The sequence below is a fragment of the Schistocerca nitens genome, chromosome 6 (assembly GCF_023898315.1).
Source record: "Schistocerca nitens isolate TAMUIC-IGC-003100 chromosome 6, iqSchNite1.1, whole genome shotgun sequence".
Lineage (NCBI taxonomy): Eukaryota > Metazoa > Arthropoda > Insecta > Orthoptera > Acrididae > Schistocerca > Schistocerca nitens.
In genome coordinates, this window is record NC_064619.1 from 633,956,524 (window position 1) to 634,100,702 (window position 144,179).

Genomic DNA, 144,179 nt, shown 5'->3' on the forward strand with positions numbered 1-144,179 from the left:
TTTCCCAATGTAGAACATGTACCACTGTGTGATACTTAATTGTTCATCAGACGTCTGCACTAGATGAAGCTGATTTACTTACATATGAATTTCTATCTACGTATATGTTGCTATTTTTTCTCATCAGCTAAAGATTTATAGAACTGAAAAGCTTAAAGCCTGTATCAAGTGATACAACATTCTGTGTGTGCATTCAGCAGAAATCGATTTATTGGTTGCAGAATATGCATTAACTACAGTGTAGAGTAGTGATGTAATCAGAGGAATTGTTTTGTGACACACAGTTTGTAAGTGACCCAAAGTTTGGTCTTCTGAACTGTGGTCAGTCATGAAGGAAGTATCTTGTTCAGAACTGGTCAGTCGGTTGAATTAAAAACAATGAGGACGAAATGGTACTGTGAAATCAAGAGATCACATAAGATGCTAAGTATGTTGTATGTATGTTAATGTAACCAAAATACATAAACTGAATTCTGCTGAAGTGTTTGTTTCGCTTTTGTAAGACATTTATCATCAAAACACACACACACACACACACACACGACGTGCAACAATAAAGTAATGAGATTGATTTTCTTTGCAAGATAAGGCCACCCTGCAGGCTTGCATAGGCACAATTTCTTTGAACTTGGTCTACAAGCTGCTTCTAGTCCAAGCAGCACATCGATGCACCTGCTCAGTCGTGAGTTGTGCTGTAATAAGTTAACATGTGTTTGTGTCTCTCGACATGGAACTGGGACTCCATAATATTGCGCAAAGGAATGCCATTTCTTTTTGCGTTAAATTGGGTGAAAACACGACGACAACTTACAGTAAGCTACAGAAGGCTTTTGGAGAGGAGGTTATGTCAAGAGCTCAAGTTTTTCATTGGCATAAAAGTTTAGTGAAGGCAGAATTAATGTTGCAGATGAACACCACAGTGGATGACCAACAATTTCACAGATGGATGTCAACTTGGACAGAGCGCGTGAACTGGTACGATCTGATCGAAGACTATCAGTGAAAATGATTGCAGAAGAACTGAACATCAATTGATAAATGGTTCGTCTAATAATGACTGAAGAACTTGGTATGAGAATGATTTGTGCAAAAACGGTCCCCAAAAATCTCACACCACAACAGCGAGAAAAGGAAAAATATGGCAGCCGATCTGTTAGAGCAAACAGAAATCAATCCAGAATTGTTGAGCCAAGTTATCACTGGTGATGAAAGTTGTTTTCTGTTTTTTTTTTTTTCAGTACGATCTAGAGGCAAAACGCCAGAATTCGCAATTGTGCTCAAAGGGATCACCCAGACCAAAAAAAGCTCACATGTCAAAGTAAAATGTGAAATTCATGCATGTGTTCTTCTTTGATTCCAAAGAAATTGTTAATAAAGAGTGGGTGCCTCCTGGACAAACAGTTGACCAATATTACTACCAAGTAATTTTAGAAAGATTTAATAAAAGAGTTCTTCGTGTCCATGCCAACATAGCTGCTAATTGGATTCTGCATCACGATAATGCGCCATCCCATACTGCTCTGTCAGTACAGCAATTTTTAACCTCAAAACAAATATCATTACTACCTTAGCCACCTTATTCACCAGATATCGCTCCTTGCGACTTTTTTCTATTTCCAATAGTTAAAACGGCGGTCAAGGGACACCATTTTCAAACAACATGTCCTAAAGGCTGTGACGGGGGTCTTGGAGGCTATTACAGAAGATTAAAAAATGTCACCATCAATGGCAGAAGCGCTGGAAAAAGTGTGTCTAATCAGAAGCGAACCACTTTGAAGGAGACAACACGAAACTTGACTAAAACGGTAAGCAATATTTTTTTCACAACATTCTCATTACTTTAATGTCGCACCATAAGCCAGAACGACATCCAGCACTGCAACCACATAACCATAGCCATAACTGTTTGTCATGTCTGCCACCGAGGATCCTCATCAAGGACAATAAAGTTCTATTCTGCCTGTAATACTGCCATATGACAACATCACAATACCACAGCCACAGATCCAATTCTTCAAGGAACATCCTCCGAAGTCCCTTCTATGTGTCAGTGACTGTGCAGAATGTCTGTAAATCATGTGATGAACGTAATAATTTCCTCTCATTCGATAACAAACTACTACCCAACAGTTAACACATTAGATGATCATGTGTGTAAGTAACACATTGAGGAACGAAAATGCAGAAATTTCTGCTATCAGCTGGATCAGTTTCAAGCAACAGTATTTGTGTTCTCTACAAGACGAGAAACTATAATTGCTATTGTATTTATGTACCCTTTCACAATCTCAGGATTGTAACTTCTATTGTACACAAGTTTCTTCTTTCTGTGTGACCATGGGATAACTTTCTCCATATCTGTTTGGAATAAAAATTAATCCATATAAAAATCTATACAACTTACACAATTTTTGATCATTTATTGGGGTGTGTTCAGTGTTTACCTAAAAAATTATCTGTGGGGAAGAGGCCATGTCATTTTACTCTGTCTAGCATATTGTTTTTAATAAATCAAATAGCTGTTCGAAATAACACTGGGTAATTCATATGAATTCATAATTGATTATTTGGATATTAGACAACCAATCCATTACTGGATACAATAGACGATAGCTAAGTATTGTGTTTGTTATTTGTATACAGGGAAGGTTAGTCATTGAGTTGGGAATGTCTTATGCTGGCCACACGACAAGGAACGCTCCAAAACTGGTCTAACTCCAGGAGAAACGTAATGAAAGTAGTTCGTTAAAAGGTTAACTTCCAGATGAATCGTTCTTCCATAAGTTAGGATCTGCAAGAGTGTTACAGTGATGTTCTATACCAAATGGTCGATTACTTATGGTGTTACAGTCGTTGTCTAGCCTCGTTAAGGCGTGTCTGCTAGGATATACTTCGGGGGTAGTCAATACATACCGATTAAAGAGCAGGTAGTTTGTATGTCAGACCTCTTGAATTGTGGTTATGCATTCTTATTTTGTCAGGCTTTCCGTTTGCTGTTCAGGTTCTGATCATACTCTTCGATTACAAACAGCTACTTTGGACGACTGGTGTGGTGATTGGCTTTAAGGTTATTTTCTGAGGGTCAGTCTCAAGTTGCGAGCTGCATGAATCATGGAGAGCCTGCAGCATACATTTTACGGATTGTCATAGTATTTATGTGCAGTATTTTCAGTTCTTACCTTCACTTGTACTCGGACTTATCTTCCACTGCTAAGACCGGTAGACAACTGCCGATGTAAGTGCAACAATATCAGTTGTTCACTTTTCGTTTAAAGGTTTCAGAGCTGTCTGATGTACATGGAAAATTTCTTTCTTTAATGATTTCATAAATGTTGGGCCAGTATGCTGCATGTCCACTTACCAGAAGTGTAAGCCTAATGTTTCATGTGTTATTGCTTTTGAAATCTTTAATAACCAAAAATTTAATTAAAGTCTCTAAGATTTATCTACATTACCGAATCACTTATGAATGCTATGCCTAAACTACTACTGCATACTTGCTTTTATATTCAATTGCCAATCTGAATCTAATTCTAACATGAACCTGTCACTTATTTCTGTATCCAGCAATGAACACTGCTCTGTCTGAAGCAAAACTGGAATCTGCAGAAACTTTTTCAAAACACCAAACGGTAGGTACCTTTCCTTTTCTTTGTATGTTTCACAGTTTAGAAGACAGGTTTTGAGATTGCTTATCAGGTTATGTTGCAGCGATTGTTATTTATAACTGTATTTTCGGTTTGGTGTGGATAGTTGTTAGGCAAACGGTTGTGTCATGTTGCTCATTACGCATTCACCAAATCAGATTATGAAATTTATAGAACTAACTGAGATCTTAAATTCTATTGAATTATTCGTTTAATCCCCATTTGTTTTCCTTGTGCAATACTTTTTAGTCTTGAATACGTTTTAGAAATGTGGTCAGATGGTACTCGAAAATGTTTTCGTGCCAAAAGCTGCTGTCGGAAGAGACATATTTTGTGGACATTTTTCTGACGATCTGCTTCATCAGTCAGGCCACATAAAAAAGTTGAGGCCGTTTACAAGCCCAGTAGAGTTTTCGGACAACTGTCACCTACGTCTGATCTTTTTCGCAGTGCACTGCAAGTGGCAACAGATGGCTGAAAGAGAACGATGCCATGTCATTAACCAGTAACCGAGCAATAGACAAACTTTACCATCTTTTACTGCAAATCAACACATACAAATTCTTTCAACGTAACAGCATAACGTTCAGAAGGGATGTCTGTTTTAATAAAAAAAAAAAATAGAATTAAATCTTCGGGTATAAACGACGCGTAATGAGCAAGTGCGTAACGGAATATTGGATACAAGAGAACACAACAAGAAGAGGAAAATAAGAGTGCATTATTCGCACACAGGAAAATGTAAGCGCAAAATACTTTTGTCTGAAGGTGGGCGTGTTCATCATATCTCACACATTGTTCGCCCCAGGAGAAAATATCAAATAAAAGAGAAACCTCTAAGCAAATGTATTGTTCTCATTTGGTTTGTGTATTTAAAAAAAATCTAGTCATCAACAGAAATTATACTGCACCTAATATACAGATTATGCCGTAGAGTGAGCCTACACACTATTATGTTGTACAGACATTCGACTGGAACGCCTCGATTTCCAACAATTAGCAAAATAAAAACGCTCTGACGCCTACTCTTAACCATAACTTCCAACACTGCATGAGGCAGCATACTTACCTAGTAAATGCCGCACTGTTTCTGGCCTCAACAGAGGTAGCAAAGGAACATGACAAGGTCACTCCAACCAGATCCTTGCCATGTTAATTAACGAAGCATTACGTGCACTGAAACACACCATAATAAAACATTTCGAGGCAAAGCATGAAGGTAATAAACGATTAAAATAGAAGTAAGTATGACTATCAGATGAAGGACTCACGCTGGGTTCCCACGGGGCGTAAGCACGAATGTGTGCCACGCTTTCGTGCTTGATTTCGTGCCATGACAGGAGTGAAACCATCAGTCCTGGGGCGTGGACAGTTCACACGGAGTGGAGTGTCAACGAAAGCGTGATTCAGTTGATCGCGCGAAGCCGGCCATGAACGAGGTCCTTATCGAGAGTTGTGCTGTGGTGAGTTCGGTTTTTGCTATTGTTTTGGCACAGAGAATGAATCGGTTGGTGTAACCTCAAGAAAAACGGAAGAAAAGACTATAGTGGGTCAGGAACTGGATACGTCAAAGAACATCGAGGGCACATAATTTGGTTGACATGGAACTAAGAAACCATTACAATGAAGATTTCAAAAACTTATTACGAATGTCTCAGGTGCAGTTTGACTACCTTTTGGAACGCGTTGCACCTCTGATTTCAAAATCAGATACTAATATGGGACAAGCAGTAAAAGGAAAAATTAAACTTAAAGTAACTTTACGCTATTTAGCCACAGGGGACTCTTTTAAAAGTCTGCAATACTTATTTCGTGTTCCAAAGAACACAATTAGTAAATTTATACCTGAAACCTGCGAAGCGGTCCACAAGGCACTTACGGAATACATAGAGGCAATTGCAATAACATATAGTATACAACTTTTTCGTTTATTATTTTATTTGAATTTTCAACTTAGTAATGTACGAGTATTCTAGGTCTATGTATTTAAGGAATAGAAGGAAACAATAATACGGAAATGGATGATCAGCAGAATAATATTGATCATTAAAAATGTTACCAGCATATAAAAGAAGTAATCGTTTGAATAATAAAATTAGATTGACCTATAAATTTGTAAATAAATAGTTGTCTGAGAAATCAGCAGTCATATTTGATTCTCTCTCACTTGGTAGTGTTGATTGGTTGGAGGGAGTTGGTGATGGGCACATCGCATTTGTTATTTGTGACGTAATTGACTCTTGAAGCCTCATGGCAATTGGAGGCCCAATACTGCGTAGCATTGACGCAACATACTTTCCGAAATAGTCGTAGGAGTGCCCTTGGTTCATTACAGCAGCACGATTTGAAATAGCTTGTAATTTCTCAATCGCACAAGAGAAAAACCGATTTGGGAGTCGTGCAGAACTTTTTCGCCGATTTTTGATGATGAAGGCTGCGATGGAGTTGAAGGCACTTTTCGTTTTGGTACTGCCCTGGGTGTCTCAGTTTCTGCTGGAATCTGTGATGTGCTTGACATGGTGATTGTTCATTTGTGTTTATTGGTGACAGCTGCAATCAAAACATAAATTTTGTTTCAGGCGCTGGCAACTTCAGATGAAGGGAAAAATATAGAGTATGGGTTTAGAGAACGATGGAACTTTCCAGGCTGTGCAGGAGCTCTGGACGGAAAACACATAGTCATTCGTGCCCCTCCCGCTACTGGATTTGATTATTACAATTACAAAAGTAGCTTCAGTATTGTATTGCTAGCTTTACCTGATTCCGATTATTGTTTCCTGTTTGTTGATGTTGAAGCTAAAGGAAGAAATTCTGATGGTGGTATATTTCAAAACAGGTCATTGTACAACGCTTTGGAGACAAATTACCTTGCAATGCCAAGTGATTTTGTTGTAGGGGATGATGCGTTTCCGCTAGACTTATCTGATGAAACCTTACAGTCGGCGTAACACGTCTCGACAGGAAATAATCTACAACTATCGAGTTTCAAGGGCTCGAAGAGTTGTAGAAAATACTTTCGGCATACTTGTGAGTAAATTTAGAGTATTTGAAAAACCAATATATTTAAAAATACAGCCGGTGCACAAAGTAGTACTAGAATGCTGCTCGTTGCATAACTGGCTGCGGAAAACGAATCCCACCTATATCTCACAAGGTTTAACTGACTTCGAGGATGAAAACCATCGTATTTTCCCTGGATCGTGGCGTCAAGAGGAAATTACCGGCCTACAGAACCTTCCGCAATCTGCTAACAGACATCCACATCGACAGGCGCAACATATTCGGGATAAGTACCGTGATTACTTTAATAATGAAGGTGCTGTGCCCTGGCAAAATGTACTACTCCGCAACGTTCCAAGTACAGAACAGTAGAGCACATCAGTGTCAGTATTGTGCTCAGTTATTTTGTTCATGGTTGTCTTCAATTAGTAAGTGGCACAAAGTAAATGCATTGCTAGATATATTTTATCATATGAATGTATTGTCACAGTGCTAGATACTGTTTTATTAAAAGAAGCTGGTACAGTTCCTATGATATACCTACTATTCTGTATAATCATTATAAAAATTGTTGTAATAATGTAAATGTAAGGAACAATTTTGAAATGTATAAAACTTCAAGTATGGAAACAAATTTTTATTTCACTTACCAGATTTGATAATGTGGGTCGTTGCTGAATGAAAGGGCGAATGGAAGAATTCATCTTTTCAAACCAGAAGATTTTTGGTTTGTAAACCTCGTCAGTGCCAGCTCCAGACCGTTCGATTTCGATTATTTTCTTCAGTTCCTGACAATACGAACTCCTCAAGTTTTTAAATTTCGCTATTAATTCTTTCGGTCCGAATCCTGGAATTTGGAGCGCATCACTAATTCTTTTGGCAGCAGCCATTCTTGCAACTCGGTCTCTGTATTCTTCTCTGTTTACATCATACAAAACCTGCTCAGTAGCGTAAAGTTCCAGAAATTCTAAAGTTTCTCTGTCTTGCAACTTGATCACACGGCCTTTAATGGCACTAGTTGCCATCTTGTTGTTCGTAGCACTAGATGTTGTAATCTGACACAGCCACAGACGAGGCAAACTCACGACTGAAAATCAAACACGTTTGATATGAAGCGTGAGCCCTCACGCCTGCCCGTGACGTCACAGTCAAACTTATGTCTCTTAGTTCACACGGGTAGTGTTCCACGACAGCATGTCTCACGCTAGCATGTCTCGCCCCGTGGAAACGCGGCTTAACTCGGAAAAAGACACCCCACTTGACCGATAGTCACAGATTGTGCTCATTCGTCTTACTGCACACAGTTTAGGTAGTATCTTTGGCCAAACAGGAAAGCCAGAGAAAGTGCGAGAAATAAGTGACTAGCTCCCGCTCTCTGCTCACACATGCAAACAATACATGTGACTTGTATTAAAATAGATACAAAACCTGAAACGTCTCGTGAATTTCTGATTTTACACTGTTACGGCTCAGCCTCATACAACATGAACAATTCAATATGTTTTTCTTTAAAGGAAAGACAGTCTGGTTTCAGCTTGGCTGCATTTTGGCAGAAATAAATTAATAGACACATGTTTATGGCATTTAAAATAGATAAATAATTTTATTGTATTTTTGGGGGATGGGGAGAACAATATTTACAAGTTATTCACCATAAGTTAAATATTGATAATTCCTAGAAAAGCAAGGGATTTTAGTTTACGTGACAAAATTTCACGTTCGTCGGGGTTTCAGTTAAAGAATCTGGACATAACAGTTACTTATTATTATGTTTCACATTTACATTAACCCTTGCATCATATACTTTGAATCTTTGCGAAAAAGGAATTTGCGTTGATCTTTTATGTATTTGATAACATTTTATAGAAACTACATTTACAAAAACTTGCTTATACTTCTACAGATCTATGTGTTACATAAAAAAACTGAATTTGGTTCTGACTTACACGTGCACAACAGTATCAGATACTTCTTAATTCACCTTAAAGACAGCAATTTGCATTGAAACTTGAAAGGATGATGATGACAATATGGGTTCAACATGGATACATTTTAGTAAAGCTGTCTACACCCTGTCTTTTGTCGTCATTTACAATCCTAACCTATGGCCCGTTTGGAAAACTCTCAGTTAATAATATAGAAAATAAATATTTATGCTCATGGTACACAAAAATATATACATTATGTTGTACCTCTCGTTTATTTACATTTAAAATAATGTTAAAACTTTCATTTCGTAGTTATGAATATGTTGACACACGACCAGTACAAGTAACTAAATTGCTATGTACAACTTGAGTCATTGTAGAACGGTAACACTGCTCACGCTTTCAAACTTGGGCTCTAAGCTGGAAGCGTCAGAGGTTACATACTATGGCTAGCTACAAATCTGATCAACTTGTCAAAATGTTGATGCAGCACCAACCTGTCAAATATTGTTCACATTTTCATTTTAATTTTACTCTAGGCTACTGACCAGTCCTTGTTCTATGAAATATTTACTGAAGTAGTTGCGGGTGAGATACAGAAAGCAAAGGCATAAGGTTGGGTGAAACCAGTAGTACAAAGCACGTCGTAATCTATGTTTGATGTTCAAGATGTTGTTATATATACGCTGAAGAAAGAAACAAACAATGGGCGCAATGCAAGCCACTTGATTGTACAAAAATTTCTGTTTTCTTGAGTCAGAAAAGTTTTGCTAAGCCTATGCTTAAGTTACTAATGGAGGTCAACATTGATAGTGTTACAATATTCACTGTACATATTGAGCTTCCTGTGAAAACAGAATTTATTCTTACAGACTGTTATACCGTTAGGGGAGTTAGGTTGGGAAACTCCAGAATACATCTATAAAAAGATGGGAGAAATTCTGACGATACATTGTATTCATTGTCTTTCATAGGTGTACTGTACGCCATAATATTGTTGGACATCAAACTACCATGTTTTGTCAGGTAAGGAATGGGTGCAGTTAAATTTACTCGGACCGCTCTAATACTGCATAGACAACACACATAGATCTATTTATAAAGTACCATGCAGTTAATGACAACGTAACTACGAGAATCAGTCAACATTTTAAGAGTATGTACAATCTCTATTTGATATTACATTGCTGTAAAATAGTTCAAAATTCTGTAGCCGCAAAGTTTTATTTATTCTACAGAAATTTCAACCGGGTAAGAATGTGACGCTGGCCGAGGTGGCTGAGCGGTTCTAGGCGCTACAGTCTGGAACCGCGCGACCGCTATGGTCGCAAGTTCGAATCCTGCCTCGGGCATGGATGTGTGTCATGTCCTTAGCTTAGTTAGATTTAACTAGTTCTATGTCCTAGGGGACTGATGACCTCAGAAGTAAAGTCCCATAGTGCTCAGAACCATAACACCAAGAAAGTGACACTGGAAAGAAATCAGGAAAAAGTTATAACTCGTGTGGTACAGAATAAGAGTCATAACAACAATGATGAGAATCTGCACAAAGAAATTAAGATGCAGAATGTAAAGATGGTGAAAGTCATTGGAGAAAGCTAAATATAAATTTAAAAAAAATGGTTTAAATGGCGCTGAGCACTATGGGAGTTAACATCTATGGTCATCAGTCCCCTAGAACTTAGAACTACTTAAACTAACTAACCTAAGGACATCACACAACACCCAGTCATCAGGAGGCAGAGAAAACCCCCTGACCCCGCCGGGAATCGAACCCGGGCGCGGGAAGCGAAAACGCTACCGCACGACCACGAGCTGCGGACAATTGCAAAAGTAAAACCGACTAGTGAATAAGAAGCATAAATTACTTACACAGAATGCACTATAGTTAAATTCCCAAAAAAGAAATATATGTGTTAACAAAGATGATGATGGTTGTTTGAACTATGATGGAACGTTAGAAGCCATATTGACAACACCAATAAGTAGCAGCAGTATAACAGCATACACAGTCTAACACGAGTTCAAGAAGGGAATAAGTGAATTGGGTAGCACATATAAGTTTAGTATGGCTCCACAGTATGCTGGAGTCCTTTAATGTCAGTTTCTGATAAAAGATTTTAGGCCTGGTCTTAAGGGAAACCTGTGTCCTGTCACTCACTTCGAAACAGTATAATCTAATGCCACGGCTTAGTTCTTCAAAAGTAACTGGTTGTCGACATTTGGAGATTTAACATAAAATTATATTTTAACTAAAGTTCAGTCTTGATCACAACACTTATGTCTCAATAACATAGGTGACCGGTTTCGGTTATTTTTACATAACCATCTTCAGACTTGTGAATTAATTTTAGAAAATACTAGAAACCAATATTTAAATAAAATGAAAGTGTCTAATGATGACAAAATTTTTAATAAGATAAAAAAAAATAAATTATACCCATGGCTTCCTTGGAGGATGGTAGGCAGAGCTCTCCTCAGCTGCTAAGAAGGCAACTGATGGTTATGAGTGCTGAGCATGAGCTTAAATAAGCAGAGGCTCCGCCTACTTCCTATCACACTACTTCACAATTGCCAATCAGCGTTCATAATATGACGCTATCGTCAAAGTATAAAAATAGGAAATACACTAGTAACATATGCATTCAATAATCATGCAGAGGGAACAGTAGAGCAGAATTTACAAGTTCTTCATTATGCCAATAAAGGCTTCCTTATGAATATCTTAGAAGAAATCGAGATATGTGCTCATTTGAAAACCAAATCATCAATGCTGCTCAATGAACGATTAGATTTTCGCGAAAAAATATTTTTACGACCTTTTTGATGAAATTTTATAATGAAGATGCACCTACTCTTTTGTTTTATAATATAAGGTTAGTTATACACATGGAAAAAGCTGTGTATGAAAAATATGCTATGAAAGATATAAAATTTTTATTAAATTGAAATTGATTATTATAAAAAATATTAGATCGATGAGTTCTAAATATTTAATCAGCAGTCTCATCAGTTATTCAGACATACATAATGCGGAACGTACTCTTGGCTGCTACCCTACTGCTATAAAGAATATTGCTATGAAAACTACAGTTAAAGTAAGACGATTATGCAACATCCAACAAAGATGCAGTTGTGATGTAGCCGACGCGGTATAATCGATGTATACCACAGCTCCAAAGACTTTCACATCTTTGATGTAATTGACACTATAATAGTGTTAAGTTTGCCCATAGAGGGCACAGCTATTACACATCGTAGTTTACCGTTTTTATCTAAAATATAAATAAGTTTTACACATAGTAACTATCTGTTAATCAGACATTTTAAATGAATCAATTTTATGTTACTAGTGTATTTCGTATTTTTATACTTTGACGATAGCGTCATATTATGAACGCTGATTGGCAGTTGTGAAGTAGTGTGAGAGGAAGTAGGCGGAGCCTCTGCATATTTAAGCTCATGCTCAGCACCCATAACCATCAGTTGACTTCGTAGCAGCTGAGGAGAGCTCCGCCTACCATCCTCCAAGGAAGCCATGGGTATAATTAATTTTATTTTATTTTGTTAAAAATTTTGTCATCATTAGACACTTCCGTTTTATTTAAAGATTGGTTTCTAGTATTTTCTAAAATTAATTCACTGGTCTGAAGATGGTTATGTAAAAATAACCGAAACCGGTCACCTATGTTATTGAGACATAAGTGTTGTGATCAAGACTGAACTTTAGTTAAAATATAATAATCTATTGATAACTGTATACCAAAACTGTTTACCAAAACTAACATAAAATTCTAGAATGAAATTTTCACTCTACAGCGGAGTGTACGCTGATATGAAACTTCCTGGCAGATTAAAACTGTGTGTCGGACCGAGACTCGAACTCGGGACCTTTGTCTTTCGCGGGCAAGTGCTCTACCGACTGAGCTACCCGAGCACGACTCACACCCGGTCCACAGCTTTACTTCTGCCAGTACCTCGTCACCTACCTTCCAAACTTTACAGAAGCTCTCCTGCGAACCTTGCAGAACTAGCACTCCTGAAAGAAGAAACATACCCCAGGCTGTGGCTAAGCCATGTCTCCGCAATATCCTTTCTTTCACGAGTGCTAGTTCTGCAAGGTTCGCAGGAGAGCTTCTGTATAGTTTGGAAGGTAGGAGACGAGGTACTGGCGGAAGTGAAGCTGTGGGGACGGGTCTTGAGTCGTGCTCGGGTAGCTCAGTCGGTAGAGCACTTGCCCGTGAAAGGCAAAGGTCACGAGTTCGAGCCACGGTGCGGCACACAGTTTCAATCTGCCAGGAAGTTTCTTAACACACAATGTTCACTGAGAAGTGTCAAAAGGAGTTGTGTGAATCTTACATCGAAAGCATTTGTACTTGTGCTTGAAAACTGTTAATAATTACAGTAACATAGTAATGTATGTACATTATTTTTGTGGTATAAAATATCAGTCTTTTGACATTTTTGTGGAAATCACCGGACTGTCAACCACACAAACATCCCCGACTGCGGATTGTCCCCACGAGACGCAGCGCACGGGTGCTTCGACGGGCGAGCCGCGGCTCGCTTCAGAGGGCGTGCTCGGCGCAGGTGGCCCTGCTGGTGGGAGCGTACTGGCTGTCCGAGGAGTCGGCGGCGGCGAGCGCGAGCCCGGCCGCCCCGCGCCATCATACACACGTGGACTGCGTCAGCGAGGCGGGCGGCGCCTTGCGCTTGCTCAGCAGCAGCGCGGGGCAGAACAGCTGCGAGAAGGAGGTGCGGAACTGCCGGCTCATGGCGCAGTACAGCACGAAGTTGACGGCGCCGTTGGTGAGCGCCAGCATGTCCATCACCTCGCCGAACAGCTTGTAGCAGCCGAGGAAGAAGCAGGGCCGCAGCAGCACGCTCAGCAGCCCGAGCACGCCGCTGGGCACCTCGGTGGCCAGGAACAGCAGCAGCACGGCCACCAGCATGCGCGTGGTGCGGTGCGCGCGCCGCGAACGGCCCGTCAGCGCCGCGTGCTGCCGGCCGTTGCGCAGCAGCGTGCGCACCAGCCACGCGATCAGCAGCGACAGCGCCGCGCACGGGATCAGCCGCAGCACCACCTGCGGCAGCAGAGTGGCGCCGGCGTCAGCTGCTGAGCCCCACCACTGTGGTGGTCTACCGACAGGTGTCCGGCAGTCTGTATATAAATCGGCGAAAGAAGATCCCCGACAGTTTACTATGTAATCAAAATATCCACGGGTGTACTGCCGGTCTACAGTGTCCAACTGGCACAATATTTCGGCGATCATAGATGTCGCCATCATCAGGTGAACTGACTGCTGCTCTCATCTTTTACTTTCCCCTCTTTGGGGAAGTTTGAGGGGGACTTTGTAGCCTTTCGGCTATTACTCCCCTGTGAACGTGTGTGTGTGAATTTTCTATTGTTCTTTGGTGTCTGTGATATGTGATGATTGTTCTGTATGTGTCTAGTGCTTGCCTGAGGTAGGCGAGATGATTGGTGTTATATTGGAAGGAACAGGATTAAGGGATTGGGTGTTGGGATTTTCTCTTCGACTTAATCGTCGAAGATCGTCATAAGGCGCTTGTGCTTGTCGCGGGACATGTCGTACCGACCTAGGGAGTGGATGAGGGCGTTTCCCGATCTGGAAGAACCTTCATAGAAAACCCTTGCCAGATCCTGGAAACGCTCTCTCAGGAGTGGGATTTCAACTGCGGCGTGCAGATCATGTATGGGGAATCCAAGGGGTAAATGCAATGCCCCCCTGAGGGCGCGGTTCTGCAGCCTCTGGAGTTGGTCCAGGTGCTGCTTCGCCGCGTATCCCCAGACAGGGCACGCATATTCCATGACTGGCCGGTTCAGGGCCAGATACACGTTTACTGCTACTGGGCAGGGAAGGGAGCTGGTTGAGTTCAGGATTGTGTATAGGATTGACATTCTGGCGCAGACCTTCCTGTGGACCTCGTCTATGTGGGCTTTCCACGTGAGACGAGAGTCCAAGGTTGCGCCAAGGTACTTGGCGGTTCTGCGCCAGGGCAGTTGGGTTCCATTTAGGTGAAGATAGAGGGGGGGGGGGAGGACGTTGAGGAGGTTCGCGCCTTCCGAGCCTACGGTTAATCAGCATTGCCTGTGTCTTTTCGGAGTTGATGGTGATGCGCCAGCGATGGGCCGAAGTTTTTGTGTCGTCTAAAACCCTTTGTAGCCTACGGATGACCAGGTCCTTGTTCGCATTTCTCGTGTAGAAGGCTGTGTCGTCTGCGTACTGCGCAGTGTGCACCAGGGGGGGGGGGGGGGCGTTGGAATGTCCGCATTGTACAGACTGTTCAAAACAGGCCCCAGGACGGATCCCTGTGGCACCCCAGCACGAATACGCCTTTTGGTGGAAGTGGCAGTTTCTACTTTGACAGATAAAGTCCTATTCGTGAGATAGCTTTTGATCAACTTAACTATGCTCCCGGGAAACCCTTGTGTGTACAACTTGTATAGTAGCCCTCTATGCTATTCTGAGTCAAAGGCTTTGGCTACATCTAGTAGCACTATACCGCAGTAGCCTCTGTGGTTGAAGCCCTCTGTGGCTGCTTCAACCATGCTCATGACCTGTTGTGGGGCAGAGTGGTTCTGCCGGAACCCAAATTGGAAATACAGTAGGAGTTGCTCTCTGGAAATATGTTCTTGTATGGGTTTTAGCAGGAGGCGCTCATAGATCTTGCTGAGAGTTGTCAAGAGGCTAATCGGCCTGTAGTTCTGCGGGAATAGAGGGTCTTTCCTTGGTTTGTGTATCGCGACCACTTCCGCATGTTTCCAGCAAGCTGGGAACTCGCGGTATCGAGTAATCTCGTTGAGGACGTTCGCGAGGTGTGTGATTGCTATGGGTGGGAGATTTTTGACTAACTGATTAGTGACACTGTCGTGCCGCGGCGCCTTTTTTGTTGGGAGGGACCTAATTACTCTTGCCACGTCCTCGGGGGCAAAAAGTATGGGTTGGTCCTCTGGGTCCTCCTCGGCATTGAGGAAGACAGCCGGTTGACGACTGACTGCCTCTTCATGCTCTTCATCCTGGGGTTCTGCCGCTTGGAACTGCTTCTCGAAGGAGTCGGCGAGGGCGTTGGCCTTCCCAGCATGGCTGTAGGTCAGTCCCCGCTCTCCGTGCAGTGGAGGCGTCCTAGCGCCATAGTGTATGATCGTGTACTTTGAGAGCTGTGATGCGGTTTTGCCATTGCTGGTTTCTGTGCTCATTGAGCGCTACCTTCAGTTCTCTCTATAGACGATTGAGCAGGCTCCTGGTGGCTTGATTTCTGGTGATCTTCCACTTTTTTGCCACTCTGTTCTTATGTCGAATTTGAGCTAGCAAGTGTTCCGGGAGCTGTATTTGCTGCGGTGGGCCATCCCTTTGTGGAGGGGTGGCTTCTTCGGCTGCCTGCAAGATGGTGCCTGTTAGGTCTTGTAGCGCTTGTTCTACTGTTTCGGCAGTAGGTGGCGGAGCGCGAGCGATATCAGTGGCGACAGTTTCTTGGTATCGCTCCTAGTCTGTACGTTTGTACGACGTCTGGTACCGTGGGAATGCTACCCATTCTCCCACATCGACCTCCAGAATCACTGGGTTATGATCGGAGGACATTCTGGTGATTGTCCTTGCGGCCACAAACCCTGTGTTCCTCCCAGTTAGAGCTATGTCTAACACGTCGGGCCTGCCTCCAATTTTTTGGAAAATGTGTGGGCTCGACTGGACCCCATGTTTCGAAGTGGTGGGTGCGCGCTAGTTGTTGCAGTTTCGCGCCTGCTCTGGAGGTTACTCTAGAATTCCAATCAGGGTGTTTGGCATTGAAGTCTCCCCCTATTATGAGTCTAACATTCTGCGTGGTGTCTGTTTGTTCTATATCGTGTCTCCCTACCACTTTCGCGCAACGACGCTCTGAGCGTGTTTTTTTTTTTTTTTTTTTTTTTTTTTTTTTTTTTTTAGGGAATTGTCTAGTGTGAACCTGAGACTTGTTGCTGGTAAGGAGACGCCAGACCACACATGACATGTAGAGTTCAGAAGAGTTCAGTGAGACTAGCGATGATATAACCAAATGCTTAATGATTGCAGCATCAGCTCCACTGCACTCCCTGTAAAAGAATCTTAATACCAGCTAAATTTAGTGGAAAGGGTTTGTAAGTAGGCTGTTTAGGTTTTTTTATTGGTAACGCCACCTCTGTATGAAAATCAGTGGCTGTGCTGTGTGCAGTCTGTGGCTGCTTTGCATTGTTGTAATACTCAACCATTGTAGTGTTAGGCAGCTGGCTGTGAACAGCGCGTAGCGTTGCGCAGTTGGAGGTGAGCCGCCAGCAGTGGTGGATGTGGGGAGAGAGATGGCGGAGTTTTGAAATTTGTCATGAACTGCTCTATATATATATATATATATATATATATATATATATATATATATATATATATATATGTGTGTGTGTGTGTGTGTGTGTGTGTGTGTGTGTGTGTGTGTGTGTGTGTGTGTGTGTGTGTGATGATATCAAGGTAAATACATTGTTTGTTCTCTATTAATATCTTTCATTTGCTAACTATCCCTATCAGTAGTTAGTGGCTTCCATAGTTTGAATCTTTTATTTAGCTGGCAGTAGTGGCGCTCGCTGTATTGCAGTAGCTTGAGCAGCGAAGATTTTTGTGAGGTAAGTGATTTGTGAAAGGTATAGTTTAATGTTAGTCAGGGCCATTCTTTTGTAGGGAATTTTGAAAGTCAGATTGCGTTGCGCTAAAAAATATTGTGTGTCAGGTTAAGCACAGTAGTGTACTATTATTGAAAGGGGACGTTTCATATGTCGACCCTTAGCCGAGGATACCTCACTGGAATCTTCTGATTTTTTTTTCTTGTAGTTTGTGTAATTAGTGTAAATTTTGTTTATTGCTAGCGTGTAATTGTAGAGAGAATCTCCTTTGTAGTTGCGGTCTTTCATTGTTGTACAGTAGAACAGTTGTGGTATGCATGTAGATTTGCACCAAGTATTTCGCAGCTGCAATTAACTAGATATTATTTTCAGTGCTATGTTAATGTGTTCCCCTATTTTTGCTCTTCAAATTGTGTTTTTCTGTGTTGTCGTGTGAAATACTGTGACAATAATGGCGTGTGAAAAACGTAACACTAGGCTCCAAAGCAAACTGAGAAATAATAGTGACGACGAGCGTAGCTTGCCAGCACCACTGTGTAATGAATTAACAGACGTTCATAGTAGTAATTTGGTAACTGTGCATAGGAAAATGGAGTGGGCTGCAAACAATGGTGTAGACAGTGAAACAATTAGAGAACAGGGAAGCATTATCGTTCGATCGGTCGGCAACAGCTCGCCTCAGGAATCCGAAATGACAGGAAACAATCTCGCAAATACTGTAGATTCAGGTTTAGGGTCCTCACCGTTTTCTCAAATAAGTCAAGACACATTTTCTGCTTGTCAAAATGTAAATGTTGCCGGTGCAAATTCAGTGCCGAAAAGCATAGAGGAACCGATTCCAGACACTAACACATTATTATTGCAATTAATGCAGCAAATGGAACAAAATCAGAGACAAACACAGCAACAGCTACAAAAATTAGACACAATGGAATAAAATGAGAGACAAATACAGCAACAGTTAGACAGAATGGAACAAAATCTTCAAAAGTTAGACACAGTGGAACAAAATCTTAAAAAGTTAGACACCACACTTGAACACACACGTGAGGATTTAACTAATGAGTTAAATCACATTGAATCGAAATGTCAAAAAGTCTGTAACGACGTAAAAACACAAATTTGTGAGCATTTCCAACCTATTTTTTCGCGTCATGAAAATGCACTACAGAATCACGAAGCAGCCATAAAAGAACTGCAAACTACTGTTCATGAAAATCATGAGACCTTACAAGCTAAATTTGACTCAGTTGCATCTACCGATTCGGTTACGCAACTTGCAAAAACTCAGGAAAACTTGAAGGACACAGTAGATTCGATTTCAACACAAATGGACACTCTGAAACTTGGTTCAGAAAAACACACTGAGGAAATGTATTCACTATCAGAGAAAGTAGCCGAATTTTCGGATCAGGTCACTAACTTATCTACAAAGGTAGATGATGATCTGAATGACACAAGACCTGTAGCCTTCACTGACACTGAAGAGTACGAAGAAATTAGAAAATTCAAACAATATCAAAATCAAATCAATATACAGTACAAAAGAGAAATCCGGGAAGTACAAGATCAGTTGACGCAAGTAATACAAGAATTACGTATTTCAGAGGACGCTCGCGCTCCAGTACGGGAAGAGGGACATAGAAATACGGAACAGACACAAAATAACAACACAGGTCACTTCGGAAATTATGAAAGAAATTGGCAAGGTACACCGAATTTTGAGATGGAACCGCCGAATCGACGTAACAATGACCGACATGCGACTTGCCGACATGATGATTTTGACTATAGGCTGTTAAAAAAAAAAAAGGCAGAATAACTTCAGGCGCAACAGTTCGGCGCGCAGTTACGATTCCGGGAGAAATTCTCCACCACATGACTGACAAACAAGAAACTATGTAAACTACCGACATAACGACAGACCTGAATTTCATCAGAACTGGCGGGATTATAACAGAGCTGGGCCCTCTCGGCAAGGCGAATTTGTAGAAGTTCGGTCTCCAAATCCCATTAACGACGCGCGCCAACAAAGAGACAGACAATGACCCGCACAGCAGGCAGCCGCGTGCGCCAGCTGGCTCAGGGAAAAATAACATAGACGCTAACCTTGAGAAAAATTCCAGTATTCTTTACCGACGTATACCGCACGATAATTGCATTCAAGTTCAAACTCTGAGTACTATGAAGAGTAAAGGTTTACACCACATTTCACATGTAAAACCGTTTATAGAAAGATAATCTGCTTTTTAACTTTGTCTTTGCCATATAAATTTTCACTTTACATTACTAGTAAGCTTTGTCAGACTTAGAATCTGTTAACATACAACAATGTTTGAAGTTAAATATCCAATCAAGAACCAAGAGAACTTATTTAAACAGAAATTACGAATGCATTGTTATTGTGAACAGACGACACAGTGTTATTGTGTGTGTGCATTCTTGCTTGTTAGTTGCACTATTACGTAACGACTATCAGGCTTACATACTTAGGACACATACTGGTACTGCTAATGAGATTTTAATGCAACATTTTGGTTTATTTGAAAATACATTCTGAAATTAAAGTGCTTTCTGAGAGATACCAGATGACACAGAGGTTAGTTTATGTGACAACTACACGGTTTTATCACGACGCTACTAATCAGTGACAATTTACAATGTTGCTTTTGCGGTGTATCTATTTCATATCTGCACAGTTTTCTGAATTCTTTTAGAAAGAAAAACATGTTTTATTAGTAACTTTTGTGGTATAGCAACAATGAGACAGCCTTTTTCGTGGCACAACAATATGTTACAGTACAGTACTTTCTTCATCACAACAATAAGCGTAATAACTACGATATCTATACGCAAAGCATTTCACTTTTGTTTATCATGAGGTAAGTACATTGACTTCTGCAGAACTTAGCTTTCGGAGGACGATAACTACGACACTTCCACAGAGATTATGTTGCGACAAGACGCACAGTTTAGCGCTACAGTACATGTATTTGAGAGATTAATTTTGTACTTAAAACATTTATTTTTAAAGACTTTTAAATTGCAAAGGAAGTTTTGCGTCATACATTTCATTCCATTGCTGTAATCTGTAACACCTGAGGGTATAATTACATTAATCCTCAGGGGGGTACACGCTTACTTTGTGTACCATGTGTGTGGCAACCACAAGGAGCCCTAGCTAATATGGTATTTGCTTATACAACTTTGCACATCGGTACCATATTTCTCTAACACAAAATTACACAGCTATCTGATCATTTAACTGAGAGATAAACATTTTTTTTTACTACATCAGTGACACATGTTTACGCAATTACACAGTTGGATAACTTCACACGTATGAAACTGCATTTTGTCAGTACTTTGTGAACTGTTCATATTTTTTTGGAACCATTGTGATACTATGAGAACTTTGAATGATGTATTTGGTATGGGATCATGATTTTTGAAGTGCGTTTGATGCGGATGACACTTTTGACATGAGCAGAGAATTTTTTTTAGGTTTTGAAATTATTGGAGGATGCTACGACGGTTTTGAGAGTTGACTGAGGTATTATGATGTTATTTTTACGACGACGATGTGTATTATGCTGTTGAGGTATGTTTATGATAAACAATTTGATGCTATATGGGGAATTTGATTATGCTATGTATTTATTACGATGAAATAGTGAAGTGTCGTCGCAAGATTGACGTGTCGACGAATATGTATATGTGTAATAAGGTAAGGAGTAATGAAAAGTGATTAGGGACTCTGACTTGTGGAAAAGGTTGTTGGAACCCAAGAATCGTACTTCAAGGTTATGAAATGTGTGTAAATGTGTGACTGTATCACAATGCTGACGAATATTTTTTTTTTGGACACTTATATTTATAGGATTTTGTTTCTACAGATTTGCAACGCTAATTCTTGACCGGTGAAATGTTTTTATATAAGACTGCCACTGTAGCGGAAACTGCTGTCGTAAATATTTCCATAAGAAAGTTAAGTGACCACCTGCACGTAATACGTCGTGGGCACCCAGATGGGCGACAGCCGCCTGAGAAAAAAAGTCATTAGCGTGTGCCTTCCAGCGGCACAGGTAGAAAAAAAAAAGGGAGGCCATTATCCTCGCTATTGACGTTCCTTTGTAGAGAGCATCGCAAAAACGACACGGTCGAACTTGAAAACATATGTTGACACTGTGGAGCTCTTAATTTATGATATTTACAGAAATGCCTAATGAAATGACGAGAAATATTTTTACATCTGCACACCTGATTATGACAAGCGTCTTTCTACGAGAGTTGAGAGATTTTCTGTACTACCTTATGAAATGCCCTATGGCTAATGAATGATGTTTCATGCCTTCCTTTTTACATATTTACTCATTTTGTTTAATATCTAGTCTCTAGCTGCACTGCAGCATTGGTTAAAATAAAATTTTATAGATGTACTAATATAAATATTTTATGCCTACAGATCCAGTAAATAATTTTATGATCTATTCAAAAAAACGAAGGGGCATAAAAAGATATTTCCCTTCACAGGAATTGCATACGGAATTTTCTTTTCAACTACTGGGTAATATTTTTTGATAGAATAACTTCCTGTGGTGCACCACTTTAATTACTTAGACATTAAGATGTGATTATACATTTCCCTTATCTGCATTGTTATCTTTAGTGTACTATTTTTTCTGCTTGAGCTATGTCATGTTTAGATATTTCATTTTCTGCTGCTGTTTGCCAGGCATAGTGTTGCTGAATTTGAATTTGTATTACTCTGCTAAGCCAGATTTATTTTTCTTGTTTGCTGCTCATTGCCTTATATTAGTTGTAATATTGCATTTGCTTTGCTAATTTATGCTGCTTGCTTTGCCTTTTCTATTTTTTATCATTGTTGTTTGTCTTAATTGTTTTATGCTGCTGCATTGCCTCATCCCTTAGTTTAATATCTGAGCTCAGTAGATTTAAGTTAGCTTAAGAGGGGGTAGACTATATAAGAACCTAACTATGGAGAATAGGAAAAGAATGCTTTGGAGGTTATATGAAACAGATTTGGCAAAAATGAGTATTGTGCACTGAGAAATAATTATTTTGAAAGAAATATGAATAGAATACAGAAAGCAGGTATAGATAGGACTTTTTGGGAATAATGATGAACGAAGGGAGATCTCCAAGAACAAAATAGGTTTTGTTCGCAAAATACTGCAGTACCAAAAGTTACACTGAAAACGAACCCTGTCCTTTCCATTGTGTTATCCCCCTATGTGTTTGTGTACCCTTGTGTATTTGTTTTCTTCCTGTCTCTGTGTACTGTTTCATAGAACTTTTTTCTCTTCTAATACTAAGTTACATTCACTATGATGAGGAATACTGTTACATTCACTATGATGAGGAATACTGTTATCCTCAAATACAATTGGCATTAATAATATGTTATTTACTTTGTAAAGATGTTTAGACATTATTAATTCTGTTCTGTGAAAGTTATTCTGATCTTTTATGTATGTACTCATGTCATAATTCCTGTAACACTGATGTATATATTTATTTCTATTCTTTTGTAAAGCCCCTATTCCTACAAATGTTATCTGTATTATTATGTTTTTAATGATGTATTTTATACCATTGTTATTGTATTCTTATGCTATAAAATTGTAATTGATACCAGATCATCAAATTAAGTGACTTGTAAGTTATATTTCATTGCACACGTTTCTGTTGGTCATAGTATATGGACAATATGTGAGAAGTAGGGACTGTTAGTGTTTGCACATGTGTTAATAATTCAGCAAGGGACTAGATAACAGCATTGCTGGTTCTAAGGACAATTCCAAAAACTTTGTGAGTGCACAAGTGGTGGTTTATTGACTTGCTATATTGTCCGCAAGACTCTTCGATGGTGATTGTGCACCTGCACATTTGCAACAGATGGCTGCTGGCCATCTCTACAAGGACTACAGTGGGTCTACCTCTTTGATGATCCATCAATACCATTATTTCTACAAGGACTGCAGTGTGTCTGCGCCTCTAGTGGCCCACCAATACCATTATCTCTACCAGGACTACAGTGGGTCTGCTCTATGATGACCTAACTACCAATATTCTTCAAAACGTCGACTGACTCTGCTGTGGGTTTACTCTGTTGTGGCCCATTACCTGTCTGCATGTCGAGTCAGCACTGTCTTTCCGTTGGAAGGACAACACTACTTCTTCAAGACTGCATGGAAATCCACTACTTCCATGTGCATTTTCTTTTACTGCTCAGACTTTGAGAAAAACACTGCAATGTGATGAATGATCAGGACTGTCTTTATGGACTGTGAGAAAATTTTAGCTTTTGACCAACATTGTATCAATAAGTGTGTGCAATTGATATCTTTGTTATTGTAATTATAAAAAATTTTTTATCAAATCATTATTGGCCACTGTCCAAAACAATTTGTGAAATTTTTGTGGGGAGCATGGGGGCTATGTAAGTAGGCTGTTTAGGTTTTTTTATTGGTAACGGCACCTCTGTATGAAAATCACTGGCTGTGCTGTGTGCAGTCTGTGGCTGCTTTGCATTGTTGTAATACTCAACCATTGTAGTGTTAGGCAGGTGGCTGTGAACAGCGCATAGCGTTGCGCAGTTGGAGGTGAGCCGCCAGCAGTGGTGGCTGTGGGGAGAGAGATGGCGGAGTTTTGAAATTTGTCATGAACTGCTCTATATATATATATATATATATATATATATATATATATATATATATATATATATATATATGTGTGTGTGTGTGTGTGTGTGTGTGTGTGTGTGTGTGTGTGTGTGTGTGTGTGATGATATCAAGGTAAATACATTGTTTGTTCTCTATTAATATCTTTCATTTGCTAACTATCCCTATCAGTAGTTAGTGGCTTCCATAGTTTGAATCTTTTATTTAGCTGGCAGTAGTGGCGCTCGCTGTATTGCAGTAGCTTGAGCAGCGAAGATTTTTGTGAGGTAAGTGATTTGTGAAAGGTATAGTTTAATGTTAGTCAGGGCCATTCTTTTGTAGGGAATTTTGAAAGTCAGATTACGTTGCGCTAAAAAATATTGTGTGTCAGGTTAAGCACAGTAGTGTACTATTGTTTAAAGGGGACGTTTCAGGTTCAAGGCTTCCCTATTTTTAGTTAGCTGGTAAAATAACGTCGAAAAAGCAGTTAAGTTTACTATTGGAAATTTTATTCTACTCACAAAACATTGTTTATAAATTGCACTATTGATAAAAGGAAATGTTTTAATACAGGATGATAAAAAACCAAATGTGTTCAACAAAAATGTGAACGAATATTCCCTGAATGGGTTTCCAAGTTGTACAATGGATCGAAGGATGACCTATGCCATATCACATCTATAATCTAGGTTTAAATTAAGTTTCACAAAAGAGAAAACTATCAAAATGGTCTACAGTGACCCTCAATCATCTTTAATTACTTATATAACTTGTCGTAAATTACAGTGGCTGATGTGGCTTCTCAATATCTATATAACAGAAAAATCATCGCGTTTCAGATATTTAGTTCAAGTGGCAAATGTGAACACCATGAGCTTTAATTGACGATTGACACTAGTATTACGCAAAACGGGGATGTAATTGATGAGACTTCTGCAATTCTGAGTGAAGCTTCATGCACTGTTATGCGGCATCGCGTGCGTTCATTACCTTGCCAGTGTTTGTCAGGGGGCGGTGGGCATCACAGCTCCGCTCACCTCGCCGTCTCGGAAGCAACTCTCTCCTAACTTCTCCTTACTACAATTTACCGAAGTTGGTTTAAAAAAACCATCTGGCTGTGTTTTCATCTGACCAATCAGAGTCTCAATGTTAACCTTAAGCTCTGCCCACAAAAATTCTGTCTATCCAATGAGAAACGTTATACTTTTCGTGGTGGGGCAATGTTTTTAAGGTTTGCAACGTAACAGAGACGCGAAAAAGTCTCACGCTAAAACTTGCGACTGGGGTGGCCCTTTTTGTGTTATCGTAAGATCTATACTGTTCTTCTGGAGGGCTCTAGCTTTTAACATGGGCATGGGGGTGGTCCTAGCGGTTAGCTGGAGACGTGGGTGTCCGTCCCTTATCGTAGGGCCTTCAGCTTAACACGGTTCTGCTCTCGGCTTTTGCTCTCGTTTCTCCCCTCGGAACTGCGTCTGTCTCATGTTGGGAAGGTATGACATGCATTTAGGCATTCTTGTGTTAGTATGTGGTATTCCATTTGCTCACTCGTTACTCGTATTACTTTGATTAATTTAATGTCACGATTTATTCTGAGCTATGTGACATACTACTGGATTTGCTTATCATGTCAGGGTTTTCATGGAAGGTGTTGGATTTGCCTGACGCCTTACATGAGTTTGCCTTAAATTTGCGCTAGAGCAGCTATGTCTCCCCCATCTATCTGGTCCTGTGGGGGTCGGTAGACTGCAACAATTGTTTGGGGTCCGATGGCAGTGGTTACTTCCACTGCCACTGCTTCGATTTTGTTGGTAGCTGGTAAGAATACCTGGTGGTGGATCCCTCTTTTTACGTATATGGCCACTCCTCCGCCTTCGGTTGGCCTGTCTTTACGGTAGCTAACGTGGTTGGGTACTGTCGCTTTTATTCCCTTTTTTAGGTGGTACCCCCATCATGCATATGTCGATGGAGAAATCCTTCATGAGTTCTCTGAACTCGACCTCTTGATTAACATTGTCAGGCCTTGGATATTTCGTCGTTTATTCATGATGGGGTTTTGATACTACTGAGGAAGTCGCAGAGGGGAGCGGCTGCTGGTCTGTTGCCTGAAGGGCAACGAGGATCTGTGTGTTCTGCTTCTGGGCTCCCTGAATTCCTTCATCATTTCCATGACGAGGTTCATGGTCTGCAACATTACGCCTAACAATTGATCCATGGGGGTGGGGGGGGGGGGGAGTGTGTGTGGGGTTCCCTACAGCTTTCTCTGTCATGGTGGACCTGGTCGTTGTTGCTGCGTGTTTCCCGATGTTGTTCTTGTGATAGTGTCTGGTGTTGTGGTGATTGGGCCACGCTTTCATGGCTCCTCAGAGGAGAAACCACTTCCGCATAAGTCGCTTTTGGAGTGTCCGGTCTTGGTGGTTTTTGCCACACAGCGGGCACCTTATTTGTGCGTCCGTGTGTTGTAGTGTGCATGTTCTTGTGTCGTGGGCCTCGGCGCACTTTCGGTATCTTATTGGCATGGTGCAGTAGGCGGCGATATGGTTTAGGCCATGACACCTGAAGCACTGCACCGTCTTGTTTTTATGGCGCAGCGGTTAAGTGGCGACAGGCACAGCCAGGACCATTTTTATCTTCCTTTTGTTTTGGGGGATGTCCGGGAGTGTGACCTGGTATAGTGCCCTCTTGCTGTTAATGTTGCCCGTCTGCTGGACCGCCATGACGACGTACCCCTGGGCAGTCAAGTCTGTTTTGATTACCTGGGGGGGGGACACTCGTCTTGGGAGGTCTCTTATCACTATGTTCTTGTTGCGTGTTTTTGTTGTGGGGAACGTGTAGTGGGTATGTTTTTGTTATTTAAAAGTGTCTTGACTGTAGTGTAGTTTTCAAGTTTATGAACTGTGATTTTTATTTTGTCTGTGTTTATTCCATATACAGGCGCACTCCCGGGGAAAATCGCCCGCATTTTGAAAAAAACACCCGGTCGGAACTGTGTTTTGTCCTCCGAATAAAACTCGTGCACTGGTGGGGAGCGCCAAAGATGACTTCGGTTTGAGGAAGGCCGGCGTGTACCAAATTCAGTGTCAACGTGGCAAGTCGGATATTGGTGAGACGATGCGTACCGTCGAGGATCGATGCCGTGAACACCAGAGGCACACTCGACTGATGTATCCGAGCAAGTCGGCGGTCGCTGACCAATGTTTGTCGGAAAATCACGCTATGGAGTATGAACGCACAAAGATTCTGGTACAGACGTCGAGATACTGGGACACCGTTGTTAGAGAGGCCATCGAAATTCGTACCAATGACGATCTCATAAACCGTGACTGTGCCTGTAATCTTAGCAAGGCTTGGGAACCAGCGATTGGGTTAATCAAGAGTAAATCGAGCAAACGTATAGTTGTGACGACCACGGCCGACAGAGCCATCACACCGACGTCATCTCAGACGCCGTCGCAATCTGTTCCACCGCGCGACCGTGGCACGGGGAGCGGACGGCGGAGGGAGTGCGCCGCGGGCGGAGGGTATTTAAATCAGCCGCCGCCGCGACCGAACCCAGTTCCCCTTGAGCAGCCATAGCGCACGGATCTCCGTACCGCCACGTTCACAGGAGCTCAGTCCGTCAGTTCACCTGATGATGGAGACATGTATGATCGCCGAAATATTGTGCCCGTTGGACACTGTAGTCCGGCAGTACACCCGTAGATATTTTGATTAGTTTATTACCTGATCAAAAGTATCCGGACTCCTCTAAAAACAAGAACAAAGGAAGAAGAGGATCTGAAGTTGTTAACGTGGTCCTATTTCAGGGTGTATACGACCTGGGACAACCGGGAAATCCGGAAAAACCCGGGAATTTTTTCATCCGGGAGAAAACCGGCAAAAACCAGGGATATTTTTAGAATTCCGGGAATTTTTCATTGTTTTAGTTTTCAGTTAAGTTTTTGTATTTTTTACTGGTAAGAATGGATACTCTAACAAAAGATATTACTGTACCCGCTACTGCAGAATAATACTTCAACAATAAAACATAAACGAGAGAAAGAAACGAAAATAACGACACACAGTGCTCATGCAAGCGTCTCCCAATTGTAAATGTGTCAAAAGCTTTAGGAAGCCTATGCGGTGCTTCATAACAACAAATTGCTTCCAATGAGCGTCAAGGCGCAATTGTTTACATTCGGTTTTCTCTTAGCAGTTACGCGCAGGCGCATGCGCAGTTGAGTCACGTTTGAGTAGTAGATTCTTCCGCTTCTGGCTACAGGAAGGCGGCTGTTGGCTGTGCAAGCAGTCGCTGCAAGCAGCTAGATCCTGCCGGGAAAAGGGGGCGCCAAATTAATATTCTTGAGGAAAAAAACTTGTTTCACAAAGCGCCTAGCATCCAGCGCACGTTTGTCTATCGATTATTCATATGATTTTGAAACGCTTCCCTGTTGGTTTTTGAACACATTTTAAGTTGATTTCTGAATGGCACATTACTTGGGTTTTGAATGTGTGATGTCTCTGTCGGGAGATTCTCCGTCGCATCTAGGAATAAATTTTCCGCACACAAAAGGGGACGGGGCTATACGAGCTGAGCGGAATAAAGGCGAACGGATGAATGCCAATCGCTGTCTGATTATGTGGTTGATTGCGTTGGCGAATGATCAGTGTTGTTATAATTACTAGCGAAATCCATAGATTTGGACTACCAGAATCGAAATAAACGACTGACAGGAATAACAGGTGAGCAAGATTAGGTATTATCTTCTCGTTGTAGCCAAGAAAATGAAATTTTGACACAAAATATTTGGCTAGATCACTACACTAGTAACGACCAGTAGTACAGTCCCTGGCTAGCAGTCGCGTAAGTTCCATTCTGGAAGTAACGCGTAAAATGTGTTGTTCGAACACGTAATAACGCCTAACCGGAAACTAATCGCGAGATAACTAAACCTGTGATTCTGGAAGGGTTTGTAAACTTAATCTTCGAACAAATTTTGACAGTGGTAGCAATAGTTACAGAATTGATGATGAGAAGATTGTTTGTTAGAACGAGGAAGGAGTAGAAACGGAGATGTCACACAAATTATGGAAGAATAAGAAGATTCAACATTTTTATAAAAATTTCGTAATACTACTTTTCGATCTCATGCTTGAGAAGCTGGTGCGTATGAATGAAATATGGAACTATTTCCTAATGTAAAGCTTCTTGCTTGTAGTAGGCCTAATAGGCATTTGATATTGGTACTTCGTGGATTATATTCTGTCGTGTTATAAAAATGGCCATTTGTGCCAAAACAGACTCGTTTATTTGGTGAGTTACAAAATTGCTGCCATATTAGAAACGCCTATTTTGTTTTATCTAGGTGCATTGTGCTGCCACCTATTGTCACGTACTCCAAATGAGCGACCTCAGTAGTCGCTGAAGTTAAAATCTTCTGGGTTATTAGGCCCTGTCATGGTTCTTCTAAAATGTTCGACCCCTCTACTGGGATCTTCCTCAGGATCTTTTGGTGTCCACTACCGCTAGAACGTCCCAGTATCAGATACAATGGAGATCATAAGAGAGAATGTTGCTCCAGATGTTTGTGACTTAACTGAATTATGTCTTCGTTCGAGCTATTTTAAATACAATGGTGAATCCTATGAACAGGCTGACGGACTTGCTATGGGCTCACCCATTTCGCCAGTTGCAGCTGATGTTTTTATGGAACATTTTGAGCAACAAGCGTTAAGTAGTGCACCTTTGAAGCCTTCTTGTTGGCTCTGCTATGTGGACGATACATTTGTTGTATGGCCACACGGCGAAGAAGAACTTCATGCGTTCCACAGTTTCTTAAATGGAATTCACCCCAAAATCAAATTCACCTTGGAGGTCGAGAGCCTCCCGTTCCTAGATGTGTTGGTATACAGAAGATCTAATAACACTCTAGGTCACAGAGTGTACAGAGAGCCGACTAACAGAAGCAGGTATTTAGATGCCACTTCGCACCACCACCCAGCCCAGAAGCAAGCAGTACTCAAAACTCTTTCTCCACGTGCGTTCCGTATCAGCGATGACGACAACTTAGAATCGGAGTTGAATTTTTTAAAGAGGACATTGAAGGAAAATGGGTACGATAGTTATTCAATCGACAGGGCTTTAAGGTGGAATATTTATACCGCTAATAAGAATGACGAGGTACCGTTTTCTCACTCTGTCAGGTTACCGTTCGTTTCTGGGGTCACTGACCGCATAAGCAGAATTTTAAAGGAAAATGGTATTCAGACATCTTTCTTTAGTCAAAACAAAATAAAAGACTTTTTCCGACGGAAAACGGATGCACCTGATTACCTCCACAATGCAGGCGTCTATCAAGTGTCATGTGGCTGCGGCAAGGTGTTTATAGGCCAAAAGGGAAGAACTGTTAAAAAAACGCATTAAGGAACACGAACGGCACATGCGGCTAAAACAATGTGCAAAATCGGCAGTAGCGGAACATCACGAGGACTGTGGCTCTGACATAGATTTTAATAACGTACTTGTACTGGCTATAGAAACAAACATCTATAGAAGAAAGGTCAGAGAAGCGGTTGAAATTTCTAAGAATGCAACTAATTTCAATAGAGAGGACGGCTATAGGCTTCCGGCATCGTGGCTCTCCGCCTCAAGGAACTACGTAAACACGCGGCCGCGGTGTGTGAGCGGCATAAACAACGCGCTGCAAGTCACCTCAGCGGACAATAATACACTCCTGGAAATGGAAAAAAGAACACATTGACACCGGTGTGTCAGACCCACCATACTTGCTCCGGACACTGCGAGAGGGCTGTACAAGCAATGATCACACGCACGGCACAGCGGACACACCAGGAACCGCGGTGTTGGCCGTCGAATGGCGCTCGCTGCGCAGCATTTGTGCACCGCCGCCGTCAGTGTCAGCCAGTTTGCCGTGGCATACGGAGCTCCATCGCAGTCTTTCACACTGGTAGCATGCCGCGACAGCGTGGACGTGAACCATATGTGCAGTTGACGGACTTTGAGCGAGGGCGTATAGGGGGCATGCGGGAGGCCGGGTGGACGTACCGCCGAATTGCTCAACACGTGGGGCGTGAGGTCTCCACAGTACATCGATGTTGTCGCCAGTGGTCGGCGGAAGGTGCACGTGCCCGTCGACCTGGGACCGGACCGCAGCGACGCACGGATGCACGCCAAGACCGTGGGATCCTACGCAGTGCCGTAGGGGACCGCACCGCCACTTCCCAGCAAATTAGGGACACTGTTGCTCCTGGGGTATCGGCGAGGACCATTCGCAACCGTCTCCATGAAGCTGGGCTACGGTCCCGCACACCGTTAGGCCGTCTACCGCTCACGCCCCAACATCGTGCAGCCCGCCTCCAGTGGTGTCGCGACAGGCGTGAATGGAGGGACGAATGGAGACGTGTCGTCTTCAGCGATGAGAGTCGCTTCTGCCTTGGTGCCAATGATGGTCGTATGCGTGTTTGGCGCCGTGCAGGTGAGCGCCACAATCAGGACTGCATACGACCGAGGCACACAGGGCCAACACCCGGCATCATGGTGTGGGGAGCGATCTCCTACACTGGCCGTACACCACTGGTGATCGTAGAGGGGACACTGAATAGTGCACGGTACATCCAAACCGTCATCGAACCCATCGTTCTACCATTCCTAGACCGGCAAGGGAACTTGCTGTTCCAACAGGACAATGCACGTCCGCATGTATCCCGTGCCACCCAACGTGCTCTAGAAGGTGTAAGTCAACTACCCTGGCCAGCAAGATCTCCGGATCTGTCCCCCATTGAGCATGTTTGGGACTGGATGAAGCGTCGTCTCACGCGATCTGCACGTCCAGCACGAACGCTGGTCCAACTGAGGCGCCAGGTGGAAATGGCATGGCAAGCCGTTCCACAGGACTACATCCAGCATCTCTACGATCGTCTCCATGGGAGAATAGCAGCCTGCATTGCTGCGAAAGGTGGATATACACTGTACTAGTGCCGACATTGTGCATGCTCTGTTGCCTGTGTCTATGTGCGTGTGGTTCTGTCAGTGTGATCATGTGATGTATCTGACCCCAGGAATGTGTCAATAACGTTTCCCCTTCCTGGGACAATGAATTCACGGTGTTCTTATTTCAATTTCCAGGAGTGTATTTTGAGTAAACATTCCCCCTCTCTTGTTCTGTCCGTTTCGAATCTAGCCACTGATGACGACCAACCAATAGCGGTAGCAGGCAATTCAACCAATAACCCTTTTCCAGCATAAGTGTGGCATAGTGCGTTTCTATCCAATGACGATGGACCGCCAATGGTATTCACAGGAGATGAGCTACCAACGCCCCTTCTTCTGCATCAGAGCGGGAATATTAGCCTTTGACTATGACCAATACTATCACTCCTCCAGCACGAACGCCAGAAAACTCCCCTTTTATAAGTGGACGCGACACTCGTCTCTGACAGTGTTCTAGCAGTAGTGGACACCAAAAGATCCTGAGGAAGATCCCAGCAGAGGGGTCGAAACGTCGAACATTTTAGAAGAAACAAGACGCGGCCTAATAACCCAGAAGATTTTAACTTCAGTGAATGGCCACGAAAGCCTGCACACTTACATGGCCTCAGTAGCCGTTAGACTTCGTGAGAGAGCAGAACGGGCCGCTCCGTGGAACTCACGGTCAGGTGATTGGGTGTCACTTGTGTCTAACGTCTGTACGCGAGATTTCCACACTCCTAAACATCCCTAGGTCGATTGTTTCCGATTTGATGGTGATGTGGAAACGTGAAGAGGCACGTACAGCACAAAAGCGCACAGGCCGACCTCGTCTGTTGACAGACAGAGTCCGCCGATAGTTGAAGAGGGTCGTAATGTGTAATAGACATCTGTCCAGACCATCACACAGGAATTCCAAACTGCATCAGGATCCACTGCAAATACTATGACAGTTAGGCGGGAGGTAAGAAAACTTGGATTTCATGGTCGAGCGGCTGCTCATAAGCCTCACATCACGCCAAACGACGCCTAGTTAGGTGTAAGAAGTGTAAACATTGGACGATTGAAATGTGGAAAAACTTTGTGTGGAGTGACGAATCACGGTACACAATGTGGAGATCCGATGGCAGGGTGTGGGTATGGCGAATGCCCGGTGAACGTCATCAGCGTGTAGTGCCAACAGTAAAATTCTGAGGCGGTTGTGTTATGGTGCGGTCGTGCTTTTCATGGAGACGGCTGGCGCCAGCGAGTCTAGTGCCAACAGTAACATTAGCAAGCGTTGGTGTTATGGTTCAAATGGCTCTGAGCATTATGAGACTTAACATATGAGGTTATCAGTCCCACAGAACTTAGAACTACTCAAACCTAAGTAACTTAAGGATAGCACACACATCCATGCCCGAGGCAGGATTCGGACCTGCGACCGTAGCGGTCGCGCGGTTCCAGACTGAAGCTCCTAGAACCGCTCGGCCACAAAGGCCGGCTGGTGGAGTTATGGTGTGGTCGTGTTTTTCATGGATGCAGCTTGGATCCCTACTTGTTTTGCGTGGCAGTATCACAGCAGTGGCCTACATTGATGTTTTAAGCACCTTCTCGCTTCCCACTGTTGAAGAGCAATTCAGGGATGTCGATAGCATCTTTTAACACGATCGAGCACCTGTTCATAATGCACGGTCTGTGTCGGAATGGCTACATGATAATGACATCCCTGTAATGGACTGGTCTACACAGAGTTCTGACCTGAATCCTTTTGAAAACCTTTGGAATGTTTTGGAACGCCGACTTCGTGCCAGACCTCACCGACCGACATCGATACCTCTCCTCAGTGCAGCAATCCGCGAAGAATGGGCTGCCATTCCCCAAGAAACTTTCCAGCACCCGATTGAACGTATGCCTGCGACAGTGGAAGTTGTCATCAAGGCTACGGGTGGGCCAAAACCTTATTGATTTCCAGCATTACCGATGGATGGCGCCCCGAACTTATCAGTCATTTTCAGCCACGTGTTCGGAAACTTTTGATCACATGGTGTGCAGTCTAACTGGTGCAGTTACTTCACGGATTACGTCAACGAATCACATAACACTGTTTTGTAAACTTCACTGACTGTTTTGCCCAGCTCTGTAGACTACTATTGTTTTCCCTGCAGAATAAGTAGAAGTTTTGGAGTTGGAACTCAGTAACAGCGGGGGAAGATCTTTCGCTGACTATGCCACAGGCATTGGCATCGACAGCAGCATGCACAGTATCAGTTGCATAGCAACCCACGACAGTTATTATGTCTCAACCACTGAACTGCAGTGCAGTGACTGCGACAGTACGTGCTGTTGGGTCCATGCACAGTGATCATCCAGAGGATTATGACCAACAATCTACTATCGACGTAAGCACGTAAAGGTGATAGCAATGTCATCTGGTGGGAGAATAACTGCTAGTCAGACACACTCACACAGAGTGCATGTAATATCAGTGAGCATGCTGCCCTTGTGGAGAGTGGGGACACTGCATGATGTATCTGAGTTTGACTGGGGTCAGATTTTGAGGGCCCAGATGCTCGGGACTTGTCAGCTGTTCAAGAAGTGCTGTGGTGAAAGTCTTCAACATGAGGCGAAACCAAGGTGAAACCACTTCCAGACGCAGTGGTATTGGGACAGCCACCCCTCACGACAGATGTCAGATGTTGTTGACTGGGCAGATTAGTAAAACAGGACAGGCGGCGAGCTGTGGTGGAACTGAGATCAGATTTTAATGCTGGGCAGAGTACAACTGTGTCTGAACACACACTGCACCAAACACTCCTAATGATGAGCCCCCACAGCTGAAGTACAATGCAAGTGCCAACATTAACAACACAACATCAGCGACTACAACTGAAATGGGCATGTGAACATTGACACTGAACTTGGGTGCAGTGGCAGAGTATTGTCTGCTCTGATGAATCCTGATACACTGTTCATCATGACAACTGGAGTGCGCCAGTCCGTCGTCTTGCATGGGAACGGCTCCTTGGCCCATGTATTGTGGGGTGGAGACAAACTGGCACTGACTTCATTATGCTCTGGGTAACACACCCAAGGGTATCCATGAGTACAGTGGAGCTCGTGCAAGACACCACGAAGGCCAAGAAGTATTGTACACTGGTTTTAGGCTATGTAAACCCCTTTATGTCGATCATGTTCCCTGACAGCAGTGGCATTTTTCAACAAGATAATGCACCATGTCATAAGGTGAGGAATGTGATCGAGTGGTTCGAGGAACACAGTGACGAGTTCCAATTGGTGTAGTGGTCTCCCAATTCACCACATATGAACCAGATCGAACACATCTGGCATGTGATTGAATGTGGCATCAGAGCTCATTGCCCACCTCACCAGAATTGATAGGAGTTTGGTGACTTGTGTGTGTAGATGTGATGCCAACTCACTCCAGAAATCCATCAGGAATTCATTGCTTCCATGCCATGCCATATCACCATTGTTATCCATGCCACAGGTGTATATACTGGCTATTAGTTAGGTGGCCATAATGCTCTGGCTGATCAGTGTATCAGTGTTGTGTGCTGATTCTTGTGGTTCAGTGCTTTGCAGAATAGGTATCTATTCGGCACCAACGGTAGCACACACAGTATCAACTGCAACATGATTTGCATTGACTGTGTTGTCATTATCAAACACTGGTTCTGATTTTATGAAACATTGTCCCTAACTGGCTGATCAGCAAAACAAATATCACACAAGATATTCGTGGGGGAAAAAACTGATAAACCATATTGCTGGAATTTATCCTGATCACTTACTCACAGAAGATATTTCTATACAGGGTGAGTCACTAACTACTGTCATCTACAATAACCACAAAAGTATGATAGCAGCTGAAAAATTTGTGGGATAAATGTTGTATGGGACAATGGAGGCCATATTATGACGTTGGCTTTTGTTGCTAGGTGGGGCCATGTCAGAGGTATGAACGTTGTTTTTTTAAATGGGATGCTATAGTTTGGTACTTATTTTCTGACAGCAGCTATCGAGACGAATCCCATGATGTGCAACAGCAAGGTCTTTGAAAGTCAACGAAGATCACGAAGGTGGCATGAACGTCCATTTACACAATGTGTTCAAAGTGATGACCATTGGTATCATTGCAGTGCTGCGATCTTATCATGGACTGAGTGGTACTCCGTATCACTTCGGCACTTACTGAAGCATATATTCTGACAATTCTCTCCTATATATCGTGCAAATAGTAAATAATCGCCGAATACGGCGTATCCATCTAACGTGGCATTGACATGTAAACACAATTCGATGGTTTCGCAATACAACACTAATAGGAACGGTAAGACTATAGTTCAATTCTTTTACCTTGGCGGCTCGCGCATGCCCGCCTAGACGCGGGAGATTGCTGCGTTGCCAGTTGCACACGACGCACGCGCCAAGAGAAGCAGCGCCATAGTATAGCATAGTTCGCAAGCTTACGTTTAGGGGGGAGCGCGCAGTTCATGAAGTAAAGCCACCACGGCCGCATTAACCCTTTCGCTGCTACAAAGACGTGCTCCCTGCATTCCGCGCTGTGGGCGATTTTGTCACTGCACTGCTCGCCTGTGCAGACACATTGTGTTCCGACTACTTTGACACTCCTTATCATTCGATTCCACAAAAGCTATTTGGCTCAAAAATTAGATTTTTACCTATCTTCTTGACTGATACCTTCCTCCCATAAATGACTTAATTTTGTTTCGATGTTCAACGCAGTTATTATGCAGCATTAAATATAGTAAACCATTGCACGAAATTTTGAAGAGTTTGCAGAGGTAAAGTCCATAGAGTATACTTTCCGGATGGTCGATTTTAGCTGCCACAATGTTGAGAATGAAATGTGGACAAGATACCTATATATTACATTTAATTTAAGTACCACATAAGTGTCGTATGTAATATTGAGAAATATTCCACCTTTTGCGACTGTAACAAAAGTTTTAGTTACACTGGGCACGTTTGGCTTTATTTTAAAGCACTTCAATCAATCAAAAGGAAGTAGACAAAATACATTAAACAAAACTGTGGACTTACAAAAACATTAGGACTTGAATATACCGTCTGTCAGTGAAGTGCTCAGAGCTACGTCAAATATAATTTTGTGTGTGGCACACACAAACAGCATTTATTTGCTAAAACACTGATGAGCCAACACAAACGTTGAATATTGTGCTACCGCAGCACAAGACTACGAAAGGTGACTTGGCAATAGAGGACACAAAATACAGTCCTCTTATGATGCTTCAAAAGAGAGAAACGCGTCTGGTCTAAATAAGTCGCTTATTACAGTTGCAGAAGAGGGATATATTTCAATACCATTGGTAAAACTGCGACTGTGGAACAAAAACGAGAAATAGAACATGAATACCATTGTGTATGTGCCATACCTTTCACCGATGGAAGTGCTTTAAAATAAAGCCAAACGCGCCCTGTGTAAATAAACCTTTTATTACAGTCGCGAAAGACGGAATATTTCTCAATATTACATACGACACCTATGTGGTACTTAAATTAAATGAGATATTGTTATACAGTAAATATTATATGAAATTTAGGTATCTTGTCCACATTTCATTCTCAACATTGTGGCAACTAAAATCGACCATACGGAAAGTATACGCTATGGACTTTTACCTCTGCAAACTCCTCAAAATTTCGTGCAATGGTTTACTACATTTAATGCTGCACATCAAAACAAAATTAAGTCATTTATGGGGGGAAGGTATCGGTCAAGAAGACGTGTAAAAATCAAATTTTTTGGCCAAATAGTTTTTGTGAAATCGAATGATAAGTGTGTCAAAGCAGTGGGAACACCATGTGTCTGCACAGGCGAGAAGTGCAGTGATGACAAAATCGCGCACAGCGCGGAATGCGGGGAGCACGTGTCTGCAGCAGCGAAAATGTTAATTAAGAGGCAAAGCACTAGAAATTTCATTCAAACGAATAAAATTCGTGAAGTACGGCACTCCAATATTGTTTTTAAATAAAGAAAATATGAAGCACCTCACAAGGTTTGAACTCATAACCTTTCACTTGGCAGCCCAACACCTTAACCGTTCCGCTACTTTTTTTTTTTCTCGGGACATTTGCCTTTCGCGGGCAAGTGCTCTACCATCTTTTTTTTTTTTTTTTTATTGCACAGGCGTGAAATTGAAAAACTATCCGAACTTTGTCAGACTGTTTTCAATTATGTGTAAGACTATACTAATGCTGATTAGTGTGTCAAACACAACATGTAAATATAAAATATAAATGAAAGAAGAAACGTTAATTAGTATGAACTGTACCAATAAAAATGAATTTCAGCTTATCGAGATAACATAACAGTTTTAGTAAGACAAACTACGCTTTTTTTTTGAAATTTTTTTTTTCAAAAGAAAACAAAGACTCCAATTATACTGGTTTCTCCTTCCAGTAAACAAAAATGAGTCTCCTTCGTCTTGTTGGCGAAGAAGCAATCTTTTGGAACAAAAAAAAGTTTCTCAAAGCCAAAATCAAATTTCTTTTTCCTTTAAGAACAAATTATGAGGAATAAATAAGGAAAAGCTTTTTAAGTCGTCGTGCGACTTGTAGTTAAAGTCCAGTTCTTACAGGAGCTCCTGAAGTGTATCCGCCTACAGCATGCCAGCTCGTCCAAACGTGTCTTCTCATGGCGTAGGCGTGGGTTCTGGGTAGCAGATCTATTCAGTTCGGTTCGGTTTATACAGTTTTCAGCTTCTCAGGGCTTGGACGTTCCAGCTACTAGGTGGGTCATCGAAAGTGCTCCGTAAGAAATTGGAAAAATATTGTTTATAGCGTGGGTTGCGTATCAGGACGCAGTGTCGTTCGTTGAGATAAGTCCAATATCCTAGCGTAGACTTGTCGCCAGAAGTAAAAAGATAGCGGATCGTGTGGCCACAGATCCAATTCACAGAGTTAGTTTTGGCGGAGGGGTAGAAAGTCTTATCGGGGTACAAAAGCATGTGGACGTCGATCTGAGCCGGTGTCTGGCGAGTAAGAAACGCCAAAATTCGCCGCGCAAGTGTCCAGACGTCTAGCGCTGTGCCACAGTGGAACCGGTGGACATCCGTGTCATCCACCCCACAGTGGGTGCAGAGGGATGAATCGGCGAGATGGATGCGGTGCAGACGATCTCGGTTAACTTGTTTGCCATTCACGGTGATGTACCACGCCGATTGAACGTCTGATTCGAGAAAACGCGCATGGATCGCCTTCCATATGTGTTGCCACACGTACTGTGGATACTTACGTTCGATGGGGTTGGACGGGCGGCACTGTTGTAACAATTCGGAGACTGTTTTCGTGAGGTACAAACGGGTAAGTGGTAAGGACCGGTAGATATAACTGAACTCCAGGAAAAATCGTTGGATGTAATAAAAGGGTGTTGGTATGGTCGATACCAGTACTGGGGCGGACAAGGAGGCCGGTGCAAAGTTGTGAAGCAGGAGGCTAGTAAGGCTCTGTGGGCAACGATACCAAAGTTTTAGTTGGGAGCTGACGTATAGTGCCTTGACACGAGTCGGCACGTGGATGAGTCCCACCCCGCCACGATCTCGTGGCAGTGCAAGGGATTCATACTGCACCTTGAATAACATCCCCGAGCTGACGAAGGAGCCGAAAGCCATCAACAGTCGTCGCGCCAGGAGATTTGGGACTGGTAGTACTTGAGCCACGTGTGGTATACGGGAAGCATGATACATGTTCACGTATTGCGCGCGTTGGATAACGTCGAGAGCTCGTAGCCGGTGATCTGCGAGATTTGCTCTGATTTTCTGTAGCAAGCGTCTACCATTGATTGTCGCTGAGCGGGGCAGGTCTGCTGTGAAATCAAGTCCAAGACACCGTATGGTGGCGGCGACACTAAGGGGGGCAGCGCATCTTTCCGGCAAGCCCTCACCAATGAGCAGGACCTTGGATTTTGACATGTTGAGGCACCTCCCCGACGCTTCGCCGTAAGTCGCCACCCATGTCAGTGCAGCTCTTACTTCATCTTCACTGCGCAGATATAGTACTATGTCGTCTGCGTAGGCTGTACAACAAAAACGGTGGCCTTGCACAGCCATGCCTTCCAAACGTTGGCGCATGCCCTGGAGCAGGGGTTCCAAGGCGAAAGCATACAAAATCGTGGAAAGAGGGCATCCTTGTCGTACAGACCGTGCGATGACCAGGGACGGTGTAAGACGACCATTGTACATGATTTTAGAGGTTGCGCATAACCGCTGTGACAATACCGCCAGGAAAACCCATATGCTGAAGAACTGTCCGTAAATAGAAGTGGTCAACACGGTCGAAAGCCTGGCTAAAGTCCAGTGAAGCCAAGGCGCCAGGGAGACGCTGATGATGCGCTAATGCTATCATGTCTCTGTAACGGCAAAGGGCCGTACGGATGTTGTTGTCGCCTCCTAGGGAAGTCTGGTCGCAGGATGTGACGTAACGTGCGACCTTCTTGAGTCGCGATGCCAGTAGCCGTGTGAATATTTTCATGTCGCTGTTGAGCAAAGTAATTGGTCGATAGTCCTGGACCCTCGATAACCCGCGCGGTTTATGTACGGGGATAATAATTCCTTCTAGAAAGGCGCTCGGGACCACTGTCATCGGTGACATCAGCTCTTGTGCGATTGCCGTCCACGTGGAAGACAACAAATAGTGAAAACTTTTATAAAATTCGATGGGTATACCGTCAGGTCCAGGAGATCTGTTATCGGAACCCGCCTTGATAGCGTCTACCACTTCATCTGTGGTGACGTCGTCTTGGAGGTCATGCACTGCATCCTCCGGAAGAGTGTTCGTAGTAAGCTGAGCGACTTCTGTGATCAGTGCTGCAGAATGCGGTACGGCTGCGTATAGCCCGGCAAAATGAGCATGGAGAGCACGACCGATGCTTTGTTGGGTGTCGTGCCGGCGCCCTTCCACATCAGTGAGGACTTGGATCAGAGCTCGTCGTCGTCGTTGTCTTTCCTGAAGGAGGTGGTACATCGACGGACGTTCTTGAGGGATTCGATTAGAAGCTCGAGAACGGACTACAGTGCCTTCCAAGTTACGCCGCATGATCAAGGAGATCTGCGCCTTCGTGCGATGGACCATCGACTGCCGGGCTGGCGAGAAAGGCATCGTCGTACAGTCACGTAGAATGGTGTAGTAGAAGTGCAGGGTATTAGTTTGCCACGCCTTTAATTCCTTCCCATAACTCATCAGAGTCTTCCTGAGGGTCGGCTTTGCACAGGAGAGCCACCATGATAAGGTGGAGTCATAGGCTTCTCGACGATGGTGGCAGCGTGCCCACGCTTCTTCGACCATACGGCGACAGTCTGAGGAGGTCAGGTGAGCGACGTTGAGTTTCCACAGACCACGACTATGCCACACTTGCTGTCGGGCGAGAGTGACGTCACAGAGGTACGCATCATGGTCTGAAAAGGCCAAGGGCCAGACTTCCGCATGACGTGTGCTATCAGTAAGGGAGCGGGTAACGTAGATGCGATCTATGCGGCTTGACGAGTGAGAGGTGTAGAATGTATATCCCGGTTGAATTCCGCGGAGCTTCTTCCATGTGTCAACAAGTCGGAGACGGTCGATGACCACTGAGAGAGATGCACAAGGGGAATGTCGCGGGTGTTGGTCCGCGGGCTCTTGTGTCGAGTTAAAATCCCCACCGAGTACCAAATCGTCCTGCGGACCGGTGAAGAGGGGTGTGACGCTTTCGGCAAAAAAAGTTTGTCGGTCATGACGGCGGCCAGTGCCGGACGGAGCGTAGATATTAATAATACGCACGCCGAACAGTGTGAGGGCCATACCTCGCGCAGTGGGGAGGTAGATGACGTCCTCTGCAGGGAGTCCGTCGCGTAGCAGGATGGCGACGCCGCTACCGGTATCGGATGCGGGGGAAACATGAGCGTTGTATCCGGTGGGAACTAGGAAGTCAGCCACAAACACCTCTTGTAAGAGTGCTATATCCACATCCGCTGAGTAAATAGTGTCTCTGAACATGGCCAGTTTATGGGGGGCACGAATGGTGGCAAGATTCATCGTGGCGATACGATATTGCTGTGTACGGCCATCCTCAGTATTTGCAGAACGTGCGGTAGAAGTAGTCGGCAGGTGGAGACCCGCCGGTGGTCCCGCCGTGGTGATAATTACTGGCGGGGCGCCAGCCCCAGTGTCACCGAGGTGGACTCCTGTGCAGACACGCTGGCAGTCTGTTCCACTTCTTCTTCAACGTCATCGGCCCAGGAAGCTGACGACGTGGACATGTGACGGTCACGTACTTCCGGAACGGGTGTTGTGGATTCCGCAACATGAGTGGCAGGGGGACCGCCGTCATCATTCGTTGACAAAGGCGAGGACACGTCCCTGGCTGGGAGAGTAGGCGTCACAGGAGGGGCGCCTGTTGCTGCCACATCGCGTGACTGGACGCAATGTGGGAGATCACCGTCAGACATCAGGTCGACATCTCGTGGGGCCGTCTGAGAAAGGGCGTCATCGGAAGGCGTTCGTCGTCGTTTCCTGTGTTTGCGAGGAGACCGCTGTTTTCTGATGTGGCCTTCTGAATCAGAATGTGGACGCCCGTCGTCTGACGCCGAACCCGTCTGGACAAAGGCAGACGTTGGCACGACACCCAGGTCGACGTCCATGGTTCCAACCGGAACATCGGTTTCGGTCTGCAAACCGGATGGTCCTGAAGCGAGCACTGGAGGCGACACCGTGCTTGTGTCCTCGGCGCGTTGTGCTGCGGCGGGCGGCGTTGACGATGCTGCTGGCGCAATCGAGATTGGTACGACGGGGTCCTGTGCAACCTTGGCGTAGGTGATGGGTAAGGACGTGACCGTCGAAGCCTGGGTCTCTTCACGTAACGGCGTCTGAATTAAACGGCGGTGTAAGCATTCGGAACGTACAAATCCCTCCTGGCCACATCCTGCGCACGTTCGTGGCTGTCCATCATACATGACGATGGCCCTCACACCGCCAATCAGCAGGTACGATGGGACATGTTTCGTCAGCTCAATTTTTATTTGCCGGACGCTATTTAATACGGGGTAGGTCGTAAATGTTTGCCACTTCTCCGCGATGTGACCCAAGACGATGCCATATGGTTGGAAAGCGGCAATGACCACATCCTGAGGCACCTCGAACGGGAGCTCAAACACCCGCAATGTCCGGAGACCGAATCCAGCATGGGCGACTGTCACAGCACCCATATGTCCATCAGAGTGTTTAAATTTCAGTCCGTTGGCATGACGGTGAATTATGTCATTGCAAATTTCCTCCGTCGACATCTTGATGTAGACAACACTTCCAGTGATGGAAAAATGTATGCCGATGACGTCCTGGGGGTTTAAACATAGATCCTCGCGTATGAACTGTTCGACTTCGAAATCTCTGGGTCGTGGATGTTCGGCCTGAAACGTTACTTTGATCGTTGCACGGCGGTACGAGTGCGCCATGGTGTACGTTAGTACTGGACTCAATAGACACAAACACCGCGACGCGGAAGTAAACACCGCCGAGAGCGGAGCGTCGGACGGCGCGCGGAGCAGCTCCGCACGCTAGCACGGCTGCGAGCCGACTGTACCTCGGCTCATCGTACAGTACCATTCCATAAGGACTCTTAACACCTCACGTAACTACTTATAAACACTGTTGGTATGACTATGAATTACTCACGCTTCGTCGAAGTACAATAGGAAATAAACAATTACCGCTGTTCTTATTTGATTTTATTTACTAATGAGGGCAGAATTATAGGCCCCTATCTCATCGAAAGAAGTCTTAATGGTAGGAAGTACACCACATTCCTGCAAGAAACATTAGGTCTGTTATCGGAAGAAATACCTTTAGGAACAAGGAATAGAATGGATGTCCGGCACATTTTTCGTTGATGGCTAGAAATGAGTTTCAGAGACAATTCCAAAATCGTTGGATTGGATGCGGAGGAGATGTGTCGTGGCCAGCTTGTTCACCAGACATGACGCCTCTGGATTCTTTCGTGGAAATTAGTAAAATACATTGTTTATAAAGACGTTCCAACTACACCTGAAGATATGCGAGAGAGAATTGTCACAGCATGTGCTTCGATAAGTGACGAAGTGATACGGAATACCACTCAAGAAGATTGCAGCACTGCATTGATACCAATGGTCATCACTGCGAACACCTTCTGTAAATGGACGTTCATGCCAACTTTGTGACCTTCGTTGACCTTCAAAGACCTTCGGCCTTAGTGAATTGAAATTTTCTTGTTAGCACCAGTGTTCAGCATACGTCTACACGGGGTGTCTACAATTCTTACTGACCACCCAGTTCGTTTAGTTCCACTACAGAAAGAAATAAAAGAAAAACATCCATGTTAATTGCTACTTCCATCACAGACTTTTTTTATTCGCTGAGATGTGTACCTTAGGGAGACATTATTTATTGACATTGCGTGTTATTTATGGAAGTAAAGCTCCCCTCTCAGGACACTATGGGAAAGTGTGAATTTGGATTCGAAGCTCATATAATTTTACAACTTCAGATAAAGAAATTGCTAATCCTGAGTAGCATACATTTTTTACCTTTTCTTTGCTCTTTTTACATCAGTGCAAACAACATATATAGCTATGCGGATTCTCACATTCACTCTATAGCAAAATATGCTGCTGTCCCTCATTTTTATTATGTTCATGCTACGTATTTATTATGAACAAGTTTATTTGTAAATGTGCAATACTTTAATTTCCTGTATATATGTGATATCTACATTAAATAATACACGAGGGGGAGAGAGCGGATAGTAAATCGTTAATCGTAGTGCCGAACAGAGTGTGTGCGAAAATGTTCAAATGGGTGTGAATCCCTAAGGGACTAAACTGCTGAGATCATCGGTCACTGGACTTCCACACTACTTAAACTAACTTAAACTAATTAATGTTGAGAACAACACACACCCATGCCCGAGGGAGGACTCGATACTGTGGCGGGAGGGGCCGTGCGATCCGTGACATGGCGCCTCGAACCGCAAGGATACGTCGCGCGGCAGAGTGTGAGGGAGTTTGCTTGAATGCAAAGGTACTCGTAGTAGCGGAGCAGTGCAATGTGACGTCGAGACAATGTATATATTAGACTGTTTCAAATAATGTGAGCCTCTTGAAATGGTACAGGTTAACTGACAATGATCACCGAGGTAGGTCGGACTGTTGCTAGGTTACAATGAATTCTCTAATGGGACGCAGAGGCAAAACTGATGCGTTTTAAATTATTTATTTGCCTGCTAATACTGTTTCATGCTAGTTAAGACCAGAAAAGTGATTGAATCCATACACTATTTTGTATATCACGTGCTTATACAGTCTGTAGCATTTTGTGGTCCTTCTCCATTATGGTTCTTCCTCCGACCACTCGGAATAAAATGGGTTATTTCTCATCTGTGCAAGGTCTAAGTAAAATGAGAATTTAGGATCTGACAGCAGTACGATGATGTTCTTGAACTTTCCCGGAGCCTTGAGTGAACCTACTTACGAGGGCTATTCCGAAAGTAAGGTCCGATCGGTCACGAAATGGAAACGACTATGAAAATCCGATAAAGCTTTGCACAGATGTGTTGGGTAGTGTCTCTAGTATAACCCCAGTTAGCATCACGTCGCTCTTCTCATTTCTGAGCTCGCAGTGAGTGCGTAAAGATGTCTAGAAAATAGTGTCTGCCGCCAAGTACGGGGGCCTGGTGAGAAATTTCCCCTGAAGCTATGCAGCTAACATTACATAACTGTCGTGCTGTTTCGTCTTCAAGACAATTCTCAGCCGCATTCTGCAGGGGCAATGAAGATGCTCCTGCATCGTTTTCAAATGGAAATGTGAGATTACCCACAATACAGCCCGTAATTGTCTCCCTCTGAGTTTCAGCTCAGGTCACATGAACCGCTGGTTATGAAGACAACATTTCGGCACAAGACAACAAGCCGTAGGCCAGCGTAGAGAATTGGCGGAGAGCACTGGCGGCTGCCTCCTATAGCGAGGGTATGGGAAAGTTGGTACAACGCTACGATACACGTCTAAGTCGGGTCGGCGACTATGGAGATAAGTAGCTGCAAGGTGTATCTAACAGTTGCAAATAAAACATTTTTGATTTTTACCGTGGTTTCCATTTCGCGACCTATCGGACCTTACTTTCGGAATAGCCCTCGTATTTTGACGGTTGACGTTAGGATTTGATTGCTTATTTTACAAAAGTGTTCATTTTATTTTCGCGTTTTTTTGAGATTTTTTAGTAACTGTAAGCACGAATTTTATAGTAACATTGATACCTAAACGAGGTTTTCCATCTCTCAAGGGATTAAATGTTACTTCATTTAGGTTCATTCACTGTCAAAATACTATAATGTACTTAACATACAGAGCTATAGCGACAGAACCGCACTAGTATTGTTTATGATGGAAAGTAAGAAATGAAATGATCGTATGGCATTATTGGCCGGGAGGCCCCATGCGGGGAAGTTCGGCCGCCGTATGCAAGTCCTTTTTAGTTGACGCCACTTCGGCGACTTGCAAGTCAATGGTGATGAAATGATGATGGAGATCACATTACACCCAGTCATCACGAGGTAGAGAAAATCCCTGACCCCGCCGGGAATCGAATCTGGGACCCCGTGCGCAGGAAGTGAGAACGCTACCGCAAGACCACGAGCTGCGGACATGGAAAGTAAGAGAAAAACCCTTTTCGCCAGATAGGCTCTCTAGTAACGGAGCTTGAAGTTTAATCTCTTTCGAGCCTATTTCGATACACTAGTAACGTCACTTCTGCTTGCGTGGTTGTTCCTCTGCAGAATGACATAGATATTCTCCTCTCACTTCACACATTTCTCTTTAACGTCTCTGACAAGCCGCTACTCTGTTTGCTTTCCGAGTCACGTGTCAGACTGTGGCGTTGGGAAGAGTATCTCACGCATCCGTACAGTAAATAATAATTGCTGTCGTTGCCGAGACCTCCTCCTTGAACTCGTCTTAGACAGTATTACAGGATGAAACAAACTTATTTACAACAACGACTATGTGGAATGTAATAAAGAATGATGGCGAAAATGTGAGGCCACATGTTGCCTTGCAGAGGCTGGCAGCCGGTTGACAACCAAGTGATTTGCGGAATAGTAAGTCAGGTTCCAGTATCACTGCTTAGAACGTTTATTGAGTATTGCGACAAAAGGTTTCCATTTTCAAGTACGTGTGTATACATAGTATGACAATTACAATGTACTATAGTTCTTCAGGAATTTTAGACTTAATTCTTGTAAATGAAGAATTTCGTGAGTTATTGGGGTATAACACAAAATGAAGTAGTAATTTTCATTCTGACGAATTAACTCAAACAACTATGTTGTCATTAACTTTTATATTTCTAAATTATCGGAGTAAGAAGGACACTTGCGTCTACGTTGTGCTGGCGTAAATATAATATCTGGTGTGACTCATCTGGCGACTGTTTTACTTAAATATCACGCGAAACTCCGAAACATCGATTTTACGTATATTTTGTACTGTTTTATACAGTGTGGCGAAATATTTTGATATAATATTTCCTTTTTACTTTTGTATTTACATAATAACAGATTATGGTCAGAGGTGATTCTATCTTTAGGTATCGCAAGTTTGTGTATCCTATCTTTGGTTTCGTACTGATGTCAACATTTTTCTGACATATAAATAATGTCTGGTGTGACTGTTCTTGCTACATTTCATGTGAAATTCGGGAAATTTTGGTGTCACGTTGATTTTATGCTGTTAGGTTTCATACAGTAGGATGGGACATTTTAGTGTATATCGTAAATATTTAGCTTAATTTATGACAGTTGACACCACACATGCTTTACATTTATGTGAGTACAGACTTTGGTCAGAGATGATGATGTCTTTAGGTATCTCTGGCATGTGTATCGACTGTTTCGCTTCCAACCTTTATCGATTAAGTCAATTAAGTTCTTTAAATAATTTCTGTGTTTGAAATCAGTGTGTTTATTAGGAATTTCCTTCGGATATTTTTGTGTTAATATATATCTCAAGTTGTTACAAAATATTCATTTCTAATCGTTTCGGTGTTTTGTGTAAAGCTGTTTCGGTGTTTTGTTGTTTTGTGCTGAGGTGTTTTCGGGTTTTAGACGTAGACAGAAACTTGTTTGGTTGTTTTCACTAATTCTTACGTGTTCACGGAATTGTGTGATGAAATTACGTACCGTCTGACCGACGTATAAGCTATTGCAGTTCTTTATGTAAATTTCTGGTTCAGAGTAGTGAGAATTTCTGATTGTTGCGAAATGTAGTTTCGTTCTTAAATTGTTCTTATCGCGAAAAGGAAATTTAATTATCGGAATATCTGACACTTTGCAAACAACTACACAGTCATCTATAGTCAAGTGATGCATGAATGGTTGTACAGCCACTGATTATGTTTTGGTCTGTTGCATAAAAGCACGTTCTTCAGCATTCTTCGCCGCGCGGGGTTAGCCAAGCGGTCTGGGCCGCTGTAGTCACGGACTGTGCGGCTGGTCCCGGCGGAGGTTCGAGTCCTCCCTCAGGCATGGGAGTGTGTGTTTGTCCTTAGGATAATGTAGGTCAAGTAGTATGTAAGCTTAGGGACTGATGACCTTAGCAGTTAAATCCCATACGATTTCACACACATTTGAACATTTTTGAACAGCATTCTTCAGTAGTACATGGCAAGGCTCACGCAAAGTAAAATATGTCGTATAGATTACAGTTGATGGGACCTGGCCCTGTGATTCACCAGATAAGAGCGCTACAAGACATATATCTAGAATCAACACAATTACAACACGTAAAAAAAATGGTTCAAATGCCTCTGAGCACTTTGGGACTTAACATCTGAGGTCATCAGTCCCCTAGAACTTAGAACTACTTAACCCTAACTAACCTAAGGACATTACACACATCCATGCCCGAAGCAGGTTTCGAACCTGCGACCGTAGCGGTTGCGCGGTTCCAGACTGGAGCACCTAGAACCGCTCGGCCACTGCGGCGGGCCCTACAACACGTAAAGAAAGAGCTCACAGGCTGAATCCATATAGCGTGAAAAGCCAAGAATTTCCCTTCAAATAATGATTTTTCACTTGATAATGACCGAGAAAAATCCATCACTTGACGCTGATGATGTAAAATTTCACTGAAAATTTCTGGGCGGTTAGGTAGCTAGAGGTGTGTGCTCACCGAGTAGAGCCAGAAGCTGGCGTGGTAGAGCAGCTTGTCGTCCTTCTCGGCGGCGTCGCTGAGCCCCACGTGGTAAAGTGTGAGGTTGCCCGAGTGCTGGCGCACCCTGGTCTCGCGGATCTCGAAGACGGCGATGGGCGGGCTGCACGCCAGCACCGGTAGCGTGTAGCACAGTGCGATGGCCACGTGGCAGCGCTGCAGCGTGCACAGCTTGCGGGCCTGCTCCGGGTACCTGCGGCACACAGTGGATGTCCAGTCTCAGCACATGGTATATCTAAACGTCAGAGTGAGGGGCGTGGAATCTGCTACTGAATGACGAATCCCGCCCTGACATCCTGTAGAACAGCGCGTGGCCCCACGGCAGAACCACAGTGTGCACAGTTTGCAGGCACGCTTCATGTATCTTAGGATCAAAGCTGATGTCAGACTTCATCTTACGGCAGATCTCAGCGCCAGAACAAGGGATACATACGCGAAACATGAGGCGCCTGTCGAGCAGTACTAAGCAGAAATTATGCCTCTGATACACAATTTCCTGTTGTACAATGCGCTTTAATCCCCTCAATGCCTATTCAGTCCAGAAGTTGAACATCAGTGGTCGCCTTGTGCAACCTCATTTTTACCTCTTCCCTACTTTTGGCCGCTTTCGTGATTTGGTCGGTGCTGACTGCTTTCATTCATTTCGGCGGCCGTTGTGGCCGTGCGGTTCTAGGCGCTTCAGTCTGGAACCGCGTGACCGCTACGGTCGCAGGTTCGAATCCTGCCTCTGGCCTGGGTGTGTGTGATGTCCTTAGGTTAGTTAGGTTTAAGTAGTTCTAAGTTCTAGTGGACTGATGACCACAGATGTTAAGACCCATAGTGCTCAGAGCTATTTGAACCATTTGCTGACTGCTCCCCTCCGCCTCACGTAAAGAGAATGGATCAGACTCGTAATTCTCTCGCTGATACCCCAGTTCACTAGAATGTCAAGCAGTTACTAAATTCCACATTACCAATGGAATGTGACAGGGTATGTCATATTTCTACAACTACATCCACATGTACATGGATACTCCGCAAATCACATTTAAGTGCCTGGCAGAGGGTTCATCGAACCACCTTCACAATTCACTAATATTCCAATCTCGTACAGGGCGCGTACGACCACTGATTTCCCTTATTTTATCATGGTGTCCGCCTCTCCTCATGTAGGTCGGTGTCAACAAAATATTTCAGTGGACATTGTTGGTGATTGGAATTTCGTGAGAAGATTCCAAATGGCTCTGAGCACTATGGGACTCAACTGCTGAGGTCATTAGTCCCCTAGAACTTAGAACTAGTTAAACCTAACTAACATAAGGACATCACAAACATCCATGCCCGAGGCAGGATTCGAACCTGCGACCGTAGCGGTCTTGCGGATCCAGGCTGAAGCGCCTTTAACCGCACGGCCACTTCGGCCGGCTGAGAAGATTCCGCCGCAACGAAAAACCCCTTTGTTTCAATGATATCCACCCCAAACACTATATCGTTTCAGTTATACACTCTCCCCTATTTCGCGATAATACAAAACGTGCTGCCCTTCTTTGTACTTTTTAGATATACTCCTTCACTCCTACCTGGTAAGGATCCCACACCGCACCGCAGCATTCTATAAGAGGACGGACAAGCGTAGTGTAGGCAGTCTCCTTAGTAGATATGTTACATGTTCGAAATGCACTGCCAATAAAACACAGTCTTTGGTTAGCCTTCCCCAAGACATTCTCTGTGTGTCCCTTCCAATTTAATTTGTTTGTAATTGTAATCTCTAGACATTTAGTTGAATTTACGGCCTTTAGATTTGACTGATTTATCGTGTAACCGAAGTTTAACGGATTCCTTTAAGCACTCAAGTGGACGACCTCACACTTATTTAGGGTTAATTACCAGTTTTCGCACGATACAAATATCTTTTCAAAATCATTTTGAAATTTGTTTTGATCTTTCATGACTTTATTAGTCGATAAACGACAGCGTCATCTGCCACCAATATAATAGAGATGTTCAGACCGTCTCCCAAATCGTTTATATACGAGGGTTGGAACTTTAATAGTGACAACTATTTATTTGCAGCTCGTACAAAATAGACACGTGCTTCAATGTCTTACTGACCTTCAAAGTAGTCACCAGCACTGTGTATAACCCGTTGCCAGCGATGTGGAAGTCGTAGGATACTCTTAGCAGTGCCACTTATGTTGACAGTTCGAGCGGCGCGGTCTATTGCCCGACGAATTTGTAGCAGTTCTCAAGCTATTTTCGTGAACTTTTCCTTCAGTTTAAAAATCGTGTTGAAGTCACGAGGACTTAAGTCAAGGGTGTGCAGTAGGTGGTATAACACTTAGCAGCCCCATCAGTCAAACAAATCAGTAACAGCGTGCACCGTTTGTGCTTGAGTATTGTCCAGCAAAATGATGGACAAATCCTGCAGAAAGTGTCATCACTTCTTTCTCTACGCTGTTCATTTTTGGAACACAACTTACGACCAACTCTGTCACTGATTTGCTTGTATAACTTCCTCACACAGGAGAAGTTATATGTTAGGATAAAGACAGTGAGATGGAAGAGGTGGGAGGTGGTGGCTGTGGATTTTGAAGGACACTGGGAGAGCTGATGTTCAGTTGCTGCAAGACCGTGGGCATAAGGGATATTACTGCATAAGTGGCATCAGCAGTGACGAGTAGAGAAACCTGAGGTAAGGGTTTGGGGATGGTAGACAGTAAGTGAAGGAAGTGGTTCATATCTCTGACATCGGAGGCTATCTTATCGGCCATTGATTTGAGGTCTTGGTCAATTTTTTCCCCACACACCACATCCTGATGTTGTGCCTGACAGTCTCTAGTCCCTGCACGCACTACCAGACAACACTCTTCTCTCCCCCCACCTGTATCCAACTATTCCTTCCTTCCCCACCCCACTCCAGATTGTTATTCATATGACATTCGCGTTCTGGCTGAAGCTGCCATTGGTGGCAGCTGAGTGTGTGTGAGGTGTTCTTGCTTGTGTTAAAGTGTGTATGTTTTCTTCGCTAGGAAAGGCTTTTGCCAACAGCTGCATGTGTATCAGTTTTTCGTTGTGCCTGTCTACAACTCTGTCATCTTTATGGTGAGTAAAAAATGGTTCAAATGGCTCTGAGCACTATGGGACTCAACTGCTGAGGTCATTAGTCCCCTAGAACTTAGAACTAGTTGAACCTAACTAACCTAAGGACATCACACACATCCATGCCCGAGGCAGGATTCGAATCTGCGACCGTAGCGGTCTCGCGGTTCCAGACTGCAGCGCCAGAACCGCGCGGCCACTTCGGCCGGCTATGGTGAGTAGCAACCTATCATATTCCTTACATTGCTGTACAACGTGATATAGTGATATTTAGATATAAGTGCAGTTGTTTTGAATGAACACACAATAGCTACATTACTGCAATCGTAGTTGAAAGAAGTGTCCAAAGTACCCTGATGCAGGATAAATCCAGTGCTACAATGAGTATCAAAATCTTTCATTCATGTCTGGATCATTCCGAAATTCTTGACTAGTACTGACAAGTCTCTGCTCCAAATTGTGTTAATAGAAGCGGTGTACACTACAACTTGAAGGTGGCCTCATACAGAGGAATCTATGAGGTTCAGATCAGGTGAAGCAAAGGCTAATTTTGAATGACACTGAAGAATTTAAATCCTTTATGAAAGAGAATGATATTTTGGACATTAAAAAATGACCATATGACTTGTGAGCCGATGGGTACAAGGGGAAGAATAACTAGGGAAAGCGCATTTCTTCTTCCTTCTTCAAATGTAGCAGAGGGTTTCAGAGATTTTATAGACAACATTGGAAGGAATTGTGGTGTCACCGCTAGACACCACACTTGCTAGGTGGTAGCTTAAATCGGCCGCGGTCCATTAGTATATGTCGGACCCGCGTGTCGCCACTGTGTGATCGCAGACCGAGCGCCACCACACGGCAGGTCTAGAGAGACGTACGAGCACTCGCCCCAGTTGTACGACGAGATTGCTAGCGACTACACTGACGAAGCCTTTCTCTCATTTGCCGAGAGACAGTTAGAATAGCCTTCAGCTAAGTTAATGGCTACGACCTAGCAAGGCGCCATTAGTTACTTCATGAATCTAAAGAGTCTCACTTGTATCATCAAGAATGCTGTATACCAAAGGACAATATAAAAGTTAAGTGTTCTAGTAGCTACGTTCTTTTCTTTATCACATTCATTACGAATCCTGTTCCAGACTTAACGCCAGACGGCGTGAGTTGACGCGTGCCCTTTCGGCTACTTCACTGTGGACTGGCTGCCTTAACAGTCCACTACAGGAATATTTCCGAAAACCTGAAATCAGTTTTTGGTTTTGTAGATACACTGCCCACGGGTACATTGGACTGTGAAAGTGACTTTAGCACAATGGACTTAGTTATGGCAGCACTGCGGAATTCGCTTTTTATTTCCGATCTCGCAATTTTAATTCTTATTTCAACTGTGTGACCTCTGGTACATCCGTGGAACCCCGATGATTACATCAAACTATAGATCAAAATACATAGGCATGCCAAGGATAACCAATGCAGGAAAGCTATGCTGCATGTCCAGCAGTCAGAGTGACACTCCAACTTAAGTTATCTGCTTTAGGTCAATCCCCTCAAATATTTATTTTAGGTACACAGCACTGAGCAGGACGCTGAAACAGGTCGATGTCAAAAGTTCGACAGTAATTAAAACAAAATGCATCATTTTGACCACACCAATAATGGATGAATAGTTAGAATCATCAGCTACATTTCAAGACCGACGAAAACCAGAAGACGCAGTTCCTTGGAAACCAGTCAAGAGGTAAAATACACCGGACACAGAGAGTCTTGAGATGAACTGATCCCGAAAGCCAGCTCTCTCACGCACGACATTGTGTGCTAATCATTCTCTATGTAAAGCTAAATGTTAATTTGCTTCACAATGCATCAGAAACTGAGTAAGAAACGAGAAATACGAGGGCAGTTCAATAAGTAATGCAACACATTTTTTTTCTGAAACAGGGGTTGTTTTATTCAGCATTGAAATACACCAGGTTATTCCCCAATCTTTTAGCTACACAACACTATTTTTCAACGTAATCTCCATTCAATGCTACGGCCTTACGCCACCTTGAAATGAGGGCCTGTATGCCTGCACGGTACCCTTCCACTGGTCGATGTCGGAGCCAACGTCGTACTGCATCAATAACTTCTTCATCATCCGCGTAGTGCCTCCCACGGATTGCGTCCTTCATTGGGCCAAACATATGGAAATCCGACGGTGCGAGATCGGGGCTGTAGGGTGCATGAGGAAGAACAGTCCACTGAAGTTTTGTGAGCTCCTCTCGGGTGCGAAGACTTGTGTGAGGTCTTGCGTTGCCATGAAGAAGGAGAAGTTCGTTCAGATTTTTGTGCCTACGAACACGCTGAAGTCGTTTCTTCAATTTCTGGAGAGTAGCACAATACACTTCAGAGTTGATCGTTTGACCATGGGGAAGGACATCGAACAGAATAACCCCTTCAGCGTCCCAGAAGACTGTAACCATGACTTTACCGGCTGAGGGTATGGCTTTAAACTTTTTCTTGGTAGGGGAGAGGGTGTGGCGCCACTCCATTGACTGCCGTTTTGTTTCAGGTTCGAAGTGATGAACCCATGTTTCATCGTCTGTAACACTCTTTGACAAGAAATTGTATCCCTCAGCCACATGACGAGCAAGCAATTCCGCACAGATGGTTCTCCTTTGCTCTTTATGGTGTTCGGTTAGACAACGAGGGACCCAGCGGGAACAAACCTTTGAATATCCCAACTGGTGAACAATTGTGACAGCACTACCACCAGAGATGTCAAGTTGAGCACTGAGTTGTTTGATGGTAATCCGTCGATCATCTCGAACGAGTGGGTTTGCACGCTCCGCCATTGCAGGAGTCACAGCTGTGCACGGCCAGCCTGCACGCGGAAGATCAGACAGTCTTGCTTGACCTTGCGGCGATGATGACACACGCTTTGCCCAACGACTCACCGTGCTTTTGTCCACTGCCAGATCACCGTAGACATTCTGCAAGCGCCTATGAATATCTGAGATGCCCTGGTTTCCCGCCAAAAGAAACTCGATCACTGCCCGTTGTTTGCAACGCACATCCGTTACAGGCGCCATTTTAACAGCTCTGTACAGCGCTGCCACCTGTCGGAAGTCAATGAAACTATACGAGACGAAGCGGGAATGTTTGAAAATATTCCCCAAGAAATTTACGATTTTTTCAACCAAAATTGGCCGAGAAAAAAAATGTGTTGCATTACTTATTAAACTGCCCTCGTAGAATAACTAGAGAAGAAAGAAGGAAAAATTCTAAGAATTATCCCTGGACCGCTGAGAAGAGACGATAGTAGATGGAAGAAGAGAGATCTTTGTAAACAGGTGGAGCAAATAACTGACACTGTATGCATCAGAAGATTGCGGTTTTATTGTCATCTCTTGAGTGAACGCAGATTGGCAAACAAAATTTTCAACTATATTATCAGACTACAGGCAATCACAAAGAAAGAATGAACAGATTATGGTTCAAAATGGCTCGCACTATGGGACTTAACATCTGAGGTCATCAGTCCCCTAGAACTTAGAACTACTTAAACCTAACTAACCTAAGGACATCTCACACATCCATGCCTGAGGCAGGATTCAAACCTGCGACCATAGCAGTCGCGCGGTTGCAGAGTGAAGCGCCTAGAACCGCTCGGCCACACCGGCCAGCGAACAGATTATGGGTGCAGAAGAAGAAAATAAATAGCAAACCATTTATTTCTCGTCGTCCACAACAGGCAGAAGTGGAATTATAAAGGATCTAAAGCAATATGTATAATAATTGTTGTTTCTGCAGCTATCAGTGTCTATTTACCTGATTAAAATTCTTTGTCTGAAAATAATTTCAACCTGCTTGTATATTTTTTAATAATAATTTTGATTTCTATTATTTCAATTTTGCTCATAAATTTTTGTTATAATACTTACAACTATTCTTAGTAACTTAAACCAATTTCCAAAATTATAATTTTATAATTTTCGGTATAGTAGATGTTCCCAAATACTAAGTGATGAAATTTTATGCCCGCTATTACTGAGGATGTGAGTGTATCCACTACATTCTCTGCCATATTTATCATTGACCATGAGCTGTTGCGATAGCGGTAAACAAACTTTACAGCTAATGAATACGTGTTTGTTTTTCACATTTATGTTTTACTATTTGTTTATGCTATTATAGAGTCATAAGTTACTGACCTTTTGGATCGTTACTATCACTCTATATTGCAGTAGACGAGTGAAAAATGAATGGTTAATTTAATGTAACGCAAGTATTGTTTTGTAACTCTTTCCTGCAGTTAGCCAAGTGTGTTGCTTTTGCGGTATGCAGAGGGTTGATATAGGAATCGAATAGTAACATAAACCCGCTTGATTGTTAATGTTATGTTAGAAACTAAAATATTCGGATGATTTAAGTAATAACAAGACATGCAAGGTGGGTTTAGGTCAAAACTTATATGGATGGTCAATTTGTACTTTTAAAAACTGGGTCGATCAATCTGTTTTGTCACACATCTACATTCCTGCATATTTCTGGGTGTAATAAGAGAGTGGACAGATGGGAGTGTTATACAGGAACAAAATTTAGTTCGTATAGATTTCATTTACAGCTCACAATTTTGTGTACATCTCAATCATATAGAACATAAACGACAGATAAGAAAGTATATTTTCTTCACGAAAAAGGAGATTCTCTGAACAGTGTGCGTTGGTCACTTACTTTATTTTGACCAACCTAAATAACGTTTTGTACAGAAGCCAAATGGAAAATATATAATTTTAAATGCGAACATTTTAGGTCAGGCTTTACCGGGACTATTCTTCACATTAAATGAAACCACAAGTTTCCTGCTGCCAGTCACTGTTAATTTATCTCCACGACGGGTTTCAAAGGCTTAAACCTTCATCATCAGGTTGATTTTCATTTGGTAGTATGACACTTGCGTGTGTGTTGTGTTACGATTGGAGGAACTTGTGGCACTGTGTAGTGGAGAAACAAATCACTATTTCAGAACATGGTTTTGGGTTTCTTTTGATAAAGTTAAACATGTTGTTGTAGTCTTCAGTCCTGAGACTGGTTTGATGCAGCTCTCCATGCTACTCTCTCCTGTGCAAGCTTCTTCATCTCCCAGTACCTACTGCAACCTACATCATCCTGAATCTGCTTAGTGTATTGATCTCTTGGTCTCCCTCTACGATTTTTACCCTCCACGCTGCCCTCCAATGCTAAATTTGTGATCCCTTGATGCCTCAAAACATGTCCTACCAACCGATCCCTTCTTCTAGTCAAGTTGTGCCACAAACTTCTCTTCTCCCCAATCCTATTCAATACCTCCTCATTAGTTACGTGATCTACCCACCTTATCTTCAGCATTCTTCTGTAGCACCACATTTCGAAAGCTTCTATTCTCTTCTTGTCCAAACTGGTTATCGTCCATGTTTCACTTCCATACATGGCTACACTCCATACAAATACTTTCAGAAACGACTTCCTGACACTTAAATCTATACTCGATGTTAACAAATTTCACTTCTTCAGAAACGATTTCCTTGCCATTGCCAGTCTACATTTTATATCCTCTCTACTTCGACCATCATCACTTATTTTACTCCCTAAATAGCAAAACTCCTTTACTACTTTAAGTGTCTCACTTCCTAATCTAATCCCCTCAGCGTCACCCGATTTAATTAGACTACATTCCATTATCCTCGTTTTGCTTTTGTTGATGTTCATCTTATATCCTCCTTTCAAGACACTGTCCATTCCATTCAACTGCTCTTCCAAGTCCTTTGCTGTCTCTGACAGAATTACAATGTCATCGGCGAACCTCAAAGTTTTTACTTCTTCTCCATGAATTTTAATACCTACTCCGAATTTTTCTTTTGTTTCCTTTACTGCTTGCTCAATATACAGATTGAATAACATCGGGGAGAGGCTACAACCCTGTCTCACTCCTTTCCCAACCACTGCTTCCCTTTCATGCCCCTCGACTCTTATAACTGCCATCTGGTTTCTGTACAAATTATAAATAGCCTTTCGCTCCCTGTATTTTACCCCTGCCACCTTCAGAATTTGAAAGAGAGTATTCCAGTTAACGTTGTCAAAAGCTTTCTCTAAGTCTACAAATGCTAGAAACGTAGGTTTGCCTTTTCTTAATCTTTCTTCTAAGATAAGTCGTAAGGTTAGTATTGCCTCACGTGTTCCAACATTTCTACGGAATCCAAACTGATCTTCCCCGAGGTCCGCTTCTACCAGTTTTTCCATTCGTCTATAAAGAATTCGCGTTAGTATTTTGCAGCTCTGACTTATTAAACTGATAGTTCGGTAATTTTCACATCTGTCAACACCTGCTTTCTTTGGTATTGGAATTATTATATTCTTCTTGAAGTCTGTGGGTATTTCGCCTGTCTCATACATCTTGCTCACCAGATGGTAGAGTTTTGTCATGACTGGCTCTCCCAAGGCCATCAGTAGTTCTAATGGAATGTTGTCTATTCCCGGGGCCTTGTTTCGACTCAGGTCTTTCAGTGCTCTGTCAAACTCTTCACGCAGTATAGTATCTCCCATTTCATCTTCATCTACATCCTCTTCCATTTCCATAATATTGTCCTCAAGTATATCGCCCTTGTATAAACCCTCTATATACTCCTTCCACCTTTCTGCCTTCCCTTCTTTGCTTAGAACTGGGTTGCCATCTGAGCTCTTGATATTCATACAAGTGGTTCTCTTCTCTCCAAAGGTCTCTTTAATTTTCCTGTAGGCAGTATCTATCTTACCCCTAGTGAGACAAGCCTCTACATCCTTACATTTGTCCTCTAGCCATCCCTGCTTAGCCATTTTGCACTTTCTGTCGATCTCATTTTTGAGACGTTTGTATTCCCTTTTGCCTGCTTCATTTACTGCATTTTTATATTTTCTCCTTTCATCAATTAAATTCAATATTTCTTCTGTTACCCAAGGATTTCTATTAGCCCTCGTCTTTTTACCTACTTGATCCTCTGCTGCCTTCACTACTTCATCCCTCAGAGCTACCCATTCTTCTTCTACTGTATTTCTTTCCCCCATTCCTGTCAATTATCTAACACTAAACATAAAATTCCTCAGAAAAGTACGTCCAGTGGTCACAAAACACCGTGTCAACAACACAAGTATCAGCATCTGACACATCCAACCAAAAGGCAGGAAACTAGACATCCTTGAAACACTCCAAATATACAAATACCAAACAAAACAACCTGACTATATCGTAAATGACGAAATTGATAATATTTACAATAGTATCATTTCTGTTTTCAGCAACTGCCTACAGCATTAAATTGCAATGCACGCACGCACACACACACACACACACACACACACACACACACACACACACACATCTTAATATTTACCATAAATATTTAGTTGTTACTATGACAGCCGCCAAGTCTAGAAGAGATTGATCGCATTTACAGATATATCATCACACCAACAACTTGTACCCGTTGTCAGCTTGAAACTGTATGTACATCAACTACTGGCACAAATTGTAAATCCATCTGCATATTTTAAAGCATTAACCAATGCATTACCCGAACCTTTAGGCAGTTATTACATGTAACGGATATAATCTTAAGACCCCTTGCCTTGTAAAGTTTGCTCTCATACAATCACTCTTTCCACCCTCTCTCTCCCTCTCACTTTCTCTTTCTCTCCTCTGCCTCCAGCCTTTCATATCTATCTATGAATTCCGACCAAAATTGTTATCTGTGTATGATTATTGTACTTAAAGTTTATAATATTTCACCTGATTGTGTAAACGAGAATGAAATTTAAGCTATTTTAACTGGTCAAAATTGTATTTATATACCAGCTGAGGTATTTATTCCAACGCATGTATTCGACACTTCAAAATAAACGCCTCCAAATCCTTTAAAATTTATTCTGTACTAATGTTGTAACGTTATATAATCTTTGTACTTTATGAAAATGTTTTCTCTTCTGGTATACCATCCTTGCACCCAATAGTTTCCAGACGCCATATTTGTTTACAAAACATGACATAGTACATGTGATGTGTTAAGACAGTGAAAGGAACCTGTTACCACGGAAGGTACTCTATTTTAGTTATTTTATGTTTACCGTTAGGTATACGTTTCTACAGCACCAACTACTTGTCACAAACACCAAATGCTGGACCAGTACCGGAGTAATACACATTAATTCCCTATCAACCTAACTCAGATTCCAAGAATGCTTTCAGTATATCTAAATCTTTAATTCACCTTCCGCACCATAATTTTGCATGTTCGTCTCATTACGTATCGTTTGTTTTGATTTATCCCTAAATATGAATAGTGTTGCCAAGTTCCACTGATGTTATACTCGCATACAATTAGATACTTTCACTTTTGTCGTGGGCACTGTTCCACGTCCCCACGGCTAGCTGTTAAGTTCATGTGAAGTCTTTCTGCACTTCCTTAGGACCGTTCAACTATACCAAGATCAGAGTAACAACGCCACTGAGAGTTGATTGTTTATACAACAATTGCCATGGGAACAACCAACCAGACAACCAACTAGATCGCGCATTCTGTTTGGTTCGCTGTTGACATATCGCTTCCGACGACAATCGTTTTAATCATATGCTTTCTCCGTTTGGAGGCCCTGAGAAGGGCGAGTTAAATTCGCTGTAGTGTCAGGCATAATGCGATGTCATGTGCTTTAGCCAGGATATGCGAAGATTGTCTGGCAGTTGCTACCTCTATGTAACTGCTGTGATTTGTTTCCATTATATGCTTTCTTGTCTGGAGGCCCTGAGAATTGTCAGTTAAATTCGTCGTAGTGTAGAGGCGATCTGACGTTGCAAGGCACCCGCAGAATATTTCGACTTCCCACACAGCCAACATCGATCAGTTGTAATGAAAATAGGTATAAGCGTCCCACTGATAAGGTTCTATTCCACTCCAAGATGGAATCATGAGATGGTGGACTGGAAGAAGTTACCTAGGCACCTAGAAAAATACGTAAGCTGGATTCCACCCACCATCGAAAGCTACCAATGGTTCATAAAAGAGCAGTGACTGCAACGGCATAACAGCAGTGAAGACCCTCTCTAGACAACTCGGCAAGAAGTAGAAACCAGGATGGAATGCTCAGTGTGAAAAAGTATTCAAGGTGTTCTCCTGAAGAGGGTACGGAGAAATATCTCATGATCTGCGACACATACAGGACGTGTCTCGACGTGGTAAACGGCTAGAACTTCAAAAGTTCTTGCAGAGAAGCCGTGGCGCTTTTAAATAAACTAGACAGAGGTCCTAGTGATGCATGAGGTGAAGTCACATTGCACCTGCACAGGGTTGCGAAGTACGTTGTGTCTACTTCAAGCACACGCAGCTCATATCAAACAAGAATTCACAGATTTCAAGACATCTAGCTTACACGGTACCGTATATGCCGAATCATTTAGTGTCGAGGAAATAACAATGGCACTAGAAGAAGTTACGGTGGGAACAACACCAGGGCCTGATGGGCTTTATCCTGAATTTCTCCTGAATTGTAAATATACCAAAAACAAAAAAAAATAGCTGGCAGTGTTCTTTACAGATATCATGATGACCCGGAAAATTTCGAATGGAATGAAAAAAATGGCTCTGAGCACTATGGGACTCAACTGCTGAGGTCATTAGTCCCCTAGAACTTAGAACTAGTTAAACCTAACTAACCTAAGGACATCACAAACATCCATGCCCGAGGCAGGATTCGAACCTGCGACCGTAGCGGTCTTGCGGTTCCAGACTGCAGCGCCTTTAACCGCACGGCCACTTCGGCCGGCCGAATGGAATGAAAACATCTAACATCATCGCTATCCTTAAACCGCGAAAAACAAGAAACGATCCGAAAAGCCACCGCTCAGCGCTCAGTAGCCTTTCTTAGCTCTATATACAAGCTTCTTTAAAGAGTCATTCCCAAAAAATGTCATTTATAATATTTGAGAAAATTCCGAATGAACAAGATGGTTTTTGGTCAGAGAGAAGCTACACAGACCAGATAATGTCACTCACGACCTACACAGAAGCAGGATTTCGAAGGAAATTAAAACATCAACTTTCTTTACATATCTTTCAGCAGCTTATAATACAGTACGGAGACACGTTATTCTCTATAAACTCATTCAGATAATCCCATATATAAAAACAATGCAACTTGTTAATAGCACACTTGCTGAAGTTCATTCCTGGTCATACTGGGCAACAGGATAAGTTCTTTAAAGACACTAAATGATGGACTACTTCAGGCATCTGTCCTCGACCAACTCCTGTTTAATTTGTAATTCTTCGATATGCCTGAAATTAGATCTCGCAAGTTTGGATACATCGATGGCTGGGTGCTGGCAGTGGGACATCGAAACTATGAAAAAGGCAGAAGTCATCTTAACATATGATCTGGCGATAACGGGAACATACATTCGGAGATTGGGACTGAAACAAAACCCCACCAAGACAAAAACAGCTTCCTTTCATTTGTACAATAGGGTGGCCAATAGACAGCTCCAGGTCTATTTTGGTGACAGAATACACCCAAATTATCTAGGGGTCGTATCGGACAGGATATTCTCCTACGAGGAGTGTCTAGAAGACAATACTGCGGTGATACCATCTAGGAACAACATCCTCCGTAGGCTGTACGGAACAACCTGGGACTTCGCTGCTGAAAATCTGCCCACTTCAGCAATTGGGCTTGTCTTCTTTGCCGTATGTCTCAGTAGTGCAGCAATACAAACTCTCAACGCAGAACTGAACAGCATAATCAGAACTATCTGTGGTAAACTAAGATGAACCCCCGTGGAATGGCTGTCCATATTGCGTTAGACTTCGGAGGAAAGCAGCGCTACTCTATGAGTTTTAACGCATACAAGGCAACCCGGAAGCCCCTGTCCATCAAGATGCGCTTATACTAGAAACAAACCGCCTTCGATTAAAAAACCGTCCTTGGAAATAACCATGGAAAAATAAACGTCTCAGTTCAACGTAACAGACTCATGGAAACTGGACAGAAGCTTGCCCTCCACATTGCCTGAACATACCCTGCATTGGAAAGAAACACCCTGCCTTCGACCAGTCACGCAGGACATGGACAACATTTAACAGAACACGCACCAATCATGGCAGAGGCGCGGACTTTTCCATCTCCAAAATCAGCTTGTATAGAAGCCAGGCAAACCGTTTGTTACATAGTTGCAGAATGTTCCAATAGGACCTATCGTGGCACATTCGACGATTTCTTGATGGCAACTAACGACACAATTGATTTGACTAAAAATTTAAATGTCTGTTTGTAAATGATGCGTGTTATTGTTTATATTATACATTAACCTGTGTTTCAAAACTTTTTATAAGTCATAAAATAGTGTCTTTAGTTAATATTGAAAGTGAGCAACAATGTGATAAGGCATTATAATTCGGCAAGGTGAAGTCAGTATTTTGGGTTAACGGAAAACATACGAAAAAATTCAGTACTGAATTGCACAGCTTCTACTTCGGCGGACAGTCTTTCTCTAACGATTTTACACAAACTATTTTGTAAAAAAATTACGTTTCGCTTTACTTGTACCTTCCCATGTCAGGTTCATTGTGATGTGCCCAATATTTCGTTAATTGTCATAGTAACGGTGATATTTTCGTAGAAGCAACACACTTCGCGAAAATCGAAAAAGTTTGCAATGAAAAATAGGGGCCCGTATGAGTTTGTGAGTGATGCATATTACATAATATATTCCTGCGTATGAAATGTAGCTAATATACTGAATTTTTCTTTAGACTTCATTAGATGTCTATATCAGTCACCAATCTCGAGAAAATTAATCATTTGAGATACAGAAATGAGATTTTGGCAAATGATAGCACACAAAGAGGAGAGTATTTTACCGTATGCTTTTATGCAACTTCATTATCTATTGTGTTATCCCACTATCTACAGACTTTTCCGATGAAAGAATATAATTTTTAAGAGCTATCGATAGCTGGTGAAACGAGAAGTGCAAATGGTTTTGGAGCAACATTATTGAAGTCATTACATGTTTGTTTTGTACCGAGGATGTGCTTTTTGATAAAACGCTAACCCTACTTTTCCTCAGTTCCTCATTTAATAAACTTAATAAACCAGTGTTTCAGAATTCCCTCGCCATTGGGTCTGCACATGTTAGCGAAGCAAGACTGCCTAAATTCTACTGAGTGTCGGCGAAAGAAGCAAATTTGAACATGGCAACAAGAGAAATGTTTAGCTTTTCCTCAAAATTCACCATTCGCAACACTTCTCTGTAAGTTACAAATGATTAACGAACCAAGCGAAAATAAATTGCTGCATTTTCGGCTGAATTATTTTTAGATACTAAACAAAGTTGAGATGACAGATCATTTTGAATGGTCAACAGGCAAGTGTGGGTGTGGAGGGGCCCTGTGTAAAATTTACCAAAAATGTGAGTGTAGACTCCAGTTTAGAGCGGCACTCCCCTCCAGCACTCGGCATTTCCCCTACAGCGCCCTAAGCGATCCCCCACCACTATCGCTCTCCCCACACTTCCCTGGCCGACTGGATCTAGCGACCACGACATATTGCGCACACTGTACTGGAGGTGTTGTACAGCACATACTTAGTAACCTCCGCTATCAGGACTAGAGTGTAGCCACAGTATCTTAACAGCTACTCGTCCACAACAGTACAGTCAAAGTGCGCACTTAACAAGGGAAATAATTCTCCAGTGTGCAAACGTGAACAACTCGATTAACACACTGAGCCTGATGTATATAATACTTCTCTTCTATGACATCAGGTTAAAAACGATACGAATTAGGGTTAAATAAGTCCACACACTAGGTACTGCAGCCCATCCCATGCCTGAAGAACGTAATTTTATTCTGTACTGTTTTCCTGTAGAGAAATCCTTCGATGATGGATGAGGCTTTGTTACTTAATTACAAGTTTTTGATAGAGTAACGAGTAATTATCTGTGTCGTCAGAGCAATTAATGCTCAGTTCATTATAGAAATTGCTCCGGCGATAATGAGCGGTTTCTGTCCGTGCAAAACTCGAGCGGCTACAAAAATTTAGTACTTGCACCGTTTGCAAACAGTATAATCATTACCGGAATGAATAATTCTTTCTGTACTCTTGTGAGCACTGTAATGACGGCTCCTGAGACATTTTTAGCCGGTGTGCACCCCCAAACCTTTTGTGTGGCGAACACTGCTGTTATCAACTGGGATATTCGAATACACCCTCGTAGGCTTAAAGTTCAGTCGGCTACTGAAAAGTGCGATGATAGTCCAGCTAGTAAGAGCACGGTTTGCAGAAGGAAAATTTTTCGGTATCAACGTGTGCTAGGAACAGAAATGTGAGATGTCACATATGAGAACATTGGAGACAGTGTAATTCCTCCTTTTTAACCATAAAGAGGTTGCCAGATACTGTACTGTAAAATACAACTGCATAGAACGTTCCTTGATAAAAAGTAAAGGGAACTTTAGCTCGCTGAAAACGTAATACTATGCAATGTTTTGTGCCTAGTAATTTAACAAATTATTTTCTATTTCACATCAAACACGTACCAGTACCCTTCTAAATAGTGGGAAATTGTCCGCCCCTGGTAGCTGAGTAATCAGCGCGCGAGAATGTCAGTCATAAGGGCCTGCGTTCGATTCCCTGCTGGGTCGGAGATTTTCTCCGCTCACGGACTGGGTGTTGCGTTGCCCTAATCATCATCATTTCATCGACGCGCAAGTCGCCGAAGTGGCGTCAAATCGAAAGACTTGTACCCGGCGAACGGTCTACCCAACGGGAGGCCCTAGTCACACGACATTTATATTTTAGTGGGAAATTATGGTGACATGAAAATTTCATTTGTGAAACTCTTGGAATGTAATAACTAGAAAACTACATTAGTGCAAATGTGTGGCGAAACAGTGCAGTTTCTCCTTTCAGTCTGTATAATCTCTGGATACGTGGAACTAAACTGCACTAAGGAGACAGGATTCGAACACACATGTATAGCACATGTCTTTTTTAACATTTACAGTGCAAAATTTTGTCTGCTGTAAGAAAGTTTGCTTTTGTCCTTGAAGTCTTACGCAGCGCACATACTCTTGTTTAAAAATTCCACTGGTGTTTCAGTACACAATAAAAGTTCAGCCTGTTCATCTTAGAGCAAATAATGCGACGAATTTGTGAAATCGCTTACGCGAATCTTATCTCGACGTTTGCCCTCTTTATATAGTCCAACTGATGACTACATTATTTTAGAACACCATGGCTGTTTCCTATCTCCAGAAAAGTACAACTATATCATCTACATCACCTTGTTTTGTGAAATACAGAAGCAGAAGGAATTATTTGACATTCTTTCTGGACTCTATTGCGACTATAGGCACGAAATCGAAAGTGACCATACGACAGTTTGAAGGCGGGACGGGGGCGGGGGGAGGGGGTGGAAATGGGGGGAAGCTGGAGGGTATGGAGTATTTTTAATAATACTGAAGACGAATGGTGAATAAGTAGCCATAAAAAGGTTCCAGTTCTGACCCTGCTGAAGACCTGCATAATGCCTACTTTTAAATCTGTTTCCTTAAAGGAAAACGCCTAATTACATTATAATTTTCGCCCCTCTTTGACCCTGGGTATGTGCGTCGTAGCATGAGGTGTAGTCTGTGGGGAATTGTACTGCAGTAGAACCTCTGCCGTGTTCTGGCAGAGAGCTGGTTGGCCTCTGAGTGGAAGGATCAACAAAACGAACTGAAACGGGTGTCATTGGACGTCCGCAACGACCAAACACAACGATAAACAAGAAAATAAAAAAAAGAAATAAGGTTGATACGACTGTTCTCGATCAGAACTTGCCCCGACTAATGGCGGTCACTCAGTTACCCGTTGCGCCATTGTTGTTTACTGGTAATTGTTGTTATTACTTGTCCGTTTCAGTGCTCCGTGTGGTTTCCCGACATTGTTCTTCTGTGCTCGTTACTGTACTCTACGTATTTGTTTTACACTATGTGTACTGTACCCTTATGTGCGGGTTTTTCAACATGTCAGGAGTGAAACGTAAACAATCTAATCTTCCATTAAATGAAAAAATCAGCAGTTGAAAAAAAAAAAAAAAAGCGTAACCATTGATTCTTGTAGAAACGTTGATGGTGTACATGCAAGCTTCCCCTGTTCATAGTTGGGGAGGCGCCTAGTGCTTTCGAAAACATTATTAACGTATCTTCCGTGGCTGTTGTTTATTACCGCAATCAATAATTTGCTTTGATGGACTGCAGTCTTTTCAAATCCTGGTTTTCCGATGAGTTCGCTACCTTGATTGTGTACATTAGCAAGGTATTCTCAACTATACTTGAAAATGTGAAGGTAGTTTCAATCTGGTCAGACGGATTTGTCTTACAATTTAAAAACAAACATATTACTGCTGCTGTTCGTCAACTTCAATTATTCCACAGTGTGAAAAGCTAATGGAACTTTTTTCTACATCTCACTGTAAAGGAGCAGTAGATGAAATTGGCGCAGTTGCGAAACAGCATGTGTGGAATGCAGTAAGAAAGCGAAAATTTATAGTATGTGATGCACCTACCTTCGCTCATGCAGCTGAAAGTACTACAATTATGCAGGTTTTTCAAATTTCTACTGATTAAATGAAAGGAATCACTGTGAAACTTAATGTGCCTCAAACAGTTTCTTCGTGATCATCAGTACACAACATTAAAAGTATTCACTGCTTTCTACTACAAACAAATCTCCTGTATCTAAAGAATTCCCGTGCTGCAGATCATCATACTGAAGAAACTATAGAGTGTGTGAAAATTGAAGACTGTTACGAAGTGCCATTTGATGGTAAATTCTATGCTGGAAAAGTGTGTGCAGTTTTTGGAAATTCTTACTTAATCGGTGCTATGATGCGTGCAGGTCCAAATTGGAAATGGCCTGGAAAATGTGATGAAATTCTGTACACTCAGGACATAATTATAAAGAAAATTCTTATAATTAAAAAAAAAGTTCAAATGGCTCTGAGCGATATGGGACTATACATCTGCGGTCATCAGTCCCCTAGAACTTAGAACTACTCAAACCTAACTAACCTAAGGACATCACACACATCCATGCCCAAGGCAGGGTTCGAACCTGCGACCGTAGCAGTCCCGCGGTTCCCGACTGAAGTGCCCAGAACCGCTCGGTCATAGCAGGCGGCTATAATTTTTCATAGTTATTAAGAAGTGAAATGTTAATGTTAAGTTTATCTTATTTGGTAGTAATGTCATATTTTCATCTCTCTGCTCGCAAGAAAATGTTTGTCCAACAATAAGTACTAAGACACATGAGTCATGTAACATTGAGTAACGCACTTTTTTCAATACATTGCAGTATTTTACATGGTATAAATACTTTTAGAAATCTGTAACTGTATGCCAACCTAATTTTCTGTGATAAAAAACATTCACACACCTAATAGTTTGAAGACACTGTTGACCTAAAATGTACATTAACAATAGGATGTCTCAAATTTGAAACACAAGTCACAATGTAAATTACATTCTTGTTCTTTAATTTTAATGCTCTTCCCTGCTTAAATATAAATTTTAGATCCTCAACTGAATAATACAGTATATAATGTGGTGACCAAAAACCCAAAAAGCAAAATATAGGTTTATAGACTGGTAAAAAGTCAACATAACAAAACACCGATTTCAGAATGTAATATCCGACATCATTGAATCTCGCTTGCAGTGAAGAGAGAAGCACTAAATTTCTGCGTAAGTTGCCAAATGTGATCCGTCCAAGCAAGCTTGATATCTACGATCGGCCCTAAGACTAAAATATCGTTTGATCTTCTTGGGACGGTAGAATATCATTTCAAGGTTGATTCGTCTCGAAAACAGCAGGCGCTCACTGTGTTGCCTTACTGGTAAGTGGAACTTCCCTTTTTTCTGCCTTTTAAATAATATATTGCCAACAACACCTGTTTTTACAACTTTGCGTGTAATTAGTAATTTAAAAAAATACGTCTTATGTTGTGCGTATCTTCTTGCGTTTAATTTTTACTCACTTTCTTGTTTACAGTTGGTCACATCATTTGTTTTGTTTTCCTCAGGGTCGTTTGTTCTGTCTTAGAGTAACTTTCTTCGTAACGATGTATTCAGAGTCTGAACCTAAACTGACAGATATGCACTCCATGTATTACTAGCATCTGGGATTGCGGTCGCAGCAAGTCAACGTTACACTGCACGCTACCCTGTCAGTCAGTTAACAAAACGCAAAAATGTTTGTACGACTCCAACTTCGACAATCAGTTTCTTAACAGGTGAAATGGTCGAGGGGATCTATTGAAAGCCCAGTCCGATGGCTAGATTTAATTCAAATGGACTTTTTGTTTTGAGGACATTTACAATCGTTGATGTATTCCATAACGGTACGTAATGTCGAAGGTATTACCGAGTACAAAGAAAATGGATTTGGTCACATACGGAACATACCTGGAGTTTTTCACATCGCACTGTAAAGTGAGCAGTAAGCATGGAATACAGACTCAGAAGATGCATGGAAGCAGCAAGTGACCAATAAAAGTAATTTTTTTAAGTATCAATGTGTTTGGTAATTGCATCGTCTCTATGCAAGTGTTAATAACTGGTCTGGAACCTCCCTAACGAAGGATTTTTGGAATCGAGTTTCGATGAAATGTTTTTAATGTTTTGATATCTATAATAAGTCCCTGAAGTTTCTGACAAACGTTTTATACACCCCGTGTTTATGTACAATATGCTTTTGGAGTTAGTACATTTGGTAGGACGGAATTTCCCGTTATAAACTTATCACATGAGAATTTCTTGACTATCTTTAGGTATTTATTTATGGTTTCAGATTTTAAGAATTTGTTGGACAGAAGGTTTAAGATAATCCATATCATTAATATACTGCAATAGAACAGTGGATCAAAAACAGAAACTTGCGGCATGCTGCACTTTACAGCAGTACAGCACAACATTTTCTCTTTCTCCTACTACGCGTGATTTGTGACACCAACATTACAACCTGAACTGCCAACATTGGCCCTCTTACCACACTAACAATGAGATGACGGACGTTTGTTGCTAAGATTTGGCTACTCGTGTGTTGCGTTTGCGTAAAATGCGTTTTCTTCTTGCCCTAGCCCTTACCCCTCTGACAGCGGACATCTCGTCGCCAGCGTTGCCAGCTTGGAGGGATAAGTTCTTGAGGGCGAACCGCAGGGAGCAGTGTGCTTTGGAAGGAATTTTTACTGGCTTCTCGAGTACATGTATCAGTTAATATTTAGTCCTCGCTACCATTGAAATATTTCTTTCTTGATTTTTTGTTGTCAGCCCTTCGTTAATAAAGAATAGTGCAGTGAAGGTTGTGAACTGAGGTCTGATAACGTTTCATGTGTACTTGTGTATACAGGGTGTTACAAAAAGGTACGGCCAAACTTTCAGGAAACATTCCTCACACACAAATAAAGAAAAGATGTTATGTGGACATGTGTCCGGAAACGCTTAGTTTCCATGTTAGAGGTCATATTAGGTTCGTCAGTATGTACTGATCGATTCACAGCCAGTTGGCCCAATTGAAGGAAGGTAATGTTGACTTCGGTGCTTGTGTTGACATACGACTCATTTCTCTACAGTACTAGCATCAAGCACATCAATACGTAGTATCAACAGGTTAGTGTTCATCACAAACGTGGTTTTGCAATCAGTGCAATGTTTACAAATGCGGAGTTGGTAGATGCCCATTTGATGTATGGATTGGCACGGGGCAATAGCCGTGGCGCGGTACGTTTGTATCGAGACTGATTTCCAGAACGAAGGTGTCCCGACAGGAAGACGTTCGAAGCAATTGATCGGCGTCTTAGGGAGCACGGAACATTCCAGCCTATGACTCGCGACTGGGGAAGACCTGAAACGACGAGGACACCTGCAATAGACGAGGCAATTCTTCGTGCAGTTGACGATAACCCTAATGTCAGCGTCAGAGACGTTGCTGCTGTACAAGGTAACGTTGACCACGTCACTGTATGGAGAGTGCTACGGTAGAACCAGTTGTTTCTGTACCATGTACAGCGTGTGCAGGCACTATCAGCAACTGATTGCCCTCCACGGGAACACTTCTGCGATTGGTTCATCCAACAATGTGTCAATCCCCATTTCAGTGCAAATGTTCTCTTTAGGGATGAGGCTTCATTCCAACGTGATCAAATTGTAAATTCTCACAATCAACATGTGTGGGCTGACGAGAATCCGCACGCAATTGTGCAATCACGTCATCAACACAGATTTTCTGTGAACGTTTGGGCAGGAATTGTTGGTGATGACTTGATTGGGCCCCATGTTCTTCCACCTACGCTCAATGGAGCTCGTTATCATGATTTCATACGGGATACACTACCTCTGCTGCTAGAACATGTGCCTTTACAAGTACGACACAACATGTGGTTCATGCACGATGGAGCTCCTGCACATATCAGTCGAAGTGTTCGTACGATTCTCAACAACAGATTCGGCGACCGATGGATTGGTAGAGGCGGACCAATTCCATGGCCTCCACGCTCTCCTGATCTCAACCCTCTTGATTTTCATTTATGGGGGCATTTGAAAGCTCTTGTCTACGCAATCCCTGTACCAAATGTAGAGACTCTTCGTGCTCGTATTGTGGACGGCTGTGATACAATACGCCATTCACCAGGGCTGCATCAGCGCATCAGGGATTCATGCGACGGAGGGTGGATGCATGTATCCTCGCTAACGGAGAACATTTTGAACATTACCTGTAACAAAGTGTTTGAAGTCACGCTGGTACGTTCTGTTGCTGTGTGCTTCCATTCCATGATTAATGTGATCTGAAGAGAAGTAATAAAATGATCTCTAACATGGAAAGTAATCGTTTCCGGTCACATGTCCACATAAAATATTATCTTTCTTTGTGTATGAGGAATGTTTCCTGAAAGTTTGGCCGTACCTTTTTGTAACTCCCTGTATATTAAGTGAATATGGCATCCAAAGGTAAGAAGTGTTTTCAGAGATACATAAAGATGTGGGAATCCCATAACTTCCTGAAAGGTAGGTTTATCTCCAATTTGTTTGACTTTACTTGCATGGCCGAACAGTGACGATGTTTGCATAGCTTTTTCTGTAGCCCACATGCTACGGTTTGCATCTTAATATGTCACGTGGAAATTAATACTTACCTTATAGTAAACACTAAAGCCTTCAACATTAAAAATTAGCATTTTCCCGCTGTGGGATTTTGGAACGAATGTATGAACACGTCGCTTGACATGTGGAGGTTTAAATGGAAATGTCATTCAAAATAAATGCTAGTTACCGCTTTCAGTGTGTTTAATGCATGTGTAAGTAGGCTGTTTAGGTTTTTATGTTGGTAACGCCACGTAGCGCTCTGCATGAAAATCACTGACTGTGCTGCGTGAAGGCTGTGGTTGGTGTGCATTGGAGTGTGTGTTATTATAGTGTTGGGCAGTTGGCTGTTAACAGCGCGTAGCGTTGCGCAGTTGGAGGTGAGCCGCCAGCAGTGGTGGATGTGGGGAGAGAGATGGTGGAGTTTTGAGAGCGGATGATCTGGACGTGTGTCCATCAGAGAGAGTAAATTTGTAAGACTGGATGTCATATATATATATATATATATATATATATATATATATATATATATATATATATATATATATATATATATTTTATGACTTTTGAACACTATAAGCTCAATGCATTCTTTGTTCTCTATCAAAATCTCTAATTTGCTAACTACGCCTATCAGTAGCTAGGGCCTTCAGTAGTTAGAATCCTTTATTTAGCTGTATTTCAGTAGCTGGAGTAACGAAGATTTTTGTGAGGTAAGTGGTTCATGAAAGGTATATGTTATTGTTAGTCAGGGCCATTCTTTTGTAGGGATTATTGAAAGTCAGATTGCGTTTTGCTAAAAATATTGTGTGTCAGTTTAGTGATGATCAGAATAAGTAAAGAGAGAAATGTCTGATTACGTTCAATTCTGCTCAGCTGTTTGAAAATCAAATAATGTAAGAGGTTTATCAGCACAATCATTCATTAAGTTTTCTAAGGGGACGTTTCATTTGTCGACCCTTAGCCGAGGATACTTCACTGGAATCTTCTGATTGTTTCTTGTAGTTTGTGTAATTATTGTAGCTATTGTTTATTGCTAGCGCGTAATTATAGAGAGAATTTCCTTTGTAGTTGTAGTTTTTCATTGTTGTACAGTAAAACAGTTGTGGCATGCATGTAGATTTGCACGAAGTATTTCGGAGCTGCGCTTGCAATTAACGAGATATTATTTTCAATCCTATGTTAACGCGTTTTCTTATTTTGCTCTTCAAATTGTGATTTTCTGTGTTATCATGTGAAATATTGTGACAATAATGGCGTGTGAAAAACGTAATACTAGACTCCAAAGTAAACTGAGAAATGACAGTGAAGACGAAAGCAGTGTGTTAGCGCCACCGTGTAATGATTTAACTAATGTTCAAACTAGTAAGTTGGTAATTGTGCATAGGGAAATGGAGCGGGCTGCAAATAATGGTGTAGGCAGGGAAACAATTAGTGAACAGGGTCGCCATATGAAACGTCCCCTTAGAAAACTTAATGAATTACTGTGCTGATAAACCTCTTACATTATTTGATTTTCAAACAGCTTAGTGAAACTGAACGTACTCAGACATTTCTCTCTTTACTTATTCTGATCATCACTAAACTGACACACAATATTTTTAGCACAACGCAATCTGACTTTCAATAATCCCTACAAAGGAATGGCCCTGACTGACAATAACATATACCTTTCATGAATCACTTACCTCACAAAAATCTTCGTTACTCGAGCTACTGCAATACAGCGAGCGCCAATACTGCCAGCTAAATAAAAGATTCTAACTACTGAAGGCCCTAACTACTGATAGGCGTAGTTAGCAAATGAGAGATTTTGATAGAGAACAAAGAATGTATTTACCTTATAGTGTTTAAAAGTCATAATATATACATCAGTTCATGACATCAAGTCTTACAAATTTACTCTCTCTGATGGACACACGTCCAGATCATCCGCTCTCAAAACTCCGCCATCTCTCTCCCCACATCCACCACTGCTGGCGGCTCACCTCCAACTCCGCAACGCTACGCGCTGTTAACAGCCAACTGCCGAACACTACAATTGCATATACTCCAACAATGCAAACCAACCACAGCCTTCACACAGCACAGTCAGTTATTTTCATACAGAGCGCTACGTGGCGTTACCAACATAAAAACCTAAACAGCCTACTTACACATGTTATACATGGATTACTATTAATTAGTTACTGACGCCTCGTGCCCATTCCTCTTAGATCTGGTTAGCCTCCGACTAGTCTCGTCAAGAACGTAGCGCCTTTTGCAATATTGCCATTCTACTCTTAAACATAGTGAAAAGGATCTGCTAGATCATGAAAAAATTAAAAAGCACGAAGAAAAACGTAAAATGGAAGAAAACAACAAAATCATGCCAAAAAATTAACACGATAGAATACAAAAACGTTGTTAAAGGGGCAGAATTAAAAGTTGCTGTTTATATTCTCCAACATAACTGATATTGTAAAACACCTAGGAGCAATGCTGCTACCGTAGGGTCCAAACATTCACCACACAAAATGTATCATGACCATTCAGAGTGTAATCAGTGCTACTGTGAAGGAGGATTTAATCATAGAGATCGTAAATTCTCCGTATTCTTCAATTATTGATGAGAACACAAATGTAAGGACACTAAAGCAGCTTTTCATTGTGCCAAGGCAGCGGCCAACAAGGCCATACCATCTTTTCCATTTTTTTACCACCCTGTTTTGAATAAATGCAGTATTACTACATTTTATTGGTTCTGTAATTAACTGCTTTCGATGATCACATCAATTACACGTCCTAAATTCTCAGACTGAGGAGTAAGGGTTAAAGTTGAAAATTTGATAGGATTTTGGATGGGTGGTGCATTGGTAATGGTAGGAGTCCATTGCCGTGTTTCTGCATTACTGAAAGAAAAAGTTTCTTACTTGATTGTTGTTAGTTACTTTTGTCATTCTTTTGATCTCTGTGCGAAAAAAGCTGCATCAGGTTTCCCACGCCCATTGGAATTCCTTATTAGAAAACACATTTGGATTTCCTACAGTCCTAAGAGACTGGGTCAATATAAACAGCTGTATAAAACTATGAATAATAACTGCAATCCTAAGAAAAATTAAAGGACTCTATGGAAAACGTTGGCTAGCAGTAGGTAGTATGTACTATGTAGTATTCAAGTGTTTAGTTTCTCTCGCTAAAAGTGACGACAAACGCCACATGGCTGAACAGTTTTCCAACAAACTGGATTGTCGAGCATATAAAATCCTATTGATGTTGTTCAGGAATATATTAAAATTTATATGAAGAATTAATTTGCTTTTTAGAAGTGGGATTAACGAGGTGGAGACAGTCTTGGAAGAAGTCTTCCTGTGTTTCAGATCTCTACCGAGAAAGGTTGTTGTTCCATTCAGTTACAAAAAGTAAAGGGTAACGAACTCTTAAATTCTGAAAATCCGCTAATGCGTACTTAGGTCTCGTACTTGGATTAGGAAATTCAAACTCTGATACAAGTTCTTAGGCCAGAACATTTCGGCGAGAGATGCAAAAATGATCCAATAGAGTTTTGTAGGGAACTTTAAAAGCTATTGCCAGAAAATATAGCAGTTTTGCAAAGGAAAAGTATACTCCCCCTTCCACTGCAGCTTCCCAGCAGAGACAAAATATTCTTCAGGTACAGAAGTACGAAGGTAACTGATGAAAGAGATGGCATCATCTTAGAACGGAATGCCTCATCAAATAACGGGTGGAAAAGTATTTCAGACACTGTAGCTTTCTATGCAGAGGCTCTGCAAGAGACAGCTTCTGCTGGTAAAGCCCATTTCTGAGTTCAATATTGGCAATTTTGTAGATGGGTTACTAACCTTGCCCATATCATATACTATATTTGAACGTGCATTTTCAGTATTTTCTTGCATAGAAAATGAACTCAGGTACAGGCTCAGTGTAGAGTTTTATAGTAAAAGCTTTGCTAACCAAAGGGGAAACGATATGCCATACTCGTTTTGAACCATCCTCCAAAAGGTGTGGAAGTTCAATTTTTCCATGAATGCCCACAAACAAACAGAATTAAGCAAAGAGGACTTACAATTTCTGGGAGACCTAGGAGACTGTTGGAGACTACCAGCTTCTTTTGTGAGCTATGTAAAGAGAAAATGCTTTGTAAGTAGTTTAAAAGATCATTAAAATACTTGTTGCATGAATAATACATGATCGGAAATTTGTTTGTGCTTTTGGAATGCTGGGAAATGATACTCGAAACACCGCACATCCTTCAGAAAGAATATCACCAAGCAATGCTGTTGACATGTTCACCACAGTATACTACATTATAATTCTTTGCTGAAATTTACGCATTAGTGGTGTAGTTGGTATCATAGTCTCATTTCTCGCCGCTCCAACATTTTCGCACTCTTAGAGAGAGCCTGTGAGTTACAGACTGCATGTTACGTCCTTCGGTATTATCACAGGTATTATTCCATTTCGCCGGAGCGAGCGTATGTTCTACTCCAAACCGTGAAATTGCATTACCTTGATTGAATACTGAGAACTTCAAAATTTGCGCGTGGAACCTTACTTATCCTATATGGGTTATATCTAAAATGTAACACAAACACGGTCGAGGATGCTTGTAAACACTCTAAAATCACTCGCAAAAACATCATCCAACTGCAGATTCTTTGTAATGATTCAAAAACTGGGCAGTTCGTGACAATTTCTGAAAAAATTGCGATTCACAGCGCGCCGCCTAAAGTGTTAAAAGTTATTTAACCCTGCTGTTCTGTTCGGGTCTATATGACCCGAAACGAATATGAACGTTATTTTACATTATGTAAATACCAATATATATTTATGAAACTTTGTGACTTTGTCTGAAAATGGATGAGCAGCATGTGTTTTAAAAGGTTTTAAAAAAGTTTAAGAAGTTTGGGCTTCAACTGTAATAGTTGCATATGTAATGTTCGGGTCATAATGACCCGACACAAATATGTTTAGTGTAACTCGTATTTATTTCTAAAATCTGGAAATGGCGAAAATTATTTTTGTTGTGTTGTGTGGGAATAGTGACTGCATCATTCCAACTTACTCTCAACAATCACCTAAAGCTCCATGCGTTCACAACAATGGGCTTGTTTGTTGCTTTCCCCAGGAAATAATAATTGGCAGTTCTCAATAATTGGAATGCTTTGTTTCTGCCCAGTTTGACTTGTGACACCATGGCGATGAGACCATTGAATGATCGTGAGTTGGAAGAAATAGTAAATGCCTCACCAGATGAAGGATCACTTTCTGAGTTTGAAGATCACATCAGCAATGCATCTGAAAGCGAGTGTTCCGATGACAGTTACGACAGTCCACAGCCCATACAAAATAGTGTAGAGACTTTTCTTTCTAAAAATGGGAATATAGAATGGCAGTTGCATCCACCAGCACAACATGGTCGCCTACCAGCTTCGAACATCATCAAGAGTACCCCAGGAGTTACCAGGTATGCAGTCAGCAGAATATCTGATGTAAAATGTTCATTTGAAGCAGTATTTCACACAGCGCTTCAAAATGAAATAATAGAGATGACAAATATTGAAGGGCAGCGAGTTTATGGTGAACAGTGGACAGATATTGATGGTTCTGTTTTCCATGCATACTTAGGACTCTTACTCCTAGCGGGTGTATATCGATCTCATGGGGAGTCTACAAAAAGTTTGTGGGATAAAGATACTGGGCGAAACATATTTCGAGCAACCATGTCTCATGAAACATTCTGTAAGATATCACGTGTCCTGCGATTTGACAAGAAATCTACTAGAGAGGAAAGACGACGTACTGACAAACTTGCCGCAATTCGTAGTATTTGGGAGAAGTGGGTAGAGGTCCTTCCTAAACTGTATAATCCAGGAGAAAATGTTACTGTTGACGAGCAGTTAGTAGCATTTAGAGGTCGCTGTCCATTCAAGCAGTATATCCCAAGTAAACCGGCAAAATATGGGATCAAAATATGGACCATGTGTGACAGCAAAACTTCATACGTACTGAAAGCCCAAATTTATACAGGAAAGGTGAGTGGAGCGGCACCAGAAAGAAATCAGGGAATGAGGGTGGTATCTGATCTCACTTCTGAGTTACGTGGTCAGAATATCACGTGTGACAACTTTTTTACGTCGTACAATTTGGGGCAGCTGCTTCTGAAAAGGAAATTGACTATGTTGGGAACTATACGGAAAAATAAGCCGGAGCTTCCACACAAAATGACCAACAAGGAGGTACACAGCTCTTCATTTTACTTCACAAATGACACTACTGTGGTTAATTATATTCCTAAGAGACACAAGAATGTTGTACTTATGAGCACTCTCCACCATGATGCGGAAATCAGTGACAGGGCTGATAAGAAGCCAAAAATGATTTTGGACTATAATTCAACCAAAGGTGCTGTAGACACGCTTGATCAGTTATTAGGTACATATACATGCAAACGAAAAAGTAATAGGTGGCCAATGATAGTTTTCTACAATATTCTTGATGTTTCTGCTTATAATGCATACGTTTTGTGGATTTCGGTTGACCCTAATTGGAATGCAAGCAAATTGACTAGAAGGAGAATATTCTTGGAGGAACTTGGAAAGTCACTGATAAAAGAACATATTGCATCAAGAACGCATTTCCCAAGAACAGAAGATTCTTTGAGAATGGTCACAAGCATCCAAAACCCGAATGATGTGGGTGGTGTGTCAGAATCGGTAACAACAAGAAAATCTACAAAACGTGCACGCTGTAAGTTCTGTCCATCAAGTAATGACAATAAAACAAACATGGTGTGTGGAAAATGTAGTAAACATATTTGCAAGAAACATGTAACCTACTTGTGTCCACAGTGCAAGCAGTAAGAAAAGAACTGTAGTATTTTATAAGATGATTGTATTGAAAATTCTGTTGTTTCAAATTTATGTGAATACTTGTGCCTAAACTACAATCAGTAAGAAGAGAGGATTCTAAAGTTGTAGTGCTTTCTATGTTGGAATGTAATAAAAAAACTGTAGTGTGTTCTGTACTGTAGTGTGCTCTAAGATGAATATCTGTAATGACAACTGTCTGTTGTTAGAAAATGTCAATACTTACGTCTAAACTGTCAACAATAAGAATAGAAGTATGGAAAAACTGTAGTGCTTTCTAAGTTGAATGCCTGTAATGGAAACTGTCTGTTGTTTCAAATTTATGTGCATATTTAAATGAAAAATATCCCTCAATAAAGTTGTATGCATTGTTATTATTATTATTATTACCATTATTATTATTATTATTATTATTATTATTATTACTAACAAGGTACTGGAATAGAACAACAATGTCGATAGCTAAAACTGTACCAAAATTTATGTTTCTAAAGCATTTTGATATGTCGGGTCATATTGACCCGAACAGTATATATGTCAAGTAAAAGTGAACAGAACAGCAGGGTTAAATGATACCGCATACCCTCCCCCTTACCGCCACCCCCCCACCACCACCACCACCATAAAAAAGATACAAATACTGCCAGAACAGCCATTTAGTTTGGTAAATTATGTAAGGAATTTTGGCCCGCTTTAGGCAGATTTCAAATACGCTATAGATGGAAATTGTGCTTCAGAGTCAGAGTTGGTAACACTGCTTGTGATGTAACCAAAGTTGCTACTCACAGAGTAATACATCTGTATGGAGTGAGCATCCGGATGCGCAGAACAAGAATCCTCACAGCAAAATGTCCTGCAGCTCCAATCAAGTGATTTTGGGACGGCTCGTTTTAGCCCTTCTTTTGAGTGTTATTACTTCACTGATATATCCGGATCACCTTCAGAACTACCTTGAATGTGTTTTATAGGCATCTTAGCAATTTGACGCGAAGTTAGCTGAAAGATTTCAAATTAAAGAAGCGAGGAGCAGGCGTCATATGTTTTTCCTCCGCACTCTCGTTGTTCAGCTACCTCTTTATTTGCGTTTTTTTTCGGTTACGGAAAGATACGTCATCCAGAAATATATTTTTTCGTTTTGTATTGCACATTTTCATGTTGTCAAATCTTTGTTAAAATAAATAAGCTAATCAGACCACCAGTTTATCCACTAATATTTTAATTTTTTGAGTCTTTGTTCATCTGTCAGGAAACTAGAATGCAAAAACCACAGCATGTATGAAACTGTCTCATCCAGAAGTATTTAGATGCACACAATGGTTTGAGAAGGTGCATAATTTGGAGGAAATTAATCAGGTGCGTATAAATTTTATGATCATATGAACGTAGCACGACTATGTAGACGTTGATTCGTAGTTTACTCAGACACACTTACAAATTTATTTAGCACTTGTCTCGTAAGCATACGTTCAAAAAGCCGCAGATGTTAACGCTACAATACAAGACATCGTAATGCCGTGTTTCGATATTTTTCCGACATTAATGTGCCTGATATCAATATGACATTTACAATCATCCATTTGTTGCACATACCAATGAAAAATAAGTGGTCCTCCTTTCAAATAGTTCTTTTTACATCTGAAGTAACAACAATGCACCATAGCTGTTGCTAATACCCAAACGTGAAGAAATGTGTATAACACAAGGGGAATACGTGTGGTATTCAGTTTTTGCTATTACCACAAAATGTAGACAAGCATCTTCTACATCTATATTTGCATCCACATCTACACATATACTCCGCAAGTCACCGCGCGGTGCTTGGCGGAGGGTAGTCTGTACCATTATCATTTACTTTCCTGTTCCACTCCAAATAGGGCGAGGAAAAAACCACTCTCTATGTGCCTCCGTATGAGCCCTAAATTCTCGTATCTTATCTTCGTGGCCCTTACGGACAAGGTATGTCGGCGGCAGTAGAATCGTCCGGCCATCAGCTTCAAATTTCGATTCTTTAAAATTTCTCAACAGTGTTTTTTTCGAAAAGAACTTCACCTTGCCTCCAATGATTCCCGTGTGAGTTCTGGAATCATCTACGTAACACTTAAGTGTTGTTCGAATCTACCAGTAAGAAAGCTAGCAGCCCGTCTCTGAATTACTTCGATGTCTTCTTTTAATCCGACGTGGTCCGGATCCCAAACATTCGAGCAGCAGCCAAGAACAGATGGCACCAGCGTCCTATATGCGGTCTCCTTTACACATTAATCAAACTTTCCTAAAAATTCTCCCAATACACAATAAACGGCTCTGAGCGCTATGGGACTTAACTTCTGAGGTCATCAGTCCCCTAGAACTTAGAACTACTTAAACCTAACTAACCTGAGGACATCGCACACATCCATGCCCGAGGCAGGATTCGAACCTGCGACCGTAGCGGTCACGCGGCTCCTGACTGTAGCGCCTAGAACCGCTCGGCCACTCCGGCCGGCTCCCAATACACAGAAGTCGACCGTTCGCCTTCCCTACCACAGTTCCCATATGCTCGTTCCACCTCATACGGCTTTGCAACGTTACGCCCAGATACTTAGACGACTTGACTGTGTCAAGCAGGTCACTATAATACTGTATTCGAAAATTACTGGTTTGACATTCCTACTGATCCGTATTAACTTACATTTTTTTCAAATTTAGGGCAAGCTGCCATTCATGACACCAGCTGTAATTTTTGTGTAACTCGTCTTGTATCTTACTACAGTCAGTCAACGTAGACACCTTACGGGATACCACGGCATTATCAGCAAACAAAAGCAAACTGTGCCCGCAGCTCGTGGTCGTGCGGTAGCGTTCTCGCTTCCCGCGCCCGGGTTCCCGGGTTCGATTCCCGGCGGGGTCAGGGATTTTCTCTGCCTCGTGATGGCTGGGTGTTGTGTACTGTCCTTAGGTTAGTTAGGTTTAAGTAGTTCTAAGTTCTAGGGACTGCTGACCATAGATGTTAAGTCCCATAGTGCTCAGAGCCCAACAGCAAACTGCAGTCCGCCCTCTCCGCCAAATCATTCATGTACACAGGGAACAACAGCGGTCGTATCCTACTTCCCTGTGGGCACTCCTGACGGTTCTCTTATCTGTGATGAACTCTACCGCCGGGAAAAGCATGCTGCTTTCTATTACTTAACATGTCTTCTAGCCACTCACGTTAACTGTGACCTTATTCCATATGCTCCTACCATCGTTAACAGCCTGCAATGGGGCACCATATCAAATGCTTTCCGGAAATTTAGAAATACGGAATGTGCCTGTTGCCCTTCACCCACAGTTCTCAGTATATTAGTTAGAAAAGGGCAAGCTGAGTTTCGTACGAGCGATGCTTTCTAAGATCATCCTGATTTGTGCATATAAGCTTCTAAGTCTGAAGGAAGTTTATTATATGTCGAGGATTCTGGAGCCAACAGAAGCTAGGGATATTGGTCTGTAATTTTGCGGTTCTGTTCATTTACCTTTCTTATATACTGGAGTCAACTGCGCTTTCTTCCAGTCGCTTGGGACTTTGCGCTGGGTGAGAGATGCATGATAATTGCAAGCTAGGTAAGGGACTAATGCGGCAGAGTACTTTTGGGGTTCCATCTCGACGTGGTGATTTATTTGCATTCAAATCGTTCAGTTGTTTTTCTACGTCAGGTATGCTTGTTACTATGTCTTCCACGCGACAGTCTATCCTACGGTCGGATGATGGTACGTTTGGAAGCTACTCCTGTGTGAACTACTTCTTGATTGTGAAATTTAAAACTTCCTCGTTTGCTACCTTCAACTGCCGCATCAGACTGGTGAAGAACGGACTCAATGGAAGCCTCAGACCAGCTACGTATCGCTCAGAAGCCACGTGACTAACCTAATTTTGTATTGAGAACATGCGCAGCTAAGCTGTGCTCACTCCATGGACATGTATACTTTATGCGACTGCTATAGGACTGCGGACATCGATTTTGCCAGTGTCGCCGTTGGTTCTGGTCAAACGTACCGCCGCTTAAAATACGTCGCCACCGTCGCCGCTGGCGTGTCAACAGCGTCGCCGCCCGAAAAGCTTAGTTTGGCCGTAGAATTTGGTAGAAAATCCGAAGAAATTCTGGTCGTAAGTAAAGTACACAAGCGGCAAGACGCAGTCAATACCTTCGCTACGCAGTGCCGATGGTACTGTTACCGACGACTGTGCCGCTAAAGCGGAGTTATTGAACGCGGTTTTGCGAAATTCCTTCACCAGGGAAGACGAATGGAATATTCCAGAATTTGAAACACGAACAGCTGGTAGCATGAGTTTCTTAGAAGTAGATACCTTAGGGGTTGTGAAGCAACTCAAATCGCTTGATACGGGCAAGTCTTCAGGTCCAGATTGTATACCGATTAGGTTCCTTTCAGATTACGCTGATACAATACCTCCCTACATGTCAATCGTATACAACCGCTCGCTCACCGACAGATCTGTACCTACAGATTGGAAAATTGCGCAGGTCGCACCAGTGTTTAAGAAGGGTAGTAGGAGTAATCCATCGAACTACAGGGCTATATCTTTGACGTCGGTTTGCAGTAGGGTTTTGGAGCATATACTGCGTTCAAACATTATGAATCACCTCGAAGGGAACGATCTATTGATACGCAATCAGCATGGTTTCAGAAAACATCGTTCTTGTGCAACGCAGCTAGCTCTTTATTCGAATGAAGTAATGGCCGCTATCGACAGGGGATCTCAAGTTGATTCCGTATTTCTAGATTTCCGGAAAGCTTGTGACACCGTTCCTCACAAGCGACTTCTAATCAAGCTGCGGGCCTATGGGGTATCGTCTCAGCTGTACGACTGGATTCGTGATTTCCTGTCAGGAAGATCGTAGTTCGTAGAAATGGACGACAAATCATCGAGAAAAAACTGAAGTGATACCAGGTGTTCCCCAGGGAAGCGTCCTGGGACCTCTGCTGTTCCTGATCTATATAAATGACCTGGGTGACAATCTGAGCAGTTCTCTTAGGTTGTTCGCAAATGATACTGTACTTTACAGTCTAGTAAGGTCATCCGAAGACCAGTATCAGTTGCAAAGCGATTTAGAAAAGATTGCTGTATGATGTGGCAGGTGGCAGTTGACGCCAAATAACGAAAAGTGTGAGGTGATCCTCATGAGTTCCAAAAGAAATCCGTTGGAATTCGATTACTCGATAAATAGTACATTTCTCAAGGCTGTCAATTCAACTAAGTACCTGGGTGTTAAAATTACGAACAACTTCAGTTGGAAAGACCACATAGATAATATTGTGGGGAAGGCTAGCCAAAGGTTGCGTTTCATTGGCACGACACTTAGAAGATGCAACAAGTCCACTAAAGAGAGAATTTACACTACACTCGTTCGTCCTCTGTTGGAATATTGCTGCGCGGTGTGGGATCCTTACCAGGTGGGATTCACGGAGGACATCGAAAGGGTGCAAAAAGGGCAGCTCGTTTTGTATTATCACGTAATAGGGGAGAGAGTGTGGCAGGTATGATACGCGAGTTAGGATGGAAGTCATTAAAGCAAAGACGTTTTTCGTCGCGGCGAGATCTACAGGGTGATTCAAAAAGAATACCACAACTTTAGGAATTTAAAACTCTGTAACGACAAAAGGCAGAGCTAAGCACTATCTGTCGACGAATTAAGGGAGCTATAAAGTTTCATTTAGTTGTACATTTGTTCGCTTGAGGCGCTGTTGACTAGGCGTCAGCGACAGTTGATGCTAAGATGGCGACCGCTCAACAGAAAGCTTTTTGTGTTATTGAGTACGGCAGAAGTGAATCGACGACAGTTGTTCAGCGTGCATTTCGAACGAAGTATGGTGTTAAACCTCCTGATAGGTGGTGTATTAAACGTTGGTATAAACAGTTTACAGAGAATGGGTGTTTGTGCAAAGGGAAAAGTTCTGGACGGCCGAGAACGAGTAATGAAAATGTAGCACGCATCCAGCAAGCATTTGTTCGCAGCCCAGGAAAATCGACTCACAGAGCTAGCAGAGAGCTGCAAATTCCACAATCAACTGTATGGAGAGTCCTACGAAAAAGGTTAGTTATGAAACCTTTACGTCAACTACCCGAGGCGATGGATCGGCCGCCAGGCAGCCCGTGACAGAGCACTTCATCACTGGCCTCCAAGAAGCCCTGATCTTACCCCCTGCGATTTTTTCTTATGGGGGTATGTTAAGGATATGGTGTTTCGGCCACCTCTCCCAGCCACATTGATGATTTGAAACGAGAAATAACAGCAGCTATCCAAACTGTTACGCCTGATATGCTACAGAGAGTGTGGAACGAGTTGGAGTATCGGGTTGATATTGCTCGAGTGTCTGGAGGGGGCCATATTGAACATCTCTGAACTTGTTTTTGAGTGAAAAAAAAACCTTTTTAAATACTCTTTGTAATGATGTATAACAGAAGGTTATACTATGTTTCTTTCATTAAATACACATTTTTAAAGTTGTGGTATTCTTTTTGAATCACCCTGTATTTACGAAATTTCAGTCACCAACTTTCTCTTCCGAATGCGAAAATATTTTGTTGAGTCCAACCTACATAGGTAGGAATGATCATCAAAATAAAATAAGAGAAATCAGAGCTCAAACTGAAAGGTTAGGTGTTCGTTTTTCCCGCGCGCTGTTCGGGAGTGGAATGGTAGAGAGATAGTGTGATTGTGGTTCGATGAACCCTCTGCCAAGCACTTCAATGTGAATTGCAGAGTAGTGATGTAGATGTAGATTTAGTTTACCGGCCAGATGGAAATCCGACTACGGCTTCGTAAACACGGGACCAGAGTGGTGGGCGGCGGGGCAGGTCAAACTGTGTGGCCTCCGCGCTGGAGTTGGCGGGAACCTCGTAGCAAGGTTAACAGGCGCTGGGTTAGGTTGCACCTGAGTCTCCGTTATGTGGCTATTTTGTCCTTGGCTTTTTACGCGTGGTGACACGGCGGTACAGCAGAAGCTGGGTGTGCTATTTCGAGCGAGGATGTTAACAAGCAGAGGCGATCTGAATACCGCCGGGGGATACACAGGGGAGAAATAACGTCACGGGCGACACTGCCGCCAGCATAAATGTCGTCTAGCGGCGACGTTAACGAGAGATTAGAGGTAGCGCTGCTGCTGCTAAGAATTTCACCTTGCAATAATTTCGTGTGCTAACGACCTAGTGTGGCATTCAGCAGGCGAACAAGGAGAAAACAAACAGTAGCGCGGGGCCCAGATATAGCTCCTGTGGCGCAACCAGCGGCAGCTGAAGAAAGACCGCAGGAGGTGCGGCGCGAATTTCCTGCGAAAATGAGGAGACTGTAGAATGTCAGAGTGAAGTTCCCTTATCACTGTCACTGCCACGTCCTTCTGAGAAGCGTCACGAGCAAGGAAGGTGCGTCAGCTCGAAGAGACATAACCGAAATATGATTTTCAAATTCAGACAATTGTATGTAGTACCACTCGGCACAGTCACTTATTTTTTTAACTCTGCATATGTACAGTCTGCTGTTTGCAGGTTAACGACTCTGAAAACTGCAGAGTCGTAAATAATTGACGGAACAACATCGCGTAACAGACAATTATGACCAGGAGATCCACTGCAATCACGAAACAGATATTATTCAACAAAAATCTCAACGTTTGTTTGAAACAAGCCATGGTACCACAATCAATACTTACAGAGTCATAATTCACATTGTAAAAGATGTTGTGTGATCGTACTTTCTCCTTTTATTCGTCACGCAAATTTAAACGTGATGTTTCAAGAAAGTGGCGAAAACACAGTGGATTAGAATACATTTGACAAGGGCAACACGTGGACGTGATATATCGTGGCAGTTGCATGGGAAACATGGACAACCTTGCGACACTGCCATGTCTTCGTCTGTCCAAAGTGCCCCAGTCAAACATTATGGCGGAGACCAGGCTTTAATAGCTTTCTTAATGCTCGGAAAGCTACAAAGCCGTTTTTAAAAGACACACCAGAAAATATACTTCTACTTCAATTATATTTATTATTATTAAAAATGTACTGAAACGTTATTCCATGTAAGTATAAACGAAAAACGTCAAAATTCAATTATAATCAATTTTTAGTGCCACTATAAGACTGCTATTTACAAGAATTTGGCTCCTCTGCCGTCTATTTTCGTTACCATTTGCTACGCTGTATCACGGTAGGTGTAAGTGTATATGTATGAGTGTGGGTGTGGAGGCACTTTATCACGGGATAATTATATATTTTTATTTTTATAATTATATTTTATGATTTTGGTTGTGGTGGCTTTAAATATTGTGGGCTAGCATGAGACTTTTTGTTAACTTATACCGCGATAACAATCGTACGGACATCGGCTGCCCCGAAGTACGTACGATATAATATTTTTTACACACAACGCTCGACTCACCGCCTTCTAATAAATAGTTTCCGTGAGCGCTGCTATTTAGAAAAGAAAATTTGCGTATTCTTACGCAAACTGTAATTATTAATATGGGTCTCAGGGGTTACTGGTTATTTATGTACCAAACTAAACAAAGATTAACTGAGATATTGCGGAATGTAATGATTTTCAATATTTCTGGTTCATTATTTGCAAAGCAAAACTGGAGAGAATCTCATCTGCCGTTAGGCGGCCGAAATGAAACATAGTGAACTCATTCAGTGCTATGAATTCTGATAATTTAAATCTATCACTAATGTCTTTAACTTAGAAATTAATGAAAGATCAAAATTGAGAAGTCTCTCCGGATGCCATGAAGGGTACAGGGTGCACCCATCTGCAGGCGGTCGCTCATGTCGGCACCAATGATGTGTGTCGCTATGGATCGGAGGAAATCCTCTCTGGTTTCCGGCGGCTATCTGATTTGGTGAAGACTGCCAGTCTCGCTAGCTGGATGAAAGCAGAGCTCACCATCTGCAGCATCGTCGACAGGACTGACTGGTACCTTTGGTACAGAGCCGAGTGGAGGGTCTGAATCAGAGGCTGAGACCGTTCTGCGACCGTGTGGGCTGCAGATTCCTCGACTTGCGCCATTGGGTGGTTGGGTTTCGGGTTCCGCTGGATAGGTCAGGAGTCCACTACACGCAGCAAGCGGCTACACGGGTAGCAGGGGTTGTGTGGCGTGGACTGGGCGGTTTTTTAGGTTAGATGGCCTCGGGCAAGTACAGAAAGGGCAACAGCCTCAAAGGGCGCGGGGCAAAGTCAGGACATGCGGGGACCAAGCAGCAATCGGTATTGTAATTGTAAACGGTCGAAGCTGCATTGGTAAAGTACCGGAACTTCAAGCGCTGATAGAAAGCACCGAAGCTGAAATCGTTATATGTACAGAAAGCTGGCTGAATCCAGAGATAAATTCTGCCGAAATTTTTACAAAGGCACAGACGGTGTTTAGAAAGGATAGATTTCATGCAACTGGTGGTGGCGTGTTTGTCGCTGTTAGTAGTAGTGTAGTGTAGTAGTGTAGTAGAAGTGGATAGTTCATGTGAAATATTATGGGTGGAGGTTACACTCAACAACCGAGCTAGGTTAATAATTGGCTCCTTTTACCGACCTCCCGACTCAGCAGCATTAGTTGCAGAACAACTGAGAGAAAATTTGGAATACATTGCACATAAATTTTCTCAGCATATTATAGTCTTAGGTGGAGATTTCAATTTACCAGATATAGACTGGGACACTCAGATGTTTAGGACGGGTGGTAGGGACAGAGCATCGAGTGACATTATACTGAGTGCACTATCCGAAAATTACCTCGAGCAACTAAACAGAGAACCGACTCGTGGAGATAACATCTTGGACCTACTGATAACAAACAGTCCCGAACTTTTTGACTCTGTAAGTGCAGAACAGGGAATCAGTGATAATAAGGCCGTTGCAGCATCCCTGAATATGGAAGTTAATAGGAATATAAAAATAGGGAGGAAGGTTTATCTGTTTAGCAAGAGTAATAGAAGGCAGATTTCAGACTACCTAACAGATCAAAACGAAACTTTCTGTTCCGACACTGACAATGTTGAGTGTTTATGGAAAAAGTTTAAGGCAATTGTAAAATGCGTTTTAGACAGGTACGTGCCGAGTAAAACTGTGAGGGACGGGTAAAATCCACCGTGGTTCAACAACAAAGTTAGGAAGCTACTGCGAAAGCAAAGAGAGCTTCACTCCAGGTTTAAACGCAGCCAAAACCTCTCAGACAAACAGAACCTAAACAATGTCAAAGTTAGCGTAAGGAGGGCTATGCGTGAAGCGTTCAGTGAATTCGAAAGTAAAATTCTATGTACCGACTTGACAGAAAATCCTAGGGAGTTCTGGTCTTACGTTAAATCAGTAAGTGGCTCGAAACAGCATATCCAGACACTCCGGGACGATGATGGCATTGAAACAGAGGAAGACACGCGTAAAGCTGAAATACTAAACACCGTTTTCCAAAGCTGTTTCCCAGAGGAAGACCGCACTGCAGTTCCTTCTCTAAATCCTCGCACAAACGAAAAAATGGCTAACATCGAAATAAGTGTCCAAGGAATAGAAAAGCAACTGGAATCACTTAACAGAAGAAAGTCCACTGGACCTGACGGGATACCAATTCGTTTCTACACAGAGTACGCGAACGAACTTGCCCCCCTTCTGACAGCCGTGTACCGCAAGTCTCTAGAGGAACGGAAGGTTCCAAATGATTGGAAAAGAGCACAGGTAGTCCCAGTCCTCAAGAAGGGTCGTCGAGCAGATGAGCAAAACTATCTCTGACGTCGATCTGTTGTAGAATTTTAGAATATGTTTTTTGCTCGAGTATTATGTCGTTTTTGGAAACCCAGAATCTACTCTGTAGGAATCAACATGGATTCCGGAAACAGCGATCGTGTGAGACCCAACTCGCTTTATTTGTTCATGAGACCCAGAAAATATTAGATACAGGCTCCTAGGTAGATGCTATTTTCCTTGACTTCCAGAAGGCGTTCGATACAGTTCCGCACTGTCGCCTGGTAAACAAAGTAAGAGCCTACGGAATATCAGACCAGCTGTGTGGCTGGATTGAAGAGTTTTTAGCAAACAGAACATAGCTTGTTCTTATCAATGGAGAGACGTCTACACACGTTAAAGTAACCTCTGGCGTGCCACAGGATAGTGTTATGGGACCATTGCTTTTCACAATATATATAAATGACCTAGTAGATTGTGTCGGAAGTTCCATGCGGCTTTTCGCGGATGATGCTGTAGTATACAGAGAAGTTGCAGCATTAGAAAATTGTAGCGAAATGCAGGGAGATCTGCAGCGGATAGGCACTTGGTGCAGGGAGTGGCAACTGACCCTTAACATAGACAAATGTAATGTATTGCGAATACATAGAAAGAAGGATCCTTTATTGTATGATTATATGATAGCGGAACAAACACTGGTAGCAGTTACTTCTGAAAAATATCTGGGAGTATGCGTGCGGAACGATTTGAAGTGGAATGATCATATAAAATTAATTGTTGGTAAGGCGGGTACCAGGTTGAGATTCATTGGGAGAGTCCTTAGAAAATGTAGTCCATCAACAAAGGAGGTGGCTTACAAAACACTCGTTCGACCTATACTTGAGTATTGCTCAACAGTGTGGGATCCGTACCAGATCGGGTTGACGGAGGAGATAGAGAAGATCCAAAGAAGAGCGGCGCGTTTCGTCACGGGGTTATTTGGTAACCGTGATAGCGTTCCGGAGATGTTTAGCAAACTCAAGTGGCAGACTCTGCAAGAGAGGCGCTCTGCATCGCGGTGTACCTTGCTCGCCAGGTTTCGAGAGGGTGCGTTTCTGGATGAGGTATCGAGTATATTGCTTCCCCCTACTTATACCTCCCGAGGAGATCACGAATGTAAAATTAGAGAGATTCGAGCGCGCACGGAGGCTTTCAGACAGTCGTTCTTCCCGCGAACCATACGCGACTGGAACAGAAAAGGGAGGTAATGACAGTGGCACGTAAAGTGCCCTCCGCCACACACCGTTGAGTAGCTTGCGGAGTATAGATGTAGATGTAGATGTAGTAGATTTATATTTAATAACATGAGTCGTCAGCGTAATGGCCGACTAAATCCTGCTAGGGGAGATGAGTTCCCTGCACTACGAAGTTCTGTATAAACTTCGTTGTAATTAATGGTTGCAATCATGAGAGGTGACAACTAAGTCAGTAATACACACTTTCTAATAACAATTTCTATTATGTTTTTCCAAAATACAGATACATCTTACGTTAATTATCTGACAGCACTAAAATGGCGGCCTACCGCTAGATGAAACAAAGCAGGAGAGCTTTCGATAAAGCAATCGTCTCTGGTCATGTTCATTTTCATTGCACAGAGAAAAAGAATGTTCTTTTACTTTTATGTCAAATTGCTGTTTGTAATTTTTGGTGGTCCAATTTAACTTTTTTTTAATCTTTCTTATACATCGCGAACACATATACAGGCTAGAAATAATTGGGACTGATGACCTTAGCTGTTTAGTCCCCCTTAAACATCCCAACAACCACCTAGAAATAATTTATAATTCGCAAGTCGCACAACAAGAACTTCATTTCGTTTTCTCCAAATGTCCCTTTATGTGACGTACCGTAACAGCTGCTGGGTTGACTATAAAGCATCTCAACAGAGAAATCATCGGTGGCTGTATTGCCTGGCACGTCGTTATTCCCCTGATGTCCGCTACGTGCCTCGACTTCCCCTCCGTTTTGCTTCTATTATTAAGTGCAACGTCGGAAATGACCCACCGGTGTATTTATCTTTCCGAAAATCAGATTCTTCGTCGTGTAACCGATCCTCGCATATCTTTCAGTAACCTGTCGCAGGAGTATCTCCATCGCCGTGTAGTTGGCCGGCAATCAAGATTTCCGCTTGAAAGAGTTAAATGACCCGGGCGTAACAGAGGAACAGAGAGCCGTTGGCGGTGTTAATTACGTCGCGCTGAGCACAGGCAAACGCGGGAAGGGAGCCGGGGGGGGGGGGGGGGGGAGTGGTTGGCTTGTTTGGTACACATTATTACGGGGCTCGTTATCGCCGACTGTGGGCGGTACTTAAGCGATAGTGCAACTCGGCTCGCGAGCTGATAGCGGGTATCCGCCGCTACCGGATCAACACGCGCAAACAGTTTGTGCAACACCGCGCACCTAAGTAACCGTGCGGGGAGCTGGTTAACGCTGTACTTAGAGCCGGCAGCTTATCAAGGCGTGCATGGAGCGTGTGACAATGCGCAGGGCGTGGGAAACAAGGCGACCGACGCCTATGTCAAACAGAGCAGCCAGACCGTTAACACCTTGTGATGTAGTCAGGGCTTTGCGAGTGTGTGTGTGTGTGTGTGTGTGTGTGTGTGTGTGTGCGTGTGTGTGTGTGTGTGTGTGTGTCAGAGAGAGAGAGAACTTTGTTTTTAAAGCAATCTGAGATAAGGCCGTAAGGAACAGAGCGCGGAACGAGAAACACGCGTGCCTCACACACTGTTTCATATAATAACTGAAATTCCACCCAAATACGTAAACAACCATGCATGACCAGCACCTACTACAACGAGGGGGTCCAACAGCCGATCAGTTCCAGTCTTTCCACCAGAAAGGAGGTACAAGGCTCGTGTTGTCTGTAGTTCAAACATGCCTAGATGGTCAGTACAACGGTTCGATCGTGTGCGCATTGTTACTTTGTGCCAGGAGGGCTCTCAGCAAGGGTAGTGTCCAGACGTCTCGGAGTGAACCAAAGCGGTGTAATTCGGACATGGAGGAGATACGGAGAGACAGGAACATTCGATGACATGCGTCGCTCAGGCCGCCCAAGGGGTACTATTGCAGTGGATGGTCGCTATGCCGTGGATGGTCGCTAACTACGAATTACGCCTCGATGGAACTCTGACAGCTACGCCACCATGTTGAATAATGCTTTATATGTAGCCACAGGGCATCGTGTTGTGCAATAGGTATGATGCGCAACTTCACTCCTGACGTCCATGGCGAGGTCCATCTCTGCAACCACGACACCATGCAGTGCGGTACAGGTGGACCCAACAAACATGCCGAATGGACCGCTCTGAAATTGCATCACGTTCTCTTCACCGATGAGTGTCGCATATGCCTTCAACCAGACAATCGTCGGAGACGTGTTTCGAGGCAACCCGGTCAGGCTGATCGCCTTAGACACACTGTCCAGCGATTGTATCAAAGTGGAGGTTCCCTGTAGTTTTGGGATGTCATTATGTGGGGCCGACGTACGCCGCTGGTGGTCATGGAAGGCGCTGCAACGGCTGTACGACACGTGAATGCCATCCTCCGACCGATAGTGCAACCATACCGGCAGGATATTGGCGAGGCATTCGTCTTCACGGACGACAATTAGTGTCCCCATCGTGCACATCTTGTCAGTGACTTCGTTCAGGGTAACGACATGGTTCGACTAGAGTGGCCAGCATGTTCCCCAAACATGGACCCTATCGAACACGCGTGGGATAGATTAAAAAGGGCTGTTTATGGACGAAGTGATCCACCAACCACTCTAAGGGATCTACGCCAAATCGCCGTTGAGGAGTGGGTCAATGTGGACCAACAGTGCCTTGATGAACTTGTAAATAATATGCCACGACGAATACAGGCATGCATCAATGCAAGAGGACGTGCTACTGGGCATTAGAGGCACCTGTGTTTACAGCAATCTGGACCAACACCTCAAAAGGTTTCGCTGTATGGTGGTACAACGTGCTATGTGTGGTTTTCATGAGGAATAAAAACGGTAGAAAAGATGTTTATCTTGATCTCTATTCCAATTTTCTATACAGGTTCTGGAACTCTCGGAGCCGGGGTGATGTAAAACTTTTATTGACATGTGTAGTTTATTATTCACACAGACCAGAAAATAGAACACAGATAAGCCCGAGAATTATCGTACTATCAGCATCACATCTCGTCCAAGTCGTTGGTCTCAATAATATATGGAAGACTACTAAATAAAGTCGATGATCTACTAGATGACGATTCATTTGGTCGTAAGAAACTGCGAGGGCACCAGAGGGGCACTTCCGACGTTACGCATGATAATATCAGTAACAATTTATAAAAATGAAGATCCTTTGATACCTCTGTCGGCGTATAAAGAAAGTGTCCGAAATCGAGAAGTTGTGTCATGAGGGAAAGAAATATTTGCTCTACATACAAAACGTGTTCATGAACAAAGGGGAAACAGCAATAATGCTCGTAATAATAGAGTCGTAAGACACGGATGCAGTATTTTCTCTCTGCTGTTCAAGTTACATGTTGCAGAAGTAATGAAGTAAGTGATAGAACGGTATAGCTTGGTAGTGGGGAGGGGGGGGGGGAGAGAGAGAGAGTTACAACTTAGGGCAAAATGATATGAGTAAAGCAGATTTCGTATAACGTTGTTATCCCAACTTAATGTGAGGAAGATTTACAGGAGCTTTTGTATCGGACGAATTGTCTATTGGAAACGGATACCTGTTGAGAGTAACCCGAATAAAGAAAGAAGTATGAAGGAACAGCGAAAATGAAATTTTTGCCTAAATTAACATAAAAATAGGGAACCGCGTAGTAGAAGATAATAAGGAATTCTACCATCTCAGAAAATAACATTAAGGTGGTGACAAGAGAATATAACACTAGGAAATACATAAGACTCCTCGTCAATAGAACTCTACTATTATCTAATTTAGGTCTTTATTTTCGAAAGAAATTTCGAAGAATGTTAGTCTGCAGCACAGAATTGTACGGATGTGAATCAAAGGCAGTAGCAAACCAGGAAAAGAAGAAAATCTATGCCCTTGAGATACGCTGCGGAGAAGTATTGAAATTCCCGTGATTAATAATGTTAGTCGACTAGTATGCGCGAAAGCATCACGGAGGAGAGAAGCCCATCCCATTCGAGTGGCAGACGTGGTAAGAAAGCCGTTATCATCACGTTATGGTTTCCTGTTGTTATTCCGAGAGCTTACGCTCCAACTGTATTTAATTAACAATTTACTTCCTCATAAGTAAATCTCACTGCGCAAACCATGGATGTAACATGAGAGAGATGTGATCTCATATGATGTTCTCCCTGAACACAGTTCGCGGACTGGAACAGGAATCTGGGGAAGTAACAGCTCTATACGAAGAATACTGTATTAGATGAAAGAAAAACATTATCAGGGACAGATTTAATATACACTGAAGCGCCAGAGAAACTAGTTTAAGCATGCATATTTAAATACAGAGATACGTAAACAGGCAAAATACGGTTCTGCGATTGGCAGCGCCTAAGACGACAAGTGTGTGACGCTTTGTTAGATCGGTCATTGCTTCTACAATGGCAGGTTATCAAGATTTAAGTGAGTTTGAAATTGGTGTTGTAGTAGGCGCACCAGCGGTGGGACACAGCATCAGCGAGTTGGCGATGAAGTGGACTGTGCCGTGAATATCAGGAATCTCGTAAAACTACAAATCTCCGACATCGCTGCGACATGAAAAAGGTCCTGCAAGAACGAAACCAGCGATGACTGAAGAGAATACTTCAACGTGCTAAAAGCGCAACCTTTCGGCAAATTTCTGCAGATTTCAATGATGGGCCATCAACAAGTGTCAGCGTGTGAACCATTCAACGAAACATCATCGATACAGGCTTTGGCTTCCAAAGGCCCATTTCTGTACACTTGATAACTGCTCGAACACGACACAAAGATTTACGCCTCGCCTGGGCCCGTCAACACCGACAATGGACTGTTGATGACTGGAAACATGTCGCCTCGCTGGACGAGTCTTGTTTCAAATTGTATTGAGCAGATGGATGTGTACGGATATGGAGACAACCGCACGAATCCATATGCTCTGCATGTCAGTGGGGGACTGTTAAAGCTGGTGGAGGCTCTGCGATGGAGTGGGGCGTGTCCAATTGGAGCGATATGGGACCCCTGATACGTCTAGATACATCTCCGACAGGTGACACGTAGGTAAGCAACCTTTCTGATCACTGCATCCCTTCACGTTCCTCGTGCATTCCGAGGGACTTTGGCAATTCCAGCAGGAAATGTGACACCCCAGGCGTCCAGAATTACTACACAGTGGCTCCAGGACACTCTTCTGAGCTTAAACATTTCTGCTGGCCACCAAACTACCCATATATGAACATTATTGACCATATCTGAGATATCTTGCAACGTGCTGTTCAGAAAAGATCTCCTCCCCCTCGTACTCTTACGGATTTACGGACAGCCCTGGAGGATTCATGGTGTCATTCCCTCCAGTATTTGAGCCGTGCGTGGCTCGTGTTCGTGCCATTTCTTATTTTACTTCATGTTTTACCGTACTGCCACCTCGTTATGTTAATTTTGAATTACTAGTGTTACTGAGTTGCTGACTTGCCTGCCTGTGAGCGATAGCAGCAGCGCTTATCCATATAGGCCCTGCCGCATTTTTGTTGGACTGCTATTACTTCAAATTCGTGTCTGTTGTTAGTTAGTTCGGATCTGGCAATGTTTAAGTTGGCACGCGGCACAAGTTCAGTCGGGGCGCGGCAGCAGTGAGGTCCGGACCGCCATCACTCGCCCGACGGTTGCCGACACACATGATTGGAGTGGGGACGACTTTGGTTGGTCGTTGGTCGGTCGTCTCGCCGGGCGACGAGTATTTCGTCGGCGATCGCTTATGGGTTGGCTGTGTGTGCCGTCACGTGATTCGTCCCAGTTATTGTACAGTCACTGACGTTACCGTTATCTAGTTCCTCGTGCAAGTGTTCGTGGTCCCTGTAATTATACAGTCACTACCGTTAGCATTGTCTAGTTCTTCGTGCAAGTGTTCGTGAAACTGTGTGTAGTTTGTGTGATTTTGATTGACAAGTTATTTTAAATGTTGTCAGCATACTGGCTCTGAGGAGTCGGTCGGTTGGCGTGGAGCAGTGAGGAATTCTCGGCAGGGTTTAATTTGGCCGGGGCCCGCTGGCGGTCTCTACGCGGTGTCGGGGAGTGTGGCGCTGTTCCCATTGCTACGAATTCCGTTGTTCACCGACCGTGGACATGGAAGTTGAGTCTTGATTTAACCTACCAACAAGTCAAACTGTTCACATTGGAGTTCGTTGTCGGCTGTTGGGATATTCCTGCGACTAACAACGTGGTTTTCAAGTGGTCCTAGCCACCCTCCGTTGGAGTTTCACTGTATTTTGTTATTTGAATTGAAGTGCTCCAGCGGAATCTTCTGCCTAGTTCCGGATACCTGCCCAGGGCGTTGACGTAAATTTCAGGCAGTGTAGTTTCCTTATCGCGTTGTTGCTGGTTGGTTGGTTGTTTGGGGGAAGAGACCAAACAGCGAGGTTATCGGTCTTATAGGGTTAGGGAAGGATGGGGAAGGAAGTCGGCCGTGCCCTTTCAAAGGAACCATCCCGGCATTTGCCTGGAGCGATTCAGGGAAATCACGGAAAACCTAAATCAGGATGGCGGGACGCGGGATTGAACCGTCGTCCTTCCGAATGCGAGTCCAGTGTGCTAACCACTGCGCCACCTCGCTCGGTGTTGTTGCTGTCCAGCACGGTGTGTAGTTTGACAGCTCCGTGTATGATTAGCTGTGGGCGTCAATATCTTCTACGTTGTTCCGTTGAACTCCCTGTTGTGCCCTGGTCGGGTGAAGTGGAAGTTATCTCGTCGGTGGGTCCGCTGACTGTCGGTCGGTTGGATTGTCGTCGGAACGCGAATGGTTGGCCCGACTGCCTGTCTCACCTACGCGAGCGTTAGTGTTTGAATTCCAGGCCGACCCTCGAACATCAGGGCGCCCTCGTGTGTAGTGCCTAAGTTTTTTTAAATTTGTTCTTGTTGTTGGTATTTGTATGGCTTCTAGCCGCTTTTGTGTTTTAAATTAGAGTTGTTTTACTCTTAAGGCCTTCAGCCTAGTTTAAGGTACTGTTTCACGTAAGCTCTTTGGTGTAAAAAATAATTTTTAAATCTTCGGCGTTAAGTCGATTTGTATTTCACTTGTTTACTTCAGCCTATTGAATTTTTAAGTCTTTGGCCTAAAGCCGGTTTGACTTTCAGTTGTTTGTTCTTAAGGCCTTCAGCCTAAAGTAAAGTACTGCTTCACGTAAGAACTTTGGTATTTAAAAAATAAATAATGTTTTGGAGTCTTAAGTGTTCGGCCTTCAACCGATTTGAAATTAACTTGTTTACTTCAGCCTACATAAAGAACTTTTTTAAGATAATGCTTGCCTTTTAAATTTCTGATTATGCTTGCGTTTTAAGTTATTGGCCTTCAGCTGTTTTTAAATTAAAGTGCCTTTCAGCCGGTAATTAAGTCCCAAAGATTAAAGCTATATGTTTAAAAAAATTTTTTTTGGTCTCTTGTAATGTTTGATCAAATAATAAAAGTTATATGTTCAAGTGTAACTGACAGACCCTTATTTTGGCCCCTTTCCACAATTTATTCTATCTGTCCTGTCCTGCGGGTTAAGCAGGGCACTTCAGTACTATGTCAGACAATGTCCACGCCACGTCGTGTTGCGGCATTTCTGTGTACTCGTCGGGCACCGAAACGGTATTAGGCAGGTGTACCGGTTTCTTTGGCTCTTAAATGTATTTCTCCGTAATGTCTCAAGTTCCTCTGATGAAACTGATTTATCAATTAATTCAAACATAGCAGCCTTACTGAAAGACGTGAACTTCATTCACCATTCTGTGCTCGTATTTCATATTTATAATCACAGAATTCTAGTATTCGGTAATATAATAATTCAGGCCCTGTTAATAATTTCTATAAGTTGCCTAATTTATTTGACGATCTTTACAGTTTGTCTCACACTGATCTGTGAGAGGAGCTTGGCGCTAGGAATTTTCTTTATTTATGGGCGAGGGCAGCAGTCTTCCTAGCAGCCATGATGGCTCCCCGTTTCCCATCTTCCTTCCGATCGCCAGGGTAGCACGTGGTGTCGTTTGAACGTTCAGTAGTGGCCAAGGTTTCTCCTGTGCTCAGTTCCCTGCCTTACCAACCTTGTAACTGCTATTTCTGCTCGATTTTAACGTCGCGAGGTCGCCTCCCTGTGAGATTCCGCCCCTCTGATTGGCCAGTTCAGGCGCGCGCTCCTTTATCGCGGGCGGGCGCCAACCGCCCTCCGCGGATGGATAGTGGACAAAGGGGCAGTGGGCAGTTCTAGTATGACAGCGCCAGAGACTGGACGTGCTGCTTCCAGAAGATGAAGTTCGGTAAGCATGAGCGCCGGCGTGCACTGTAGATTCGCGCCCTGCGGCCCTGAGGGAACCTTATAGGTCATTTTACTCAAGTGCGTTCCTTAAATTACGGTTTACGCAATTTCCTCGGGTTATATGACTGTGGGTTTTTCGTGTACAGTTGGGCATAATGTGCGCGATGTGTTGGTTAGTCACAGTAGCTTGCAGTGCGGCACTAAAGTGTATAATTTCATGGTCACTTTTCCACTTCGTCCGGCAGTAGCTCTTTCAGTTCTCCCGTGCAAAATTTGGCTCAGAATTTAGGTCTCCCTAGCTTGAAAACTTGTGCCGTTTGTCCTCCGCCACGTGGTGAATGTCTGACGCCCCCTCATGTTTCGTTAACGTAGTCGGACTGCGAGCCAAAGCTATCTAGTATCGCCTGTATGAATAATTTCGCGTCTTGCTGGTTTTATTCCTTTAGGCTACCTAGCGATTCACCCCCGGTAGCATCTTTCTTAGTCTTTGTCCGATTCGTGGTGGTGGTCGTTGCATGCCTGCAACCCCTTCCTTTAGTAAATTGAACTCCATTTGATAATACGGTTATCGTTCCTAAAATTCCTTTTCTCCTGCCATCGTGGCTTATTATGAACGTACGTTGCTGTGATGAACTCAATTCTTTCTTCCCCCAACCGCATTTGATTGTATAATTGCTGAATATTGAACTGTTAAATAAATGAGTCCTTTAATCTTTACATTCTCCCTTTCATTACGTGAAAACACCCTTAGTGTCACAGTAGAATAAAGCAGAACTATTCTCATGATTACAGTTGCTATAAGGTCGTGCAGGTCTAGCGCCTTTAATGATAGGATAAAGATTCAATATTGCGCGTCTGGCACGACCATTGAACGCATGGTACTGATAATAGTAAGAATAATTTCCAATTATCCCCCTTCGATAAATTGGGAAGTGGTCACGGCTCAATGTGAGTAAGTTAGCACTAAATCCTCTTGATGTGGTGGAAGTAGTGGCATCTGTTTTACCTTGCCGGTTTAAAAAAATATATCAAAATTACAGTCCCTAGAGCAAGGGATAGTAACCTGAAAAAAACGAGCTACCGCTTTTACTACCTAATAGCCAAAACGTTTATTTTGCAAATGAAAGAAAAGAAACACCACTTGAACACATTTGTTTCCTAATTAATTGTGCAAATATATTTATTAAGTGGTCCTTATCGCATTTCCGCACTGTGACCCCTGTCTTCCTGAATGTAATCGGTACTGGCCATGTTGACCGGAAAGTGAGCTAGATGAGCCACAAACGGAGGTAGTCAACTTCAGAGCGCATACAAGTGAACGCTATGCGTAGCGAGCATTTGCAGCTAAGAAAGCACAGTAGGTACCCTAAAACAATACACTGCATTGTGCAGACTCGTGTGCTGCTGTCGCTACGTGCGGCTCGCCATTTGCCAGCTGCACCACGGCCTACAGGTGGCCGTACTCATTAGCGCGACAGGCACCAAACAGAGCAGCTGCAACCAGGAATGGCGGGGCGTTCGCCCATTCCGGAGAGATATGTTACACCTTCCGTGCACGCCATGATTACATTCCCTGCATTCGGCATCCAGAAGGTCAGTGTGGTGTTCCGGGCGCAGATGCACCGCGAATGTCAATGCCGCGACCTGAGGATTGATCAAGTAAATGAGTTCCGTGTGGTTTACTGTCACATAGCGTGGGATGGCCCAGTCGATTAGAAGTACTTTCGTTTAGCCTTTCTAGTGTACGTATACTGAAAGCTAGTGAAACTGCAAGCCATCGAGGCAGCATATTGACAGCTTCAAACTGGCTTTAAGTGTAGTAAAGGTTTGGATATGCAAATGGTCAGCATTTCAGGGCGAGTACAAAAGAGCAGGTGAGATTAAAGCCATCTAGATTATATACAGTGTGATTCAGGTGCCACTATCCACATCTGGTTTTCATAAACCACGCGCAAGGTGTTCATATTCTCTTGCTCGCTACGCGCAAACTACTCGTTCTACAGAAAAAAAAAATGAACAGGACCTATCTGTAGGAAATTTGATGTAGTTAAATTTTGTACTTGGATAAGTTTGGTGGCCACGGTTGTTTGTTTATTTACGACGTGCTCCATTACACTAATTGTAACATCCCAGGTCCGTAGTCGCAAAACACTGACTGCACACCGACCAGCCCAGAACCGCGAAACGGCATCAAGAAGGCGCAGACCAGAGCCCGGAAGGAAATCACAGCCAGTGCTACACCTCCAACAAGACAGAGTTCAGCGCCCCTGTCAACGCTGACTTAACCAGTCGCCCATCGCAGGGGCGCCTAATTCGACCGCAGTCTTCGAGAGCATCATTTCTGAGTAAAAGGAAGACGTTACTCACAAGGGAACCTCCCCATTGCACCCTCCTCAGATTTAGTTATAAGTTGGCACAGTGGATAGGCCTCGAGAAACTGACACAGATCAATCGAGAAAACAGGAAGAAGTTGTGTGGAACTATGATAAAAATAAGCAAAATATACAAACTGAGTAGTCCATGCGCAAGATAGGCAACATCAAGGTTAGTGTGCGTTCAGGAGCGCCGTGGTCCCGTGGTTAGCGTGACCAGCTGCGGAACGAGAAGTCCTTAGTTCAAATTTTCCATCGATTGGAAAGTTAAATTTTTTATTTTCAGACAATTATCAAAGTTCAGGCACTCACACATAATCAACTTCGGTGTAAAAATTCCAGGATATGTTCAGCTTTGCTAGGACATATGCAGGATTTGACGGTCTACACACGGAAAAATTTGAAAACGTTAAAAACATATGTTTTGACAGAGCACAGCGAAAACTGTGCGACTGTGAAACTGTTGTATTCATTTGTTGCGGTTTGTGTGACAAACTCTTACGTTTTCATCACTTTTTTGGGAGTGATTATCACATCCACAATAAAATATAAATCGGGCAAGGTAGAAGAATCTTTTTACCCATTCGCCAAGTGTACAAGTTAGTTGGGTCGACAACATATTCCTGTCATGTGACTCACATGCCGTCACCAGTGTCGTATAGAATATATCAGACGTGTTTTCCTGTGGAGGAATCGGTTGACCTATGACCTTGCGACGAAATGTTTTCGGTTCCCATTGGAGAGGCACGTTCTTTCGTCTACTAATCGCCTGGTTTTGCGGTGCGGTAGCAAAACACAGACACTAAACTTATTACAGGGAACACAGACGTCAATGAACGAACGGACAGATCATAACTTTGCGGAAATGAAGAAAGTAAACTTTTCACGCGAGGGAAGACTTGAACTAAGGACCTTTCGTTCCGCAGTTGCTCACGCTTACCACGGGACCACGGCGCTGCTGAGCTCACATAATCCTTGATGTTGCGTATCTTGCACATGGACTACTCAGTTTGTATATTTTGCTTATTTTTTTCATAATTCCACACAACTTCTTCCTGTTTTCTCGATCGATCTGCGTTCAGTTTTTCAAGGCCTATCCACTGTGCCAACTTAAAACTAAATCTGAGGGGGGTGCGATGGGGAGGTTCCCATGTCAGCCTGCGTTCTGCGAGCAGTAATAGCCAATACATGTAGGAGCCAAAGGAATTTGCGTGTTGCTTATTCCCTTAGTAGAAAGAAAGGTTTCTGCCGATCAGCGCCGATGGACTCGGGCTAGCGTCTTTGGTTATTAATCAAAACGTCATCGGTCACGGGTTCGAAATTAGCCACCCTTTACATTTTCGATTAATAATCAGCATTTGCGGCCGAAGATTTCCGGCATAAGAAGTCACCCCAATTCAGCCAACGCCCTTCTCAAAGAGGGCGGAGGAGCGGACAGAGGTTCAGGACACAATCTTGTACTTGGAATGGGAAACTGACCCTAAAGGTGGAAGAATCAGCAATGATCAACGGCATGAGGATGCAGAAGGCAATGGAAACCACTGCATTACAGACACATTAAGTTACCCACAGGACGTGTGACCTGGAATTGAAAAAGTGTCATGGAGATTTCTCCATTGGAAAAAGATTCCGGAATAGTCCTCCATTCGGATCTCCGGGAAGGGACTCCCAAGGAGGAGGTGACCACGAGAAAAAGATTGAATAACCAACCGAAGGATAACGTTCTATGAGTCAGGGCGTGGAATGTCAAAACTTGAACTTGGTAGGGAATCTAGAAAATCTGAAAGTGGAAGTGCATAGGCTCAGTCTAGATATAGTATGAGTCAGTGAGGAGAAATGGAAAGAAGACAAGGATTTCTGATCAGATGAGTATAGGGTAATATCAACAGAAGCAGAAAATGGTATAACAGGAGTAAGATTCGTTATGAATAGTAAGATATGGCAGAAAGTGTGTTATTCTGAACAGTCCAGTGGTAGGGTAGTTTTTATTAGAATCGACAGCAAAGCAAAATCTATAACGATACTTCAGGTATACATGACGACGTCCCAAGCTGAAGATGAAGAGACAGAGAAAGTATATGAGGATATTGAATGAGTAATACAGTACCTAAAGGGAGAGGAAACTCTAGTAGTAATGGGAAACTGGAATGCAGTTGTAGGAGAAGGAGTATAAGAAAAAGTTCCAGGAAAATATAGGCTTAGGACAAGGAATGAGAGAGAAGAAAGACTAATTGAATTCTGTAATAAATTTCAGCTAGTAATAGCGAATACTCTGCTCAAAATCACAAGAGGAGAAGGTATACTTTGAAAATGAGGGGTGATACAGAAAGATTTCAGTTAGATTACATCATGGTCAGACAGGTCAGACAGAGATTATGAAATCAGATACTGGATTCTAAGGCGTACCCAGGAGCAGATATATACTTAGATCACAATGTAATAGTGATGAAGAGTAGGCTGAAGTTGAAGAGATTAGTCTGGAAGAATCAATAATCAAGGAAGCGAGGTACAGGAGTACTAAAGAATGAAGAGATAAGCTTGAGGTTCTCTAACACTATAAATACAGCAGTAAGCAGTACAGTTGAAGAGGGCTGGACATCTCTAAAAAGAGCAATCAAAGAAGTTGGAAAGAAGAACATTGGTACAAAGAAGGCAACTGCTAGAGAAACCATGGGTAAAAGAAGAAATACTTCAGTTGATCGATGAAAGAAGGAAGTACAAAAAAGTTCAGGGAAATTATGGAACACAGAAATACAAGTCACTGAGGAATGGAACGATTAGGAAGTGCAGGGACTCTAAGACGAAATGGCTGCCTGAAAAATATGAAGAGTTGGAGAAAGAAATGATTCTCGGAAGGACTGAGTCAGCATGTAGAAAAGATAAATCAACTTTCGGTGAAATTAAAAGCAAGTCTGGTAACATTAAGAGAGCAAGGGGAATTCCACTGTTAAATGCAGAAGAGAGAGCGTATAGGTGTAAAGAGTGCATTGAAGGTCTCTATGAGGGGAAGATTCGTCTCATGTGACAGAAGAAGAAACAGAAATCGATTTAGAAAAGATGGGGATCCAGTATTAGAATCACAATTTAAGAGAGCTTTGGGGAACTTAGGATCAAATAGGACAGAAGGGATAGATAATATTCCATCAGAATATCCAAGGTCATGGGGAGAACTGGCAACAAAACGGCTATTCACGATGTCTGTAGAATGTATGAGTCTGGCGACATACCATTTGACTTTCGGAAAAATATCAACCACACAATCCGAAGACCGCAAAAGCTAACAGGTGCGAGAATTATCGCATAATCTGCTTAACGGGCGTTTGTGTTACAATCCCAGGCCGACCCTTGGAAACTTCTGAGCGCCGTTCCTTGTATGTTACATAGTAAGTTCCTTTAGGATTTAGTTATTTGGTTGATGTGTGACCTTCAGACGAGTATCAATATCCCTTAAATTAATGTACTTGTCTTGCCCTTAGGCATGAGATTGTTATTCTTTTATATGGGGCCTTCAGCCGAATTTCATATGAGATGTTTTGAGATAAGGCCTTCTGCCTTTGATTGAAATTCTTCTTATTGATAAATATGCGACCTCCATCCACGATTCATTAAAATTAAATTGCTATGGTCTTCAGCCTGTTTAGATTGAAGATTTAGAAAATATTCTTTGGTGAAGCCTCCAGAAGAACCTTGTATTTGAGTTTCTTGCTTTGGAGCTTGTGTCTTGGATTTTGAGTGTGGCCTTCAGCAGATCTAAAGTTAATCAAAGGAGGTCGATTAAGGTTTCGAATGTTTTCCATCCTTGTTGTAATATTGTGTGTTGATGAATAAAGTTCGTATGTTGAGTGCAACTGACAGCAACCCTTTTTTGGCCCCTTTCCGCAACCTAATCAGCTCTATCGTGCTAGCCAAGTTGCTGGCAAGAATAAAATACAGAATAATGGAAAAGAAAATCAAGGATGCGTAAGATGGCGATCAGTCTGGTTTTAGGAAAGGTAAAGGCTCCAGAGAGGCAAGTCTGACATTGCGGTTCATAATGGAAGCAACACTAAAGAACAGTCAGAATTTGTCGACCTGGAAGAAGCGTTTGACTATATAAAATTGTGCAAGATTTTCGAAATTCTGAGAAAAATAGAGTAAGCTATAGGGAGACACGAGAAATATACAATATATTAGGATTATGGTTGTAGGGTGCAAAGCAGTATACAATATATACAAGAGTCAAGAGAGACTAATGGGAGTGGACGACCAAGAACAAAGTGCTCGGATTAAGACGGGTCTGAGACAGGAATGTAGTCTTTCACCGCTACTGTTCAATCTGTACATCAAAGAAGCAATGATGGAAATAAAAGAAAGGTTCCGGAGTGGAATTAAAATTCAAGGTGAAAGGATATCAATGATACGATTTACTGATGACATTTGTATCCTGAGTGAAAGTTAAGAAGAATTACTCGATCTGCTGAACGGAATGAACAATATAATGAGTACAGTGTATGGATTGAGAGTAAATCGAAGAAAGACGAAAGTAATGAGAAGTGACAGTAATGAGGACCGCGAGAAACTTGACATCAAGATCGATGGTTACGAAGTAGATGAAGTTGCGGAATTCTGCTGCCTAGGCAGCAAAATAACAAACGACGGATAGAGCAAGGAGGACGTCAAAAGCAGACTAGCACTGGCAAAAAGGGCATTCCTGGCCAAGAGAAGTCTGCTGTTATTAATTTGAGGAAGATATTTCTGAGAATGTACATTTCAAGCACAGCATTGCATGGTAGCGTATCATGGACTGTGGGAACATCGGAACAGAAGAGAATCAAAGCATTTGAGATGTGGTGCTACAGACGAATGTTGAAAATTAGATGGACTGATAGGAATGAGGCGGTTCTGCGCAGGATCGGAGAGGAAAGAAACATGTGGAAAACACTGACAAGGAGAAGACGCAGGATGATAGGACATCTGTTAAGACATCAAGGAATGACTTCTTTGGTAACAGAGAGAGCTGTAGAGAGCAAAAACTGTAGAGAAAGACAGAGATAGGAATACATCCGGCAAATAGCTGAGGGCGTAGGTTGCAAGTGCTGCTCCGAGGTGCAGAGGTTGGCGCAGGAGAGATATTCGTGGCGGACCGCATCAAACCAGTCAGAAGACTGATGACCCAAAAAAAAATTAATCTGTAAGTTTAATATACAAACCCTTTTTAGATTCCTGATACCTGCAATAGCAGTTTCTCTCCTTCCTTGTTTGTGTCGGTGCTGACTCCCACAGTAGCGTACACAACAATTGGCAACGAGAATTCCAGAACCAACGGTACCTTTGCTCTATGCCGCTCCGTGACAGTGCGTCACTATATCTCTCTTTTCTTTCGGAGGCGCTTTTCTATTATTTGTGTATAATTGTATCTATAACTTCGCTGCGGCGCTCTCCTCATTCAAATGAACCTAACCCGCTTACTACACCACCGCCGCCTACTCCTCCGGCTGCTGCTGGCTTTGATCTAATGAAGTTTATTGAGTTTCAAAACCATGAAATGTTGATGACGGCAGTCCCTTATTAACACACAAGCCGCTGCTGCAGCAACTCCACCACCACAGCCAGCCACATCCATAGCACTGCCTTCGTGCAGTCCATCGTTCCAAGCTTTCGATGACATCAATACGAATGGAACGAGTACTACGCTCAGTTCGACGCTGTGCTACACATCAAGTGCAAGGTGCGGTGAAACTTTGTTATTTCTTGTCAACGGCCATCACAGGAGTTTACCCCTTTGTTCGGAAGTTATTCCTTGCTAGTTTTTGAGAATTCAGTTCCCGCCCTCTCTACGTATTACGAGGATCAGTTAGAGGTTTCTCGTTACAAGTTATTTGTATTATTGAAATGGCCAGAACAGACATAACTTCAGTGGTTCACTGACCTTCAGGATTTGACACGACAAGGTTGTTTACATTGTATCTGTGGACTGTACTAAAGTGACGCAGTTATTCATGGTGCAATTACGTACAATGTGCCAGATAATAGGATTCGTGAACAAGTTGTTAAACATTCTGATCCAACTTTGAAACAAGTGTTGCAAATTATTCAACATCAGGACTCATGTGATAGAGGCGAGGAAAGCTTCGAGGTAGCTCTCATTTGCAGTGTAACACAAAGAGACAAACAGCTACGGCCTTGCGACTGACCACTGTGCGCAAACAGGCCACCGCGCCTTGTCAGAGTAAACAATTAGTGTGCACGCATGTGTCTGCTGTGAAATCATGTCGCCGCTGCTTTTCCACAGATAAAAGGTAAAAGTGCCATTAGCGGAACGCGTATTACAGTCGGCGCACGAGCGATGGGACACAGGATCTCCGAGGTAGCAATGCGGAGGGGAGTTTCCCGTACGGCCGTTTACGAGTGTACCGTGAATATTAGGAATTGGGTAAAACATCAAATCTCCGACATCGCTGCAGCCGGAAAAGGATTCTGCAAGAACGGGTCCAACTATGTCTGAAGAGAATCGTTTGACGTGACAGAAGCGCAATTCTCAGAAAATTGCTGCAGATTTCAATGTTGGGCCACTAACAAGTGTCAGCACGAAAACAATTCAACGAAACATCATCGATATAGGCTTTGGGATCCAAAGCCCATTTGTGTATCCTTAATAAATGCACGACGCAAAGCTTTACCCCTCGCCTGGGCCCTCAACACCGACATTTGGCTGTTGATGACTGGAAACATGTTGGTTGGTCAGACGAGTCTCGTTTCAAATTGTATTGAGCGGATGGACGTGTACGGGTATGGAGACAACCGCATAAACCCATATGCCCTGAAAGCGAGCAGGGGGCTGTTTAAGCTGGTGGAGGCTCTGTAATGGTGTGGGGTGTGTGCTGTTGGAGTGATATGGGACCCCTCATACGTCTAGATACTATTCTCACAGGTGCAACGTAGGTACGCACCCTGTCTGATCACCTGCATCCATTAATGTCCATTGTGCATAGCGAGGCACTTCGACAATTGCAGCAGGACACTGCCCAACCCTAAACGTACAGAAAAGCTACAGAGTGGCTCCAGGAACACCCGTTTGAGATTAAACACTTCCACTGGCCACCAAACTCCCGAGACATGAACATTATTGTGCATATTTGGGACGCCTTGCAACGTGCTGTTCACAAGAGATCTCCACCCCCGCGTACTCTTGCGGATCTATGGACAGCACTGCAGGATTCATGGTGTCAATTCCCTCCAGCACTGCTTCAGACATCAGTCGAGCCCATGCCACGAAGTATTGCGGCACTTCTGCGTGCTCGTGGTGCCCTACACGGTATCAGACAGGTGTACCAGTTTCTTTGGCACTTCAATGTAGTTGTTTCTAAACTGGCTTCTGGTACTAGTAATGACCAAATTCACAATATGTCTTTACCTCGCCGAAGTGTTGTACAACGACAGTCAGGCAAACTGTTTGTTAACTTAGTGGTTGCTGGACGGTGTGTGCCACTTCAGTTACACACTGGCGCTTCCGTATATAGAGTTGGACTCGCCGCGATTGACAAAATTGAGCACGCAACTTGCTGAGTGTAACATTCAGAACATGCTAGTGCTTGTTACATGTAGTTTGACTGCCATATTCCAGTCTTACACCAGAACAGTGACATTTACAACTTTGCGCTCGAGAGACCGTGAAAATAGTTTTGGGTTAAGTTCTTTTGATTTGCTTGATATTCATATTCAGGACAGCGTACTTTCTGTTTATTCTTTCAACCCAAAAGACAGCGTTACTCAACTGAATGTAGAGTTTCCTGATTTATTGTCTGACGGACTTGGCACAGCACATAACGTTGTAGCGTCCGTTACAATGAAGTACAATGCTCAACTGTTAAAGCAGGCTCGGACATGGTAATTGGATGTCTCTATAGGCCCCCTGGCTTAGCAGCTGTTGTGGCTGATCACCTGAAGGAAAATTTGGAAAATATTTCAAGAAGATTTCCCCACCATGTTATAGTTCTGGGTGGAGATTTTAATTTGCCGGATATAGTCTGGGAGACTCAAACGTTCATAACGGGTAGCAGGGACAAGGAATCGAATGAAATTTTTTTTGAGTGCTTTATCTGAGAACTACCCTGAGCAGTTAAACAGAGATCCGACTCGTGGCGATAACATACTAGACCTTCTTGTGACAAACAGACCCGAACTATTTGAAACAGTTAACGCAGAACAGGGAATCAGCGATCATAAAACGGTTACTACATCGATGATTTCAGCCGTAAATAGAAATATTAAGAAAGGTAGGAAGATTTATCTGTTTATCAAAAGTGACAAAAAGCAGATTTCAGAGTACCTGACGGCTCAACACAAAAGTTTTGTTTTAAGTACAGATAGTGTTGACGATCAGTAGACAAAGTTCAAAACCATCGTACAATATGCATTAGATGAGTATGTGCCAAGCAAGATAGTAAGAGATGGAAAAGAGCCACCGTGGTACAACAACCGAGTTAGAAAACTGCTGCGGAAGCAAAGGGAACTTCACAGCAAACATAGCCAACGCCTTGCAGACAAACAAAAATTACGCGAAGCGAAATGTAATGTGAGGAGGGCCATACGAGAGGTGTTCAATGAATTCGAAAGTAAAGTTCTAGGTACTGACTTGGCAGAAAATACTAAGAAATTTTGGTTTTATGTCAAAGCGGTAGGTGGATCAAAACAAAATGTCCAGACACTCTGTGACCAAAATGGTACTGAAACAGAGGAGGACAGACTAAAGGCCGAAATACTAAATGTCTTTCTCCAAAGCTGTTTCACAGAGGAAGACTGCACTGTAGTTCCTTCTCTAGATTGTCGCACAGATGACAAAATGGTAGATATCGAAATAGAAGATAGAGGTATAGAGAAACAATTGAAATCGCTCAAAAGAGGAAAGGTCGCTGGACCTGATGGGATTCCAGTTCGATTTTACACAGAGTATGCGAAGGATCTTGCCCCCCTTCTTCCAGCGGAGTACCGTAGGTCTCTAGAAGAGCGTAGCGTTCCAAAGGATTGGGAAAGGGCCCAGGTCCTCCCTGTTTTCAAGAAGGGACGTCGAACACATGTGCAGAACTATAGACCTATATCTCTAACGTCGATCAGTTGTAGAATTTTGGATCACGTATTATGTTCGAGTATAATGACTTTTCTGGAAACTAGAAATCTACTCTGTAGGTATCAGCATGGGTTTCAAAAAAGACGATCGTGTGAAACCCAGCTCGCGCTATTAGCCCACGAGACTCAGAGGGCCATAGACACGTGTTCCCAGGTAGATGTCCTGTTTCTTAACTTCCGCAAGGCGTTCGATACAGTTCACCACAGTCGTTTAATGAACAAAGGAAGAGCATATGGACTATCAGACCAATTGTGTGATTGGATTGAAGAGGTCCTAGATAACAGAACGCAGCATGTCATTCTCAATGGAGAGAAGTCTTCCGAAGAAAGAGTGAATTCAGGTGTGCCGCAGGGGAGTGTCGTAGGACCGTTGCTATTCACAATATACATAAATGACCTTGTGGATGACATCGGAAGTTCACTGAGGCTTTTTGCGGATGATGCTGTGGTATATCGAGAGGTGGTAACAAAGGAAAATTTTACTGCAATGGAGGAGGATCTACAGCGAATTGACGCATGGTGCAGGGAATGGCAAAATGGCAATTGAATCTCAATGTAGACAAGTGTAATGTGCTGCGAATACATAGAAAGAAAGATTCCATATCATTTAGCTACAATATAACAGGTCAGCAACTGGAAGCAGTTAATTCCATAAATTATCTGGGAGTACGCATTAGGAGTGATTTAAAATGGAATGATCATATAAAGTTGATCGTCGGTAAAGCAGATAGACTGAGATACATTGGAAGAATCCTAAGGAAATGCAATCCTAAAACAAAGGAAGTAGGTTACAGTACGCTTGTTCGCCCACTGCTTGAATACTGCTCAGCGGTGTGGGATCCATACCAGATAGGGTTGATAGAAGAGATAGAGAAGAGCCAACGGAGAGCAGCGCGCTTCGTTACAGGATCATTTAGTAATCGCGAAAGCGTTACGGAGATGACAGATAAACTCCAGTGGAAGACTCTGCAGGAGAAACGCTCAGTAGCTCGGTACGGGTTTTTGTTGAAGTTTCGAGAACATACCTTCATCGAGGAGTCAAGCAGTATATTGCTCCCTCCTACGTATATCCCGCGAAGAGACCATGAGGATAAAATCAGAGAGATTAGAGCCCACACAGAGGCATACCGACAATCCTTCTTTCCACGAACAATACGAGACTGGAATAGAAGGGAGAACCGATAGAGGTACTCAAGGTACCCTCCGCCACACACCATCAGGTGGCTTGCGGAGTATGGATGTAGATGTAGATGTAGAACGTAAGTATTTTTGGTTGTGTCCCGTCCCTCATGCATTTAGAGACGATGTTGCAAGGGAACTTAAAGAACGGCAAGACAGTATAGTTATTACTCCTATCCGGGCTAGTCAGTGGGCTTCTCTCTTAATCACTTTACCAAAGACTTCTGGACAATTTCGTCTTTGCGATGACTTTAAATCCACTGTGTGAATTCACAAACCATAATCGGTACATATCCGTAGCCTCACCGTGAGTAGTTAATGGACAGGCTTGGTGCAGGCCGCTATTTTTCAACAGCTGACTTAAGAGATGCGTATCTGTAATTCTGCTAGATGAGGATTGTCAAAAATTGTTTCTGGTCAACACACATTTAAGGTTGTTCACATTTTTGTGCTTACCCTTCGGCAGCGTTGCCGCGCCTACCATATTCGAACGCTGCATAGAACAGCGTACTGCAAAAGTTCCCTTCTGTTCAAATTACTTGGACGATTTTGTGGAGTCAGAAAGTACACCGCAGAAACATATAAGCAACCTTCGTACGATTTTTCAAGGGCTTTGAGCTGCAGGTTTGTAGTGTCTCCTGGACAAATGTGCCTTTTTCCAGACTGAAACTCAGTACATATTCTTAATAGTGAAGATATTCATCGTGTTCAGTCACATTTTCTAGCCATCGGGGACCTCCCTGCCCGCGGAACGTAACATAGATGCAGTCCATTCTCGGGAAATTGAAATATTATATCCAGCCCAGATCGCGGCTCTGCATCATTTGCGCAGGAAGAATGAGCTTTTTTGTGCTTTTTTTGGTCCAAAGAGTGCAGTAATGCATTCTAGGAACTTAAAAATTTCTGGTTGAGTGACAAATGCCTTGTTCATTTCGACCCCGCTAAGCCAGTGGTTTTGGAGGTGGACGTGTCTTCTTACAGAATCGGAGCTGGCTGTCGCATAGGTTTGGTTCGCAGGACAGGCCGATTGCTTTCTCTTCCAAATTATTGACCAAGACTCAATGTTACTATTCGCAAATCTAGAAGAAGCGCTCGTTACTATCTATGGCGCGACCAAGTTTCAGCATTATCTGCTTGGTCGGAAGTTTTACCTAGTGACATACCATAAATCACTTCAGTCTTGCTTTGCCGGCCGCTGTGACCGAGCAGTTATAGGCGCTTCAGTTTGGAACCGCCCTTTGTCCCTTTGTTACTTCCAATCTCTGTCTTCGTCTACAGTTTTGCCTTCTACAGCTCCCTCTAGTACCATGGAAGTCATTCCCTCATGTCTTAGCAGATGTCCTATCATCCTGTCCCTTCTCCTTATCAGTGTTTTCCACATATTCCTTTCCTCCCCGATTCTGCGTAGAACCTCCTCATTCGTTACCTTATCAGTCCACCTAATTTTCAACATTCGTCTATACCACCACATCTCAAATGCTTCGATTCTCTTCCGATCCGGTTTTCCCACAGTCCATGTTTCACTACCATAGAATGCTGTACTCCAGACGTACATCGTCAGAAATTTCTTCCTCAAAATTTTTTGCCATAGCGAGTCTGCTTTTGATGTCCTCCTTTCTCCGTCCGTCATTGGTTATTTTACTGCCTAGGTAGCAGAATTCCTTAACTTCATTGACTTCGTGACCATCAATCCTGATGTTAAGTTTCTCGCTGTTCTCAATTCTACTACATCTCAGTAGCTTCGTCTTTCTCCGATTTCCTCTCAAACCATACTATGTACTCATTAGACTGTTCATTCCATTCAGCAGATCATTTAATTCTTCTTCACTTTCACTCAGGATAGCAATGTCATCAGCGAATCGTATCATTGATATCCTTTCACCTTGTATTTTAATTCCACTCCTGAACCTTTCTTTTATTTCCATCATTGCTTCCTCGAAGTACAGATTGAAGAGTAGGGGCGAAAGGCTACAGCCTTGTCTTACTCCCTTCTTAATACGAGCACTTCGTTCTTGATCGTCCACTCTTATTATTCCCTCTTGGCTGGCAGAAGACTATTGACGAAAAAACCATTAAAAGTACCACACTTTTATTTCTACATTAGAGAGTAACATTGGTTAACTGCATTCCATGTTTACGTTGCAGGCTACAGATGTTGCTCAAAGTGACGATCATTTGCATCCACGACAGCCGGCAGCAGCATTAGAAACTCTATTTCACACCTGTTCGCAACACTTTTCCAACGGTGGGCCACGGAATGTTCAGCTGTCGTGACGCAACTCGTGCCCTGCTTAAAGATCGCACATTGCGTTCAGCGTTCCCAGCCATGGCAGCAGTAACGTGTTCAACAATTTGTGGCACAATTGGCCGTCGGCGTCTCTCAGGAGCAACTCCCAAATCGCCAGTTTACTGCAACTTCCGAAACATGTTCTTCAATCCCGGTGCAGGAGGAGAACCTGTCTGTATTCCTTCAGTGCGTCAATGTTCGCGAAGAGAAGCAGCATAGTTGGTGCTGTTTTGATAAAACAGCTTTGCGAGTGAAGCCCTGCTCCCCGGAATCACGTCGACTGTCTGCAACTGTAATCTACACTCACGCGTGTGTTTCAATCCCACCCCACCGTACGAGTGTCGGCGCCTAGCGGCAAGTCGTGAGACTAACACTACTAACAACGTAAATCCTATAGCGCACAGTCATTCCTGTAATGTTAGGTACCCATACGGCAACTACAGGGCGGTGCAAACAAAAGACTCCCGTCTAAGTACAAAGGAATTGCAGTGAAATTACAGAAACGAAAAGCTGAAATTGACTTACCGTTTACATACAATGAGGAATACAGTGAAAAATACATCGACAGAAGATGTCGAGAGTGACCCCTTCAGCATCAGTAGACAACTGTGCACTTCGCGGCTGACGTTGTCTTTCAGTTTTTTTATTCTGTGTGTATTTATTTCATAGAACTTGCTCTTCAAGCGTCCCCGCAGGGTAAAATCACATTTTGGCATATCTGGTGAACATAGTGGCTATAAACTTTTGTTGGCAGTTCGTTCCTCAGTAAAGGCATCCAGGGATACCTTAGTAAACGTGTGGAGTGTTGCCCCCAAATTCAGTGAGTTGGGCACAAAATTTATAAAAAATTCCAATTTATGCAACAGTGTTGAGGGTAGCGTCAGAAAATATCAGTGAAATGATACGCGTTCCTGTTACACCGCACCATCATAAAGTGGTTGCTGACACACTACGTTAGGGTTCTCCGTTGCCCAGTACCTCGTGCTCTATGAATTCATATAACAGGAATGATGCAATCATGTTTCATCACTCATGATGTAATGGGAAGGGTCTAACAAGCCACCGCTGATGTTGTTCAATAGCCACGTGCAGTAATTTACAGGCCGGCCGCTGGTGGCCGAGCGGTTCTGGCGCTACAGTCTGGAACAGCGCGACCGCTACGGTCGCAGGTTCGAATCCTGCCTCGGGCATGGATGTGTGTGTTGTCCTTAGGTTAGTTAGGTTTAAGTAGTTCTAAGTTCTAGGGGACTTATGACCTCAGCAGTTGAGTCCCATAGTGCTCAGAGCCATTTAGTAATTTACAAGTTTCTGTCATGTTGCCCTAGTTCCTGCACAGCCGTCACACGATGGTGCCTGCCAACTCTAGACAGCTAGAATTTTTCGATATCCGCTAGCAACTTCCCCTACTTACACGTGCCTATTGCGCTAATTTACGTATAGACTTCTTTGGGCTCAGAATGATTCTTCAGAAAACGTCTGCAGTAACTTCCGGTGTGCAAACTGAAGGAATTCCTTGTCGTTTTACACTTTGCGCAGGCACGTAGGTGAGCCGATTTTTATACAGACCGTATTGCTGGTAGCCCTCTAGCCGGATACGTGACCTCTAAAATTACTTGTTTTCGCATATGCATCCACTCCTTTAATTCTTTCTTCTATCGAGAACATAATTTTGCAGACCGCAAAGAGAAACGTACAGCTTCATTGATGAAATAAATTCAAATGTTGACAGAAGAATGCTAAAAATAAATTATTGCATAAAACTGTCTATTTTTGTAGCTGTTCACTCTGTTTCAGAAGTGAAATTACTGCATTCTCATTCAAAGGGGAGGATGGATACTTTTAATTGCGCCACCCTATACTTCTCCCTCTGCACTGGCTCACGTGTCGAAACATTCCGGAAACAGCCCGTGGGCGCAACAGCACGCAGATGTCTTAAAAGGCGGCCGTGAGAGCTATTTCTTTGTTCCCGTTGGCAATATGCAGCAGATGCATTATACAAGGAAAAGTGTGCCACATTCTCGGACGATTACAGCCAAATAGTTCTACTACTGTGTTCCAGAAGTCACGACCCTTTTTCGTTTCGTTCGGCACTGAAACGTGTCGATTATTTTGCTACTGACATGCTTCAGTTAGCCGAAGCAAACCCTTGGTACCTACAGGGTGTCATCGCTTTACATGTGAATTATTATGTTGGTGCATAAGTTCGTAGCTTTCATCCAGAAATTTAAGACGATATGGAACACGATCTCATGGGTAACCGCATAAACAATGATAAGAGCACCCAGTGCCTGTGCTGGCGATGCGACAGTAGGAGATTCCGTGATAGGAGCACATCCTTATCACCTGGCGTTGGATTTGTTACGTAACATAATGATTATGTGATTTGTGACGACATAGGTGTACAAATGGAGAGGGAAAAAGCACTGACGATATATACCTACATCTGTATCTACATCTTAGGCCACATGTGACTTTCGAATTTGCGTTATACTTTGTAATGTTCGAGGATCACTGAAAAAGTTGTGTTTCCTTAAATAATGTTTGTTAAGCGAAAAATTTCTTCTCCAACCCACTGCACTAGTAATTTTTTGCATCAACAGATGCCAGTATTTCAGTCACCTGCAAATGTGTGACATCGATTGCGTATTACTGAACAGTCTTCTGCGATAGAATTATTGACTGCACAAGGTGAACGCCCATTTTCTTTAATGAAAGACTGTATAGTGCGCACGTTGATGCAACAGTGGGTATCAGCACTGTTAGATGTTTTCGTCGCTGTAACGAAGCTGACGGGCAAATACACAATAGATTCTGTCCAATACGTCAGAAACCTCAAACTGATTAAATCACGTCTTCAACGAGTTCGTCGGGGAAAAAAGACCACATACCAGTCGTCACACCAATGAACAGATACTGAAAAATGGAAGTATTGTCTCATCCCCCATACAACGGTGACCTGGCTCTATTAGACTTCCACCTGTCCAGAGCGCTAAAAGAATCTCATCGTGGAATTCACTTTGAGGAGGCCACGGAAACATCTGTGCGTCGACGGCTTTCGGAGTAAGACCATGTGTTTTACAACAATGTTAAAAGATAGACCTAAAACATGGAAATGGATGGAGATTATATTGAAAAGTCATAAATTAATCATTACTGTTGTGGCTTCCAAACTATATAGTTACATTGTAAATTCTTTAAAAATAAAAATCAAATAATGAGAGTCACTACTTTTTGAATGAGCCTAATAGGTTGTCGTGACCAGTGATCTGCTGTGTAGCTCCAGGTATAGGTGACATTATTTTATAGTGAGTTGTTGAAAGCAACGAATGTGAATGCATAATGTTAGTTGTGGTGACATTCTGATTTGTACTGTTGTCTGAAGTCTAGATTACACTGATGAGCCAAAAGATTATGACCACCTGCTTAACAGCTTGTTTGTCTATCTTCATGGAGATGTGTGGCATTAGATGTCCACGCACATGTCATGTAATTCGCTTAAATAACGGGTAGCGAACCAGATGAGTTCCACAGGATTTGCATCAGGCAACTGTAGCACAAGTCCGGCTCTGAGACACGGACAATTACACTGCTGAAAGAGGAGGTCGCCTTCAGGCCAGACATCAAGCGTGAAGGGATGTAGGTGGTTCGCAGCTGTCAGTGTGTCTTTGATTACTGCCGCAGGTCCCATGCAGGCACAGCAGGATATCTCACACAGCATAAGACTTCTCCCACCAGCCTGCTTCACTAGAAGAGCCGATACGTTTCCATTCATCGACAGTCGAATCCCGATGGTCCGGCGAACATTGCAGTTGTAATTATCGATGTCGTTGGGTCAACATGTGAACACTTAGAGGTGGTCTGCTGGTTAGCTCCACGTTCAACAATGTACAACGAACGATGTGCTCTGAACCACTTGCGCGTGGACCAGCGTCGTGCTCGTTTGGCAGGGATGCCAGAAGTGATTTCTGGCATCCCTGCCAAACGAGCACGACGCTTTATAAAGCAGAAAAGCCTCTGAACCCCATGCTCTGTGAAGAGTCTTGTGCATTCAAGCATATAGTGCCCAGTTCCACCAAACGCTCGAGACTGCCGTGTGTGAACATTGAACCAGTTTCACCATTTTCGAGGTACTCCTTCACAGGCTCTGCATAATAATACTCTGCCATTTGACAAAGTAGCTTATCTTAGTGGATTTCCCCATTTGCAGCCTGTATCTTCGCTAGGGTGAACCCCTGTCCCTGTCGCAAACGTTTCATATTGCATCACATGCACACAATGCCACCGGTCAACGTCATAGTCGCGGTGGGCAGTGGTCATGATGCTTTGTCTTAGCAGTGTATGTCGAAAGCTAATAGTATCATTAAAACACTGGACACTTCTTCTAAGCACACTATATCTGGGCAGTTCTCTAAGAAGCGGGAGATGTGGCGGTCAGTGGTGGACTCACCTGATGGAGATGTATCTCCAGACAGCGAGGGTGAGCGTGAGGCAGACGTTGACGGAGTGCAGCATGAGCGAGAGATGGGCGTGCACCAGCAGCATGGCGGCCCAGCCGTATGGGTAGTCTCGCTGCTCGGGCAGCACGACGTACAGGTAGGCGGCGACGGGCACGTACTCGAGCATCAGCAGCATGTCGGCGACGGCGAGCGCCGTCAGCAGGCGGTTGATGGGCGCGGCGGCCAGCTCGCGCCGCGTCAGCACCGCCACGTTGAGCGCGTTGGCCGCCGTGCCGAGCGCGCACACCAGCAGCGCACAGTAGCCGTGCGCGCGCCGGTACACCAGCAGCGCCTCGCGCAGCGCGCCGCCGCACTCGCTGCACTCGCTGCCGTCGCCGCGTGCGGGCCCGCCGCCGGCTAGCGCCACCGTCCTGCGGGCCGTCGAGAAATATCTATAGGTTGGGGTGGGTTGTTTTGGGGGAAGAGACCAAACTGCGAGGTCATCGGACTCGTCGGTTTAGGGAAGGACGGCGAAGGAAGTCGGCCGTGCCCTTTCAAAGGAACCATCCCGGCATTTGCCTGGAGCGATTTAGGGAAATCACGGAAAACCCAAATCAGGATGGCAGGACGCGACTGAACTATGCTCTGCCTGAACAGGCCATGGAGGCCCAACGATACCGGCTGGTTGCTGTGAGTAGTGGAGCAACAAGGACGTCGCCCCAAAGTAGGTCATCCCAGGGCCGGTGTCGCCCCAAGGCAGGCGTCACCTCAAATCCAAGATGGGGGCCGTGACGCAGGTACGTGACGTCACGTGACATCAGCTGATGATGCGATTGACATCAGCTGATGATGCGAGGACCATTATGCTAAAATGGCGGGAAAATAGGTAAATTGGGGTACCTCCACTAAACTAACTCACCCTATCCTATGAACTCGCGACAAGTTTGAATTTTTGGCGGGAAGATAGGTCAATTGGGCTGCCTATACTAACCTAAGAAAATGGCGGGAAAGAAAGGGCTACCTCCACTAACCTCTTCCTAGGAACTAGATATAAGTCACGTGACATCGTGTACTCGCTTCACGGCCGCCATCTTGGATTTGGGGCGATGCCAGCCTTGGGACGACGCTGGCCCTAGAAAAGGAAATCTCTGTCGAGTTGCCATCGGCTAGTTTAGATTGTGTAAGATTAAATTGAGAGGTATATGTTGCAAGTAGTATGGTGTTCAACCAAACAAAACAGAATGTGTGGCAGTTGTGAAGTACCCATTCCTGAAAACGATAAAACCACTGAGAGCGTTTCTGGACTAATAGGCTTTTGCAGAGGTTTTCTTCAGAACAAAATAGAAATGCGTGACAAAACTTTTGAAGACAGTAGGACTTACTGGAACGGTCGTGGTTTACCTATGGATGACGCGGCACTCGGTAGAGGAAGCCATGGCGAGATCGACAGTGTCGCCAGGAGAGAGTTCACAAACGTTCGAGCAGGGGGGTGGGGGGAAGACGATAATGCAGCCTAAGTGTCTGCTGGCCCGCGAGAGGACGCAGCGAGATATAGCATGTAGCAGTTAGTTGTGGCCCGAGGAACTGATCAATGACTGCGACGGGAGAAATTGGAATGAGGACCATTAATTACTCGGCAAGGTTATCCCTGTGATAATCTCCTGTGCTCGATCATTTTTAACTGAGAATGCATAATCACTGATAGTGCAGTCCGTGAAGCTATGCTCGAGAAAGCAAGTGCTGTTTGAAATGTGCTATTATTTTCGGACTTCCATGTCTTCCAGCGCTCCCCATTCTGGTTGCCTGGGCACTGTTCCTGTATACACTTGTGCTTGCGATGAACTCTACCAAGTGATTAACCGTTTTTTAAATCATTATTCATTAAGGAGGCTTTGTGCTCACTTTCTTCTTTGAAATTTGTAATTTTATACAATTTCTCTGTTGTAGAGCTCAGACTGGTTGCTGAAGTAATGTGTAGTTGGCAGTTAAATATGTGGCAAGCTGAATCTGTGTGGTATTTTGCTGCAGGCAGCAGCGACCATTCCAGTATCAGGCTTGGACCCAATGTTTTGGACGACTGTTAACTAGCTTCACAATTTCAGTGCTGCACTTGTGGCTGCTACAAACTGCCTGCAGGTTTTGTTGAGTATAATGCACAAGACGCAGTGTTAGTAAGGTGAAACTGACGTAGATTTCAGACGGCCTTCTGGACGGTGTATTACGAGTGATGGTATAACACCAAGTAATTGTTCTAAAATCATGTGCTATCAATTTATGGCTAGTGTACACTTTATCTTTCCTTTATTCGAATCTTTTTAATATTTGGAGGGGGTAGTGACAGACATCAGTTTGCTTATTTTTCTGCATTTCTATTTTTTATCGTTGAAGATGCTTATGCTCACTTTACCTTTCACATGCTGATGAAGGGCTAGTGGCCAGCATCTACTTGCTGATTTCTCTGTATTAATTGTTTTTGTCACTAATCACTGAAAGGGGCTAGTGCCTACTTTATCTTTTCACATTTAGCTTTGTATAATATCTAGATTTAGATTTTCTTTGACATACGCAGAACCTAATGCTCCTTTATCTTCGCTATATTCAAATAATTCTTGACACTAAGCAATTAGCTCTTGATATTTACTCATTATATTTCTTGTTTTGCGTTTCAATGTAAGGAAAGACGAATGGTCGTAATTAGTCTTTAGTAATCTTGGAGTTATCGTGTATGTCTATTACGTAAATGATTTGCAAGAAACTTTAAGCATCAATTGCCTACATTTTAAAGAGGTTAACTGGTAAGAGATGTTTGCTAATCGTTGATATTGTATGTGTTGGTTGTTGTTGCATAGTAAATATGTCTATAAGTAAAAATTAGTTCAGTGCCTGATCTCTTACCACACGAGGATACCTGTATCCCAGCTATCATGCTCCACAAAAGGCGCAAGTTAATGTATCACCTTGGATATGGGTTGATGCAAACATGTGAAGGGGAGGTTGCAAAATAAAAGAACTTTTGGAGATCTCGAAAATTTTATATTTTGGCATTTCGAAAGAACTGCGTATGAAACTGATGCTTCAGTTTATGAAATAACATCATAAACCTATCAGACTGAGGACAGAGGTAACCAAATGTTACAAAGAACAATAGCTTCTCTCAGTGGACTATTCACTCTTTGTAACTGGAGATATTTGTACACACGGACAGAAACGCTAGCAGTGGTATGGATTTGTAATAAAAGTGGTCATTCATACCAATCAGCATGCCACTGTCATGTTTCTGCAAGAGTTTAATCTCAAAATTCGATTGTAAGACGGGATAAGAATCATGTTGTACATGCACGAACTTGTCTTCCAGTCAGAATGCGAGATAATACCGTGTTATTAGATATAGATAATTAGATACAAGCATATTTTTGAAAGGAATTTTGAGTGCAATAAGGAAATAAAATAATTAATTAGAAAAATCAAAGATAAATGAGAGGAAAACCTCTTTATTTGTAAAGTATAAAGAAGCAAGCCTGAAGTACATGAAGACTCATTTGCGAAGGATGCATTCAAATTACATGAACGAGTGTTGTTCAGGAGTTAAGGCTATAGGATCTATCAGTGGGACCCTTGCAGCCCAGCCTTAATCAATAATTTACACTCTGGGTATGTCTATTTCGGTACACACAAATGTTTTAACTATTTGAAGAAACATTATTGCATTATAGTGATGAATGTTAGTGTGCAAAAATTATTCAGTCATAGAAGCTTTCGGCAGAGTGATGTGAAAGACAAACAAAATGAGTATCTCTGTTATTCAGTTGTACCAAGCAGTTGTTGTGTAGGGACCATTACCATGGAGACACGGAAGAGTATAGTTTGGTTTGATAGCATTAAACATCTGGTTATAGCTTACAAAACTAGAAGGCCTTTACGTTCCTCGCAATATGTGGACGGGAATTGTCCTGTTGAAATGTGGCCTGTGGAGATGCCTGAAGCAGGGGAAGTACGTCAGACTCCAAAACCTTCCTTAGGTACCAGTTGCTGTTCAAAGTGCCCGCAGTACGTACGAGGCGAGATCGGTTGCTGTAACCAATGGCGCCCCAAACCAAAACCATCACACCTGGTGTTTGTCCACTATGCCGCTCGACAATGCAGCCCTCCAGGTTGCGCTCACCACGGTACCACAGGACACGTATGCGGCCATCACTGTGGGAAACGTTGAAGCGGGACTCATCCGTAAAGATTACATGTTGCCATTCAGCACCCTAGTGACGGTGATCACGTGCCCATTGCAGCTGGAGGAGATTGTGGTTTCTGGAGAATGGCAGCCGATGCAATGGCATGCGTGCAACTAGTCCAACCTTCAGCAGACGGCGACGAACCGTCTATGCAGACAAGTTCACACCTGTTGCAGTGCTTCTGCGACGAGACAACACTGAGGATGGCGTTTTGCGGTTCGTAAAGGGCATGTAGACAAGATGACGGTCGTCCTGTGCTGTGGTCTTGTTCCGTGATCCAGTTCCCGCTCGTCGCTGCATACACCCTTCCTCAATCCACTGCTTCCATACTCGCATCACTGTCGTAGCAGTATGACCTGTGTGAGCCGAAATGTGACGGTATGACAACCCCGCTTCCGAGTGACCGATCATTCTACCCCGTTAGAACACGCTCACATGCCGGTATGGCTGCCTTTGACGTCGACGAGGCATACTGCCACTCACTGTATTGTTACCACCTTGAGTGACAACTCTGCACCGACTACACTTGGCGCAACAACGACCCTATCGGACTGACACGAGAGGGCTCTACTTGGCCTACGTGTATCGCATCTCGCTGCAAGGAGTATCACGTCTTTCATGCACACCCGTCGCCACTTCCACCAATTATGCCGCTATTCGGGTAATTCCTTCTCAGTGTTGCACTTTTCACAAACGGCAGTGTATATATAATAGTTAGAGCAACTAGAAAAACAACAGAGTATATAATAAGAGATGAATATTTGCCAAAGTGGGCAAGTCAGGGTACTTATTGTTACACAATGGTCCAAATTAATGGATGAAATGTATCCGGAATTCTTGTGGGATAAGGAAATAAAGTGAATCTTGATTTTATAATTCCCACCCACAGAGAAATCCATCTGCACAAGTAATGCTAGAGTTGATTTGATTGTTTTGAACCTAGAGTGGTTGTGGAATTTGAAGAATTTTAAACCAGCGACCTTCGATTTCTTAGACTTTCCCTGTGATTCATTATCTTCTTGTAGAATTGGATGTACTACCAGTGCTCTGCACCTACCCTACACGATATTTCACTATCTTATGCCTCCATCAGGTGTCTCCTGAGACTCAGGAAACACCTGGTGAAGACGTTAAGTTACCACGTTGAAATATCGTCCAGGGAAGGTGCGGACCACAAGCAGTACACCCAATTCTACGAGATATCTATGCCATGACAGATCAAGAATAGCACCTAAAGAAGCCAATGGAGAAAACAAGGACATAAGTCTGAGTGAGGAGAAAGTAGACATGACTACAATCACCATATCTGTTAACAACAATTCAAAATGTAAAGCAGAGAGAAACCGATGTAAGCAAGACTAGGCATCTGGTATACTGAGTTTCAAAGTAGGCGATAGACTTTATATGAGAACACACAAACGAAGTGATGTAGCTGGAAAATGAAATAAAAAGTTTTTCCAATTGAATGTAGGGCCTTCTCTAGTTTCAGAAGTGTAACACTGAAATACATCTGTGCCAAAAGATCCAATTTATTGAAAAATATTAAGTTCGCACAAGATAGAGGATTTGTGTAAAGGAGTACTGACATAAGAAATTACTGTTACAACACCATAACTTAATCAATTAGCGAATGACAAGAGGATTTCTGCAGTTAAGGTGGATTGTGAGAGATGAAGCCTTTATCTCAGAGGTAAAATTTTTGGCAAATGGGATCAGACAATTGTTATGAGAAAAATTGTGGGATAAAAGTTATTTCGATTTTATATTCAGTAAGTTGTGCTAGTCTTACTTTGTAAGGCGTAGAGAGAGAATAGTGTATTCAATTGGGTCAATGTTCCAAGCAGTCGGTGTCTATGTTTAAGGATATTAGTGGAAGGAATGAAGTTAAGATAATGAAGAAAGTATGTGTTCCGGAGTAACGCCAAGCTACGACAGGACGATCAGGAACGGAGCAGAGAGGGCTGTGAGACGCCGTCAGTAAATAGTACGCTGAGAAACTCTCCTCTAGGACGATACCGAGACAGGATCGGCATCTAGGCCAAGAGAATATAAGTGCCGCTCCACTTGGCCGCAGCCCGAGTTGAAGTCGAGTCGACCTACGAACGATACAGCATTGACTTAGAAACTGTACTGATTCACTTATATTACGAATTGTGTATACTGAAGAGCTTGGTTATGTTTCTCTGCCGCCCCTTGCTTGCGACACGTCTATATCTTACAAAGTTAAATATTGTAATCATTTCTTTTTCTAATAAACTACATTAATACTATTTGCTTGAAGTGATCCAAGAAAGCAGCTTTCCTACGCACCCTACATTAGAGGAGTGGGCAGAAATCAACAATTTGAGAAGAATTTTCTATTAGAAGACGAGTACGTTGCTGTTAAGACAGTATTGGTTATTTCCATATTGAGTGTGAGTTTTGGAATAGATTGGGTAACAGGAAACGGAGTACGTTTGCGTATTGCTAAATTGCAGGCAAGAAATGTGCACAGGGAGAGAAGAGAGATAGTAGTCTTTCCAGAAAATTGGAAGATAGATGCCACTGATAAGGGGAAGAAGGAACTTACATGTAAGATATGCATATCATCTCTCTCTCTCTCTCTCTCTCTCTCTCTGTGTGTGTGTGTGTGTATGTGTGTGTGAGTGTGTGTGTGTGTGTTTGTATGTGACCATTCATTTCACAATAGGGGAAATTGCTGTAGTTTGGAAGACTTTTGAGACTTTTCCTTCCAACCAGCCCTCTAATACAAGTTCAATATATTTTCTCGTTCCGTTTTGAAATGATAGCATTCACTTTATGAGTGCTCAGTCCTTTTATGAAATTGCAAAAATTATCTGTAAAAGTAAGTTTTTTCCAAATGTGAGGAACTGTTCCAAGGTACGACATGGTCGTATGCTAAAGAACACCTGATGGCTACAGTCCAATATGTGGATACCCTATAAGGTGGGCCTTCAGTGAATGCCTCTAGTACAATTCAATCCCACATCAATGGACGACGACACTTACAAATTTTCTGTAGAAAGGAAAGGGCAGGAAAGACTACCCAAACTCCAATAGGGAAATGGCTCTGGAGATCATTACCTTTAAACTCTTCTCTAAACTGATATTAGAGCGCACTGAACAAAGACTAAGGGCTAATATCCCAGCTAATCGACACAGCTTCACTACAGACAGATCAACACCACACGCTACTCACAAAGTCATTCAAGAAATAACGGCCCTAGTGAAATCTACTACTCTGCAGTAGAAGATCTTCATAGACTGCTGTAAAGCTTTCGACTGTACCATGCATGTAAAGTTCAAGTGTTCGAGTGGGTTGCCTCTCAACCAGGGGCAGGGGCAATGACGGCGTCAGTGGTATCATCATCCTTATCATACGGAAGCAAGGCTGCCTTTTCCCCCTATCTCCAATCAAAGTGTGTTTGTTAACAATAATAATTAATACTCTTATCCAGCAGTTTAGCCGCGCCGGGTAGCCGCGATATCTGGGGCGCCATGCCATGGTTCGCGCAGCTCCTTCCATCGGAGGTTCGAGTCCTCCCTCGGTCATGGGTGTGTGTGTTGTCGTTAGGGTTACTTAAAGTTAGCTGAAATAGTCTGTAAGCCTAGGGACCAATGACCTCAGCAGATTGATCATGTAGGAACTTACCACAGAGAGAAACTCCTCCCCGATATTCACCGGATAATGCCGATATGGTATGCAACTCCTCATACGAACGTGGCTGCCACGTCAAGAACGGGAAAGCTCCACACGTCTGCTTAACACTACGGCAGACTATCTCCCAGGGCTGGTAGAGAAAATTTGCACACTGTTTAATCGCCTCCGACCCCGTACCTGTCACAAAAGACGTTCAATCTCCAGTGAGAGGGTGTACCATCACAGCATAAATCTGTCGTAAGTGGGGTTTCTTTTGTGGGTAACTGTTTCTAAAAGTTTAAGCGCCAAGCACATCTCTCCCCACCACCCTTTCTTTCTACACCAAACAGAGACATTCACCCTCCTATTGTCACGCCTCTGAAACTAGCGTAGGTGACTAGATTCTCACCTAGGCGGCCTCTCAGGGGGAACGAAGACTGGTAATGAAGTAATCTCTGCAAGTATATGCGATATTACTATAAGCCTCGTGTGATATGCAATTAGACTTGTGCATAAAATTCCGGGGATAGATGCTAGCCAGCTAACACATTGTTGTACCTGCTACGAAAAGTTTTCTGTGCATTAATAATGAGGATCCCTCGAACATGAGCAGGACTGGTGCAACAGACATAGTGACCCCCTCCACTACACGTCCTCCATACAAGGTACGTTGAGGAAAAAATTTAGAAATCAAATACAATCCTAGGGCCAGGTTGACGGTAGGCAATATTACATCAATAGAAGCTACGTAAATGGGTGCAGAAATAATCTTGAACGACATTGTCACACGGAAACGAGACAAAGAAATGATCACAGAGTAATAGATAGGCTCGCAGATGTCACAATACCATAAAATGCAACGTTAGAGACCGAGCACCATGCACCGAAAAAAAAAAATCTCCAATGACCAATTACCAACGTGATTCAGAAACATGAAGAAAACACACATAATGTAGAAAATAAAAACGGGTCCAACGAACATGATAACAGTGCAATTAGCACCATGTGTCTGACTAGATGATGTGTATCTCTGTCGACACAGGACCGCGGCTCTTACGCAAGCCACTGGGAGCCTGCAGACAGCCTTGGGAATAATGGTCAAACTTCGGTCGTGCAACACCTCTCTCGCAACCCCCTGAGGAAGAGCCATCTCATTCGCTCCAAGTAAAGAAGGGATAAAACGTATGCAAACTGAGAGAAGCGAGGAAACAATGAGAAGCAATGGTTCAGAATTGTTGTACAATGGTTCTCGTCTCATAACTAGCAGAGACTCTGTAGGAATACTGCAGTTAACACATTAGCCAAGGACCGCCCACACGCCGCCGGTATCAGCGGACTGATAACATGCGACAGTGCGCACCACCTGGCGAAGACGCAAAACAGCCAGAGGAACAAAACTGTACTAAAATTTATTTATATTACAGGTCTGTGAGCTACTGCATATAGCCTGTTTAACAGAAAAGGTATCATTTCCTAGCAAAAACACTCCATACCTCTAGTCGTTACTGTAACATATGCGGAGAGTGAGTATAGTGTACGCAAAATCCCGCAGCCAGTAGATGCGAAGATGGCAGGCGACGCATGGGAAGAGCAGGCGGGCTGGTGGGGGCTGCAGGCAGGCGCTGTAGTGGAAATGCTGAGCGCTGGAGGGGAAGTGCCGTTCTGAACTGAAGCCTACACTGACATTTTTCATAAATGTTAAGTGGGGCCTCTTCTTGCCCACACTCGCATGGTGACCATTGTAAAAGATCTGTTTCCTCTCCTTTGGTTAGTATTTAAAAAGTATTCCACTGAAAATGCAGCGACTTATTTTCGCCTTGTTTGTTAACCATTTGTGACTTTCAGAGAAGTGTCACAAGTGGGGAAATTTGCGTGCAACCTACACATTTCTCTTGCTGCCAAGTTAAAATTTGCTTCTTTTGCCAAGACTCAGCGTTTACACAGTAGCACCTCCCTAACAAGTTGTGCAGACGCAATTGCGAGAGAATTCTGATACAGTCGTTTGTTAAGTTTCTTAAGTGAGGAGCTGAGAACAGCAAGATCAGTATCCTACGAGAAAGCACATTCTCGGTACAAAATAAACGTGTAATGACTTCACTTTGTTGTTCCAAAATCCACAGTATTTCTTGTTTCACAAGCTATAGATGGCCCTTAAAGATTACATTCTTCCATCAGAAAAGTCTGTAGTCAGTGAAATAACACGCTAGATAACGAAATTTTGGATAGATACTCTTCTCTTTGTGTGCTATCATTTGCCAAAATCTCATTTCGACATCTCAAATCATTTGTGAAATGTGAGGAATGTTGTGGATATTTTACTGTGGCTGTATTGCAGGTGCGATGTGATTGTAAATGAGTACGCTATATCAAATCCCTTATCTTGAGATTGGTCACAGAGACGTCCACCTAAGTCTAAATAAAAATTCATTATGTTAGCAACAAATTGTGTAATATGCACCAAACGCAAAGTCAAAGCTACCCCTATTTTTCATTGCGAACTTTTTCAAATATCGCACAGTGTCTTACTTCCACGTAAATATGACGATAGCTATAACCATTAACATAATGATGGGCACATCGTAATGAACCTGATATATAAAGCTACGAGCAAAGCAAAAATAAATTTTTTCAGCGAATAGTTCCTGTAAAATCGTTTGAGAAGGACTGGATGCCGTGCACGTCGATTCTGTCATCGCTGACCGGCCGGTCTCTCTTTTTGAACAAACGAACTGTCTCCCCAGCGCTTTGGGCGGAAAATGGTCACTGCACAGCGGCCACCATGTCCTGCGCGAACTATAATGCTAGCTCCGATGACATATACATGACGTCTTTTCTCATTATAACACCTAAAATTCGAATAGATGTTATTTTCAACTAGATGTGTACATGTTGTGAAAGACTGTTGTTGTAATGGATTAGTCGGTAATGACAGGATGTAATACCTTGATACTTCGTAGGAAAGCTATAACTCTGCCTTGTGATAAGTCGATCGTAACTTTATCCTATATACCTTGTCAGAACGCTTCTTTATATTCAATTCTATCGAGACGGTAAACATGACCCAAGTTACTGCATATTTGCCCCAGAATAATTTGCTCCTAGTAGTGTCGACACTATTCACAAAATATATATATATATATATATATATATATATATATATATATATATATATATCACCTTGTGGATAATATCGGAAGTTCATTGAGGTTTTTTGTGGATGATGCTGTAGTATATCGAGAGGTTGTAAGAATGGAAAATTGTACTGAAATGCAGGATGATCTGCAGCGAATTGACGCATGGTGCAGGGAATGGCAATTGAATCTCAATACAGACAAGTGTAATGTGCTGCGAATACATAGAAAGAAATATCCTTTATCATTTAGCTACAATATATCAGGTCAGCAACTGGAAGCAATTAATTCCATAAATTATCTGGGAGTAGGTATTAGGTGTCATTTAAAAAGAAATTACAAATTAATAGTCAGTAAAGCAGATGACAGACTGAGATTCATTGGAAGAATCCTAAGGAAATGGAGTCAGAAAACAGTGGATGTAGGTTACAGTACACTTGTTCGCCCACTGCTTGAATACTGCTCTCCGGTGTGGGATCCGTACCAGATAGGGTTGATAGAAGAGATAGATCCAACGGAGAGCAGAGCGCTTCGTTATAGGATCATTTAGTAATCGCGAAAGTGTCACGGAGATGATAAATCAACTCCAGTGGAAGAGTCTGCTAGAGAGAGGCTCAGTAGCTTTGTAAGGGCTTGTGTTGAAGTTTCGAGAACATAACTTCAGCGAGGAATCGGGGTATATTGCTCCCTCCTACGTATATCTCGCGAAGAGACCATGAGGATAAAATCAGAGAGATTAGAGCCCACACAGAGGCAAACCGACAATCTTTCTTTCCACGACTGGAATAGAAGGGTGAACCAGTAGAGGTACTCAAGGTACCCTCCGCCACACACCGTCAGGTGACTCGCAGAGTATGGATGTAGATGTAGGTGAAAGATCGTTGTGCAGATAGACTAAGCAACCGTTACTCACGGATATATTAGGCTCTTAATTTGTGATATTTCATCGACAACGTTGTGTTGTCGGAGCTCTAGCGATAAGTGAGAGGCGGATTCGTGGAACGATCCTAACGTCCAACATCTGCTGATATTGCTGTAATGAGTACAAGTGTGAAGTGTTTTGCTACTAAAATAATGCCTTTTCTGTTAATATTTCTGCATGCAGTAGCTCACAGGCGAGTAGTACAAACTACTTTCGGCACGTTTTTATTTCTCTGGCTCTTACGGGTTTTCGCCAGGTGGCGCACACTGTCGTTATCAGTCGGTGGCTTCCGCAGATACCTGCGGCGCGTGGGAGGTCCTGGGCTACTGTGTCAACTGCACTATAGCAGCAGAGGCTGTGCCGTAGGAAAACAGTTCTGGACCGTTACTCCCCGGTGTTTCCCCACTTCTCTAAGTTTACAAATGATTTTTCTCGCCTTTACTTCTTCTACGACGTGCGAGGAAAGTGTTGCACGGCCGAAGTTCGATCATTATTTCCAGGGCTGTCTGCTGGCTCACAGTGGTTTGGGCAGGAGTCGTGGTCTTGGGATGACAGAGATACACATCTTCTAGTCAGAAATACTGTGCTAATTGCACTGTTACGATATTCGTGACGATAAGCAGTTTAGACAAGAAGAGAATAGAAGCTTTCGAAATGTGGTTCAAATGGTTCAAATGGCTGGCTCTGAGCACTATGGGACTCAACTGCTGTGGTCATCAGTCCCCTAGAACTTAGAACTACTTAAACCTAACTAACCTAAGGACATCACACACATCCATGCCCGAGGCAGGATTCGAACCTGCGACCGTAGCAGTCGCACGGTTCCGGACTGCGCGCCTAGAACCGCGGGACCGCCGCGGCCGGCGGAATTCTATGGATCGGCCGAGATTACATATCATACGAGGCTCATAGTAATGTCGTATATACTTTTACGAGTCTTCACTCCACCTGGGAGGCACCACTCCTGGAAATGGAGTCATCCACGATAGTTTCAAAAGCATGACGGTGGGAGGAATTATGTTTCTGGTTGGTCCAGAAAGAAATGGTGGTGGGGAGAGATGTGATTGGCATACAGGTAAGGAGTTCTCTGTAAGCTAGGTGTGTATGTTTGTTTGATATTCCCGCCTTGGGATCTTTTTGCCGTTACTACCGTTGGCGGAAGATTTCACGGGCGTCGGTGTTAGGCACCAACCGCAAATTTCTCGGTAATTCTTGTGCTCTGTGTCCGCGATCACCGATTTGCAGCTATGCCCCATCACATCTTAGTCTGATTGGGGGCCGGGTGTAGTCTACCCTCCAGTGGATGACTTAATTTTCTCTCTCTAGATGTGTGCCGCAGATACATTATCCTTGGTTGGAGGCATCAGAATTTTGGTATGATGTCACATATCCTATATTTGTCATGCAGTATCTTTGGCTTATAGGATTCTCTATGGCGTGACTATTTATACCAACATGTTCGTTTCTAACACTATGAAATTATACATGTATCGGGACATAATAATCACACATCAGTGTAGTGCTAATTACACATATATCGGGACCAGAACTGAGAGCATTAAGACGTCGACGCAGCTGGAGAGTAGGGGCTGTAGGAAACAACGGATGTGGCGAGATGATTCTATATGTGTGCCATAGATTCATGTAGAGATGCCCTCCCCCCTACGTCACAAAACAAGACGGAAAAATTAGGCAGGGTCAGAACACACATCCAAATATTAACGAGACATTATTATGGATAGATTATGAATTCCGATACAAATAAGAACAGCAAAGTACACCCATCTGCTGACTTGGGTATCGTAACGTAATAATGATGAACGAAAGGATGAAGAGAAAGGGTGTACAATGAAATGGAATACTGGAAACTTAGAACAGAATGAGACATAGTGCTGAGGATGTCACCAGTGGTCTAACAAGGGAACCTTCCCATCGCACCCCCCTCAGATTTAGTTATAAATTGACACAGTGGATAGGCCTTGAAAAACTGGACACAGATCAATCGAGAAAACAGGAAGAAGTTGTGTGGAACTATGAAAAAATAAACAAAATATACAAACTGAGTGGTCCAAGTGTAACATATCCAACATCTAGGACTATATAACACGAAGAGCGCCGTGGTCCCGTGGTCCCGTGGTTAGAGTGAGCAACTGCGAAACGAGAGGTCCTTGGTTCGAGTCCTCCCTCGAGCAAAAATTTTACTTACTTTATTTTCGCAAAGTTACGATCTGACCGTTCATTCATTGACGTCTCTGTTCACTGTAAAATGTTTAGTGTCTGTGTTTTGCGACCGCACCACAAAACCGTGCCATTAGTAGACGAAAGGACGTGCCTCTCCAATAGGAACCGAAAACATTTGATCGCAAATTCATAGGTCAACCGATTCCCCCACAGGAAAACACGCCTGAAATATTCTATACGACATTGGTGACAGCATGTGCGTCACATTACAGGAATATGTTGTCGACCCACCTAACTTGCACACTTTTGGAGAATGGGTAAAAAGATTCTTCTACCTTCCCCGATTTAGGTTTTCTTGTGGATGTGATAATCACTCCCAAAAAAGTGATGAAAACATTGAGTTTGTCGCATAAACGGCAACAAATGAATGCAACAGTTTCACAGTCGCACAGTTTTCCCTGTGCTCTGTCAAAACAAACGTTTTTAACGTTTTCAAGTTTTTCCGTGTGTAGACCGTCAAATCCTGCATGTGTCCAAGCAAATCTGAACATGTCCTGGAATTTTGGAGAGCAAAGTTGATCATGTCTGAGTGCATGAACTTTGATAATTGTCTGAAAATAAAAAATTAAAACTTTTCGCTCGAGGGAGGGTTGAACCAGGAACCTTTCGTTCCGTAGCTGCTCATGGTAACCACTGGAGCACGGTGCACCTCAGATAACAGGTACCTTAATGTGACATATCTTGTACACGGACTACTCAGTTTGTATATTTTGCTTATTTTTTTCATAGTTCCATACAACTTCTTCCTGTTTTCTCGATTGATCTGTGTTCAGTTTTTCATGGCCTATCCCTGTGCCAACTTATAACTAAATCTGAGGGGGGTGCGATGGGGAGGTTCGCTTGTAAGTAATATAGTGGTACTTAGCTGACAGAGGGAGCAGGCAGCGAAAGAGTTTCCGACTTTAGCTCAGCATTCGCATATCTGTAGTGCGTACATAAGTAGAAACGCTGGTGCCATACGATGCACTTCTCCTCAAACCACGAGATGGAATCCACGTTAAAAGTTTTAGCCTGGAGAATATCACACGATAGGGCCAGCAAAAGTGTAGCGGCAACTGCCTTCGGCAGCAGCTCAGAAGTGTAGCATTACTGCGATCGAGCATGTCATTGTTCTGTATTTTCCAATGAAAATGTGTTCGTGTTTCAAATTCTGGAATATTCCATTCATCTTCCCTGGTGAAGGAATTTCGGAAAACTGCGTTCAATAACTCCGCTTTAGCGGCACAGTCGTCGGTACCAGTACCATCGGCACTGCGCAGCGAAGGTATTGACTGCGTCTTGCCGCTTGTGTACTTTACATACGACCAGAATTTCTTCGGATTTTCTACCAAATTTCGAGACAATGTTTCGTTGTGGAACCTATTAAAGGCATCTCGCATTGAAGTCCGTGCCAAATTTCGCGCGTCTGTAAATTTTAGCCAATCTTCGGGATTTCGCGTTCTTCTGAACTTCGCATGCTTTTTCCGTTGCCTCCGCAACAGAGTTTTGACCTGTTTTGTGTACCACGGGGGATCAGTTCCATCTCTTACCAATTTATGAGGTACGAATCTCTCAATTGCTGTTGCTACTATATCTTTTTATTTGAGCCACATCTCGTCTACATTTGCATAGTCAGTTCGGAAGGAATGGAGATTGTCTCTTAGGAAGGGTTCTAGTGACACTTTATCCGCTTTTTTAAATAAAATTATTTTGCGTTTGTTTCTGGTGGATTTGGAAGAAACGGTATTGAGCCTAGCTACAACGACCTTGTGGTCACTAATCCCTGTACCAGTCATGATGCTCTCTATCAGCTCTGGATTGTTTGTGGCTAAGAGGTCAAGTGTGTTATCGCAACCATTTACAATTCGCGTGGGTTCGTGGACTAACTGCTCGAAATAATTTTCGGAGAAAGCATTTAGGACAATCTCGGAAGATGTTTTATGCCTACCACCGGTTTTGAACATGTATTTTTGCCAACATATCGAGGGAAGGTTGATGTCCCCACCAACTATAACCGTATGAGTGGGGTATTTATTTGTTACGAGACTCAAATTTTCTCTGAACTGTTCAGCAACTATATCATCGGAGTCTGGGGGTCGGTAGAAGGAGCCAATTATTAACTTAGTTCGGCTGTTAAGTGTAACCTCCACCCATACCAATTCTCACGGAGTATCTACTTCGACTTCACTACAAGATAAACCACTACTGACAGACACAAACACTCCACCACCAATTCTGCCTAATCTATCTTTCCTGAACACCGTCTGAGACTTCGTAAAAATTTCTGCAGAACTTATTTCAGGCTTTAGTCAACTTTCTGTACCTATAGCGATTTCAGCTTCTGTGCTTTCTATTAGCGCTTGAAGCTCAGGGACTTTCCCAGCACAACTACAACAATTTACAACTACAATTGCCACTGTTCCTTATTTGCACTGTGATCTGTATGTATGACATGTCGTATGCGTAATTTGTTTCCAAACATGATATCAAAACATGTAATGTATCGGCAAAAATTAGCAGTCGAAAATCAGCTTCAGCTACACATATAGTGCAAGTAAGCATTGTGTTGAAAATCAGAACTTTACGAACAATAATAGTCACCCTATTATTTTTGCTTTCTTTATTATGGGGATAAAATATTTATATATATGTAATTAGTAATTATAGATATTAAAGGGCGAAAGCTATTTTCCCCGCAACAAACTCAGTAAACAAATATATTTTCCACAATTTTCCACCTACGTAAAAGACCTTTTCTTTCGCAAGAAACTTCTTTGAACAAGTCATTTTCCATTACCTAGCCGAGTGTCAACAGAAAAACATCACTTCGTTGAAGATAAAATATTGACCAATCAGCTAATACAGGTAATTGTAGCTAAAGTAAAATATCAGTCGCAATGAAAATAACAAAACGTCATGGTAGAACTTTCATTCGCAATCGCTAACCGTAAATCTTATATATTTCAGATTTCGGTAAGATGATAGTGCAGAAACGATGCCACAGCTATGGTGAATGACTTTTAGGAAGGACTGCTGCCCGCCGGTGTGGCCGTGCGGTTCTAGGCGCTTTAGTCTGGAACCGCGTGACCGCTACGGTCGCAGGTTCGAATCCTGCCTCGGGCATGGATGTGTGTGATGTCCTTAGGTTAGTTAGGTTCAAGTAGTTCTAAGTTCTAGTGGACTGATGACCACAGACGGTAAGTCCCATAGTGCTCAGAGCCATTTGAAGGACTGCTGGCGTAAGAAAAATTTGTGTTCTTCAAAAGGAGGCTAAACACAGACCTGTTGGTTGCTGAAAACTCTTTTTATTAATTGGAAATAACTCTTTACTTTCTAGGCTCACGACGTTAATTTAGTGTGGCTCACAGTAAAGTTCTTCTCTCTTGTTCACCCTCAAAGCATTGCAAGGAGTGAAGAAACTTCATCGTATTAAGGTAGTATTTTTAGTTTTAACGCGTATTATACACGTTAAAAATAGCTTTTTATGTGGAATAAATATGCAGTACAAATTTTACTGGGGGAAATAAAGTGATCTCAGTGAATACTGTACTGCGGAATATGTTTTAAGGGAAACATATTACCGCCTCTATTTCACTGTTGCTCACGAAAATCATTGAACTTCATGTGACACATTATAGTTTTTTTTTTTTTTTTTTACACGCAAAGAAATGTTCGCCCACTGCTTGAATACTGCTCAGCAGTGTAGGATCCGTACCAGGTAGGGTTGATAGAAGAGATAGAGAAGATCCAACGGAGAGCAGCGCGCTTCGTTACAGGATCATTTAGTAATCGCGAAAACGTTACGGAGATGATAGATAAACTCCAGTGGAAGACTGCAGGAGAGAGGCTCAGTAACTCGGTACGGGCTTTTGTTGAAGTTTCGAGAACATACCTTCACCGAAGAGTCAAGCAGTATATTGCTCCCTCCTACGTATATCTCGCGAAGAGACCATGAGGATAAAATCAGAGAGATTAGAGCCCACACAGAAGCATACCGACAATCCTCCTTTCCACGAACAATAAGAGACCGGAATAGAAGGGAGAACCGATACAGGTACTCAGGGTACCCTCCGCCACACACCGTCAGATGGTTTGCGGAGTATGGATGTAGATGTATATATTCGTCTCACTCAATAACATTCATCAGGTTGTTTGATTACATTACACCGTTATCGTAATGAAAGTAGCCGAATGGGCCAGGGATTATCTATTTTACATGATGATCCACTCATATACCCGGAAGTATGTTACTGGGTCAGGCTCTTCGTCCAAAAAATTCCGTTGGAAGTGGAAGTTGGAAGAAATTGGAATCTCAATGGCCAGGTGCGATTAAGGGTATCTGTTGAGTGCTTCGGTTTGCTCTAGCACGCCTGCGGTGCCTACAGGTCATACGTAACAAGGTGCTGTGTATCATAAGCAGCGCTGGACGATACACACCCACCGAGGGCTTTCACAATGAATACCGCCTCCGAGCTCTCTCGGAGGTATTACAAAAACTCGCCACACAAGCGTACAGGACACTCGAACGACCAGTTTATCCTTAAGGGGCTCCGGAAAGGCTCAAAATCATGAAACGTTCAATTTTTACTTTTTTGCGTTTTCTGAATCTGCAGACTATTACCTTTTAATAGATATATAATTTATTCAATTCCGAAGACTACAACTATTTTTAAATTTTTTTTTTAAATGTGTTCTACATGGGCGTGACCCACTGTGGCGCTGTTAAACTGCTGTCAAATGGTGCTATTATTAACGTCCGTGTTCATCAGGTACATTTTAGTGATGTGAGATAAAGTATGTGTTGTGGCTAACCTGTGATGGTTCAATATATATCGCTGGTGTGATTGTCGATTGTTTCATGTTTATTTACTCTGTCGTTATCTCGAAAATTAATTCTGTTTCTTGAGTCTCTGTTTTGTTGAAGTATAATAATGAGTAATTGTGAAGTTATTAGAAATCCTCTGAAGGCTTTTAAGAAAAGGAGAAATGTTGGAAAGCCAAAGGTATGTGTTATTACTGTAAACAATAAAGACGATGAAAATCCCCAACATAGCTTGTGTCCCAAAGAAGAAGACAGTTGGTGTAAATATAACAAAGGATTGCTAACTGGTGAAGTGTACACTCATAAGCATAGTCTGCCTCATGCAATAATTGAGGTGATAAAACCTATTTTCAGAGACTTAGCAACACCTGAACTGTTGAAAAAGTGTATTCACGGAAAAACTCAAAACCCCAATGAAAGTGTAAATAGTGTTATATGGTTGAGAATCCCCAAGACTGTATTTGTTGGAATAGAAACACTTCACTTTGGTGTGTATGATGCTGTTGCGACTTTCAATGATGGCAACATTGTAAGGTGCAAGGTATTTAGAAATATGGGAATGAAGATAGGTTCTAACATGGTACGAGCGATGCTTGCTTTAGACAAGGAACGCCTTCGGGCTGCAGACAGGGCTGTAAAAAGTCTAGAAATACAAGCAAGAGTAAACAGGAGGAGGAACAAGAGGAAGCTGGAGGAGCAGTTTGCAGAGGATGAAGATAATCCATCCTATGGACCTGGAATGCACTAAAAAGTTAATCCAATCTTTCTCGCTCGATTCCCAAAACTTTTATTTTCTCATACTAATTACATGTTTTCTAAGGATCTTCCAAACATATTTGTTTCAAACTTTCAGTAAATGTTACACAGTACCTTCTGCATAATTTAACACAGCCTTTTTCCAAAAAACTGTATATTTTTGAATATATAAATAAAAAATTGCAAAAAAATGTTGTGAATTTTCATTACAATTGAAAAAAAATCATCTTTAATAACTGAACTAAAATTTTGTAAAATCCCTGTGTTAAGTCGTAGCCCATATTCCAATAAATAATCTGTAAAAAGTTCAACTTCCTACCTCATTTACTTTGTGAGGAAATATGTAATTTATAAGCGTTATTTTAACATTGCAAGTATAGGGCGTTCCGGAGCCCCTTAACCTGGGTAACTACGACCACAACAGGTGGAAGCATAATCGTCGAAAGACACTCTTTCCTAGGGACATGCAGTCACCTAGGACAAGCTAAAGGACACATACAAGTATCAGTGAACGCATGCCTCTGAGGCGAGCTGACAGGCACTGCCAGGTGAAACACAGCCGGCCAATGGGCTACAGCGGGGAAGCCAATTTGCACACTAAAGACAAACAAAACCTTCCAAAACTAACACAATGTGCGATCGATTTTATGACCAGTGTACCACTAACGTGACGACTCTAGCATGTTACAGCTGGCCCAGGAGACCTGTTCCCATCATCAACACAGTAACTCACGACGGTACAGACTGATGCTCTTTACGACGAACCTACGCTATGACACTGGTACCAAGCATTGCAACAATACCCAATAACTAACCATAACCTTACCCTTGTATGCTCTGACACATCAAGCAAGAAAACCGGCCACTGCTCTTATAACTCTCACGATCCCTTGGCGCTTGCCCTGGCACTCTTTTACCTTTGCCCTTCTACCCGTTACCCTTCAGTCACCTTTCGTCCACCTTCTACGACCTCGATGGGCCCCGTGTTAGTAGATAATCCTATCTAGACACACGGACAACATCACAGACCCGCATCCTCTAAGCTCCTCGACAAATACTAACAAACTCAAAGTGACGGTAAAACTTTTGTCATGTTCACCGTGCCGGTTTAAGCTTGGAGCACTTTGATGCTTCGAACCAACTGAACTGAACTACTTTGGTCTGCTGTAATCAGTCGACTGTAATGAGTGTTACAACTAGGCGTTATTCTTACTTACAAATTACGAAAAATGGCAAAAAACACAGATACGGTTGGTGCAAATGTACAGCACATTTGACGTACGTGGGAACATTGTTCATTACTAATTCAGACATGTACGGCGCATAACGAAACAGTTGGTAAGCTCCCACTATCAGGCTGATGGTCGACAAGGGTAATCATCGATATATGGAACATGTGTGATACATGCAACAGTTAAATCGGCCACTTTCCGTGGCGCTGGGAAAAGAAGTATTGTAAATTAACAATAGGAACCTTGAGGACCATCCACAAATATTTGGGAAAGGGAAATATCTGTCTCCAGTGTGTAGCACACTGAATGATGACCACATGCCTCTTGAGATGTGAACAGCTTGGTATTTGATCAACGTGCCTGACTGATTTTCATCTTTCCTGTAGATCCTGACCACACTGGATGAAACGTAACGGTACTCGGTAGATCAAGGAGAGGAGGCAACATTCACCGTCACATTAGCACGTTACATACAAGTCAATCTAACATTGAGTCACACTTATAAGGCACTTGGTGACAGTGGTTTAACTGCTTCTAATAGATTTGGATAGCAATTTATAAAAGGTCTGCAGGTTTGCTATTGAGACAATCGTGGCATTTGACAGTACTCCAGTTCTTTTAATTTAATAAAATAGTACTTTAAGTATTTTATTCCCATTTTGCACATTCATATTAGTGAACAGCTATACCGTAATACTCACTCCCGCTTGAGGTCGACCAGCATGGCGAGCTCCTCCATGGAGAGGTTGAACCTCTGGAGGAGCTGCGTCACTTGTGGCGGTACAGCCATCATCCCCTGTAACAGCAACAAACAAACAACAGGCTGTAAGAAAACAGGTTGTTAACAACGTGAAATTCTACACGGTTAAAGTCTTCTGGAGCTGCGTAGTTTCTTGTGGAGTGGCCATTACCCTCTTAAACATCACTAAATAAAAAACAAATAATAGGGAAACTGGTTATCAACAACACAGTCTCGTAAAAGGTTTAACTGATTGTTAAACTGATCCTCTTCTGGAACTGCATCAACTGTGGTGTCATGGACATCATCCAATACAACATCATCAAATAAATAAGTAGCCACAACACTCACAACTGCGCTACTGCTACGGTCGCAGGTTCGAATCCTGCCGTGGGCATGGATGTGGGTGATGTCCTTAGGTTAGTTAGGTCCCAGCAGTTCTAGGTTTTAGGGGAATGATGACCTCAGATGTTAAGTTCCATAGTGATCAGAGCCATTTGAACCACAACAATCACCAAGTGAAACTGTTAAGAACACGGTCTCCTACATGATTAATGGGAATGTCTTCTGGAACGGTTTCCCAGGCATGACCCTCTTATTATTGAAGCTTCACCATCAAATCTTCCTCTTGAATTCAGAGACTGATCAACCACAAGTTATGACACCGACTTACTATCGGGATAAACCGTCCAGGGGTTGTAGCGTCACCTGGGGAGCAACGACTGCTCGTCGGATACACGCACGGTACATGTGGGATCAATGAGGGTGCTGTCCGTGTGTAGAATGGCGAAGGTGCGCGATCTATATGAGTTTGACCGAGAGTAGCGTGTAATGGCGCAGAAACTCGGCACGAGCATTTCGGAAACTGAACGATTTGTCGAGTGTTCGAAGGTTGCTGTGGTGAAAGTCATCAATATGAGCCCAAACCTAGGTGAAGCCCCGTCCAGAGGTCGTGGGGTTGGGCGGCCAACCCTCATTATAGGTGTCGGACGACGTAGACTGAGCAGAATGGTAAAACAGGACACGTGGTGAACTGTGGCAGAACTAACATCAATCTTTAATGCTGGGCAGAGGGCAAGTATGTCTGAACATACTGTGCACCGAAAACTCCTAACGATGGGTGTTGTGTACATAGTTCCGCGTAGTCAGCGTGTACACAACTTTCCCACAAGAGCGCGCCCCCGCACAACAGTGGAGGCGCAGCGCTCGTCCATCTCCGCACTACGAGACGGTGCTGCCATAGAGACGGACCAAATTCTGCTTCAACCGATCCGCATATTAATATGTAACACAGCCAATGGGTTGCTCCTAATGTAGAATCTTTTCTCCTCGCGGATCACACTCGCGCAGTGATACATGAACGCGCGAGGTATTATAACGAGTGTACAGACCTTCGACTAGTCAGTCTGCATTTGTCTGCACCAATCTGTACAAGTCTGCATTAGTCTGTACCAGTCTGTACAAGTTCTACATTTGTCTATACCAGTCTATAGTCAAGTTTCAGTCTGCTCCTAATAAGATTACCATATTCCTGTACATATCCATAAAGATAAATGTATAGACACTTTTGTCAAGTATCAGATATATATGTGAGAATAAGATTAACGTACCAATACCAAAGGAACTTCAGATTGTCAATTGTAAATAGCATCCAGAACCAAGTTAAGTAATTTTTATGCTTGTTATTATTTTAATAAATGTGTGTGAAAATTAATCAAGTTCTGTTTAAAGTTGGTCACCGTCAATCTGCTACTCTAAGCGAGCAAGTGGCGTTTGTATCGTCTGACCTAACGGCAGAAGATAAACACGCCATGATAAGACCGCGAGACATATTGCTGACACTCGCCTACTTCGTTAGAGCGAAACGTCAAATAATCTGATGGTGTGTGTACTGAAGGTCTTAACAGTATGCACACCACAATGGGCTTCCTCAGCCGATGACACGTGACCATCGGCACTGGACGTTGGCGCAGTGACGCAGTGTTGCATGGTGTCATGAATCCCTATACCTTTTTCATCACGCCGACGAGAGGGTGTGAATCTGTCATCTTCCAGTTAAAAAAAAAAAAAGGTTCAAATGGCTCTGAGCACTATGGGACTTAGCTTCTGAGGTCATCAGTTCCCTAGAACTTAGAACTACTTAAACCTAACTAACCTGAGGACATTACACACATTCATGCCCCGGGCAGGATTCGAACCTGCGACCGTAGCGGTCAAGTGCGCCTAGAACTGCACAGCTGCCCCAGCCGGCCCATCTTCCAGTGGAACAGCTCCTTGATACCTGTACTACGGGACAGAGGGAACCTGGTGGCTGCTCCATTATGCTCTGGAAACATTTCGCGTGGGCATCCATCGGACCAGTGAAGCTTGTGCAAGGCACCACAATGGCCAAGAGCTATCATACACTGGTGGCAGATCACTTACAACAGATCATGAAGATCATGTCTCTCGATGGCAGTGGGATTTTTCCACAAGGTAATGCGCCATGTCACAAAGCCAGGAGCGTAATGGAGTGGTTCAAGGAACATTGCGGCGGTATCCAATTGATGTGATGCCTCTCCTCCACCTAACTCTTCAGATCTGAACTTGATCGAGCGCATCTAGGTTCAAATGGTTCAAATGGCTCTGAGCACTATGGGACTTAACATCTTAGGTCATCAGTCCCCTAGACGTTAGAACTACTTAAACCTAACTAACCTGAGGACATCACAGACATCGATGCCTGTGGCAGGATTGGAACCTGCGACCGTAGCAGTCCCGTGGTTCCAGACTGAAGCGCCTAAAACTGCACGGCCACCGCGGCCGGCGAGCGCATCTGGGATCTGATTGTAAGTAGTGTCAGAGATCATCTACCCACTCCCTGGCATTTATGGGAAATCTGTGAAGTGTGTGTTGATGTCCTGCCAGTTCCTTCCAGCGACCTACCAAGGCCTCATTGCTTTCATGCCACCATGCATCGCTACTATTATCCATTTCAAAGGAGGACACACTGCCTAATACGAAGGTGTTCATAAGGTTCTGGCTGATCAGTGCATCTAATCAACATTTACATCTACATCTACATTTACATCTTCATCTACATAGATAGTACTCAAGCCACTTACGGTGTATGGCGGAGGGTACCCCGTACAACTACTAGTCATCTGCTATCCTATTTCAATCTCAAACAGAGCGAGGGAAAAATGACTCTATATATGCCTCCGAATGAGCCCTAATTTCTCGTATCTCATCTTCGTGGTCATTACGCACAAAGTATGTTGGCGGTATTAGAATAATTTGACAGTCAGTTTCAAATGCCCGTTCTCTAAATTTTCTCAGTAGTGTTGGTCGAAAAGAAGGTCTCCATCCCTCCAGGGATTCCCACTTGAGTCTTTGAAGTATCTCCCTAATACTTTCGCGTTGTTCGAACCTACTGATAACAAATCTAGCAGCCTGCCTCTGAACTGCTTCAATGTCCTCCTTCAATCAGACCTGGTACGAATACCAAACACTGGAGCAGTAATCAAGAATAGGTTGCACCAGCGTCGTATTGGCGGTCTCCTTTACAGATGAACCTCGCTTTCGAACAGTTCTCCTAATAAATCGAAGTCGACCATTCACCTTCCCTAACACAGTCCTCACATGCTCGTTCCATTTCATATCTCTTTGCAACGTTGCGCCCAGATGTTTAAACAATCTGAGTATGTCAAAGAGTTCACTACTCATTG

The 144,179-nt window shown here is 42.9% G+C and overlaps 1 protein-coding gene across 1 annotated transcript; it reads right to left on the bottom strand.

Moving 5' to 3' along the window:
• Nucleotides 1-13,242: 13,242 nt before the first annotated feature.
• Nucleotides 13,243-119,875, bottom strand: LOC126263544 (G-protein coupled receptor dmsr-1-like). The gene is made up of 4 exons (XM_049960636.1): nt 119,858-119,875; nt 118,796-119,136; nt 49,083-49,314; nt 13,243-13,659 (listed from the first exon to the last, which is right to left on the bottom strand). The coding sequence occupies exons 1-4, from the start codon at nt 119,873-119,875 to the stop codon at nt 13,243-13,245; spliced, it is 1,008 nt and encodes a 335-aa protein (XP_049816593.1).
• Between the last annotated feature and the right edge of the window lie 24,304 nt (nt 119,876-144,179).

Bases quoted from the DNA above. Each gene is read 5' to 3' on its own strand.
- LOC126263544 (XM_049960636.1), bottom strand. The intron at 49,315-118,795 runs GTGAGTCCACCA...TGTGTGCCGCAG, and splicing joins TGGAGATACATCTCCATCAG to GTACCCGGAGCAGGCCCGCA. The intron at 13,660-49,082 runs GTGAGCACACAC...CTGCTGCCGCAG, and splicing joins CCAGCTTCTGGCTCTACTCG to GTGGTGCTGCGGCTGATCCC.